The following is a 113,750-nucleotide window of genomic DNA, read 5'->3' as shown; positions in this document are numbered from 1 at the left end:
ACAAGACCAATTAGGGAAGAGTCGTGAAATCAGCACACTAAATCTGTAATGTTTGTTACACATGCCGCACTATTTTTCTAATTTGTCATAGCAGACCAAGCGAGGCTGCAGCAGCAAAACCCCTAAGTATAATGAACTGACAACAAACAGTGTCTTTTATTGCTAATGATTCAGCTTTTCCTTTGTTAGAGCAATGTGTCTCACTTTAAGCATTTGCCTCCATGCACTCTGATGTGCTAATGGAAATAGGCCAGTAGCTAAATCTGATGCAACACTTCTCTTTCTGTTCTTTGCACAAGGTCCCTCATAATATTCCAGTCATCATAATAATAACAATAATGAAATTGATGGATGAGGGTGTTGCACGGTGTGTTTGCTGCTAGGAAACCTAACAAGTGTTCTTCTTAAATTGTTTATTCCTTCATTTGGACCATGGCTCACATTTTATTTGCTCCATGACATAACACCAGTACTTCTGTGCAACACGTATATATGGCGGATTTGGCACTTAGAGCCACCACTTGCTCAGTAGTGGTTTGTGTTTGTGTAGTTAATCTAATGATTGTGTATGAGGCAGGCTGTCCTGCGGTACATCGCCCCCTCGTGCAGCCACAGCAAAGCAGGAGATTATACTGTAGGCAGGGCTGCTGGGATCTCACACGACGATGGTAAAGAAGACTTGCAGGCCCCTGCACAGGGAGGTCCACTTCTGTTCTGGCAGATTAACAAAGAAAATTTGCCAACATTTGTTTTTTATTCCGCATTGAAATGTCATCTAAGTAGGTCATGAAGGAGGTCACGTGCGAACTGAAACCAGCTGGCAGAGCTTCAGTCATAGGCGGCAGTAATAACCAATCAACATATGAGTTGTTTACTCTTCAGTCATGGGAGAGAGGAGATTTAGGTGGTGAAATGTAACAAAAAATGCTGAATGAAAAATGTAGCTACAATGACTGGTGCTGATACAAAATTACTGATTGCATTTCTCTTTTATTCTATATTATCTCCAACTCTTGAACAAACCCTAAACTCACAACTTTACGTCACATGATGAACATACATAGTTCACTTGCTTTGTAAGGGGTGCGACAATAAGAATTTGATCTTTCTCATTCAATCAAAATGGATTTTCTCACCAACTAAACTCCTGTCTGTCCTACATATATATAGTTTCCTTTGTGTCCATAAAACAAATGAATTACATGCTGTGATTTGCACTTTTATCAACATAAGTAATGGAAGAGTAGATGTGATGTCTTCATGTTTTATTGGGCAAACACGGTCATACCTGCAGAGACCGTATTTGTCTGTGCTTATGATGAATCAAGAAAATAAGAAGGAATTTACATAAAGAGTTAAGATGTAATAATAGTGCCTCAGCTCAGGCTGCAGCACTTTAATTAGCCGACTATGAGCCACGTGGCACTGTGTCTCAGTCACCCGCTGCCACTGAATTGCACTTAACACCAACTAGGCTCTGTCTTCAATTTGGATTTGGGTATTTGGTAATGATATAACTGAATATTATACAAGTGACAGGAGACATAATGCTCTAATATGAATCAACATCCTCCCATGAATGCATTGGTAGCATACTGTATGTGTCAGCATATCCACATTATTCAACAGCTCAATGCTAAGGAGGTCAAATGTTAAAAAGGAAATCTTACGTCTTGACTTTGATACAAAGTTCACCAACTAAAAACCTGACAAATTTTCAGCTCTTTTTTTATCCTCGCTGGGAGAAAGAGACTTAATTATTGGCTGAGGAGGTGCAGGAGGCAGCGTGCCACATGGTCTGTGGTCAGCAGGGTGAAGCCTCAGAGGAGACAGCGGCCTCCAGCTGTCAGAAAGAAAAAAGTCTCTTCAGCCCAGACGTGTCTGAGGAAGCTGGTGGTGAATTATGAAAGCTGACTCTGAATAAGGAAACTGAATTTGACAATAAAAGTGCAATTAAATGCACATTATTTCTGTCTAGTGAAACGTTTTTACAAGTCAAACATCTCAGCTTTCCAGGAACGAAGAAAAACAGTCTGTTGAGACTGACCACTGCACTCTTCTATCTGAGGGAGTTTGTAAGAGTTGTGGTGAACCCCAGTGCCAGAGAATTTCCTCAACCAATAGATCATGTAATAACTAGACTGGAGAGAAAACATCACCAAACAGTAGATTTTTTTTTCTTCAATTTTAATAATTTATTCACCAATTTTATGAATACAGACAATCCAAATGTGTACAATATTGGCTCAGCAGCTCTATCAAGTTCACAGACCCTGGATCTGTGACTGTGCAGCTACAGTAAAATACTCCTTACTACTCAGGATTTATTAAATGCATTCGCTACATATGCAGTAATAAGGATGATGAACTTCAATATGTTCCTATTTAAACCAAGAAAATATAGTTTGAGAAGGATTTGAGGACTAAGCTGAGACTCTCAGTGATTACTGTTGCTGCCTTTAAGTATAGATGAGTGGGGAAAACAATGGGATGCTATACAGTACTGTTCTTAAAGACTCCTTCATGCTCTCAGTGTTGACCATATATATTTGTCTGATTTCAAGATGCTTGTCACTTTCTTTATCCAACTGGCTACAAAGATGGAGGCTGTCTTATTGAGGAAAAGAGATATTTTCACCCTCAAAGAAAAAAAAACATTACTTATCAAATTTATACTTAGACTCATAATTACAATTTCTATCTGGACAAAGTAGGGAAACAATGCAGCTCAGATGCTGCAAACGGACCTGACAAAACTAAGATATTTATATTAAGATATTTGTTTTATAAAAGGTCTGCAGCTTAAAATGTAACAATGACACTTTTTAAAAAACAATACAACATTTAATTTAACTGATTAAAAAAATGTTCAAATCTCAACGTCGTCATACACATGCACTGTATCTACATGACTGAATCTAAATTATGCCTGATCTTTAACAGAACAACTTGCTGCCTTAACGTTTACAAGCAGATCCACTTGTGTTATCTTTTTTTTTTTTCCATGTAAATGAAAAACATGATGTTTTAGAAAATAATCCTGTCAGTGAATTACAAATGAATAAACTCAGTGCTTCAGGACAGACCTTAGACACAATGTTACCAATGTGAACGGAAGTCCATGTGAGATGACCCTGAACAAAGAAAGCAAGAGGATTAAGTAGAAGGATGTAGTGGAGGAGTAGAGGTAACACCGCGGGCTACCGGACAGTGGCAGGGAATCCATTTCTGGGAAGTGTGGTGGTAAGAAGGGGTGGCTAGTGGAGTAAAACATAGCAGGGGAAGAAACAGAGAAGTCTCTGCTGAATCAAGGAATCTCACATAAAAGAGAAAAAAAAAGAAAACAGGGGGGGATGTTCGGTCACTTCCCCTCCCAAGCATCATCCCTTTGTTTGGCTGCCAGGCGCTTTTGTTCTGAAAGGTAAATCACAGACATTCAGTTCAACATATCAATCAGTGAAAGCAGTCAAATAAACAACTGTTTGGTCATTTGTTGCTCTAAATTTACGGCACCATCGTTGCCACATGCAGGGAGGAGCCTCAGCCGAGCCGGGGCAGATTGAAGACGCAGCTGTAAATTAATCTCTGGATGCAGCCATACGTGGCATCCGTTCCAAGGACACAACGTTCAGCACATGATGCACGTCTGCACTGACATTTACTGTGCCTGTTGTGATCTTAAATATAAAGCACTGCAGTACGCCAATGCTTAGAACAAAGGAGCTTTTTTTAGTCTGCTCTGCTCAAGGCACTGACTTCCTGACTGGCTGCTCGGTGGACGGCCATTTGTGGTTTTCTGCGCCTGTATACTTATGTTCCATCTCTGAAGGGAAATGGCTGCTGTACTGATTATAGACCTGTTATGATCTGCACAGGAATGGACAGAGAGCAACTTCTCTTGGCACCAATTTGCAACTACACTTTCCAATTTCTCTGTTAAGTGTGAAAAGAGCTCCCACTTCTGGTGGAAACATAGTGATGCAAAAACTGGGACACTCAGATGAGTATCTGTATGTATACAGAGAGACACAACAAGTTCAGTTACACACATTATGGCTTCATGTACAAGACTACAATCATTAAAGGGATATGCCAACATTTTTTTTTCTGGACTCACTTCTGAGTACATGACCAGCAGATAGACACCATCCTTACGACTGTGCGTGCAGTAACAAGGGAGATACGGGCAGAGCTGGCGCATCGCTAATTTGCTTAGCTGAAACGCTGGAAGTGTATAGGTAGTGTTAGCCTGCCTCCACCTAAAGTCATCAGAGAAACTCTTCAGCAACTCTAAACAGAAACCGGCGGGCCGATCTTCGTCTCAGAGCTGACAAAACTCTCCGGTAAGGCATCTTGAGCGGTCAAATGCCGGTAACAGGACGAGATCGGTCAAAACGGAGGGTTCAAGCAAAGACGCTTTATTTTGGTTCAAGCTAGCTACATGGAGGGTAGGTAAACTTCCTATTTCAAAGTAAAAGCACAAATTCTATCGTCATGGTTTTCTGTATGTAAAGGGCAACGGGTGTTTTATTTTGTGAAAGTAATCAGAAGTGCGTTGGTCACAACGGCTAGCTTGAGTAGCGCCGAATTTGTCAGAACAAAATTGTAAACAGCTGGTATTTAGACAAATTAACGACACTGCTGATCTAAACGGCTACTTTCTCACCTAAACATGTTTGAAATGTGGATAAAGTGATATATTTACAGAGTTTAGAGCTAAAATGAAATCAGCTTCTGACTGCTGATTTCAGCTCGGGTAGGAGGCAGGCTAACACTACCTACGGTATGCACTTCCAGCGTTTGAGCTAAGCTAATTAGCGGTGCGCCAGCTCTGCCCGTATCTCCCTTGTTACTGCACCACAGTGGAAAGGATGGTGTCTATCTGCTGGTCAAGGCCTCGGGAGTGAGGCAAGACACACAAAAAAAATGTTGGCGTATCCCTTTAACTGAACATAATGTTTCTGTGCATGACGCACCTCTGGCCTCCTGGAGCTTCCTCTTCTCTGCATCGCGCTGCTCCTTCGACACGTTGCTCTTTACACCGAGGGCGCCGGTCACGAGCCTGCGAGCCAGTGCTGCGCTGGTCTGAGGTCTCTCTTTAGCGGGCAGGAGGTAGTCTGGTGGTGGGCGGGAAGGAGAATGATGCAGATGATATTACATTTTTAAATGTGTGAGACACGGAAGACAAACTGACAAAGAAAATCATTTGTACCAGAGCAGCTGCGGGCTTTGGCTTTTGTGGCAGGGGAGGATTTAGAGATCGGTCGCAATTTCATCAGTGGATGTTTGGATCTTAGAGCTTCACCAGCTGAAAAGAGACGAGACACAGGTTAAACAAATTGTGTCAAAAATATTACTGTAGCGGATAACGTATTCACCTCTGAACTGTTGTTTATGTGAAGCAGCAATTGACTAACCTGCTATGGGGCTTGAGAAGAGGCCCAGTGCGTGTGTCTCATCAACCCACTGAATGTCAAAGCCTCTCTGTCTGAAATAAAAGAGACACAGTCAGATGTCACAAAAAAGAAAACATCACAAAAACCAAACATAGATAAGAAAGACTGCTCTAAAACTAAGACGTAGATCTGAGATGCAATATGTATCCCACACACAATATAGTTTACTCCCATCTCTATTAAGTTGTTCTTGCAGAGAAGCATTTGTTAGGAAGAAATTAAACATGCAGCAGTGATTTCAATGTGGATCTTAAATGTAGTGAGAACAAGAACTGCTGGTTGTATCCACCTTTTTCCGAACGTCAAAAACCTAAGCCGGTTTTGCTCTTCCGGTGGAATTTGGAATTGGTTTCGGTAGTCGCGGTAAATGCATGTTTTTTTGGGGGTTTTTTTCAATGAAAATCTGTAAAACGCATGGATCATCACACCAGCTTTTAACAATGGATATCACACAAATTGACATCTGTGTAAAAGCCAGCATTAATAGATAGATAGACTGAAAACCATGGAAACGTAAACGTAAAATTCCACCAGAAATGCAAAACCGGCTTCCCGTTTTGACCATAGATGACGTTCGGAAAATTGTTTTTTTTTTTAAAGAAAAAAAGATTTTAAAGTTAGCTGTTGTAGTGTGAATTATACGTACTGGTAGTCCTGAAATAACTTGAGAAGGTCCTCCGTCTTGAACTCGCCAGGAAAATCATAGATCTCTACAATGTTTGAGAGTTCATCCTCTCTGAGATCAATGTCGTCTTCATCATCATCTTGGCTCATGTTGTAGTAATCAAACCTGGCCTCCTGGATGGATTCCTTCTTTCTACCCTCCTTCAAAGCGAGCTGAGGTAGGGGGCAGACATGGGGGAGAAGAATACAAGACAGGAGAAGGAAAGCAATGATGGTAATTAAGGTCTCTGTTCCCCTTTATTTTGTTTTGTGTATCGCTCAGTCCGACACCAAGGCCTTACCTCTTCAAGCAGGTGTGGATCCAGACAGTCTCCATCATCATTGAACAAGGTGTCCCAACTCTCCTCTTCCCCATTTTCCTCCTGAGGGGATGTTCCTTCCAGATCTGCCTCCACGCTGGACGACTGCCCATTAACCTGCATATCTGTATTCTGTAGCCACGTCTCACTCTCTGCAGGCTTGGCATCACTTGGCTCACCGCCAGCTTCTCCTCCATCAGGTTTGGTCGTTGCCTCTCCTCCAGCCTTGTCCTTCTTGTTCTTAGCATTTTTTCGTGCCTTGTCTGTGTAGCGAGGCCTGGGCCTTGGCTTCACCTCTCCCTGAGTCTGAGGGTTGTCTTTGGGGGCATTTTTTTGTTTGGGCACGTACAGAGCCCGGCTTGGCTTCTTTGACTGAGAGGGAGGTGTCGGTGTTGGCTCGGATGGAGCAGCTTCTTCCTTTGGTTGTTCACACTCCATTATTAAACGATGTTGTCAAAACATCTACAGCAGAGGAGAGGTGAAAAAGAAGAGGCGATGTAATAAAAGACTATTATGTGGAGTATTCAATCCTTCATTAACACTGAGATTTTTATACAAGCCCCTTTTTATACATGCTTTAATGATAGCATTGTTTAACTCTTCCTGAAACAACTTGAATGAGTTTACACTCTGGACATGGGGGGGTTAGGGGGTCATAATGCCCTAAAAAAAAATCAGATAATTGCAGTGAATTAAATATCTACAAGCTGGTATAAAGACGTTATCGTTTTTACTGATTTAATTTAATTCGCAAGCAACCAAAAGTAATATTTTTAATAATCTGATTCTGACAATTTGGCTGGTTGCTAGTTTGCTAGAGGTAAGAGGTAAAGCTAGGAGAGGACACCACAGAATCAATGTGCTGCTCAATTTGGCCTTTGCATTATATTATTAACAAGGTGTGTGTGTGTGTGTGTGTGTGTGTGTGTGTGTGTGTGTGTGTGTGTGTGTGTGTGTGTGTGTGTGTGTGTGTGTGTGTGTGTGTGTGTGCTATGTTCATAATGCCTTTGCAGGCAGGCTACCCGTTATCCTTGTCATAGCCTTGCTGCCTGAATCACAAATTGTGTCATTAGTTCCTCTAAAACCTACACTGGGGCCAGTGGTGATATGATAAATTGAATAATACACATTAGTCCTGTCAGAATAAACATATCAATCACTACAATTGATTAATAACAAAATAAAATGCGTTAAGAATAATCGTTGGAAATGACTGAAATGAAATAGCCTGCCTTGAATGCCAGAGTAAAGAGTTAAATTAGCATTGACCTTCTATCAAAATGAATGTTTTTGCACTTCTCCCCCGCACTTAGACAAATGCTAATTTGTTTTAAATAAATGGTTTTATGGGCAGAGATGTTAACCCTCCCAATGTTTAATCCAAAGTTACGCCTTGTTTCTGGAGCAGAGTCTAGCATCTGGTGTATGTTAGCTAGCTACATTTAGCTAACACATTTAACTCGCCGGCTAAACTTCCTCTCACTGAAGCTACTGCAGACACAGATACAAAGTTTATGTCGTTTAACATTAAAGCGCAGTTTTATCTCTTTATTTCGATTCAGACTAGTTTCACTACTATCATATCAGAGAGTATTTCAGCTTACCCGTGTTTGGTTTGTTTAGCAACAGCTTTTCGTCGCACTAGTGACGCAAGCGAAAGACAGTGACTCAATGCATTCTGGGAGATGGTGTTTTTCTGTGGTACTGCGACCGAGCTACTCGTCGTGACGAGCGCGTTAGATTCAATGCTAAACATGAATTGTCCAGTAGAACAGATTCACCGCACAACTGAGGGATTTGAACCTGTAACCATGTCGTTACTGTGCCACAGCTGTGACGTGTTTGAAAAGCTGCGCCTACAAACACGCCAACATCCGCGTCTCACATCACACGCGCACGGAAGCACGGCTCAGCATTGGTCACTGGTCTTTTAATTATCCAGATGGCTCTTTGCTGATTGGTTAGTCTTCTTCGCGTTACACAAGCTTGTTTCGTAAATTGTAAAGGTGCAAGTTGTGTAAGGTTGAGGATTTTTGCCAAATAATTTGGTAACAGCGCTGACACCAGTCACATCACTGCAGCGGCATCAGATCATATCCATCTCTACACAGTGACAGAGCTGTCAGGTAAGACTTCATTAAGATACTGAAAGGAGGAAACTGTCAGAGTCTGTTCGGGGACAGAGAGGAGGGATATGTCTCATGCATTGATTCAGTGATAGAAATCTCAATGTGCAAGACTTTTAACAACAATTACTGAAAATGTCTGTAGGCTAGTAGCTAATGGAGTGTGACACACTGCCCTTCTCTGAGTAGTTTTCAAAAAAACAGATTTTGTCAGTTGAACTGATAGGAAACCACCATTGAGTTCAATGGCAGACAAAACTACTTAAAGCTACATTTGCTGTGGCTTTCCACTGACTGAAATCACTCCTCTATATTTTATTACTGCTTACTAAACATTAACTTGGTTATTAGCTATGGCTTATTAAACACTGCTTTTGCAGATAATTGGGGCTGTTAATCTAATTCTAAATTCAATGGTTCTGTCAAAAAAAAAGGCTAAATGAACGTACTCAGAGTTCATGTTTTTTTTTAATTATTATGAACTCATTAGTTTTTTAATAAAATGTTCTGTGTGTGAATTAGCTATATGTTTTTGTTTTGACTATACTATACTCTCTAGCATGTCATGAACTTATCTCTATTATTTTATGTAATTTGCTAATAGGAAAGACTTGTGCATAATAAATAACCCATAACCCACTCCCTTGCTCTGTGTCCATTCAGATTGCAGTGATGTGGCGTTCAGGTCTGCTGCTCCTCCTGTCTGTCACACTCTGGCATCAGTCTCACGCCCAGAGCTCCCCTCCCATGCTCCGGGCTGTAACGCAGACAATGCTTCCTCCTGACAATCTGCACAATCCGACACAGCTCAACTATGGGATGGCTGTAACAGACGTGGATGGTGACGGTGATCTGGAAGTGGTGGTGGCAGGGTGAGGGTTCATGATCGTATACAGCTCCCAAGTTTTTTATTTTGTGTTGGAATTCTTTTTCTAATTCCATGTGTGCAAAAACATCTATGTCATGTTATCCCTCAGGTACAATGGACCCAACCTGGTGCTGAAGTACGATCGCACTCAAAACAGGCTGGTAAACATTGCCATTGATGACAGTAACTCTCCATACTATGCCCTGAGGGACAGAGCAGGTAACGCTATTGGAGTTACAGCCTGTGATGTTGATGGGGACGGACGTGAGGAGATCTACTTCCTTAACACAAACAATGCCTACTCTGGTAAATCGGGCACTGTCAAGATTCATCCTCCCTAATGCAGTTTTCATGAGCAAGTTAGATCTTATATGTGCATGATTTTTCCACATTATTAGTGTCTTTTCATTTGATTGCAGGACGAGCAACTTACACAGATAAGCTCTTTAAGTTTCGTAATGGCCGCTTCGAGGATCTTCTGAATGATGAGCTCAATGTGCGTCGTGGCGTTGCTAATCACATGGCAGGACGTTCTGTGGCATGTATCGATAGAAAGGTCAGGAAACCCACTCTTTATCCTATTTCTAAAAAATCACACGATTACTACATTTTCCTGTAGTTTTCTCACTGATTCATAAATACTTTCACAAATGCCTCCTCCCTCTCACTTCTCTTGCTGCCCCGCAGGGAACTGGCCGTTACTCCATCTATGTGGCCAACTATGCCAGCGGCAACGTCGGCCCGCATGCCCTGATAGAGATGGACGAGGCTGCCAGTGATGTCAGCAAAGGCATCGTCGCCCTGTCTGACGTGGCTGCTGAGGCCGGAGTCAACAAGTTCACAGGTCAGAAGGAATTAGTCTGGAGAGGTGAAGTGTGTGTGTGTGTGTGTGTGTGTGTGTGTGTGTGTGTGTGTGTGTGTGTGTGTGTGTGTGTGTGTGTGTGTGTGTGTGTGTGTGTGTGTGTGTGTGTGTGTGTGTGTGTGTGTGATGGTTTGAGGCCGGCTTTGACAGCGTGCTTGTTGTGCAGGTGGTCGTGGTGTGGTGGTTGGACCCATTCTGAGCCAGGCCAGGTCTGACATTTTCTGTGACAACGAGAATGGACCCAACTTCTTGTTTAAGAACAATGGAAATGGAGTTTTTGCTGACATGGCCAGACAGGCAGGTGAGGAGGGCCAAACAAATAGATCAAATCCATCAAGCACAGTTAGTACTTTATAAAACAATAAATTGTTACTTTTTTTGCATGATATGCCATTTTTTACTCTCTTGCATTTATTACTTACTGGCTCAACTCAACTTTTTGGCTTTAGGAGAGACACTACAGGTGAATAGGGTAAAAAAAAAAAATTAAACAACGGGTGTCACCATGAAACTTCCCAAATGTATCACTTACATTAAGACAAATATTTTTTGTATTACAGGTTTTGTCAAATTTTATGTTTAAATATGTAAATGAGGCAATATCTAATGAAATATGCGCTAATTTGCATACATTTCCAGAACCGAAATCTGAAAAATGGATAAAGCCTCTTTCAAAATTCTTGTTTTATTTTGTTGACATATTAGAGTCAGAAGTTTTTACAGAGGGGATTTTAGATATCTCTTTTTATCACTTTATAAATGAGAAAATACTCCAGCCCTAAAAAAAATCTAATTTCGCCTTGTTTTTAGAAATAAAATGTTGTATAAATCAGGCTGTGAATGACATCTCAACAATCCCCTCTGTAAAAACCGTCAGAATATAGACAGGAATAAAACTGGAAGGTTTGGTGTCTCTAAGTGCTGCTGAAGTTGAGATTTCAGGTTCAACTCATTTTGAGAAAACGACCTTTAAAGACTTGTACTGTAAAATTCCATAGATTGTTAATGTAAATCGTACTTTTACGATTGGTTGCAGATATAAAGGAAATGACAATTTTTGGAGCCTACATCATTGTTTAGGAGAGAGAGAGCTTTACAATGATACCTGACATGACATGGGTCAGATAACAGTAGCTGGTAACTGTTGGCGAATTTAGGAGAAATACCAACAAAAGAGACAAAATGAAGGAAAATAAACACCTTAATATGGATGTTCTACCATTTCTTTTGACTTTTCTGAGGGAATACATGTTAAGGAAGATCATTGATCAGTGTGTTTTTGCCTGTAGTGTCTCGCCTTAAATTAAATCGCCACATGAGAGAGTTGCACATAAATGAGAATCACATATGGTTAAAATATTGTGGTTATTTCAATGGAAATGTCATCTAAAAGAGGGGAATCACTGTGCAGTCATCTACCCACAGGGTTTTTCTGAATAATACCACTAGATGTCGCCACAGGCAACAATTCTCATGAAAAAGAATATACAGAAGCCTATACTGTTTTTCTCTCAGCACCTTCCCTTTTAACACTTTGTCCCTAACCAAAGGTGTGGAAGACCGATACCAGCATGGCAGAGGAGTAGCACTAGCTGACTTCAATGGCGATGGGAAAACAGACATCGTCTATGGCAACTGGAATGGCCCGCACAGACTTTACCTGCAGGGCAGCGACTCAAAATTTCGAGTAAGGAAGAAGAATATGACAGTGGAAGAAAAATAATTTGAGATGAAAGTGATAAAACTGGATTTAAAAGTTATTTGTTCTCTTGTGCAGAACATAGCTACTGGAGGATTTGCTAACCCGTCCCCTATTCGCACAGTCATCGCTGCTGACTTTGATAATGACAAGGAGCTGGAGGTGTTTTTCAACAATATTGCCTACCGAGGAAATGCCCCTAACAGGCTCTTCAGGTAAGACTTTAAAGGTATAATGTGTAAGCATTCCCCCCAGTGCGGTTGCATATCTGAACGTATTCTTGATGTTGCATTCACGTGAAATGGGGCAGACGTCAGACAGACAACAGATGCTGCATGTAACAGGATAAACAAGCGTCTATGTAAACAAGTGGTCCGCCAGCACGAGGCAAAACAATACAGGCCTGACAATATGTTGTCATGGTGATGTGGTATTGTTTACCTGACCCACGTTTTACCGTCTTTCTCTGGTGGAGTAAAATGACATCTGGTTGGTTTGCCGACGGCCGTCTGCCTGACTGCACCTGAATGCAACATCAGTGCCTCTGTCCTTCCTCACACTACACAGTGGTGACAGTTTTAACAGGCCGAGCCCACAGCTCCGCTGAGTTTCTATGGTTACCTACGGTCACGCTGCCACTCAACGTAAAAAATGGCGATGCAACATGGCCGCCTCGGTTCGGTGCGCCCCCCCCCCTTGTATATTTGTAACGACTTGTAACAACTCATTCTAAGGTACCAGAAAGCTTTCATTTGTATGCTGGTTTGATTCCACTTCAGTGAAATACGTATTTATGAAAGCAATATTTGATTTTTGCTAATAAAAAGCCAAATAAGTTACACACTGGAGGCTCTATTTTCGTGAACTAGGTGCAGACGCAGCGGATCAGGCCTGCGCCTCGCCTTCGCTTCGCCAACGGGGAGTGGTCAGGAGCAGTTTGCAATTTTCCTTCGAAACGCAGCGGAGCGCATCCCGCCTACTTCCCTCCCACCGGCGCAAATGGCATAGAGGGAGGAGAGAAGGCGTGGAGTGGGTTTGACACAGCCGAGTCAGATCTTCACCAATCAAATGAGCTCCTCTCCTCGCCTTTAAATCCGCCGCGCGCGCAAGGCGGACGTTTGATTTCACCGTGGAAGAGAAGATTTGAATCAGCACCTACAGATTGCAGCATAGACATTCAGAACATCTATATCGATTGTCCTGTCACACTGATGACACATCAAAGGCTGCACAGATGAAAGATGAGGATGGATTACTGCTGTGTTGACACTACACGATTATCTGCTATATTTATGTATTTACTTATTGATTTATTGAGCCGCATCGTCACGCGACCATAACAAATAAAACTGAAAACAAATAAACTATCATCTCTCACAGCAAACTACAATCAGCCTGGCATCATAGTGAGCAGATATTAACATCTCCATCTCAGGTAAATTCTAAAGAAAAAAGAAAAAGAGAGACGCTCCGCGATGCCTCCGTTACGCACAGCTGTTTGTTTATATTGTGATCTGTGCACACGTGTTTAAATATAGGTTACTAAATATGAGTGTCTTTATTAATGGAAAAGGGGTGTGTGTGTGTTTTTTTTTGTTTTTTTTACTGGGCAACAGCTCTCAATCTGTCAGAGCAAGTGAGACGGGAGGAAACTGATGTTCTGGTCCGGTCCAAGCTGGCAGTGTCCGGTCGCGCGAACAGACCTCACGGGCTGATGATGCAAAAGTAGTCTGGGAGGGAGGAGGGAGGAGGAGGGAGCAGGTCTATCTATCTATCTAACCTATATTTAAACACGTGTGCACAGATCACAGCATAAACAAACAGCTGTGCGTGAAGGAGGCATCACGGAGCGTCGCTCTTTTTCTTTTTTCTTTAGAATTTACCTGAGATGGAGATGTTAATATCTGCTCACTATGATGCCGAGGCTGATTGTGGTTTGCTGTGAGAGATGATAGTTTATTTGTTTTCAGTTTTATTTGTTATGGTCGCGTGACGATGCGGCGCTGGCCCCTAATAAATCAATAAGTAAATAAATAAATAAATAGCTGATAATCTGCAACGGCACAGTGTGTAGTGTCAACACCTGCTCTTGGGACATCCACGGCTGTCTCAGTCCCTCCCTGGTTTCATCTGTGTTAATTCAGTCAGGCTGAGTTTCCATTACGCAAGCCTTTGATCTGCCATCAGTGTGACGGGACAATCTATATAGATATAGGTGTATGTGCTGATTCAGATACAATAAATAGGGGTTATTGTGATGATGATTATTATTATTATTATTATTATTAATTGCATTTAAATGTGCCTGGAACTGACGAAATCTGCCTGTGAGGTCTTGGTGACGTGTACGCACTGCGCGCTGGGCAGTCAAATTGCCACTGCGCTGGCTGCGCTTCGCCTTGCGCTGAGATTAGACCAGGTTGGAGCTGGCGAGCTTTCGGCGCACTCTCCGCGCGGTCTATCTGCAACAAATTGTCACTGCGCCACGGCGAATCTGTCGACACCTCCCCCTGCTGCGCGACCACTCCCATCTCGGCGCACAGCAGTCTGCCAATTTACCGAATCCGCTGCGCACCTTGTTGCACTGGACGATAATACCACTTCGCCAGCTGCGTCAGGGCTCGCTTCGCTGCGCCCCCCTGAGTTGCGCCACGAAATTAGGGCCCTGGGGCTTTAAATTTTCTGTGCACACAAGTTTGATGAGAGTTGATCTGTGCTTGGTAACATTAATAGTTATTTTTATTATGTGTTTCTTTGCAGGGTGTCAAGGAGAGCTGATGCAGATCCATTCATCCAGGAGCTGAACGTGGGAGACGCTGCAGAGCCACAGGGGAGGGGAACAGGTCAGCCAGCTCTAGTCTCAGACACTGGACTTTTTCTTTTTTTAAATCAAATCTACTCTAAAACTTTTGTAACCTGACAGAAGCATGTGATGTCTCTGCTGCCTCTCTCCTTGGATGAGATTTGCAGAGACACAGCTGTCAGAGAGTCGTCACACTATGTAGGTCAGAGCAGTGAAAGCTGCGTCTGTTTTGAACAGGTGGCACTGTGACAGACGTGGATGGGGATGGACAGCTGGACCTGCTGCTGGCGCATGGAGAGAGCACCCAGCAGCCAATCTCTGTCTTCAAGGTCACACAGGTGTGTGTGTGTGTGTGTGTGTGTGTGTGTGTGTGTGTGTGTGTGTGTGTGTGTGTGTGTGTGTGTGTGTGTGTGTGTGTGTGTGTGTGTGTGTGTGTGTGTGTGTGTGTGTGTGTGTGTGGGTGCATGTGTGTGTTTGTTCATGAAATACAGGCTTTGGCTCCACAACCTAACCTATCATCTGTGTTGTTAGGGATCATCCAATAACTGGCTGAGGGTCATCCCCCGCACCCAGTTTGGCTCCTTTGCCCGCGGTGCCAAAGTTACAGCCTTCACCAATCAGAGTGGAGCTCAGACACGCATCATTGATGGAGGCTCTGGATACCTGTGTGAGATGGAGCCTGTTGCCCACTTTGGTTTAGGTAACTAACTACGTCTTCATATTATTACTGTTATGCTGGCTGGATGGACAGACTGACAATAGGATTGTTTTTTAATGCTTTACTCAAACCCAATATCAAAACAGTTACACAATCCTCCTGAGACCCGGCAATGCATTTTTGTCCTCTGTGGGGGACATGACTCCGAGACCTCTAAGTCAAGCATCATTTATATAATCCATCTGAATGCTACTGTCCCTTTAAGAGGAGACAATGGGCTCTCATTAGATGGTCCAGTTGTGGGGGAGGAGCCAACACAAAAAAAAGCATTGTCTTTTCAAAATGGTGCAAATTTAAAATCCACATTTTATGGCAACAAGAGCGGTAAGTCATAATCTTTTTCCAGATATCATGTTTCTGTTGCCAAAAATCAAGTTGTTTCTTTAAAATAAAAGTATTGGCTTCCATTAATATGATTTTTAAAAAGTCAAAAAGGCTAATCTTTTTTTGTGTGTGTGTTTTTGCCTTTATTTGACAGCACATAGTGAGGAAAAAGGCTAATCTTTCATCTTTTCACGTTGACAAATTGCATTAGTATAGGTCAAATCGAATGTGCTGATTTCCTAACTCCTAAACAGATGTGTTTTCTTCATGTAACTGTCTTCATTTACTTTAATGTTCAAGAAATGGAAAGATTTTTTTAAAGAAATCCACTCAAAAATGAATTCACTATCATAAAATTTAAATTTCATCATAAAATTCTGTATGAAGCAAGTCCCGATGTCCTCTACAAGGGAAAGTCAATAAAAAAAATAATAAAAAACTTTATTGAAAAAAATGTTGTTGCAACATGTTTCTTTGGACCACAATACTTAAATTATCATTAAAAAAAATTAAAAAGTAAAACCTTTTTTCCTCTGTTCTCAGGAGGTTACACAACTGTGTGTTTGTTTTGCCCCATGACTTTCAGGAAGTGATGAGGTGAAGGTACTGGAGGTCTCCTGGCCAGACGGCAGCTCCATCACTCGAACCCTGCAGCCTGGTGAAATGAATTCAGTGGTGGAAGTGGCCTATCCCGGGGAAGGGGAAATGTCTGTGCTTGCCAATGACACGCAGGTCTGTAGCACAGCTTCACAGTTTTTGTACTAGGAGCACACTCACTGTTTTACCACATGGTAGTAGCAGAAGACTGTTGATTTCTATTCTACACCCTTGTCTGTCTGTAATTTTGATTTTTGTCTTTGTTTTTTTCAGTGCGGTAAAGGTTTTACTGTCAAGAATGGCCGCTGTGCAGGTAGGCAACATACATTAGTTGTTGTTAAATTCAACTGAATTTTATTTTGTTTTGTTTTTAATTTTCTTAAATGTTTTTTTTTTTTTTTACAGGTCTTTGAAGACAATCTTATGAAATGCATTAAATTTACTTTGGATGACACATCAATGTTGCAGAGAACATTGTCTAAATATACTTCTTGTCCATGCATTAAAGGGATAGTTCAACATTTTTGGCAAATTGGCCCATTGCCATAATCCCTATAGTTTTAGGAGTAGGTTCGTTACCTTTAATTGTCGGTGCAAGCTGTTTTTAGAACGTCCGAGCCGAGACGCGAGCTGCTCAGAGCTACGCTACGGAGGCTAATGGGATTTCTTGGTTTCCCTCATCAAACTCATCAAATACACAATCCAACAACTCCAAAACGCTCTTGTTGTGACCTGCACATTCACCACGCTATGAGATAATAACAGAACGTTACGAGGCAGAGTTGTTTTCGAGGCAAATGCAGAGATGGCTTGCTGAAAAACTGCCCCCGACGGGAACGCGCATCAGCGGTTTTGAATGAATTTGGGGATTTGCAAGGTAATGTACCTACTCCTAAAACTATAGGGATTATGGTAATGTGCCAATTTGCCAAAATGTTGAACTATCCCTTTAAGAAAGCAGCCTTGTTATTTAATACTCTATGAGTAGTTTTTGTGTTTCTCATTTTTCTCATACTATTCTTTTTTCACTGCACTGGTTTTTATTATGGTTGTTGTTTTTTATGACCCATGGCTAACTCTGTAAATAAACTGCTATGAATCAATATTCTGGCTGAGTCATATTCTCATTTCAGGTACAAAAAAGTCATCTCCATCTGCAGGGCTTTGAGAGACTCTTCATTTAGTCTTGTATACAACCGTAGCATTGTAACAGATGTTGCCTGTAGGGTTTTATGATGTGCTCAGTTTGCCAGCTGAAACAGAACTGCTATGAACAGGACAGGAATTCTGACTAGAAAAGAAAGATAATGAATTCCTCTTTTAAACATGGACATTTGTCACGTCTCTCACATTTCAGGTCCCTCTGTGTCACCCATTTCTACTGTGTTGTCTTAACCTTCTGTCTGCCCTTCCCTCTTCTCCTCCACCATGTCTCTTGTTCTCCCCTACACTGTCTCTCCATCCATGCAGCCTTGGCTCCATTTTACCGTGGCGTCCGCTCAACTTCTCTCTCCACGTTTGAACCCTCCTGTTTAAAGACAGTTTTCCTACAGTGTGTCTTGGTGCTGTATGCACTGGCAGATCTCAGAGGTCGGTAGTCTACAGAGTGACGATGACACAGTGAGAAAGCACTGCCTGCCCGGACGAACGGTGACACACAGTAACTGTCTGTCTGTCTGTCTGTCTGTCTGAATAAACTACCCGATCATGTCCCAGAATGTGGACGTCCTGCACTCTGGAGGTTTCCTGTCTGTTCTGATGGACTGGGTGCACGTTGTAGTCCCTGCACGTTGTAAGTGAAGACGAGCTGAGAGTGCTGGCATGTAAGCATGGGAAAATCTGCCTGATCAAATCTGATTAGTATCATCTCATATGTTAAGTGCATGAAGTGTTAAAGGGATAGTAGCATTTTTTAAAAGTGTGGTTGTATGATCTAAAAATAGCCCCTAAATACTTTAATTGCAGTAGAAGACTCTCTGCACTCCTCCCGTTAGCAACGCCAGCCCATAATAGCCCTGCCCAGAGATTTACAGCATACAGTGTTGTGAACAGACCCAAAGAAACGGCCTATTTTCACGGCCTAAAAGAGGTTTTACCTGAAAAATAATACACAGTTCCATTGTTCGCTATAATATAATTTTTTCCAGCCCCTCAAAGTGCAGGAAAAACACAGTTTTTATTTGGAGCTAACCAACTGCTGATCGGTGCGCGCTAACCCTGGGTGGAGGGATACGTGAGTTGGTTAGGTTCAGGTAAAACCTCTTTTAGGCCGCGAAAATAGGCCGTTTCTTTGGGTCTGTTCACAACACTGTATGTTGTAAATCTCTGGGCAGGGCTATGGGCTGGCGTTGCTAACGGGAGGAGTGCAGAGAGTCTTCTACTGCAATTAAAGTATTTAGGGGCTATTTGTAGATCATACAACCCCACTTTTTAAAAAATGATACTATCCCTTTAAAATGAGCAATATTTTAGTCATACTCATTTCATACTTTACGGTGGTCAGGAACTGTGACAGCTGAACTAACTGGCACACTAACCCTGCTGTGAAAGCTTGTCTGCCATAGGTCCAAAAAAACCCAACAACATCCAAAACCATCCTCAGGGACATACAGTACATCACCCAGCTCAATTCCTTCTCAGGGACAAGCACAAAACATACAACCTGAAGAACAGAAGAGCCGACAGCATTGTCACCCATAAAACAAGGTTTTATAACAGCATCTTCCCTGCCACTGTGAGACTGATGGCGAAAGCCACAGAAGGACTACATGTGCAACAGCAGACACTTGTGCAATAATAAGTCTCTTTATTCTGTTTAAACTTTTAATGCAGAGTTGCTATCTGTTTTTCTTACTTGTTTTTATTTCTGCACTGACTGACCTGGGAGCTTTGCACAGAGAATTCCTAAGTGCTTGAACTGTGCGTGTTCAAATGGCAAACAAAGTTTCTTGACCATATGAATGGCCTAATAATAAACATGAGCTCTGTACATCTGTGATGAAACAGTATTTATTTGACACCAGTCATATGCACCTCATTGCTGAGTGTATCAAACAATAAGCAGTACGAAAGTTTATTCTTGCACACATGTCATCAAAATAAAAGACACATTCACATTTGTTGAGCCAGCTTTTGGCAGTTATTGTTCTTTGGAAGTTTGTGGAGAAGTCAAGGAAGGGTTGGTATATTTGAAAATACTACAGGTAAGATTCAGGAAGACTTTTTTTTAACCATCCTTCATCTATTAACTGTTGCATTCAATGCACAGTCGTTTTTTTTGCATAATCGAAATTTAGGAAAAGTTGGCCTCTCTACTAGAAACAAAGAAGTTAGTACTTCTGCACATGTTTGTGTTAGTGTCTAATTAGCTTCATGTGAGAGAGATTGGAAGATTGCTACATTATAGACATGGACGGGCTGAATGACATTCATCTGCTACCAGACAGCATGATATACAGCACAGGAGATGGAGGAAGAGCATCTTCATACAGTTGATCTCCGCTCTGGGAAGGTGAAACTATATGGTGCCCTGATCAGACACTTGTACATCCTTTATACATTTTCTAAGATTTGGAAAAATACAGTTAGGGGTAACATTTCTGAAAGCCATTATCCAGTGTTGCAGGGTTGATGGTGACGTGTTCAGTCCAATTTCATAGTTGGTCCATTGTGGTCAGGGTGCAGCTGTGGTGTCTGAGGTATGAGGTTTGGTGAGGCCTGTGGTCTTCACTCCTGTCTCAACGCTTCCCTCCCTCGTTTTTCTCTCATTGCCTTCCATCCCTTTGCATCAGCCACCAGAGAAGACGGGAAGGAAGGTAATGGTACGATCACACAAAGTATTACCAGTTCGATTTTTTTTGTTTCTCCTCATGTAGACATTGCATCCCAACATGACAGCGTCAGCGTGCGTGCACATTGCTTTGCAGGAAACCACTTAAGTGCATGTTTTAAGCGCCGTTCACCATGACAGAATTATAAAAAAAAAGCTTTAACAAATTAAGCATGTGACAGTCAGAAAAAAACAAAGCTGATGAATCCTCTGTGTGAGCTGAGGGATGTATGGGTGAAGTATTGGAACAGGAGCGGTATCGTCGTACAAACTTCTCCTCCCGGGCTGTGAGTGATCAGGGGGACGTCGTGGTCGGTCGTCGGGAAGTCCCCGGTCATCGAGCGGTGCTGCCGGACACGGAGCTGCTCCCTGAGCTGGAGCCGCTGGAGCCCCGGTCTTCATAGATAGAAATCTCTATCTGGTGAAAGCGGTTAGGGAACAACATTTCACTGTGGAGTAGGGATGTCACGGTTACTTGTTTTCACAATTAATCGTGGTATTAAAAGCCACAATTAAACGAATAATCGTAAAGATTCCTAAATACTGTCACTTTCCCAAAATTATGATGTTGGAACCTTATTGGCAGATGTGCGCAAAAATAAAGGTAAATGCACAGATACTGGTCCATTTAACTAACGTAACTGGATTGGTAGGAATTTAAATGTTAGCGTGTCAATTTTAATAAAAAAAAAAGCAAAACAAAACAAAAAACGATTAAAATAAACTCAAACATTTGGTATAGATAACAATTTATGACCTGAATATTTCAAACATTTCCCCTGGGGTTTAAAGGGATAGTTCAACAGTTTGGCAAATTAGTCCATTTCCATAATCCCTATAGTCATAGCAGTAGGTTCGTTACCTTTAATTGTCGGTGCAAGCTATTTTCAGAACGGCGGAGCAGAGCCGTTAGCTGCTCAGAGCTACGCTATACGGAGGCTAATGGGATTTTTTGGTTTCCCTCTTAAAACTCATCAAATACACAATCCAACAACTCCAAAACGCTCTGGTGGACAAGTTGTGACCTGCACATTCACCACGCTATGGGATAATAATGGAACGTTACGAAACAGAGCCGTTTTTGAGGTAAATACAGAGACTGCTTGCTGAAAAACTGTCCCTGAAGGCAACGCTCATCAGCGGGTTTGCATGAATTTGCCTCTAAAACTACTCTGTCTCATAACGTTCTAACGTTTTAAGAGGGAAACCAAAAAATCCCATTAGCCTCCGTATAGCGTAGCTCTGAACAGCCTGCCACAGCGCTCCGCCGTTCTAAAAATAGTTTACACTGACAATTAAAGGTAACAAACCCTAACCTACTGCTATGACTATAGCGATTATGGCAATGGGCCAATTTGCCAAAATGTTGAACTATCCCTTTAAGAATTGGTCATATATTAATAGATACTTGAAATATTTTGTGTAAACAATGAGTAATGTAATTATATTTTGACTATATTTGATTTTACACATTCATAGTGTTGTGAAATCAATTAATGCATAATAATCGTGATAATCGTAATACCGTGATTATTTCTCTGACAATAATCGTACCAAGAAAATGTATAATCGTGACATTCCTACTGTGGAGTGTGGGTCACTGAACAAAGAGAAGGAGAAGAGAAGAGCTCATACTGTAGCGTAGATACACCCACAGACACAGAGCAAGGATACGACGCGCATTCCCCTCTCAATGGGATCTGTGATGAGCAGACCTCTGGGGGCGTAGATTTTCTCATTTTGCTCCTGAATGTACTTTGCTATCTTCTTCAGCACCTAAAAGAAAAATGAGGACATGTTCATCACTGTACGTCCCTTTTGTACACTAGAATGCAAATCAGGTTTGAGATTCTGACCTTCTCATATCGTGTCTCCATGCAGAGGAAGATGAGATACGCTGTAGCACAGGCCAGACACCCCTCAAGGTAGGACTGTCCTCCGATCTTTTCTGCCTCTGCATAGTAGTTATTCAGAGTCTTCACTGTGTCTTCAAACAGTGTTCGCTCAATCTGGAGAAACACACAGGACAGAGGGATGAGTAAAGGAATGCTGAATGGTAATAAGATGGATTTTTTTTTTTAAATGGGAGAAGAACGGGTAATTCACCACATCAATTTCCTCAATTGATCATTTGTTTGGTCTATAAAATAACCAATAACTACTAGTCCTCCAACAGGTTAAAAAAGGTCTGCAGCTTACAATCATATATGACCTTTCCCCTTAGAAGCTGGAGCCATGTAATCATTGGCATTTTATTTTGGAAAAAAAAACAAAAACATATACAGTATGTAATTACTTTAATGATTACCTTCTGCAAGGTCTTAGTTTATTTTTCAAAATAAAATGGAAATGATTACCTACATGGTTCCAGCTTTTGAGAGAAAGGTTTTTGTTTTTTTCATAATCATTAAAGTAGTTACATATATTTTGTGTTTTTCTTTCCACCACAGAGGAAACTGTTATTCTTATGCATTAAAGTTCTGGTTATGAAATATCTGTTAAAGGGATAGTTCACCCAAAATTCTAATTTCACTCATTATCTACTCACCTTCATGTCGACTAAGAGCTGTGAGAAGTTTCAGAGTCCTCCGTGCCTTCTCTGAGTTACGGGGGGGTCCGCACAGCAGTATTTGTCCATATAATGGTTGTCAATGGATACCAACTTTCTTCGTCCAAAATGACACACCAAAACACATCCAAATACCTCCATACTGCTCGTCTGTAATGTCCCTCTTGTATTGAAGCCCCGACATGAGAAATTGTTCCGCCGGTCAGTGCAAATCACGTGAGATTTGCACTGACACAGGAAGAGCAGTGAACTGAGACACTGGGAGCTTCCGCTACAAACAAGCTTAAAATATAGACTTATTTAACTTTTTTCGGAACAATTTCTCATGTCGGGGCTTCAATACAAGAGGGACATTACAGACGAGCAGTATGGAGGTATTTGGATGTTTTTTGGTGTGTCTTTTTGGACGAAGAAAGTTGGTATCCATTCACAACCATTATATGGACAAATACTGCTGTGCGGACCCCCCCGTAACTCAGAGAAGGAACGGAGGACTCTGAAAATTCTCACAGCTCTTAGTCGACATGAGGGTGAGTAGATAATGAGTGAAATTTCAATTTTGGGTGAACTATCCCTTTAACAAACACTTAATAGGAAAACCATGATGATATATATATATACATTGAATACAAATGTGTGTGTGGATGAATTCATAAAAGCCAATACACCATATGAGCTTGTGAATGTGAAAATGCCCTGAGTCACAGGTTAGTGTCTCCTCACCCTGCTCTCTAGCTCAGAGGGGAACTTGGTCTGAAACTTGCAGGTTGTTCCTTCACTGTAGTCTCTCTGGATGAAGACTTTGTTGGCCAGGGATGCACTGTGCCTCAGCTCCTGCAGGTTGTGGAACTGAAAATATGGGAGATGAAGGGTTAACACAGTATCTCTTTTACAGTAATGAGTCCCCAGAGAGAGGCAGAGCTCCACACACCTCTGAGCTCCTCTCCACTGGCAATGTGTACAAACAGAAGCTGATTTAGGAGAGTATAGCATGACAGAGGAGATGTAGACAAGATGTGATCAATCAACTCTGTGGCTCAGTGTCTGCACTCATTTCTGCCTGGTTGTGTGTTGGAGCACAGCCCAGCACCGGACAGACATACTATCCTCTCTACACACACTTTCATTCTCTCTCTCTCTCTCTGGTCTAACAGGAAAGCATAGCTTGCAGGAGACGAGGCAACATTTCACTACAGCTCACAACAGATCGATCAGAACAAAATGAAAGTTAATCTGATAAAATGCCAGCCACATTTTTTTTCTTCCTGTTTTCTTCACAACTCGTGTGATTCCAAAGGCACAGAGGCGACTCAGGCTGGAGGAGGAGCAGAGTGAGTGAGGTCGGAGCGGCGTGGCTTCTGTCCATGGTGCTGAATGCTGCTGCTCCTCCGTGTGTGTGTGTGTGTGTGTGTGTATGTGTGTGGTCACTGGTCACAGTAGCCTGTCACAGGATTAATGGGGCGTCTGAACAGACAAAAACAGATCTGCTTTCACCAAAACAGCTTAACATGACGGGAGGAGGAGGAGGAGGAGGAGCAGCAGCGCTCGGTGATCCGCTGAATTCCTGCTGCCACATTTCTGTTCCCATGAAGCGCAGTTGACTTTCAAAAATTCCCGATAAGGTTTTTATTTATTTAGCCTAGCCCCCCTTGTTCTTACTGGTTTGATAAAAATGCCAGAATGCTGACCGAATAAAAGAAACAGACAAACGACCGACCGACCCTCAGACGAACCCGGTACAATAATGTAGGACATGGTCGTCGGTCCTGATTCAAGTCAACTGAATCCCAGTTAAACCGTGCGCAGCCTTAATGCCCTCTCTCTCTCCGTGTGAACTGCACCCGCGCCCGTTTTCCTCCCGGTGACCGTATAATATCATACAGTTGGTGCTGGTGGTGGAGTTGAGACCCGGTGCACAATTCATAAACCGATAATATCGTCAGTCTTACCTCTGTCGCCATGTTGCCATTCGTGGCCGTAGGGACGAGTCCCCTATATGCGATGAAATTGCTTTACTGGGACACAGGGGCGGATTGGAGGAGCGGAGGGGGAGGGGCGGGGGAAGAGAGGGGGGGGCGGGGCCAGCACCAGCACAGGTTTAGGTCATCACATTAATTCAGCTGCTCTACTCTACAGTTTTTCTTACATCAGGTTAAACTTTGAATTAAACCTTTTAAGCCTCGGGGGTCCCTTCATTTTTGGCTCCACCTGGGTCCCATGTAAACAAATAAAACAAATGCTATTGCTGTAGAAATATTATGTATCAATATTTTTTTCCCTATTTTTTTTTTATGAATTCCATTATTGACCTCAGTCCTTGCCCTACATAACACATTTTCATGAATTTTCAGAATGTTTTAACCCCTTAAATGCCTTTGAACCTTTGATCCTATCGAATCCTGCAAGATACCTGATGTTTTTATTACTTGAAGAATGCATGTATGTCCCTCTGTGCAGGTGCATGTGCATGATGTGCATGAAAACAAACAATGGAAACAGTAAAACATGAAATTTTGAGGAGTTTTCAATACCAAGGAATGAAAAAAGAGAAATCAAATTGCAATGGTAGTGCATTAAAAATATATGTTTTGAATGGGAGTCAAAGGCACAAAAAATGCCAAAGGGACTTATTTAGAGGCATATAAAAGACTTGGGGGGAAAATCATGAAAAATAAAAATTCACCCCAAAATACACAACCTGGACTTTGTTATGCCATTCGCTTCAACACAGCCATGTCATGCAAAAATAAAATTCAAAAAACCTCAAAATGTCCAGAGATTCAGGAGAGTTAAAGGGGTTGTGATTGTGAAGAACATCAACAGCGGCTCGGTGGTGTTCATATCAAGTGTCCTAGTGAAGTCAGTGAGACAGTCAATAACTAACATGACCACATCTAAAGGTAAGGTAAGGTAAAGGTACTTTATTTGTCACATATACAGCTAGTACAGTGAAATTCTTTCTCTGCATTTAACCCATCCCTGAGGAGCAGTGGGCAGCCACGGTGCAGCGCCCGGGGACCAACTCCAGATTATGAGCCAGTGCCTTTGGTCAGGGGCGCTGACTGGAGGATCAGGCTAGCTGGCATGTTTTTAGTGGTGGGGGAAACCGGAGCACCCACGAAACCCACGCAGACACGGGGAGAACATGCAAACTCCACACAGAAAGGACCTGGGCGACTGGGGATTCGAACCCAGGACCTTCTTGCTGTGAGGCAACAGTACTAACCACTGTGCCACCGTGCCGCCCTATCTAGGACCTTGAAACCAAAGCAGCTAAATATAGACTAATCATTCAGCTGCAGTTAATTCAGTCTTAATTCATTTGATTTTGTTCATGCTTCTCAAGTCTTGAAACTGACCTATTTATCCCTAAACTTGTTATCAAATACTTTCCTGTTCGTCTGCACATCCAGTAGTGATGGACAGAACAACAGCTGCATCCAATCGGAGTCATGCCCTTTAGCTGCTAAATGCTTCACTGTGCTGCTAGTTGCAAACTGTGTGTGTCTAGAGCTGAGGGCAGCCACAGATTCACCACTACTGACTACAGGCAGCACTCTTTACATTATAGGCCTCGTTTGATCCACTGTATCATCACAGGACCTACATTTTTGTCTTATGACATGTCATCAATACCTAATACAGTAGGCTATGTCAAATTTACCATCACCATGTTGATTCTACATACATACTTAAAGGTCCAGTGTGTAAAATGGGGGGAGAACCGTGATATCCAGCGTTCAGATTCTAGATTGCAACAAAAACCAAACAAATTTTATCTTACAGTGATTATACACTTATACAAATATGTTCATGGGAAGTATATTCAGATTTTGCCAATCAACCTTGCCAATTATTACACACCGACTGGACATTTAATGTAATAAAATATATTTGTCACATTGGAATCTTTGTGCTACAATTTAGCTGGTTTGGATTTCTGTTTCCAGAGGATTTGTAGAGAATTGGTACATTTTTTGATATCCAGTAATAGGTACATTATTATGCATTGAGGCTTTTCACTGTATCTATATCACTGCATATCTGTGTGGTAAAGACGCAAAAAGAAAAAAAAAACATACTTGCCACTTGTCACACTAACTTAATTAAATCATCAGAGTTTATTTCATGATGGCATGTTTCAACCACAAAATTAGGGGAAATACATACAACCTTCATCGTTAGGTCAAATAATAATTTGAAGAATCTTCAGTTTTAAATTAAATATATTAGATATAGTAGAACAATGTACAGTAACAGTTTATATATGATTACAATAAAAGCAAAAAGCGAACATTACAATCATCTGTATCTAAATCATGATTAAAACAACTTTGCCGTCAAGAGCCTCCTTCTGGGCTCCAACGCCTCCAGCCTGATTCTTTTAAGTCCTGCTTGCAAGAGTGAGAGGCTCTGACGACAGTTTCAGTTGGTTTCTCAGTCTGTTTACATGAATTTATCCAGGTGGGTTGATGGTCCAATTAAAGGAAAGGTCTGGGCAGCAGGGATATGTAGTCCTTCAGGTTGATGCTATACTCCAAAAAAGACAGTTTGATGTATCCACTCAGAAAAAGAACATTACAGCCAAAAAGAGGCACCACTTTGATCGTCATGAGCAGAGAAGTTGGTTTTGTCCGAAATGAGAGGGGATTCATCACCGACTATGCATAATCAGTTTGATGACACAGAGTTATCAACAGTTTACGTCTGGACTTGAGGCCTGGTAAATAATGTGAATAGCTACAGGGGTCGAGTACAGTAATATGAGTGAGCAGTGAGGGTAGATGCAATGATTAAAACAGGAAACATGAAGAAATCACAAACACACTGACCTCAAAATATTCAGAACTGATCACATGACATTTTTGACCACCTATGGGTCAAAGCGTATTAGACAGAAGTTCAGATGGGAAGCCTGCACATGATGCAGCAATTAAGCAAACACAGAGCTTCCATTGTACATCCATTCAAAATCAGTTTTCACTGGAGTACGCCGCCTAACTCGCACCATATTCATCACCAATCTAAAAATATGCCAAATTTATCTCTTGCCAGCCTCACGCATGATCGTCCAGAAAAGTCCAGTCAGTATTACAGTACAATTACACCGCTACACAGGGCTGATCTCAACATTTAGAGGGAGGCAAGGCAAGTAAAAGCAAAACCCCTCACATCCAAAATGCTGATCTGTATCACACAACAGAACCAGCTCAAACATGACCTCCACCGTGCATGTTTTGAAATTCCCTCTGTTCAATAAAGGGAAAAACGCATTTTTGATCCTTTGATTGTGGAGCCATTGCGATCTGAATTACTTCTCACTGATTCCTAAGGTCCAGTTCTTCATTGACATATTGTGTAACATATAGGAGGAGTCCATTTATCATCACAAGCAGCGAAGGAGGGTTGCAGCTGGAAAAGGTAAGACGGAGGGGACTCAAGAGTTCAACACAAGGGATATCATGACAGATATTAAGCGCCTTAACATGAAAACCAAGGCATGTGTGAGGGCTTCAGTAACATGGTGAATGGTGGCTTCGGGGGAAACACTGAGTGACCTCCCATTGGCCACTGGGAGACAAAACTGACATGTTCACTATAACTTGACGAGAGAAGAATTACAGGCGCCACAAACAAACACAGTCTCTCTCTGGGCCTCCGGAGCTGAAGAGGAAACAATAGCACAAGAATAATACAGTTAGTCGGAGAACAAAGGTGTAATTATGTGAACGGTCCAATCATTTTCAGTTTCTCCTCCTTTACCTGTTGCCCCCATGCACGATCTCAGCACCTTAAAAGAACAGCATCGAGAACAGAAGCTGTTGCCGCAGTTGCTGCAGCTCCTCTGCAAAAAGAAGGGACACTGTGTTGAGGCTCATGCCAACAGAAAAGTAAGACAGAATTAAATACCATGACGACGTGAGGCCTAAATATATCCCAGATTCTTGTCACAAGTTTTCAGTCTCACCCTCTTCTTCAGCACTGAGAAGACAGCGTTGCAGCTTGAACAGTTGCCTTTGAAGACAGAGAAGGAGATTAAGATAAGTAAAATAAAAGAAAGAAGTTTCATGACACATATATAATAAAAATGTATCTGTTCAGAGCTCAGATGCGAGGCAGAACGACTCCTCTTTTATCCCTGGGTGGTGTAACAGGAGGAAAGATACCGGTGGATGAGTCAGAGCAGACGAACCTGTGCTGGTGGTGGGGTAGCGTTTACGCAGTTTCTCCGTCAGTTTGGACACCTTGCTGCGTATTGGTTCGTTACGGCTCAAGAGACCATTTTCGGAGATGGTGTCGTACTCTGGGGCTGCAAGAGGCCCGTCGTCATCATCCTGGGGGAGAGGGAGTAGGAGGAGGGAGGAGGGAGGAGAAGAGAGGAAGGTAGTTGCATGCTGTTTAACTTTCAGTAAAGGTGTGGGTGTTTAGAAAGGTGGGAATCTCAGCAGGAGACACAGTCAAACTGCCAAGCTGTGTGGCTCAGTTTGACCTGGATGAAATTAACTGCAATAATTTCAACCAGTTTAACGCTGGGGTAGACAGGATTTGTTTTGAAAACAAGTCTACAGCTCCCAGTATCTTTAGCCAATCAAATCTATTCTGGTCTGGGGGGTTCCTGATTGGTTGAAGGGCCGGCCATACTCTCTGTCAGGAGGATAGAGTAGGGTCAGGGTCTAAGGGCAGAGGATGTTGTCATGATGCTGGGTAAAGCCCTTTGAGACAAACTGGGCTATACAAATAAAATCACCTTGCCTTGCCCTTAACCAATCAGAAACCCCCAGACCAAAATAGATTTGATTGTTCAAAGACACTGGGAGCTGTAGGCTTTTCAGGCTGCTGCACACAGAGACATAGAGAAACACTGTGATCCCTGAACACACAGACCTTTCCTTACTGATAGCTGAATGGGGAAAACACAGTTTTCTTTTAAAAAGTTAAAGGTACATTGTGTAGGAATTACTCCCATCTAGCGTTGTGGTTGTAGATCACAAGCAACTCAATGGTATTTTTCATGCTGCATTCACATGAAATTGGGCAGACGGCAGACGGACGACAGCCGCTGCACGTAACGGCATAAACAAGCCTCTATGTAAACAAGTGGCCCGTCAGCACGAGGCAAAACAATACACGTGACAATATGTTGTCATGGCGATGTGGTATTGTTTACCTGACCCACGTTTTACCGGCTTTCTCTGGACTTCTGTGACTAAAATGACATCTGGTTTGTTAGCGACGGCCGTCTGCCCGACTGCAGGTGAATGCAGCATCAGTGTAACGCTCCATTCCTCCTCACTGCGTTACCACGGTGACTTTTCAGACGCCACCTCCACCTGAGCCGACAGCTCCGGTGTCTCCGCTGAGTTTCCGTGGTTTCCTACCGTCACGCTGCCACTGAACGTAAAAACATGGAGACACCACATGGCAGCAGCACCGAGCTTACCCGCTCCATGGAGATATGAATGATATGAACGGCTCATTCAGAGCTGAAAGGAACACTTCACTTTGTTGATGGGGGGGATTACTGATTAATGAAAAACAGACTTTTGAACCAAATAATACATTTTCGTGAATAGATAAAAGGAGAAGTTACACAATGTCCCTTTAATATTTTGTTTTTAAAACAAATCCTGCCTACCCCAGATGTTTGGCAAATACATCAAGCAGGATGACAGCAACTAGTATGATCACTATGGAGACAGGCACAGGTGGAAAATACATGCATTTACAGGAAAACCTAAGCATGCTCATACAGCTACTTGACCTATTTGCCAAACATTAGAACAGCAAACCCCACACACACAACCAAAATCAATCATTTTATCCTTGTAATTGTGAGCCTATGGAGCTTTATGTTGTTTGTCTATGACCAACCAGATGTTCCCTAAACAATGGTTGTTAAGTGGTCTATTCTCCTACTTCCTGGAGACCCAGCGCTGGGTAGTCGGGTCAATACAACCCACTCCACTGAAAGGCACAAACTTCACTTCACAGAGCCGAACAAGAGAAACAAGAGGGTTGGAGGACAGGACAATGAGAGAAATAATATTCCTCATGCTGTAAGAAATCCATCCACCTGCAACAATCAGGATAACCTGCGTCTGTGTGCTGTGTTGAACAGCAGGTATAGAAAAAAGAGAAGGCAACAACTACAGTACCATCAGAAACTCTATGATGCACCAATCTAATGTCACATCACACAAAGAAAATGCCCCTATAATGAGCTTACAGGATGCTTTCAATCAAACACACTTATTTAAATATGACAAACTAATTTGACTGATGTAATGTGTCAGTCATGCAGACTACAAATGAATGAATGACTGAATGATGGGATTATTAAAGACAACTATTCTGGGAACAATTTGCATATCACTACCACATAACTATCACTATCACGCAGAGGGGAACAAACATTTGAACGCATACAGGAAATAAATGGGATGCACTGGGAAATCCACTTACCACTAAGACCAAAGGGGTTTCCTTATCAGGATGCAGGACAACACATGAGAACAATGTTACTCACACACACACACACACACTGATAATCGGTGTGATTAGAAAGGAACAATCCCAACCCCATGCTTCAAAGAGCAAAGCCAGGCCTAACCCACAAGTCTGCCTCAGACAAGCTTAAAGGGATAGTTCACCCAAAATTGAAATTTCAATTACAGGGGGTCTCGACGTAGCAGTTCATGTCCATATAACGGTTGCAAATGGATACCAACTGTCTTCGTAACAAAAAGACACACCAAAAAACATCCAAATACCTCCATGCTGCTCGTATGTAATGTCCGTCTTGTATTGAAGCCCCGAAATGCAAAATTGTCCCGAAAAAATGAGCCTATATTTCAAGCTTGTTTTGCTTCTCGAAGCTCCTCTTGCCGGTTTGTCAAATTTGACGAACCGGGAAGAGGAGCTTCCGCTACAAACAAGCTTGAAAAATAGACTTATTTAATTTTTTTCGGGACAATTTCGCATTTCGGGGCTTCAATACAAGACGGACATTACATACCAGCAGCATGGAGGTATTTGGATGTTTTTTGGTGTGTCTTTTTGTTACGAAGACAGTTGGTATCCATTTGCAACCGTTATATGGACATGCACTGCTACGCCGAGACCCCCTGCCCTTAGTCGACATGAGGGTGAGTAGATAATGAGTGAAATTTCAATTTTGGGTGAACTATCCCTTTAATGACACAGAGTTTTTCTCTATATGTCATGTAGTTGTAGAGTTTACTGGGTCGCAGCGGCACTAGCCTCTTCTAAACACAAGGGGGCGACACTCACCTGCAGGGAAATTGAATGCTCCTGCTTTTAGAAGACAGCAGAGAAAAACAGCAAATATGAAGGGTTTTTTTTCTCAACACAGTGATAGTAATCACCAACACTGAGACATTTATAAATAGGAAGTGGAAACAGACGGTTCACAAAGTCACCAGCCACTTTTGTTTCACTGATAAAGAAAGAATGTTGGACAGATTGGTTGGCAACTACTTAACAACTGAGACCTTGTTTGTCGAATAGAAAGACAAAGACTCCAAGAAATGGCCTGACATGCAATCCACCAGTTGTTGTTTTTACATAGATAAAACTAATATTACACAACATCTTAATTCAAGACCGGTTAAGTTAAGCTTGACAGCAACCAACTCTACATACAGTAATGTATGGACATATGAGCAGTGTCAATTCTTCTCTCACTGCAACAAAGCCAACATATGTATATTACCCAAACTCTGATGCTTATTGTTTTTCTTATTTTCTTCATCAATCCAAATGTGTTACCCATAAAATTCAACAAAGACAGACAGATTTGGGGGATAACAAAAACATATCATTGAAATGGGCATAATGGGTTTAGACATATTTACCTCAATGGCATCCTTAAATTCATCATCAGGTTCTGCTTCCTCAGCTTCCTCCACGCTTCCAGGAGACAGGTCCTGTCATCAAACACACACAGTAGTTCATATATAAATAAATACTTAGCTATTTACAGACAGATTCCACATTCCTGGTGGTCCCATGATCAGCAGCACATCCAAGGCTAAGAGAACTAAACCTCTACAGCTGATTTCCTCCTCCATTACCACTGTACGGGGTGAATTATAATATTTTTAAAATATGTCTTTCCTCTGAGTAGTAGAATAAAACTGTTGGCTTAATGCCAGAAATTGCATTGTATTATGTAAAAGGACTCATAAACCAAGTACCACTCAATGGTTAAGACAGATGTTGTCGAGCCTACCATTGGAAAGAATTACTTACATACTGAAGACCAAACAACACATATTTGAATGTATGGAGGCCCTTCATTGAATATGTCAAGGACTCAGACATAATAGACAATCAAATCAATGACTAATAGCTGTGGATATAGCAGTTTCCAAGATTGTGATTATTATCTTTTATCTTTTATTATTTTTCCTTTCAGATACCCGTAGTTTTTCATTGTATCATTTGATAGGACTCCATTAAGTGGCGTAAATCATCTGCTTAAATAACAAGAGAAGCATGTTGTTTTGTGTTCTATGTGATTTTTTGGTTTATGTTGTGTTCTGAACGTAACAAGGCAGCTAACATACATTATGTTGTATGACATGTTGCAGGAATGTCAAAGACTGTATTTCTCTTTGCTATGCTGCTTAAAACTCAAATAAAGACATTGTGGGGGGAAAAAAGAATAAAACTGTTGAAAATACAAAATATTTGTTTTGATCAGTTGTGTTTTCAGTTGCCTTGTTGTGACCCTCCAGAAAAACAAGTTTACCTTTGTCTGAGTCCAACATTTCTGCAGAATAAAATCAGTTTACCAGGAAAAAAAAAGTGGCACCAAACCAGATGCACAAAATCCACACAGGGATTTGTATTAATGGGTAAAATTTACCCATTAATACAAATCCCTGTGTGGATTTTAATCTCACACTGCCAATGTATTTACTAAATACATTGGCAGTGTGAGATTAACTGGATAAGAAGCTTACAGCTATGTTTGATTTTAACATTTTAATGTAAATCACAAACCCTGATTCTGTCAGTATTTAACCTACACACACTGAGCTCCTTCCTCTCACCTCCAGACTCGTTGGTGTGGGAGTCCTGTCAAGCAGGTTGCCTTGGTGCTCCTCACCCGAACCCTCCGAGCACTTGGTCTGGCCCATGTGGAAGAGATTCCTGAGGTCCAACAAAACTGCGAGCACAGGAGAAACAACACCATCCATTCCATCAGCTTTACTTTAGAAACATCAGTCTTCACCTTTGCTTTGTTCAGACACGATAAACAGACCTCTGCAGAAGTCTCTGTTCCACAAGAAGACGGCGGTGTTGAGCCCAGCGAGCACCCAGCCCACGGGAGCCACGTACAGCAGACACGTCACGATCAGCATCCCTCCGTAGAACCTAGGGGAAGATGCTGCGTATGTCAGGTCAGGTGCAAAACATGTGAGTCAGTTACTTTTCCTACCAGTATTAGTGCTAAAATGTGTGTGATGCTCATATCAACTAAGAAACAACCTCTTTTATATACAGTCTATGGAAACAACATGGAACTGATTAGAGCATCACTCATGATCGATGACTCAGCTGCTGAATTAGGGCTGGGACGATATGCTTTTCTCCCGATTCGATTCTTCTACGATTTTTTGGATGGCGATTCGATTTAAATTGCGATTCTACGATATTGCCGATTCTCTCGATTTTTAGTCTGCATTTTTAACATTTATCTGCACACAAATACTGTAGGAGCCTATAAATTAACATACTCCATTATAAAGTGAACTTAAACTCTTTTCAAAACCTGTACTCTCTGTATGTAAAAAAGGCTAACAAATGCACATTGCACAATATTTAAAAAATTAAAAAAAAAAAAAATCCCCCCAAAAATCCCCAAAAATATTTTTAAAAAATAAATAAAAAATATCGATTTTTGAAAAATAAATTGATTTAAAAATCGTCAAAAAAGATATCGCCATATTTATGTGAATCGATTTTTTTCTCCCACCCCTATGCTGAATAAAGACTTGCTCAACTACGGGTGACACTGTCATTGTGAATATGTGTGTACGTGTTATGTGTGCGCGCGCATACAGACCTTGATGACTTGGTGTGATTATCCCAGTACAGGACCTTGTAAATGGTCTCTGCCGACTGACAGGCAGAGGACAGCATGTCATCCAGATGTTTCAACCTGGTGAAAGCAGGAAATGAAATGTTTTCAAGAGCTAAGGCAAACACAACCCAAACACGAACAAGTAGCATGCAGTCTGTACACCTGATCCAAACTGAATACAACTGAAAAATCTAAGAAAAAATAAATAAATAAAAAGGTAAGAGTGTAAATAATCTGGTTTAAAATATATTTTGAAGGCTCTACAAACATGTTTTGGTGAGAAATCAATCAGCGAGTGTAAAAACAACAGTTTACAACTAGAATAGTACAGACTAGTCAAAACATTAAATGTGATCATATGTTTGATCATTTCAATAACCTTTGCTGATGGATTGGTCAAATAAGAACCTTTGTAAAATGATACCTGACATTTTGTAGCATTAATAATCAATGAGGTAATCATGGGCATAATGAAACCACTGCATTATTAGCTGCACCCCTGCTGCATATGTCTTACAGGTCTTTTACTTCCAGCATGGCCTCCTGTTTGGTGAGAACCACGGTCTGCAGGTCTCTGCGGTGCACGGCGTGGTAGCTCCTCCTCTGGAGCTCCGTTTCTGAGGCTCTGCCTCCGCACCTGTCCTGCAGGTAACCCAAGGCAGCGGGCGCCGTCACCGCCAACACACCCACTGAGAACCAACCCACTGACACCAAAGAGGCAGACATAACACATTCATAAATTATTCAAGTGCCTTTTAAACCATCACATGAGAGATGGATCAATACTAAATGCCTAATGGCTCATTTTACCTTCATTAACAGTGCAGAGGAAGACATTAAGGAACATCCAGACAGCCAGGGAGCACAGGGGCATCCTCCATCTGAGAGGGTTAAAAAAGGAAGCAGATATGACTCATGATATGACAATACAAATATGGCTTCTTGCCATTACCACACGAGGCTAAAAGCAATTAAATCATTTGATGCTCAAACAGACCGCAGACACACATACACACCCGAGGAGGAAGCGGCTCAGCTCCACCGTATCAGCAACTGGTTCCAGAAACAGAGTCATTCTCTTATAGGACACGACCATGTTGAGAAGGTCAAAGTTCGGTATAGACCGTGGGCTCCCCAACTCAGAAGCCTCTGGAGAGCCAGGAGTGTCTTTGGACAGCGTGTGGACCAGCTCCCCCCGTTCCCCGGTACTCTGTGACGGGTCCTGGGCCGCTGCGGCACTGTGAGTCGCCATTTCCTGTGCAGAGTGGAGAGAAGTGGTGTTTGGTGAATCGACAGTAAAAGGCTTAATGTTCTGCAAAAAAGTTGTTAAGCAATTTCACATTCATCAGAGAATTAACAGAGTTAAGTAGCACAGACTCTGTGATTTGTAGAGGGAGTGGGGCAGAGTGGGGAGGCAGTAACCTGATCCTCTCCATCAGACTCACATTTAGAAAATGAAGTGAAACTTAAGGAGACAGATAAGTGAAGCTGGGTGTGATCTGAGATGCAACACACATCAAAAAGTTTCAGCCAGAGGCTACAGAGACTTTTTCACTGATATTATACATTGCGTTTGTTGTAGTTTCCATGAAGAGGTTGTATCTAATAAATAGCTAATCAGTCTTAGTAGCTGAGGCGGTGAGTCACAACAGCAAATTAGAAAACACAACAACAAAACAGAAAACACAATAGAAAATACAACGGAAAAGGAGAAAACACAGCACAAAAAGAGAAAACACGACGACAAATTACTAAACACAACAACAAAACAGAAAACACAATGGCAAAACAGAAAACACAACAACAAATTAGAAAACACAATAGAAAATACAACGGAAAAAGAGAAAACACAACGGCAAATTATTAAACAAACTGATTTGCCATTGTGTTTTCTGATTTGCCGTTGTGTTTTCTCTTTTGTTGTTGTGTTTTCTCTTTTGTTGTTGTGTTTTCTCTTTTGCCGTTGTGATGTGCAGCTCAGGGCCACCGTACCATCATGCAGTTTTACCTCAAGTTTACACTTGCAGCCAAATGCATATTTTTGTGAGGCATAGGCTACTTTGCAAAGGTCATTTCTAGCACAGATGTCGCCTACAAACTGTTGTGCAGATTAAAGTGTAGGGGGTCATGAACGCATCACGGTGTCAGCTGAAGGTGGACTATTTAGCAGATGTCACTGACACGTTGGTACTTTAAGTAGTAGAAGTATACAGCCAGTCCCCTCCTCTCTACTTCTCTGGGACCAGGTGTCGTGGCGGTGACCAGCTGCAGACAGACTCTCCTAACGTCAGGTACCAACAGAGGAATCAGCGCCATAACTGAAGTGCTGTGGCCTGTGAGAGGCTGTAGTTAGTAGTTACACTGGCTTACTGACCAATAGACACAGACCAACGTTACCACTGTAACTTTAGCACAGTAAACACCAGCTGCCGTCAGGTATGAGGAACACAACTCACCCCGAGAGTGTGAGCTGAGAGTCCAACAACAGCCACGTAATGCAGCAGCAGCAGCGGCAGCAGCAGCAGCAGCAGCAGCAGCGGTGCTGGTTTGGGGTCAGGAGAAACTAGCGGGTCCCACCGGCAGCATCAGCCCGGAGGAAGGAAGAGGCTCCGGACTCGACCAGCCCGGTCAACATGACAGCGGTCCGCTTCCCTGTGTGAGCCCGAGCCGGTCAATGCAAACCGGGTCACAGCGGTGTCTGTCTGTCTGTCTGTCTGTCGGTTCTCCTGCGGTTACCGCCGTCAGCTGTGTGTGTGTGTGTGTGTGTGTGTGTTTTCCTGTGTGGTCGCTTAGCTTTGTTAGCTCCGTCTGGTTCGGTCGAGTTCAGAGCAGAGCAACCAAGGGGGTGGATCTGACTACACGCAGGCGTAGCTCACAGTCGGCCATATGAGGACGGGCAACTTGCTCTGACTCTGGCTGCAGTTACAGTGCAGTAGATATGTGATCCAGTCATCTGCACTAAAAAAACGATTCATAACTCTGTGTAAAATAAATCAATATGTAGCTATTACTTTAACTATTTGCATAATGTCACTAAAATGTTACTTTTACAAAAAAATATATATTATTAAAATTATCCGTGATTCTAAATATGCTGCATCATAACTGCATAAACGTTCATAAAAATCAAACCGTTTTGAAATCGGACAAAAACTGAGTAAGTTGTGGTCATTATAGCAGAATATGCACCATAGGCTTAATGCTCTGAGGGAGAGAGTTGCCCGTTCCAAGATGGCCGCCGTACTGGCTACGCCGTGTCTTTGGGAAACAGCTGGGGGTGAGTCATCTAGTTCTTATATATATCTATGAGAGCAACCATGGGCAACACATCCGCTTCCGCGTTTGTCTAGGCCGAACAATTGAAAGCAGAAAAGAGACAATGATCTGTGTCCGATAAAGTCGATCACAGAGCAGGAGCAGGGTGATGTTTGCATAGACCTATGGCATAGACATATAAATATATGTAACAGATGTTTGGCTGTAGAGTTCAATGTGAATTCCTCAAAATATATGACTAGAAGTAAAATGAATCGGGAAATATCATGTATTTTGTTATGAAATGTCATTTTTATCTATCAACCAATCAAACAAACAAATACATCAGGTTATAATTGTTAATGTTATATTGATTTATTATTTATTAATTTGTTTGAATGTTAAACTTATAATTAGAAAATGTCATTTTTCATTTCATTTATTAGTTTATTTGAAATGGGACTCCACATATTCATGAACATACAAAAACAATTATTTGATGTAAATATGCCAGATTTAGCTAGAAAGCTAGTTTCCATCCGTGGTCCCATGGTACACAAACAAATAAAATTACATTCAGACATTTAAAACGATAGATAATAACCTACATAGGGTGTTGGCAGCAATTACAATTACTGTATATTGTTGCAAATTGTTCAGCAGGTGACAATGCTAGGCGATGCATTGCCACCTGATCATCAGCAACATTTACTGCACTTGTGCCACCTTTAATGCTGCAGCAGCGCATCCTGAGTTACTGGAGGGACTTTACAGTGTAACAATAAATATTATTAACTTTATTTATATGTCACTTTTCACATTTCAGCCAACAGCTGATATTACAATACGTAATGTATCTGTCTACCTATCTGTCTAAAACACATGTGAATAAGCCTGCCCTCAGAGGTTTGTCATAGTTGGCCATTGGGCCTATTAGTAGATAGTGACAAAACAGTTGCTCAGAAAATGATGACTGAACACATTGATATGTTTTTTGTGTAGAACAAATCTTATTATGTTGGAAACCCCTGCTAGCTAAACAAAAGAGGTGCTTTTATGTTTATTAAGGAATTTGGCTCTAAACTTTGTTTGTTTGGAGTTAATGGGCAGCTGGATGGGACTGGCCTCGAGGCTCATGGTTCAAATTCTGTACGTTTTTTTGCTTTTTTTTTTTAGCACAATGTGAGAAAGATAACAAGTTTGTCTGTGGAAAAAAATCATATTTGTAGAGTGTAATTTGTGGCCAGTGTAAAGAGGAAAAATTTGGACAACTTCAGACAACTTCTCCCACTCAAGCTGATGACACTCACTCCAACGTGTCTATTCTATGCAATAATTATAATTTCTCCATAAATGATCATAATCATTGAATAGTATTTGAAAATTTACATCAATAGACTAGACTTTGTCTACATTTTAATTTAATGGAGTCTCTAGGTGAAAGTATACCAAAGCAGCAGACAACAGTTTTTCACCTCCTCGCATTCATTCTCAATTATTTTGCCTAGATAGAAGTAACTGGCACTAATAATTAAAAAAACAACATTATCATTAAGACTGAGCCATGAATTTATTTAATAGCGATCATAAAATAAGAAAAAATGCCATTTAGAGTAACACAGAGCTTTCGCTGTACCACTGAGCCATCATATACACACAGAATGCAGCTAAATTGATTTAATCACCATGTAGCTGCACTATCTACAATTTGTCATTCTACTTTGTCCTTTTATACCAATAAGAGGAGATGGATTTACAGAGCACCAGCATCAACATCACTCAAATTAAGCTAATCAAATTTGTTTTATTAACACAGTAGTATGGTTTGACACAGATCACCCCAATATGATGGGTAAGACAGATACCCAGATAGCCTATTATGCAAACACAGTCCCTTTCTGGGAGGCTGCTTCCTGGGTGTTAGAAACAATACCTGCAAACTGAAAGGGGAGACCAGGCAAAATGTGATAAAAGAGAGGAAAAACACCATTATAATACAGTTACAGCTCTCAGTGGGTGTGACACAGTTCTGATATCTTAATAATGCACTCTTTTCTTAATGAAACCGTTGGGATTCAGCGCTTTCAAGGCGATGGAGACAACATGTTCTTTTGTTACACAGAAAAAGGTCATTTTGAACTTCTTGTTGGGAGAAAAAAAAACAGCTGTTCTCTGAATCTGTGTGTGAGACACACCTAATATACTTTGTAGCTTCAACATTGTGTGTTTTTACTTTATCATCTTTGTAAATGAATGTCTTCTGATGTGTTTAATGTTACACAAAAGTGAATATCGCCAACTTCTATCCAGTAGATCATAAATCATGGTGTTAGTCACAGTTATTCAGTTCAACAGACCAGAGTTCCAAATTTGGTATCATAACAGTATTGATTATCCTCTCCCTGGTTCAGGACGGTGCCCACAAGGATAACTTTACAGGGTATATACAGGAATCTTGAAGTTAATTTTAATACCTTTTTAAGACTTTTTCAAGACCTTTTCAATATTTTTTAATACCTCACCGCTACTTCAATGACACTTTTAACGTAACAGTTTTAGTTTGTGATAAAGACTATAGACCACTATGATACAACAGAATTCAAAATAGGCTAGGATAATAAATCAAAGGCAAAGTTTATCAAAAAAAAAAAAAAAAAAAACATTGCTCCACTCTCAAAAAACAATCTTCTTTTCTTTTTTATGTACTGGTTCATCTTTGTTTTTTAATAACATTTTTACAATGGTTTTTAGGAGTGAAACTCTTTGACAGCTAATTCAGAAAAAATACCTTCAAAATTTAAGACTGTCGTGAAAATACTTTTTTAATACTTTTTAAAGGTACATTGTGTAACTTCTCCTTTTATCTATTCACGAAAATCGATTATTTGTGTTGAAGTGTTCCTTTCAGCTCTGAATGAGCCGTTCATATCATTCATATCTCCATGGAGCGGGTAAGCTCGGTGCTGCTGCCATGTGGTGTCTCCATGTTTTTACGTTCAGTGGCAGCGTGACGGTAGGAAACCACGGAAACTCAGCGGAGACACCGGAGCTGTCGGCTCAGGTGGAGGTGGCGTCTGTGAAAAGTCACCGTGGTAACACAGTGAGGAGGAATGGAGCGTTACACTGATGCTGCATTCACCTGCAGTCGGGCAGACGGCCGTCGCTAACAAACCAGATGTCATTTTAGTCACAGAAGTCCAGAGAAAGCCGGTAAAACGTGGGTCAGGTCAACAATACCACATCGCCATGACAACATAATGTCACCTGTATTGTTTTGCCTCGTGCTGATGACGGACCACTTGTTTACATAGAGGCTTGTTTATGCCGTTACCTGCAGCAGCTGTCGTCCGTCTGCCGTCTGCCCAATTTCAGGTGAATGCAGCATGAAAAATAAGACTGAGTTGCTTGTGATCTACAACCGCAACGCTAGATGGGAGTAATTCTTACACAATGTACCTTTAAGAATCTTAATTTTCCCAAAATTGATTTATCACCTTTTAATACTTTTCAAGACCCTGCAGATACCCTGCTTTAAGTGATTTAAAAGGTAATATTAACATTTTCCAATGTTAATATTTTGTTCATTTTTGATATCTAATAACTGATCAGCCAGTGATGCCCCCATATAGGCTAATGTTCGGATGTTGTTAAGAGACTTTTTAAAGAAAATGCAACTTATGATAAAGACTGTTTATAATTTAAGGAAGTACCAGGTGTAAATAGGGAGCTGCCACAGCCTGTAAAATCCTGCAAAACAGTTTTGCAAACATAGAAAAGTTGAAACCTTTACGTACTGAGCATATCCTACAATCAGTTGTTTACATCTCACATAAAACCTATTGTGTCCCACACTTTACTGTAGCTGCCCCTTGTGTGAACGCTGGTGGAATTTAAGCCCCCCGCAATTTCTGAACGACTTCCCACACTGTCCACAGACGTAAGGCTTCTCTCCAGTGTGGATTCGGAAGTGCCTGGTTAGTGCACCGGAGTGACGGAAACACTTTAAGCACACCGAGCAGGTGTACGGTCTCTCTCCCGTGTGTATGCGAAGGTGGGTCTTGAGGTTCTCCATGCGGTTAAACTCTCGGTTGCACTCGGTGCAGCGGAAGGGGCTGCAGCCGGGGGGGTAGAGCATCGGTCTGGTCCTCTTTCCCCCCGCCATGGGCTGCTGCGAACGCTGCTGGAGCTTCTGCTGGCACTGGTTGTAATGCCGCCGCAGTAAGCTGGGCAGATGGAAAGTCTGAGCGCAGAACTTACAGGCGTAGGCGTTGGTGTGGCTGAGGTTGCGGCCGCCCTGGATATGAACTCCATAAATCTGTGGCCGGGTTTCTGGGATGGGAGCCGCTTCTGCCAGCTGGAAGATGGGGAACTCGGAGGAAAGAGATGGGAGATCTGGGGGTGCTGGAAGACCTGTAGTCACATTTGAAGGGGGAGATATAGAAGGAAAATCAACACATGGGGGAGGGTGGGGGGGTTAAACTTTTAATTATGAAAACTTTACATGTAGGCTACCAGACAAAACAGATTATTTAAAGGTCCCATTATGAAAAACAGTTTTTTTCTGGTCTCTACATACATAAACTGATCCCCCCTGAGCCTACCAACTCCTAGAATGAGGAAAGCAAACGGGTCCTGCATCAACTTGGGGCGGATCAGTTTGGGGCAATACATTTCGAATACAGTTTACTTGGACGTCTGACAGCTGAGTGAAATTGAGTAAAAAGAGTAGGCTATAATATGCAGGGATGCAAACGGGTCAGGACCAAAAAAGAGAGGAATTGTCTGGCGTAGGGGGGGGGGGGGGGGGGTGCTCACCATTAACAAATGATTACATTACAATATCATGGAAAAGTCCATTTCCAGTAGTTCAACCCCAACCAAGTATTGAGTGCATATAGATGGACATAGTTTTCAGAAGGACAACATTTCTATATTAAAAATGCTTTAAAAAAGAATTTTTTTTTGCAATATTTCCATTTTGGAGATACTGATGTTTAGGTCTTCACTGAATGTTAGTCATAATTATTACTATTAAAATAAACTGAATAAATAAAGACATGGGATGTTTCATTCAGTGTGTAATGGACATATAGCTAGGCCTATATAATGTGTTAGTTTCACTTTAACATTCTACATCGCGGAGGCGACGTCTTTCCACTTAGGGCTTCCTTCACCTCTGAAACGGGGCAGAGCTCCGTGGGCGACACCTGCCTGACACAGCAACGTAGGGAACTGTGCATGTCCGCGGCGCACAGCTCCACATGCACGGGGGGAAAAACAGCGTCGCCGTCGCACCGACTGCACGCGGATACGCGCCGCTTTAACGAGCGCGCACGTCGCGCGTCTACATTGGAGGTCGGCTGTTATCAGTATAATCAGAGACAACCATGAATGAGTTCGCCTCAGTTTCACGTGATTGTCACTGTCAGCCTGTTAGAAAAACATTTACTGACCCCAGCTGAGACGCTGAGACCCCCCCCCCTCCCAAAAACAAAAACTCTTCGGATCTGAACGATTCACACAAGTCACCTAATTGGTCATGAAAAAAGCGAGTTTCGCTTTTCGGCGCGCTGTTTGCATCCATGAATATGGGATCTTTAAGCAATATCGCACGAGAGGGAGTGTTGTTGTACTGTATATCAGCACGGGTGTGATTCGGTCGTAGGCACGAGGCCGCAGATAATCACACCGTGCTGATATCAAGGGGGCAGTTGTCGGTCTGAGAAGTGAAGCTCACTTCCGCGTTCAAAAAACTGCAATCCCCTCGGCTTCCTCTGGGGGCTGGTGTCAGAAGGGAGCATTCTCCATAGACCCCCATGTTAAAATCGCCGACTTTACATCCTCAATAAACATGTTAAAAGCCTGGTGTCATCACGTTTTTTCGTCTCAATCGATAGTTTCTACCCCCGCACACACTCTGAGGGGGGTGAATTTTTTTTTAACTCTACCGTTTTGCTATTATTAGGTTAAAATTCTGGCCAATTAGTGCGCGGAAACGTTGAGTGACAGGTCCGGAGACAGTTGCTTCGAGGCCAGTGGGCGGGTTCTCGGCCGGCAAATCCAACATGGCGCTGTTCAAGGCGACATAATTATTTGAGTCACAATTTCTTTTGAATTTTTTTTTTTTTAGCACGTTTTATTGACAAGTCAAGAATTACATTTAGTAAAAAATACAAAACAAAGAACAATACAATGCCAGGGGGTCGTGGTATTCAAAATAGTATACAAAACATTGCTATTATTTCAATAAAATATTATATAAAATGCATAACTCAGTGGTTTTAATAGCTTTTTTGTTTGAAGAATATTGGATAGTTGTGAAGTATTGTTTGAGTTCCTTCTCAAAAATAAAAAATGATGGATTGTGATTAGTGAATTTGGATTTGTGCATGTGGTATTTTGCAAGTAGAACAAGCAGGTTGATGATGTAATAATGATCTTTGTTGTTCGCAGGATAGGAGTGGAACCCAAACAGCACATTCACATATGTAAGAGACACATGTAATGGTAAATTTGAATATTCCTTTGTTTTAATCACTTGTGACGTCCCTACCCCCTGCTTTCCTCCCAAGGTATCAGAACTCCTTTGTTTGTTACCCATTTGTGTATTCTAATGTCTAAACCTCTAAACATGTAACCCTGCAGGATGCCCCAGGTGTGAAAATACACCCTCGGGCGTCGGTGCCAATACCTGCAACAGACAAAGAGCATTGAAAACACACCGTCTTTGTATTGGACCGGCCCCTGCAGCAGACAAAGGGGTGTGGCATACCTGAGGGGGCGTTTCCTCAGGTATTGTGTTTCGGTCTCCCCTTTGTCTTTGTCTTTTCTTACCATCACCCACTTCGGTCGAATTGACCTTTCCTTGCAAGGAAATAAAATCATGTCCGCCGGCAAGTCTCTACTTCATCCTTCACCAGCAACAGAGAATTTCCACGACACACACCAGACAAGATATTCTGAGAAATAAAAGTAGCCTATAGCCTAAACATCTTGCCAGAAAACAGATGAAAAGGGACAGGAGTCACAGGACCAGAGCAGATGATAAAGATCTTCTTCACATTGTTTGCAGAATGAACAGTCCACATCAATGTCTTTTTTGTATCTACGTAAAAATAGTTTGCAGGGATTATTTGAGTCACAAAAACGACTCCCCAAAACCAATGGGAGACGTCTCGGATGCTACGTCCATATTTTTAGTCTATGGCTGATATAGGCCTACAGTACAACAGCACGACCTCCAGTGTGATATTGCTTTTATACAACAGTGCTACGAGCACATTTCATTAGTTAACAGTAATAAGCAACAAGAGATTATGATTTGTTTGTTTATTTAATCATTTACTCGGCTCCGCCAACACAAACAGTTCCGCAACTGAAGGGAGACAAGGCTGTTGCCAGGCAACACATAAACATTTCTACACACAAGCTCGCTACTCTGTGTCAGAGTGATTGATATGGCTCTGCTCTGTGTCCGCCGCTACTTTGTATCATTTATCTGAATGTTTCCATTTTTTTTGGATCAAATTTTTATTTGATTTTAATTCAGACATAAAACAAATGATGATGTACAGCCACTGAACATACCGTTACATCAACCACCCCACCCTCCCCCCAAATACTAAAAAAAAAAACTAAAAAAAGACATGGCCTATGAAAATATCCTGAAAGAAAGAAAGGGGGGAAATAAAGAAAAAAAAAGGAGAGAATTAAGACAATGTGGCTAAAACAAACAACAATAATCAAAATAGAAAGACTTGTGGAATAATGGGATAGCTAATACAGATGTAGCCTAGGAGATTAGGCTAATAGCCTACAGGATGTCAAGTGAGGTAGTCAGATACACCAACAGGTCACAGTGAGCTTTTCAGCCTTTCAGCCGTAATGAACCATATTGACATTCGCCTCTTTAGCCCCATTTATTCGGGGTGTCGACACCTCCATATAAATAACATCAAGAAAAGTTCAAATCCATTGTTTGATGGTCAAAGTGTGAGGGGGCTTCCAACTGAGTGTTTCCATTTATTGTGCAACATGAGTCTGTTGACAGACGCTTTGGTGGCACGATGTGTGTTTCTGGTGAGCTAACAGCTCCATCGTCAGACAGCTCGTTCCTCCATCGTTTCCGGCTCTCAGATGGTCTCCGGTAGCTTTCAGACCTACGAAAAAGAGTTTTTGTTTAGACATGTGTAATGGTAAATTTGAATATTCCTTTTGTTTTAATCACTTGAGATGTCCCCACACCCCCCAAGATATCAGATCTCCTTTTGTTCGTTACCCATTTGTGTATTTTAACCTAGACGTCTTCACGTTGTCGTGGCAACTTGTCGGCCGGCAGAAGTCTCTATTTCATTATTCACCAACAGCAAACAGCTAAAACTTTCCACGACATGTAGGCTATTTGTGACCTGATCCATCAAAATGAGTCACAGTGACCCAAATTTCAAAGTTGAGATTTTGGTATCAATGGAAAGATTAGAAAATAAGCTTTAAAATGATACCCTAGTCAAAGTCATAAACGGTTCAAAACTTGTCATGTTTTGATGTTTTGTAAAACATGTGCAAGCATTGTGTTGTTGCTATGTTCGGTTTAGCATTGACGCTACGTTCGGTTTAGCATCGTTGCTACGTTTGATTTAGCATCGATGCTACGCTCTGTTAGCGTCGATGCTAGTCCGTTTAGCATCTGTTTCTGTACCTGTCCCTTCTTGTCATAGAGGCACCATTCAATGACCGTCGGAAAGCGGAGAATCCCGCGATTCAGATGCAGTTTACAGCTCGTCTCTATCATGAACGGTTCAGAAGATATTTCATGTTTGGCACCGAAGCAACGCTCATTTTCGAGGGTTTAAGTTGCAAGTCAACTTTAATCATCATTTACATGCCTTTTCTCAATTATCTGGACTGTGAAACTTTGGGAGATTGTTTTTGAATGTCATTGCTTTGAAATTAGGGTAAAAAAAAATGTTTTATTTTCTATGGGTTTTCCACGTTATCAGCTGATTATCTAAAAATAGAACGTTGCGACATCCGACTCATTTTGATAGAACGGGTCACATTTTATGTTCTGCGACACAGTGTCAAAATGTGTAAAGCATCTCACCTATGCCCACTCACTGCCATGATCTCCCTCGCCTCGAGTCCCGCATCAGACAGTTTCTGTATGGCATTGGCAGTGGCTCTCAGGCTGTGGTTGGTGTAAGTCCTGCGTGTCCCCGCCTCCTTGCACATCCTGGGTAACATCTGTGACAGCTGGTTAACTCCCAGGGGACTGGCGCTAAACCAGAAGCCGTCTGTCTCCACTGTCCCCCTCCTCAGCTGCAGATACAGGGCCTTTGCACCAGGCGGAATTTTCTTCAAATATTTTTCGAGCGACGCTACCGGGCAGAGCGCGTTTCCTCGCTCCTCGTACATAGCGCCCCTCCGCGTTTCTCCGTCTCTCTCCAGCGAGTCTTCAGGATTTTTTGTTTCTTCATTGAACGACATGGTGAAATATTTTGCTCCGTTGTCATCACATTTCAGTATGAATGAGTCAGGTTTGAGGTGCCGATTCCCCTCCTTGCCCCTGCGTCCAAAGTGTAACTGAATATCATACCAGACCTTGTTCAGTAAGCCTTGAGGATTGTCTGGACTCAGCGCTGCAGAATATTTTAAGATGCGCTGGTCTTCGGGTGAGATCGGTGGGTGGTGTCTCGTTCTGTCCTTCCCTGCCCTTCTGATCTCTCTGACGACTCCTTTGAAAACATTGTTAGCTGATGTAAACTCTGGGTCCTGCATTAAATTCCACAAACGGCTAACCGGAGGTTCGTTGATGTATCGATTTAATCCAGCCCGAAGTCCAAGGTAGCTGCTGATGCTGTAGAGCTCCCCTTTAGTTGTCCGGATCGATCCATAAAACTGCCTCAACACCGTGTTCAGCTCGGTCTTCTCAACCAGCTGAAAGTTGACCTGGATATTTTTTAGATTCATCCAGGTCTGAAGGCAGTTCAGAGCCCAGGTTGTCTGCCTTACAGTGTTAGCTTCATTTTTGCTCCCCTCTAATTTGTCGAGGTCGGCTGATGTTATATCAGCACACCTGGTTTGCGCTGATGTATCCAGGCCTCTTTCCGTCCCTTCGTCCTCCTCCGAGTCTGATGATGACCATTCATAATTTAAATCAAATGTTATTTGTGGAAATATGTCCATCTTTGTGGTGCAAAGTTTGCCACAATCCAAGATATTTAACAGCTGATGTAACGTTAATAAACGGTTATTAGAATGCCTGTAAAGCGGAGTGATAATGTCTGTAAAAAGTCCCAGTGATGTTGTACTGTATATCAACACTCATGGAATGTCTCTCGTCCAATCAAATTACTCGGATGGGACCGGTCGGAACTATCTGTTGTATAAACTACTTTAAAGGGATAGTTCACCCAAAAGTCCTCCGTTCCTTCTCTGAGTTACGGGGGGGTCCGCGCAACAGTATTTGTCCATAATGGTTGTGAATGGATACCAACTTTCTTCGTCCAAAAAGACACACCAAAAAACATCCAAATACCTCCATACTGCTCGTATGTACTGTCCCTCTTGTATTGAAGCCCCGACATGAGAAATTGTTCCGCGCCGAGTTGTCACGAGCTGCAACACGAGTTTACCCGAGTAAGGAAAACGAATTTGATTGGTCGTTATCGAGCGGGCGGGATATTCAAAGCTTGGGGCGAGACCGAGCTCCGTGTGTGTGTGTGTGTCTCAGACGTTTGAATGACGGATGACGGATCCAATATCAGTGGCTGATGAATCGTGTACAGGCTGACGTATAATTCATGCGCCTGCATTATCCAATGCGAAGAAAAAAATACACACTTTCATCCTGGATTTACTCAAAAATAGAATTTTGCACAAAGTTTGGCCTACATCGTCTGATAGATGAGTTATCACATTAATTTTATGATCCAGAGTGGGCTCAAATTTAATTTTCTTTTCTGTACACCTTTAAGCTTGTTTGTAGCGGAAGCTCCCAGTGTCTCGGTTCACTGCTCTTCCTGTGTCATGTCTGGGCTTCAATACAAGAGGGACATTACACACAAGCAGTATGGAGGTATTTGGATGTTTTTTGGTGTGTCTTATTGAAGCCCCGACATGAGAAATTGTCCCGCCGGAAGAGCAGTGAACTGAGACACTGGGAGCTTCCGCTACAATCAAGCTTAAAATATAGACTTATTTAATTTTTTTCAGAACAATTTCTCATGTCTGGGCTTCAATACAAGAGGGACATTACACACAAGCAGTATGGAGGTATTTGGATGTTTTTTGGTGTGTCTTTTTGGACGAAGAAAGTTGGTATCCATTCACAACCATTATATAGACAAATACTGCTGCGAGGACCCCCCCGTAACTCAGAGAAGGCACGGAGGACTGAAAATTCTCACAGCTCTTAGTCGACATGAGGGTGAGTAGATAATGAGTGAAATTTGAATTTGGGGTGGACTATCCCTTTAACTTCTGTAGATACATTATAATCAATTTGATTTGCATAAGCTGAAAGCTGCAATGACCAAAATTAAAACAAAAAATGCTTTAAATATTTCACTGTGTGTAATTAATCTAGAATATAAAAGCTTCACTTTTTGAATGAAATTACGAAGAAAAAAAAAAATATATATATACTGATATGATATAAGGAAAATGTATTCTGTTTAAGTTTAACTGCTGCTGTATATTCGATGACAATCAGTGATTAGAATTTAAAGATGCTAAATATTAGTAATAATTGTTAACCAATAACCACATTGTGATTCGTCACTGCAGGTGCACATTTGATTATCATTTCCATGTGTGCTCTCTCTCTCTCTCTCTCTTACCTTGAACCAGCCTGGTGCAGGACACCTGGGTGTTGGAGTCTTGGCTCAGAGTATCCAGTGCTTCTGGTTCCCACTCTGACATTTTGGATTGGACTGCCGACATGCAATCCAGGCTAAATTCCTCAACTTTGATGGAGTCCAAACAGCAAGCTGAAGCATCCCACTGCTCCTCTTCTGGCATCTCCTGCTTCACCGTCACCTGCTCTGATGTGGACCCGTCATCAGTGCTGCTTGCTGCTGCTGAGTGGTGGCCCTCAACTGATGGTTCCTGACATGACTGGTCAATGTCTTCTACCTTCACCACAGAGACACGGGGAATCTCTTCAGCAACTTCTGTGTACAAAAAGATCAACAACAGTGAATATTTTACAAGGATAGAATAAAATACATGCACCATTTCATAATCAATCAGAATCAGAATCAGAACTGTTTTATTGCCAAGAGTAGTAAAGGTCAGTTTACAGCCTGAGGAACTTGTCTTGGTCTCAGGTGCAAACATAAAAGTAGCCTACCAAAAATAGTTTAAAGGGGAGGGATAAAATATAATTAAGAATTTAAATAAAATAGAATGAATTAAAATATTCTAGTGCAAGAGATACACATACTATATGCAAAGAAATACGCATATAGGCTACTATAAATACACAAATACTATATAAAAGAATATAATAAAGATATATACAAAATACTACTAAATAAGTTATTGTGCAAATTGTTGTAGTATGCATTCATCTCAGTACATTAGAGCACAGTAATTTCACTTTTCAGAGGCATTCAAACCAACCATTAAATTCAGTGCAGTGAGGATTGTTCTTCAAGGATCGTGACTGTCTCTTAACACATACAGAACTAACACGTGTGTCACTATAGAGTTTAACACTTGTGTGTCTGCAAAATGTGTGAAAACAATCAGCACCTCCAGCTGTTTATGCAGTTTCTGTGCAGCTACAATATACAGCCGACAGCAAAGCCACAATAGAACACAATGAAAAAGCCTTGCATACCTTTAGTGCATCCATTGATCAACTCTTCCCCTGGGTGCAACAGTTGTGTCTTATCATCGCGACCTGGCCCCTGCTCTTCATGTTGGGGCGCAGTTGCGTCACCTCTGACCTCTCTGCAAATCTGCACATCGCCCGCTTCGGGGTCCGGCGGGTTGATTTGATTACAAGCAGGTTTAGGCAGTCGATCCGCATCCTTTGTGGCACTGAAGTGTTGCTGTGGAGGACGAGGGCTTCCCCCTCTTTCCCCGGTGTGCTCCGACGACTCCAGCAGCATGGCCTCGACGCTCTGCAGCCTGGCTTTCAGGGACTCGTTCTCCCGTCGCATCTCCTCATAGCTGTGTCCTGCAGCCGGACCCACCAGCTTCTTCACCTCGCGGACTGCTATCTGCACGGCCACCTCGAACGCGCCATGTATCGCCTCCACGAGCTCCTCTTGTAGACACCGCCGCGCCGCCTCAGCCCCGCGTGCATCAGCCACACATGGGCTTTTGATGGTCCCCGCAGCCTGCGACTTCATGGTGCATTCAAGGACATTGGCTCAAGCAGAGAAATGTTCAGCGCTCGGTGTGGTGTGGTAAACCGTCGACAGAATGTCCCGTGTCCCGCGGTGAAAACCTCGCAGAGAGGTGGAGTGTTTACAAGCGAAGCGGTGGGTTTTTACATCCGCCCACAGCTTCAAGTGGCAACCCTCTGTGACGTCACCCATCGGTTTGTGAAGGCCGTTTTACCAGAGAGGGTTTTTTTTGTTTTTTTTGGCTCTCACTGGACGTCGCCATCTTGAGTTTTTGGAAAACCTTATTTGGACGAGAGGGCGGAGCTAGAGGAGCAAGGGGGCGGGTCTGACCCGTGTCTGAGGCAGAGCGATTGAGAGTGAGGAGTCCAATACATCCATGGAGGAGTCACGTGCCGATTTGAGCAGCCAGTCGGCCATGATGGAAGGAGACGCTATCGGTTGCCAGGGGCAACACATCAGAACATCACAGAGACGGACTAAATTCTACCTCTTTTTTGCGCCAACAGATGAACAAATTACAAGAAAGAATAAGGAGAAAGTAAATCACTGGAGCAGTTTTTAACACAGCGGTGATTTCCGGTATTGTAAAACAGTAAATTACGGAGTAGACGATTGTGTTTTGCCCATAGACTAGTATGGCTTTTGCCACCGGAATCCTTCCATCATGGCGGAGAAGGGGGGAGGGGCTCTGACATGGATGTATTAGGGCTCTGAGCTGTGACGACAACTCCTCACTCTCAATAGATATAACTAATATAATATACTTGGGAAAGATTATTACCACTTTATGACTTAGAATTGGTCGGTATTTCATCATCATAGCTCAGTAGTTTCTTGCTGTGCAGCCATAGAAACAGACGTGGTCCAGCGCCGCGGGAGGAATGTTTGGAACTATTGAGGGCTCCATAACCCGGAAGTCGGCCCGCCATTTTTTACAACGGAGTCCTATGGGAATGTCGCCACTCTGTTATATCTATCGCTCTGGTCTGAGGTATGCGTCTGCCACCTACTGGCAGTCTGGCACTGCACCAGTTCAGAATAGAATAGTTTTTCTCGATTGCTAACACATTTATCGAAAGCTGCTCTCCTTTTCTCTAAACCGTGAACACAAACCCCAATTTTCAAGCTTCATTCACAAAACCTCAGACTCTTCTTGCAAAACCAAACTTTCACCTCAAAACTGAACTATGTTGTCAAATCGTCCCCGAGTCAATCAAAATTTAAAACACTACTGAGCAGTCAATAAACACTACATAGAAAAATAGAAAACACAATGCTCAGCACATGAAGTTGTAGAAATAAATGTTTATTGTTCATTGTAGGCTAAATGCATGTTGCAAAACAAAAAACCTGCATTTAGCACTTATACATAGTAAAAAAAAAAAAAAAAAGAAACCCACAAAAAACAGACATCCTGTGCATTCACACGTAGCACTTGTACAGTACAAAAACAAACAAATCCTGTGCATTTAGTTGTATACAGTAAACCTACGTAAAAAATAAAGTACAAAAATATACAAATGAGAAAAGTGCATAACTCAGCCACAGCATCATTTCTCCATACTGGGTCAGGCCACAGGACTTCATCCTGAACTGGCTTATATGTTCCCTCACATCATTAGCCACAAGTGTGATCAATTTTGAGTTGTGTTCAACCGTTGAAACCTGTGCTTTAACTCATTGTGTGCCAGCCCTTTTATTAAATGGCCAGTGCCGTGTGCCAGCGTTTTGGGGGCATTTTGAGTAATATTTCAAGACCCAGAGAATATTTTGTACGACTCTGAAAACAAAACACCAAATAGCTCAAGGGAAAAAAACATTTGTTTGATTTGTTTGTATCTTATTCCATTCTTGATTTATCTTAAGTTGAATAGAGCCTGGTTGCACCAAAAAGACCACTTTTTTCTAGAAAGCTGAGAAAATGCATTTTTGTGAAAGAAAGTCTCAAGAAAAACTGTGATTTATCCGTTTTAATTTTGGCTTCAAAAACATCTGAAAATTTCATTTCACATGTTTTTTCATTGTACAATAAAAAATAAAAAATAAAATAAAACTACTAAGATACAACAGTAGGAGTCCTACTCTGCAGAGTGATGCCTGCTCTCCTACTTCTCCTGCAGTTGCTGCTCCCTCACCCTCTCCACCCCCTCCCCCCGCAACACCCTCTCCACCCCACACACACGATTTTGGCACTCAATGAGTTAATTATGTTTGACTTTTGCCACCTGTGCTCACCATTATGCAATACAGGTGCATCACAATGAAAATTTGTTGGCAAGTTTTGTCTAAACAGGTGAAAAGTGCTTATAAGAGTAACTGAGCATTTGGTTCAGACAGGTTTAGTGTTTTACCAATTGAGAAAAACTGTAAAATAAAAGAAGCTGCCAAAGTGATATTCAGAGAAAAGCCTTTATTATGTTCACGTCTGAAAACTCCCAATAGATTCAAGTGACAGGTTTAACACCGAACACATGGTTTTAACGAATACAACGTCCCGTCCATCAGCCACGGCCTTTATAGTACTCCAAGTTTGCAAGCACCCAACCAGAGGGCCCGAGGACGGTCATGGTCAGCACGGTCATCACGAACACAGACTCCTGCAAGACAGACAGCCATGTTGGCGTTCACAGCTAAAACAACAGCAACAACAACCTCATTAAAACGTTCAGCTACACGCGAAAATGTAACACTAGACCAAACAAAGTGAATCTGCACTTACCACCACACCAATGTTATCTTTTGCTGGCTTGCCATGGATATAGCTGGCTCTCTGCTGAATCATTACCCCTGCCCTGGGAGCCAGAGGCCGTCCACACCTCAGCAGTCCAGCAAACAGTGTTACAGGCATCATGTTTAATGTCGAAGAGACCACCTGTACCAGACTACGGCAGAGGAGAAACTACCTGGGAAGGGTTTGGACTTTTAAATTGGCTGAACCATGCACACCTGCTAATTGGTTTGGTTGTAATTAGGTTGCCTTCAGGTGCCATAGGAAAAAACAACACATCTTTGAGGAGCTCACTCACATAATGTTCTTCTCAATCATTTGTTTGAGAAATTAGAGCTTCTTGTTACTAAAGTTAGACTAAAGTATGATCATGTCTTGACTATGAGTCATTTTCTCCAAATACATTTTATTTATATATAAGTATTATCCCAATGTATGATGAAAACTCCAGGTTTACACCAATATATCTACCTTCCTCTATCATAATAATTTTTTCCCCTATAATTCCAACACTTGCCGTGCAGAAACTACACCCAGCCCTGAGGCTGCAGAGTGTGCAGATGAGATGGACCAAATTAGTTCAACTGAAATTGAATTAAAAACAAAACAAAAAAACAGCCACCATATAATATGGTGATGTGCAGTTCAACAGGCAATGAATAGTAGCAGCTTTGAGCTGTAGTCCACTGGTTCAGCCAGTTCATCTTAACCAACCTAAAGGTCACTATGTGAGAGCTCTGCCGACTCCACTTGAATGAGTTCACTCTATTAATCTCATGTGTAACCACTTACAGCAGTGGACCACGCAGACATAAAGACAGTCTGTCACAGATAATTGAACATTATTGGTTTTCAGTTGCAGAGTTTGGCTTGGATGAAACAGAGCTGACTGAAGTCATGAGGGAAATGCTTCACTATGCACAAAGCACTAAACAATAAGTAAGGCACACACTGTATATAAAAGGCCTGTTGAAACGAGGATACTTTAATAGGTCTTGGCTCACTCCATTTTCTTTTTCAGCAGGATCCAAAGTAAAACCACTAAATTTGTCCAAGAGCAGAACAGACTTCATAAACAGACTATAATTGAAAACTGTCAGTAGAGTTTAGTTGGTATAACCACCACTAGTTGATGCCATACAGTAGCCTATTGCATGCTCTTTATTGCTGCTGTGATTTCCTCCGATCTGTGACCTCCTCCGTGGTATTTGTTTTCTCGACTGTGTTTTTGATCATTTTTATTGTAATATTAGAATTTGTGTCCACATTGCAGCAGCATACTAAAAGCTTTAGGGCCATGGTTTGTCCTGCCATAGTCAGACCATAGGCTGTTATAAATAGGCCCATGCAGGATCTTCTATTCACTCTTAAGGTGTTCTTTCCTGTTTGTTTGTTCACATTGTCTCTTACTGTTGCTCACTGGCTCTTGTTGTTAGGTGAGCACCTCAGTACTGACGTCATTAATGGATTACTCTTTGATTATTCCTTTCCCCAATGGCTCCACGAGCCACTGACGCGCCGGTCGGAAGTGGGTCGGCTCAGCATTAGCGGGTGTGAAGGTTGTAGTCTGCATGCTGGTTCAGTAATAAGGTTGTTGTCCGTCTGTGGTGCATGCTTGGAGTCTGTCTCATTCAAACAACAGAGGGTAAGGTAAGCATTCTCATTATGTTTAATACTCTATTATACTCTTCAATAGCTCCATAGTTTTTGTTGTTGCAGTAGACAACAGTGAACAATTTCAGCAAGGGGCTTTTATTTTTTAAATGAAACCGACTTAATCAATGACTTTTAGAAATCTTGTTATGTTTGTACAGGAATAAGAACTGATATCATCAGAGGGTAGCAACCTGGTGTATATTCAATTTCTCATCTTTGTATATCAATATTGTCTAGTACCTGTTTCTAAAGGTCAAATATTGTTTGCCCAGAAGCCTATACCATCAAGTAACCTCTAAAAACATGGCTTATGTAGGGGTTTCGTTTCTTAGAAGGATACGTGTGGTAGTATTTGAACAGGAAATAAATTGAATCAGTGAATCAATATGAAATTATTTAGCAGCAAATCTGGGATGTAAATATGTCCTGGTTAACTTTGGGTACTGTGGCGTGATAGATGTTGGTTGGTTAGTTGAGCAAATCATTTTTTTAACTGTTCTATTATATTTACTGTCCCAGATGATTGATGAAGAACAGACCTGATCAGATTAATCGGCAATGAAAATAAGTTGGTTGAAGCCTGAGTGAGGCTGAGCATGTGCGTCACTCCCCCTACACATTTAAGAGCCATGATATAATGAGATAAGGCTTCGTCACACAGGAAAGGGCAGCAGAGCTAACAAGGTTTTTTGGCTGTGGCTGTGGAAATGTGGCTGTGAGCTGTCTGTGACCCCTTTGGTCTCCTTCCTTTCTCCCCCCCTTTCAGCTTACCTTCCTGTAAGCCCTCTTACCTTCCCCCCTGTCCTGATCTCACCACCTCTGGAAGCTCTCTGTCCACACACAACATGGCAGACACCCCAGCATCTACCTTCACTGAGGACGGTCTGTCCGTGCAGTGGAAATGTTCCGATCGACGCAGCAGCAGGAAGCCGGGGTGCTCCAATATCTTCTCCGGGGTCAACCTGCACCAACTGCACAGGCTGTTCAGAGCAGCGGGAGACAGAGACGCCGAACATCGAGCAAAACTGGTGTGGAGGGGAATGGATGCGGATATGGAGGGAGCAGAAGAGAAGGAGGAGGAGGAAGGGGAGGAGAGGCAGGTTGACGCAGGACTCGCCCAGGCCATGGTGGGGCTCAGGGTCAGGATGAGGAATAAAGCAGGAATCAGGGTGGAAGGACACAGAGACCACAAGTGGCTCAAAGCGTCGGGATATCTCAGGTAGGTGACGGTGTCAAATAGCAAGAGGCTGGAAAAAAGTAAAGAAAGCATGTGAAAAGTGTAGACGAGGAGTTAAATCAGGGGTGTCAAACTCATTTTAGTTCAGGGGCCACAAACAGCACAATTTGATCTCAAGTGGGCCGGACCAGTAAAATAATAGCATGATAGCCTATAAATAAAAAGAACTTTGATTTTTTTTTTTTTACTTTTTAAAACATTATTAATATGTTTACAGTTAATGAACTATCCTTTTACAAACATATTATGAACAACCTGAAATTTCTTGATAAAAATATGTGCAATTTCAAATTTTCACACTTGACAAATTCATTCCAAGGGCCGGATTGGACCCTCTGCCTGGCCGGTTTTGGCCCGCGGGCCGCATGTTTGACAGTGACACCCCTGAGTTAAATAGACATGAGAAATCCTTCTAATACTTTGTTATTGGAAGAAACTTCTTTGTTCTCCCCTTACTCTATTAATAATGAAATAACTGCCATTAGTTGAACTTCTTGGTGTTCAAGGCCCTGTCTATCCTATATCCAGACTCCAAATGCTTCATAAAATGCAGTGTGTAAATTGTCATGTGCCTAACAAACTCAGCATGACCTCACAGGACTTGTCCTCTCCCTCTCTCACACACACACACACACACATACACACATAACACAGCGTTCAACATTCCTCACTGAGATGAAATTAGATTTGTTGGAGGAGTAATGAAGTGCCACAGAATGGTAAAATGGTGCCGTGAGTCTACAGGACAGTGTAGTAATAACAAAATGGCGTACACGGGCATCATTTCATTGACCTCAGCTGGATGGAACGCCATGAAATTCTACAAAGACGTTCATTGAGAATTTTTGAGTGACATATCTCAACCACTGTCAAACGGATTGTTATGAAATTTATTGTAGATCTTGATTTCCTCTTAAGGAATAATTTTGATGACCCTGCCCTTACCATACTTTTTCATCTCACGTCATCATTACATCAAAATATTAATTATCCCCTACATACCATATGCAAAAAAAAACTTAAATTCCCATCAGCCCTCAGCTCTACCTTGTTTCAGTGCTAATTAGCAAATGTCTAGGTTTAGTGAACATGCAAAATGTTAAATCTGCTAACTGATGTTAGCATTTAGCTCAAAAAGTATTTTCATGTAGAAACATCTTACATGTGGTCTAACATGTTATTCCTGTGATAATATAACTAAATCAGATTTCACCTCTGTGCTCCAGGATTGACGAGCCTCTATCCAGCTACACTGTTGTGGGTGAAGAGGCCGAATCAGTGCCAAGTTCTGGAGAGTTCCTGCTGTCCCCTGAAGAAGACATCCCAGAGAACCAAAATCCATTTAAACCCTCCTCATGGAGGTTGGGTCTGGCAAGGCAGGACAATGCCAGAGACTCTGAACGCTACCTTCACCGCATCCTCCACTAAAAGCTGATTGGAGTAAATGGAAGAAGATGCAATAAAGTCATGAAATGCAGGACTGATTCTGAAAGGACACATTGTATTCCTACTTTTAGAAACTCCTGCTTACATGCACTGTACATGTCAAACCCCAGCACAAAGACATCCCAGTGAGCACTGGTAAACCTGCTTTGGGATTAGTCCAACTGTTATAGGTCATTCAGAATGAAACAAGTTGTGTTTAACAGAAATCAGCTGGTGTGTAAGGCTGAAATTACATTTCTGATTTTCTGTATTTTAAATGTACAACAGGCACTGAACTTTCCACAGATTTATTTTCATGATAAAGAATATAATGCTGCATTAAATGTTAATGTTTCCAGAGTATTTTTTATTTGATATGTTGTTACTTATAATCAGTACTGACATGTCCAATAGGGCTGGACGATATGCTTTTCTCCCGATTCGATTCTTCTACGATTTTTTGGATGGCGATTTGATTTAAATTGCGATTCTACGATATTGCAGATTCTCTCGATTTTTAGTCTGCATTTTTAACATTTATCTGCACACAAATACTGTAGGAGCCTATAAATTAACACACTCCATTATAAAGTGAACCCTTTTCAAAACCTGTACTCTCTGTATGTAAAAAAAAAAAGCTGTATGTAAAAAAACAAATGCACATTGCACAATATTTAAAAAAAATAAATAAAAAATAAATAAATCGATTTTTGAAAAGAAAATCGATTTAAAAATCGTCAAAAAAGATATCGCGATATTTATGTGAATCGATTTTTTCTCCCACCCCTAATGTCCAAAGTGAGATATCATCAATCGCTGTACCAAATAACATTCTGGCAGGCCAGAGAGGAACCCACAGCTTTGTCTATCATTAAATCTATCTATGCAATTTTTTTTTACAGCTGTATAAATAGTTGTCAGTAATGTGTCTGCCTCTATCTGCTGTGTTCAGCAGTGACTGTCAGCTTTTGCACTAAAACAGCTGGCTGAAGTAATTGGAAACAACACTGTGTGGGCTGAGAGTGGAATATAATAGATGTTGCTTATAGAAACTTGATGAAGCACGGTGTGATAGACCACTGATTGTTGGACTGTAATATTTCTACCGTTACCTGCAGCTGTAAGAATGAGCAGTAGTCATGATGAATAGAATACGCTAAAGTATATGAATTCCTCATATTGGTGTGGCTTGACTGTGTCTGACTGTAAACGTTCCTCATTCACAAACACAAGTCTTCTCTATTAATGGAATATGTTTTTAATTATAATCTATCATTAAATATTACATACAAATTATACAGTGCATTGTCACAATACATTTCATGTCAGTTCAGTACAGCAGAAAGTTACTTTGTTGTTTACTTAGGTCCACCCCACGAGCCGTAGAATTAACACAAATCAACATGGCTGAGACAAACAGGAGCTTGTGCAATCACCAACACCCCCCCCCCCCCCCCCCCCCCTCCTCCTCCGTTTGGAGACGAGATAGTTTTGTCTTCTTTGCCGATGACTTAACTCATTAGTGTGAGGGGACAAATTAGGTGAGCCAGTCATGCTGAGCTCGGTTGTGTTTCCTAAACCCCAAAAGTGCCTTTCGCTTCCCAACATCACCCCGGATGACTTGCAGATCCTAATCTAAACAGTTAGGAGCAATGAGTAACTGTGAAACCAGTTCACGTGGCTCTGTGTTCACTGTGTAAAGACGCCCATGAGTCGCCCAGTTCCTGAATCTTTAAGACTTTACCACAATGAACACTTACTTCTCTTGTTGGTTAAAAAAAAAAAAAAATGACAACACTGTTCTTCACTAGTGGCTTTGATGCTCTCACCAGCCCCGTGCTTTTAACTGCATGCGAGGGTAATATGCAGGTGGATAACAAAAAGGCAGAGATTGGTATGAAGAAAACAAAAAAAAATACATGGAATGCAACACCTCCCATCGAAAAAACAAAAGCATGAAAAATATGAGAGGTTTTGGACTGGTGTGCGTGTGTGTGAACAAACATTATGTGCACCCAGGTGTCCAACAGAAATCTCTCTTTCTCGCAGGAAGATACAGAAACTTATTTCTTCACTGACATCCAAACAAGGCACAGAGGCAAACAGGGAAGATGCGTTGTGAAATTCTTCCTCTTTTGACCTCATCGCTCCACCCTTTCACCCACTCTCTGTCACCATAATATCCATGAAGGACAGAAGGGTGGGGTGGGGTGATGATATATCCATTTTTCGGGAACAGAAAACCTACACTCTCAGATTCTGTCCGCGCATCTCTTTCTTTTTCCCCTCTTCTGCTTCCTGCTGCTCCTCCTTCTGCTATTGGCTGCTCCAGTTTTACCACCAGGTGAAGAAGGGTCTTCTGCTCTGGAAACTCTGTGTGTAGGACTCACTGTTAGCTCTCTGAGGCGCTCTGGCTGTCTCAACGATTACTGGGGGCATCTGAACCAACTGGAGGGGCGTTTTACCGTCCTTTAGGGCTTGGCACAAGTTCAAGATCTTAATATGAAAAGGGGAGACAGAAGAAGTATGTCAAAGAAAAACACTTGTAGTGACTTTATACTTTAAAACAAATAGAGTCACTGTAGGAGGAACAGCTTGGGTTATGTGGACGAGTTGAAAAAAGAAGTGGTAGAAAGACTTTTGTATGTTTGTATGACTTCCTCTATTTCAGTTATATTCATTTACCGTGTTCTACATAAACCTTTTTTTTTTTTTTTTTTTTTTTTAATAAAACAGAGGAGAAAACTTACCTGCCCCCTCATTACAGCTACTTGTCTGTGAAACTGTCCTCTGTCAAAACCGGGGTCTTTCTGCCAAGATACAACATACAAGACATGCGTGTTAAACAAAACATTTAAAACCACACAACTGGGTTTCCCTCCTCGACGTTTTGTAGTTCTCCTTATTTCAATGTTCACATCCCTTTATCAGTCGCCACATAGACGCTGCTGAATAATAACGCCAAGGCCCTCCTTACCTTGAATAGCTCATAGAGGTCCTCTTCCAGGTCCTTGATGAAGTTTGGGTCAGAGAGTTTGGGCAGGACCAGCTCTCTGATTTCCTGAGAGAAAGGAACTTTTGCCTGGGAAAGCCACGCCCAGTAGAAGGGGTCTGGTGATTGAAAAATGATACCGTTATTTAATGATTATTATAGACAATGTGTAAAAAGACCAATAGATTTAACATTAAACATTACTCCCGAGTCCATGACCAGCAGATAGACACCATCCTTTCCACTGTGCGTGCAGTAACAAGGGAGATACGGGCAGAGCTGGTTTAGCTCAAACGCTGGAAGTGCATAGGTAGTGTTCGCCTGCCTCCTACCTCAAGCTAGCCGTTTTCCGGTTATTTTCACAAAATAAAACACCCGTTGCCCTTTACATGCAGAAAACCATGACGATAGAATTTGTGCTTTTACTTTGAAATAGGAAGCTAACCTACCCTCGATGTAGCTAGCTTGAACCAAAATAAACCGTCTTTGCTTGAACCCTCCGTTTTGACCGATCTGGTCCCGTTACCGGCATTTGACCGCTCAAGATGCCTTACCGGAGAGTTTTGTCAGCTCTGAGACGAAGATCGGCCCACCGGTTTCCGTTTAGAGTTGCTGAAGAGTTTCTCTGATGACTTTAGGTGGAGGCAGGCTAACACTACCTATACACTTCCAGCGTTTGAGCTAAGCTAATTAGCGGTGCACCAGCTCTGCCTGTATCTCCCTTGTTACTGCATGTACAGTCGAAAGGATGGTGTCTATCTGCTGTGGTCATGGACTCTGGAGTGAGGCAAGACACGGAAAAAAAAAATGTTGGCGTATCCCGTTAAGGATGGAGGATAAATGTGTCAGTGACCAAAAAAAAAGCATGCATTACATCCTGCTGAGGGAAAGAAGTGATTGGTTGGGTGTTGGGTGGTGCGGGTGCTTACAGGCTCTCCAGGAGTCGGGGTGTTTGAGGGGGAAGGCGAGGCCGTTGTCTATGGCTGCCAGCTTAATGATGGGATCCTTTACCACCACCCAGTCTGTGTCCTGCAGAGAGGACGTGAGGTTACAGGTAGGAATTTAACAGACATAAACAACATATTCAGCCACAGCTTTACAGTGCATGTGTGTACATCCTCACCCTGTTCCCAACAGGGTCCATTGGACAGTCGTACTTGAGCAGCCAGTTGTCATTTCCCCTGTCTGCAACAACAACATAGATACAAAGTCATCCTAAAGCAAAAAAAGAAAGCCTTAGACCACCTCTCTAAGGAGGCGGCAGCCATGACACTGAACAATATCTTGCTCAGTGGTGGAATGATAGATTGACTTTAAAGGGATAGTTCACTCCAAATTGAAATTTCACTCATTATTTCACTCATTATCTATTTGCATCGGCGTCAGTGCGATTACTGACGCTGACGCAAATCTCGCGAGATTTGGACAGACCAGGAAGAGGAGCTTCCGCTGCAAACAAGCTTGAAATATAGACTTATTAAAACATTTTCGGGACAATTTCACATTTCGGGGCTTCAATACAAGACAGACATTACAGACCAGCAGCATGGAGGTATTTGGATGTTTTTTGGTGTGTCTTTTTGTTATGAAGACAGTTGGTATCCATTTGCAACCGTTATATGGACATGCACTGCTACGCCGAGACCCCCTGCAACTCAGAGAAGCCACGGAGGACTCTGAAACTTCTCCCAGCCCTTAGTCCACATGAGGGTGAGTAGATAATGAGTGCAATTTCAACTATTCTTTTAAGTAACAGAAGTTAATAGTATCAATCCCATAAGGAAGCACTGCAAAATAGAAGTATTTTAAGCATTATAAAGTCTCGTTAGAGTTATCTTTGCTGAGGACTGTGATCTTGTTCTCGTCCTTGTCTGATGTTGTTGTTGTTGTTGTTGTGTGAACTGCGGGACTGCAGATGGAAATTAGCCTTAGAGCTAAATCTGGTGTATTTACATATTGTATGTTCATGAATAGGCAGAGTCTCATTACAAATAAACAAATAAATGAAAATGAACATGCCTGTGTTCCTGATGATGTAATCGAGGACTACGAGCCGCTCAAACTGCAGTTGCAGCTGGCGATTAGTGTTTTCAGGCAATGGCTCTGCTTCAAACCTCCGCAGCCAGAAGTCTGCATCCTTGTAGCCGTCAACGAAGAGCTGGAAGGATCCGACCTGGTGGAGGTAAAGCACAGACGAAACAAAGACATTGTGACAACACATCTGTGGTGTATCTCCAGTGGAGCTAAATTACATTTGATTCTAGCTGTTTAGAAATACATGTTCCAGTCAATACCTTTTACAGGCAACAACTTTATTCCTTTTCTTGAGCATATTTGAAAAACATTCAGAGAAAAGTAAAAGTAAGTAAAGAGAGGGCTGGTTCTGGAGCACGGACCGACCCAAACAAAAAAATATCTGGTTTCCATAATTACTCTAGAAGAGAAGGAAAATTTTATTTTTTAAATAAATTAGTTTTTATTTCTGGCAAAATTTCATATTCTTATAACTAAATTTACTAAGAAAACCACTTGCTTTGTTATTCTTTGAAAAGAAATTGAGCTTTACTTTGAACTAATTACCAAATCAACAAATGAAAAGGCTACTTCAGACTTAAAGGGGACATATTATGCTCATTTCGGCTTCTTGACATGGTACCTTGATGTCTAAAAGTAAAGAAATGGCAGAGTGAAGTCAGAGTAGATAAGACACATGACCAATAACATTCAGTTAGATTTGTTAGAAGTGTGAACTTTTCCTTTACCAGTCATTGGAGGATTTGAGCGTGTTTGTTGAATAATACACAGAAATGTATCATTTAATAAAATCGCCTGTGTAGCAAGTGTGTGTTGAATTACCTTAGGTGGCAGTCCAATCCTGTGGAAGCGCTGTCCCACTTTAGGCACCTTCTCCAGGGCTAGCCTTTTCCCTCGAGATTTGACTCTGTCTATGGCACTGTAGTTGAATGTTTCACTAGCCAGATAAACCACCTAAAAGGGCAGATGACACATCAGAAGAGGCAAAAGGACGGTGCTCCTGTGATGTTGTGGTGCCGCCGTGTGTGTCCAATACCTTGGTCCTAGGAACGATGTTGAGCTCCAGTTTCTGATCGACCAGGCTGGCCCCGGCCTCGGAGAGGTAGCCTTGGTTCAGGACCAAACAGTCGCGGCCAAAACAGCAGGGGCAACACAGTTTCTGAAGCCACTTTGTCCACTTAGGGTTCAGCTGTCCATAAGGCTCTTCATTTTTGGGTTTGAACACGCCGATAATCTTCTGTATAGGGAGAACATGTAAGGATAATGAGAATGAATGAGAATTCTATTTTATTCTATTGTATATAAATTGAAATTTGTATGTCTATTTTTTGCACTACAATATTTTTATTTTATTGCTACTTTTTACTAGTTTTCTACGTTTTGTGACAGCACCTGACACCACATCAAGTTCCTTGCGCTGTACAGTGATCTTTACTGCTCTAGGCAATAAAAACATTTCTGATTCTGATTCGGTTCAGAAGTGGAACATTTAAGAATGGAGAAAAAACTGTGTGGTTGTATATGACACAGTTAAATATTTAAAGCCCCAGTATGTAACTTATTAGGCTTTTTATTAGCAAAAATCAAATATGTCTTTCATAAATACGTATTTCACTGAAGTGGAATCACAGCCGCATACAAATGAAAGCTTTCTGGTACCTTAGAATGAGTTGTTACAAGTTGTAACAGATACATAAGTGGACGACGCACCGAACCGAGGCGGCCATGTTGCATCACCATTTTTTACGTTGAGTGGCAGCGTGACCGTAGGTAACCACGGCTACATGCAGCGTCTGTTGCCTGTCTGACGTCTGCCCGATTTCACGTGAATGCAACATCAAGAATCACCGCTAGATGGGGGGAATTCCTACATATTATACCTTTAAGTTCAAGGGCTCATCTTAAAAACCTGAATATAAGATTGAAAGATACAGAACATACAGAGGGGCCAAAGAAAACAATTTGAAATTAAGTTTTAAACAGTGAGAAGTTGTCTCACTATTGAAATCCCCTGCTACAAACATGAACCGAGGCCGCCCACAGCCACCGTGAACTGCAGAAAATGAAGCTGTACACTTTTCTGTAAGGCTGAAAGACGTTTAGTGTCTGATAAAAAGATTTGGGAACTGTGTCACTTCAGAGTTGTCGACAGACATCACATTGTTGCAGTATGACACACATACGCCGATTACAACATGAAACTTGGTCATAGAAGAGAATTATACCCTCACACAGAGAGGTAGCACATGACCACTAAGCACACTGGTGACTAACTAAAGAAACTGGGGAGGTGGTGGGGGCAACGGGGGCAGGTCATTGGATAAAAACCTCAAACAATGAGCCTAGAATAGTCGTTTCTGTTTTTGAAACTTTTAATGGTCGGAGAAAGTGGAACATAAAAGACCAGGGTTGTCTTGTCTCCAACAGATTGAAAACACAAGTGAAATGACTGACAATCTGGCCACAAAGTCCACACAGACACACTTCCTTTTTTTTCTCACAGGGATTGAACACAACACACGCTTGAAGCAAGGAAGATGGTTGGAGGAGAGTATTGCCGAGTTACTCAATACTTTAATGGTCGAGTCCAGCAGTGCTGATCAAAGTTTACGGCCATTAATCTGGAATGATCTGGAACGAGTCAGGAGACAATGTAGAGGGTGGCAAGTGAAAATAAATCCTCTATATTGATCCATGGAGTGACTGATTGATTGATTTGTCTGGACTGTGTAGCAATTTGAAAAATGTTGTAAAGCACTTGTGGAAATAAAGTGATTACAAGAGCTGCGACTAATCAGACATGTGCACTCAGCATCTCCTGTTTGATTAGGTGTGTAAGACTTTGTTCGGTGCCAAATATGTAATAAAAAGAAAGTATGAGAATAAATCCAGGGAGGCAACCTGAAGTAATGGGTAGGATGTCATCTAATAATAATAATAATAATAACAACTCAGATTCATATAGCGCCTTTCAGGACACCCAAGGACACTTTACAAAAACAATAACAGAAAACACCAACAGACAAAGACAACCAAGAATTTGCAGGCAAAAGCCATGGGAGGGGGCTACTGGTCTGAGATGGGGGTTCACTAACACCTGTGCCAACACAACTGTAGTCAGATTAATGGGGGAGCTAAACAACTGGACAAAGAAGTTACAAAAAAAATATTACATTTTTTTAACTGCTTTGGTGTAAGTCAGCAAATTTGACAAATTGTCTAGCGTGTTTCTGAATTGAGAGCTTCTGTCATTCCATCAATGCAGCAGCAAACTGGCAGCAGTCTTCAAACTGGCCTGTATACTGATCATAAAACCACAAAAACAGTTAGGAGCTGTGTGGGAACAGGGCGTGAGGAGGGAGGCTGTTTATTACCAGAAAAGCTGACATCACCTAAACTGTGACAGGTGCTACCAGATGACTCTGGCAAAGGAAAATGTGTGTTTTCATTTATCCAACCAGCAAGTGTTTAGTGTATCTTAGAAGGCTAGTTAGGCTGTTTTTAAACTTTGTTATATAGATTTGCATTACTTGATGCATTCATATTGACACTGCTGTTCTGTGTGTTTTTATGAACAGCACAGCAAACGGCAGTTTTACACCTTTATAAAGAATAAAGTTGTATCTATTCCACAAAAACACTGGATGTTTGTCAGTACACTTGGTTGATGTTTTGTTTGCATGCCTTATAGACTATTTGCCAAGTCATCACAGGCTAGTTGGAAGAGGCCTTTCCTAGGAGCGACTTTCACTCTCGTCTTGCAGTCAGTGCATCCCATACAACACTTAACATTTCATGAACCAGTCAAGAGATAACAAAGGGAGCAGAAACTGTCTGGAATGGTTAGCAACATGTTCTCCTTACCCCCTGTGAATCTTTGACAAAATAGCTCCCACTGGATCCCTGGTAGATCCTCTCCGGGTAGATCCCCTCTTCTATGGCTCGCTCGGCCTTTCGGATGATCTCTCTGAACTCAGGATCCTCCGGGAAGTCGTTCCTGTGCGGCTCCCGCGGCGAGCTCCCGCGGTCCCGGTCCAGCAGCGGCTGCCTCTCCCGGCTGCGCCCCGGACTCCCGGCCGGGATGCGCACCACGGAGCCCGGGGTGCTTCCAAACGCGCCCCGCGGGCTGGTGGGCTCCGTGGGACAGTAGCTGAAATCACCAGAGTCCCGCAACGGAGAGACAAGTGGACTCGTCTCGTCCATGTCTTTGGTGGTGGTGGTGGCAAAGGTCGAACTCCCGAGAAAAGAGAGGAAAGTAGACGAAACAGAAGAGAGAAAGAAAGTGGGACGGTTGTTTTGTTGACTATGACGGTGGCTAACAGGGAAACAGAGAGAGGAAAAAAAAAAATCAGATGACTGTCAGCTTCCGGGAAGAGGCGAGAGTGTTTTGATTTTTAACCAATCAGCGTTCAAGGGATGCTACCAAGCTCCTTATCGTCGTTGCTGATTGGTCACAAACATTCCTCCCACGGAAGACACGTGAGAGCTGACACCTGATTGGCCATTCGGTCTCCGTGATGCCTGTCCGCCATATTGGAGCGGTCCAGACTGCTGGTAAACAAATGTTTACCCCTTTACTAACATATTATATTATATTATATTATATTATATTATATTATATTATATTATATTATATTATATTATATTATATTATATTATATTATATTATATTATATTAATAATATAATAATCCCGAAAGGGGAGATAATTTGGCTGTCTCATCTACCATTTGAAGAATTAAAAAGCCTGATGGCTGAAGGTTTAGTTTAGTTTAGTTTAGTTTATTTATTTATTTCATTCATTTGTCAAACATAAAAACAAAAAATAAAATAAACAGTGACAATACTGTAACTCTTGAATGAAAGGGGGTAGAAAGAAGCGAACTTATATTGTCTACCCCTTGTTACAAAGAATTAATTCACAAATTAGATAGTACCTACATCCAAGCAGAGAAAAAATGGAAGTAGAAGAAGAAAAACATCAACAAACGTTTACAACAAAAGTGACATAAAATAAATTGGACAGCTGCAGCCCAGCCGGCTACTCATCATCTTAGTACATTTCTGTTAAGTGTGTGACAAGCTACATGCAGTATAGACACATATATGAATTTACTGTCACATGATGCACAAGGTACAAGGGATTTCTGTTTGTACTGTATAGTGGGGTAAATTGTTTTTGCATCTTTAGAGAATAGTCTTGTCATGAGACGGGTGAGAATGAGTCGTGAAAACCTATTCCTGATGACACCATTATGTCATGTGCCTATCGAAGATTAAACAGCAGAGTGGATTTGGACACAGTTTCTCTAAACCCTTCCCTATGCACTGGGGGAAAATAATCTGAAGTAGAGACCTTCATACTGTATTTGAATCAGGGAAGGCAAGACATACTGTAATTAACCAATTGCTACGATTCTGATTGTTCCACCTATACTTATTTTGGCTTTATTATGGCATTTACATATTCTATTTATATACTCATTTGGCAGACGCTTTTATGCAAAGCATAAGGACATCATTTGACTTTCGCTGCTTGAGGGTTTTATTACATTCTGCATCCATTTTAGTCATAGGTGAGTGATGATACCTATCACACACTCAAAATTTGAATATCTTCAATCCACAATGGTTAGGGTTAGGACCAGGGGCTCCTATAACCCGAATGGATCAAGCAAGATAGTTTAAAAGAGGAACCAGAGTCAGTTAAAGCAACTTACTTTTTTTTGGGGCCCCATAGTGATCCTGCAGGAACTGAATGAAAGTGTTATTTGTGGTCTCACATGAGCCAAACTTGGTTGCATTGATGATTTGACATTATCCACCAAAGTAATGAAAAATTTCTGTCAAACTAAACATGGGCAGTTTTGGGGGGTCGGAAAATAGCTATATATACCAGGTTTGATGAAGCTCGGATTAAAGAGATGAGCACGGTCTATTATTGCTCTTTTCAGCAGATATCAACTCAAATGTCCCAACAATTCCAATGCCTGAACATTTTAGTTTTGTTTGTACCTGCAAGCCTGTAGGACAAAAACATAGAGTGGAGAGAACTGTATGTCACAATCAGACCACTAGATGGGGCTGCGGGGGCTAGATGAAATGTAGAGCTCAAATTGCCACATCAGCAACTGGAAGAGTACAATTACGGGTCTTTGAGAGAAAAATACAGATGTTGTCTCCTCTGTGTACAGGCTCGTTGGTCTAGGGGTATGATTCTCGCTTAGGGTGCGAGAGGTCCCGGGTTCAAATCCCGGACGAGCCCAAATTTTAGGAAATAAGTTCTTGGCTCGTGGAAAACACAAGGCTGCTCAACAAAGTATGTTCACAGTACTGAATGGATGAAAGACACTAGGTAGTCCAAGGACAGAGAATGCAAAGAAAGATGAACGTGTGTTACCTGCAGATAACTTAAAGGATATTTCAAATGAATTGTTCACACATGATATGGCCTCGTGACCCTCGTCCTGTACTGAGCCATCCTGAAACGGCCCATTAGGCTGTCTATGACAAATAAAAAATACATATGCACAAATGATGCTGCAAGATTATCACCATCCTCCTCATCTTCCTCCTCCTCATCATTATCATAAGAACTGACAAAATGAAACAGGCTACAACAAGTAGTACAAAAACTCTGGTCATAACTTACAGTCACTATGCACTTTATTTTTCTACACACAGTTACACACATGGCACATTTTCTACTTTGCACTAAAGTCAACGCTGCCAGTTTGTTGTTGTATATACTTTTGTACATCACATTTTATTTTATTTGCTATTTCTATTTTATTATGTATAGTTTGTTCTTTATATTCTTATACTATATGTTGTTATCGTCACTGTGTGTCTGTGTATTGCTGCTGCTGCACTGTAATTTCCCAGCTTGGGATCAATAAAGTCTATCTATCTATCTATCTATCTATCTATCTATCTATCTATCTATCTATCTATCTATCTATCTATCTATCTATCTATCTATCTATCTATCTATCTATCTATCTATCTATCTATCTAAGTGATCTCTCACTGGTACCGACCTGCCATGAACTTTTTTTTTTTTTTTACCAGTTCTACACTTATTTTCTGTAATAGTTATCGTCTCACACACACTTGGGGAAAAGTGTGTAGCCATAGTTACGATCAGCATCTGTCATAGAAGAAAATCTATTTATAATATACCAAACAAATATTTATTAACTAATTTCTAGTAATTCTGCATTGTTTTCCCCCCTTTGCCTCCTCTTCATTTGGTGTTTGACATGTCACAGTTGAGCGACCAGCCTGTTCGTGACACCATGTATTATTTCACGAGACAAGTACTAGTCCAGGCAAAGTAACGTTTTACAACAGACTAATTGTAATAGATTTTTTTTCATCATACATCATTTCTATGAGGTGTCCAGAACAACATAGGCCTACTAAAGGTCCTAAGAAATCCTAGTCGGGGAAATATGTTTAATTCTCATCAATCCTGATTTACTGTATAAAGTCTATGCTGCCAATAAGGCCAGAAAACAATACACACCAATGGGGCTATTTTTTTCTTTTACTCCTATCACAATGAAACTTTACACAATGAAAGTATTTTTTTTGTATTAGTTACAAGTACAATTTTGGGCATATTCCATTAGTGTATGGCTCATTTGCATATTCAAATTCATTTTCAAAGAAACTTGTAATACAAAAAATGTTACATTTCATGAATACTTTCATTGTGTAAAATTTCATTGTGATAGGAGTAAAGGAAAAAAGCCCCATTGGGGTGTATTGTTTTCTGGCCTTATTGGCACCATAGACTGTATACAGGCCTACAGTAAATCAATCTTGGATTAATACGAATTAAACATATTTCCCCAACTAGGATTTCATAGGACTTTTAGTATGTTGTTCTGGACACCTCATAGAAATGATGTAGCTTATAATGAAAAAAATGAGCTAGATTGTCTGGACTATAGTGGCTGATTATTATTTGAGGATGTGTTTACGGCTTCTTTCCACTGTGGTTGTAGTTCTGTGCATCAGAGGGCATTTGTCTGTTTTTTCCACATGATGCATCATCCAGCCTGGCCTGCAGGATGCACGGCTGGGTGTGTGTGGACGTGCCGATGTGCGCGCATCCTCCAGCCTCCCTCCTCCTCCCGGCGCGCACAGCTCGCCTTCTCATTGGTGGACACCAGCAGGAAGAGAGACAGAAGCACTCGGGTCGTCATATCTGTCAAGTTCAGCCCAACTCCTCAAAGTCAGTCAGTCAGTCGGTGCTGGATCGGACGTGATCTCCCTCCAGAGACCACCACCAAAAAAAAACCTGCGCTCGCTCTGCTGCAGGGATCTCTGGGGTCTGGGCCGAGGCAGGACAAACCTCCGGACGCTGCTGCCGCGTTTTACAGAGAGTCACGTACCCCAAAGTTTCCGGAAATCCACCACAGAGGACATCGGAGTGAGGATGGCTGCCTACAAGCTGGTCCTGATCCGCCACGGAGAGAGCTGCTGGAACCAGGAGAACCGCTTCTGCGGCTGGTTCGACGCGGACCTGAGTGAGACCGGCGAGCGGGAGGCAAAGAGAGGAGGACAGGCCCTGAAAGGTAGAGCAGCAGATGATGGTGATGTCATGGGGCCTAATCGGGCTTTCTCTCGGTCTGTGGATTAAAGCTAGGTCTTATGCAACTCTGCCGGATGGGGAAACAGGTAGAAGACACACTGCGACACAAGCAGTGGTGTAGTCTATGTGACACAGGTAAACTCAGTATAGGCCTATACTACAACAAAACTATTTAACTATGTGATACAGGTATGAACAGGCTACAGCAGTAGGCCTACCCACTACTAGGAATGAGACGACACCACTGGACACAAGCCAGGGCCATTAGCAGGGATGGATGGGAGTCAGTCAGAATTGATGCAGTTGATGCTTCTCTTGGTGTTTTCTGATGTGCACGTCATCATTCACAGTTCACCTGCTTGACCCATCATCACACATCCATCCCATACAGTCTGATCATGGCCCTTTAATAGGCTACATTAGCCAAATTAGATTTTTCATTCCCATCACTTTTCCATTGAAGAGAATAATCTATCTGTCTTTGGATTTATTACATGAATGGTAGGCCTATGGTGAAGTGAACTTGTGAGGAAAGCTCAATAGAGCAGATTGTCATGATACCATCTACATAAACTTTGCTGAGTTTCAGGGAAAATAGAACATTTTGCAGTCATTTTTATTACATTAAACTAATATAAACCTGAAGCATTACTGTATTGCTAGAAACAAGTGCATAACCTGAGTGATAGAAATAAAATTAATTCCAAAAAAATATTAATAGCATGGCTAAAGAAAAGTGGTTTAAAAACATTGAGAAATGATAAACATTAAGACATCTTCTTAGTCCTTTGCTGTATTTGACTCAATATTCCTCTATGTGGAGCACACACACACACACCCGTGCACCGCACCCACACACACACTTATCTGACCCAACAATCCTCTGCAGGCAGAATCTGCAGAGCCCACAGTCTGTCCTTTTGTCCGCGCTGCCACTGACGAAGCAAAAACGAACGTGTAGTGATATTAGCTATTAGCTATTAGTTAAGCGAAATTTAAAAGCAAAACATTTTCTTTCACTGTAACAAAAATAAATTTAGATTTCCTCTGCAGACACATCTTAGTGAAACTCCTCCCTCTGTCTCCGCCAATGACCATTTACCATCTTGTTCCTGTCCTGTCTCTGATTCTCCTCAGATGCTGGCTATGAGTTTGATATCTGCTACACCTCTGTCCTGAAGAGGGCCATCCGGACCCTGTGGTTTGTTTTGGACGGCATCGACCAGATGTGGTTGCCCGTCCACCGGACCTGGCGCCTGAATGAGCGTCACTACGGTGGCCTGACTGGGCTGAACAAGGCTGAAACAGCAGAGAAACATGGTGAAGCCCAGGTCAAGATCTGGAGGCGCTCTTTTGACATTCCTCCCCCACCTATGGATGAGCAGCATGACTTCTATCAGACCATAAGCAAGGTAACACAGTGGAACATTGTCTCTTTCCTTCTCACAAATGCAGACACCTTTATTATATCAGTGCAAATCCACATGGTTCCAACACATGTGACAACAATAACTGTGTCTCCTGTTGTAGGACCGGCGTTATTCTGACCTGACGGAGGATCAGCTTCCCTCCTGTGAGAGTCTGAAGGACACCATCGCCAGGGCACTGCCTTTCTGGAACGAAGAGATTGTTCCACAGATCAAAGACGGAAAGAGGGTGCTGATTGCTGCTCACGGCAACAGTCTCCGAGGCATCGTCAAGCACCTCGAGGGTAAGAAACAGAGTGGAGATGTATGAGGTGCTGCTGCCCGCTGCCAAAAGTAATCATCCTCTGTTTGAAACTCCTTCTTTTAAATGATTTATTGAACCTAATTAAATCACAGTCTGAATTAGCTACAGTTTCTGAATTCATATTTTAACAAAAGTCATTATCTGGTTCATGCGTTGAAAATGGATTGGATTCAAAACTATATAATTAGCAGAGATATACTATGGTGACATGGCACTAGAATAATACATACAATACACAATACATACAAACGCACTCATTCCATTTACTAATTTTGCACATTTGCAGAATCACAGTAGCCTTGTAAACCAGCCTCTTCCAGAAATGCATTTTATTTAGTCTGGCCTCACTCCCCCTGTAAGCGTTTGGCCTGAAACCCTCAGAAGGCCGAGCCAATCAGCGTCGCCGCTCAGATTTCTGTGATTGACACAGCACGTTGGCCAATCAGGGACCGACTGGTGCAAAGCCCCGTCACTACACTGCGTGACTCTTACCACGGCGGAGCTATCTAGCAGTAGCAGCCTAAAAACAGCAGCAAGGGAAGTTCTTACTACATCCATTACAGCAATTAAACAAGAGCAAGAGTCGGCGCTTGTTGAGTTTCTTGAAGGAAAAGACGTTTTCGCTGTTCTTCCAACTGGATTTGGCAAAAGTTTGATATACCAACTTGCTGATTGGCTGAATCGGTTGTCTGTCAACGCTACTACTCCCGCCCAGTCCCGCCCACCCCAAACGCTCACAGGGGGGATGAGGCCAGACTCTCCCTCAGAAATGAAATGAAATGCATTTCCGGGAGAGGCTGGTTTACGAGGCTAGAATCATAGTTCAACAAAGGTAAACTAGAAATATTAATTGTTTCAAATGAACTCAATGGGAGACAAGAAGAATATTAAATCAGCATAAGTGAATGCGACTCAGTCCTTATAGCTGGAGGGTAAAGTAAAACAGTGACACTGGGATGGGGTGTGATTTGAGTTGCTTGCAATATACAACCGCAACGCTAGATGGGAGTAATTCCTACACAATGTACCTTTAAGTCTCTTTTCCTTAATCTACAGATGCGTGAAAAGCACATTCATACAACGTGACTGTAAACTGAATGTGTCTTGTCATTGTTTCCCAGGGATGTCAGAGGAGGCCATCATGGAGCTCAACCTGCCCACAGGCATCCCCATCGTCTATGAGCTGGACAAGAACCTTAAGCCTCTGGGACCCATGCAGTTCCTGGGAGACGAGGAGACGGTTAAGAAGGCCATGGAAGCTGTGGCTGCTCAGGGCAAAGCCAAGAAATAGACTCATCCTCCCATGGTGTACAAATTACAGATCAATCACGTGCTGTTCAAGTTTGAAAAAAAAAAAAGGTCATTTACTGTTCGTCTCATCACAGACAATGTGCACTTTATTGTAATGATACCCGTCTTTCGCACTAACACACAATATGATGTTTGATCTGATTGGTCTTAATTTTCTGACACACATTTGAGACAATATATCAGCACTAATATGGTTTAAGCACTGACCAAAAATTGCAAATTAGGGACCAGTGAATAGGAGCAAACATAGGCTAACCCTGCAGAACCCTTTCTATCTTAAGTGCGTGTAGGTGAATGCTCAGTGCGAGTAGTATAACCTATAAGATTACACTGGCTGTTTTGAAGAGGGCAAGACGATATGCTCTGCACTGTTGAATTTGTTTGCTGTGGCATTGTGAGAAAAGGAATAAATATTGTGAGCCGTTATGTGATGAAATCTGTGTCTGACTGTCTCTGCCTCTGTCCTCATGAATCATGGTTATGGAGAAATCTGTTGTTGCAGTATCATGAACAATATGATGCAGTATTTCCTGCCACTGCCTCACTGGTCTAAAACCATTAGACATTGTATGGAGCTTTATGTGCTGTGACATGTGCAAAATTTTGAACACTCACAGAGTCAGTATCTTGGCAGAGACCATAATCAACACTTTCTGTTGCAGCTAAGACTCAAGTTCAATTCTTATGTAATCTTCACGTGCTCTTCCTGTAGATCACTTGAGGTTTTGAGACATTTTAGCTGTCTAGCACACCCGGCATGTGCAAAATTTAGCCAGAGGCTTTCAGTGCAATTTAAGTTGAGCAACATGGCCTATGTTTCTTGATGTTGTGCACAGTGGATTTGGAAGTACAGGTATGCTTGGACTGTTGTCCTGTGGAGAGGTCAGCCATTCCATTTAATTCTGAATTGTTTGGCTGCCTAGTGAAATCTATTCTCCCCTGTGTGTACTACTCCCACCCATGGATGTATTATATTATTATAGATCCGCTCCCACCCCATACTTAAGGTGATCATGTGGTGTAACCAGTGGCTTTGAATATACCACAATTATAGCTTATTTCTAGGAAGATTTTTAAACCATTAATCATAATTCAATATAAATTTACTTATACCACTACAAAGAAATATGATTTATCGTGAGTAAACCATAAATTACTTGTTTAAAACACTGGTTTAAGTTTAATTATTTTTCCTATGTCCCTAATACCAGCGTTAAAAGTAGAAGTGGTTTACGTCTAAATAAGTAACTGCACAATTTTTAAAGAGAGTATGAAAATTCATGCTATGTTGACGATGTCCATGTGCGGAACATGTGCCAAGGTTGTACCATGCATGCCTCAACAAACATGGCGGAACGAGCCGTCCGCTCTCTATTTCCTGTTAGCCTGAGGTCGGGCCAATCAGAATCGACTAGAACCTTACGTCACAGCCAATCGGCCGACAAACTGCTCTTCTCGAAAACATGTCGCCCATGAAGCTGTGTGTTCCAGGTGAGTGCCGTGAATTTTGTCATTTCCAGTGCTTTTTACGTGGTTATACGCCGCCACAGAGGCTCTGGACACTCTCTAGTCCCTCCGGCTGCCGTAGAGGTCGTCGCTTTGTTCGGAAATACAGTTAAACCGCGGTTTGACAGCGGAAATCTCTGTTAATTACTTCCAGCTGCCATGTGTGGGGTGGGTTTTGGCTTCTGGCACTGTTAACTCAACTTTGTATTTATCTTTTCCACGAAGAGTCTACAGGTGAATATACGAAAGAATAACTGTGTGCAGAGCCTCTTTATTATTGCACACTTTCCCTATAGGGTTTACACCTCCATACCTGAGAGTTGTTGACTTTTACTTTTCTGCGGCAGGCTTCATCTGCAGCCCTGCCTATCGCCTCAGGCAGGACAGCAGCATTCCTTCTCTCACCTGTTTTGACTCACCCATAAGACATTATCTGTTGCGCTCTGCATTAAATGTCAACAAATGCCAACAAATGTCACGTTTAAACGGCTCGCGCTGGTGAGGAAGTGATTCCAGAGAAAAACATTTTCCTCCTCACGTCAAGGATGGTTTTGCATGTGCTTTTGGGTTAACAATCATCTTTTGTGTTTTCACAGAGGACTATATTTGGGTCTTTGGCTTTCATTCCCAAATGTCCAATGTGTGTTTTTTCTGTCTAGAGCATTTAAAGTTGTTGTGGCTGTGTATAGTTGGATGCATACAAGGCCTCTTTTGCTCAGATGGTAATTCACCCATATACTGACATAACTCGTCAGACAATCAGTTCAGTCACCTGAATAATTATACTCATTAAACATGGCAGTGGTTTTGTATATCTGCAGTCTGTTCTGCATCAGAGGTTTTTATCTCGTTGAACTGCATTCTGTTTATTATTCTGAAGTCAGCCAAAACCTCTACAAAACCGTTTTGTAGAGGTTTTGGCTGACTTCAGAATTAATTTATAATATAATATATAGTTTTCTTCATCACACTAACACCATCCTGTTGTGTTTCCTTCACTGACACTACCTCTGTCTTCCTCCCCTTCTTTGTACTCAGGTGACAAACTATGCAGCACAGACGACTGTATTCCAGGCACAGGAGTATATCTGCGGCACGGCTACATATACTCCTCACTCGCAGGCTACGTGCTCAAGAAAAACGAGGGAGAGGAGGTGAGGGGTGTGGCAGGTATTGGTGGGAGAGAGGTGGTGAAAGCTGCTTCAGGCATGTGATGTGGGAGTGCCTGAGTAAAGGTATTGCGCAACTTTTGTCAATGTAACTGAAGCGAAATAGGTTTGTTCAGCGTCTGTGATTAAATATGCACCATATTTTCTGTGACAGGTCTCTCCTTCAGGCTGTTTTTAAACTGAAGCTTTTAAACTTCAACTCGTGACCTGTATGTGCATTAATGTGTGCAATTGTTTTTGTCTTCTAGTTGCCTGTGATCTCAGTGGTGAGGGAAACGGATAAACAACTACTGCCAGATGTAGGGGCAATAGTCACCTGTAAGGTAATGCTGTGTAGGTGATCTCAGAACAGCTTAGATGCAGCTTTGTTTATCACAAGAGTTGGTTTGTATTGATCCTTGTCTTTTCTTCGATGGGACAGGTGACCAGTATCAACCCCAGGTTTGCAAAGGTCATCATACTTTACGTAGGCTCCACACCGCTGAAGGACCGCTTCAGAGGGACTATCAGGTAACCCCAAAATCTGACATAGTGCAGTAACTGTCCATGGTCTTATTAAGTTGTGTCCTTCTAAAAGCTGAGCTCACTTCTGACTCCACAGAAAAGAAGATGTGCGAGCAACAGAGAAAGACAAGGTGAGTTAGAACGAATCATGTCCTCATCAGCTGAGGACATCACGCAGCCTGTTCTCTAAAAGTGACAAAAAATACTTGGTTTAAAACCTTCTCTTTATTGTTGCAGGTGGAGACGTACAAAAGCTTCAGGCCTGGTGACATCGTCTTGGCAAAAGTGGTATCCTTCACCTGCTCTTTAATCAGAGACCCTTTTTAAAGAGTGAAATTGCATTTACAATCACCAAAAGCACTTCCATCAAAGTGTTTAATGAAAGATGTTTGATACAGGACTGGTGCAGAATCTGTACTTTGTGTACTAATGATAACCTGCATTTGTTCACAGTAATTAGTCAGTCACTTGTTCATCTGTTAAATCAAGATGTTTAACAAAATGAATAATAATGGGCCTCCATATATTTAAAAACCTTTGCTGCTTAGCCTTTAATATATAGAAAATCATTCCCAGTGGAAAGATTTACAATATAACATCAAACAACATGATAAAGCCTGAAGGCCTTACTGTATCTCAATTAGAGATGAAGCGGTCACTGGTTTTACACATACTACTGTGTGTCATGACAAAAATGTTAGATGGTTAGTACCGTTTATATTCCACTGTGACTGTGAGCAATTATTGTGGTTAATTACTTTACTTAGTTAATTTGAATCATATAAAAGGAAACAAATGTTTACAGTGTTGCAACAGACAAATCCAGTCCTACTGGTCCCTATAGACGTAGATGTTAATGCAAATATTCACCTGGTAAATCAGTTTCAGGTTGTCTCTTACTTACTTTTAACAACACCAAGACAACACTGATAGCTGTGATCATGATACTACATTGTTTCATGGCGAGCAAAATGAAATGGCCTTAGTGGGAAAAATCTTGTGAGCGACAAGTAATATCTCATCACACCCACTGCCAGGAAAGAGATGAGGTCGAGAATGCGTCAGAGCCAGACAGACAGTCTCTGCACTGATGTGTTTTCTTGCAGATGTTCTTGTTAACCTTTAAATCCATAACAACTTCCTGTTTATATTTACTATCAGTGAATTCAAAGAACAGTGTAGTCTGCTTGATGATGTTTGGTTTTGGTGCTGCTGATCCTTGACGTATGTTATCAGATTTCTCTTGGTGACGTTCAGTCCAACTACCTGTTGACAACAGCAGAGAATGAGCTGGGAGTTGTGGTGGCACACAGTGAAGCAGGTAACCGGATGATCACTTTAATTTATTGTCAAATTTATATTACTCCAGCACACACAAGGCAATGAAGGAGGATGTGTTGGAATAACAAGTTACATCTGTTTGGCCTGCAGACTCTTACTGTCCCTTGGTCATTTTCATAGTGAGAGATATGTTTTATTAAGCTTTTGCATGATTTGTTTGGCTCTTTATTTGCTCTAGTGATCTGGGTTTAAAGAGGGTTACCTGTTTGCAGCCTAATAGTTTTTTTGAAATACAGTAATGCTGCGTGATGAGTAGCTCCTGTTGGAGGTTTTAAAGCCGAAGCACAGATCCTGTGAAAGGTGCACAGGGAGAAGTTATGAGCTAAAATTTCTGTCCAAATTTTTTTTATTTCAAGTGATTGAGGTGATGGATTGAACTCTCTTTAAGAGAGTAATAACTCGGTCGATACTTTTTAAGGGTTGAATTTGCTTAAAGGGACATTGTGTAACTTCTCCTGTTATCTATTCACGTAAATCGATTATTTGGTTCAAAAGTCTGTTTTTCATTACTCACTAATCCCCCCCCATCAACAAAGTGAAGTGTTCATTTCAGCTCTGAATGAGCCGTTCATATCATTCATATCTCCATGGAGCGGGTAAGCTCGGTGCTGCTGCCATGTGGTGTCTCCATGTTTTTACGTTCAGTGGCAGCGTGACGGTAGGAAACCACGGAAACTCAGCGGAGACACCGGAGCTGTCGGCTCAGGTGGAGGTGGCGTCTGTGAAAAGTCACCGTGGTAACGCAGTGAGGAGGAATGGAGCGTTACACTGATGCTGCATTCAGGTGCAGTCGGGCAGGCGGCCGTCGGTAACAAACCAGATGTCATTTTAGTCACAGAAGTCCAGAAAAAGCCGGTAAAACGTGGGTCAGGTAAACAATACCACATCGCCATGACAACATATGTATTGTGTATGTGTATTGTTTTGCCTCGTGCTGACGGACCACTTGTTTACATAGAGGCTTGTTTATGCCGTTACGTGCAGTGTCATCCGTCTGCCGTCTGCCCAATTTCATGTGAATGCAACATGAAAAATATAATTGAGTTACTTGCGATATACAACCGCAACGCTAGATGGGAGTAATTCCTACACAATGTACCTTTAAATAAAAAAGTCTACTGGATCTACTTTTTCCATGTACATAATGTCTAAAGTAATTTATGATTTGGACACACAGTACGTACCTGATAATTGTTTTATACAATTGCAGTTTCTCGTAACTCCTTAGTCATCACCATTGTGTCATTATTTGTCTGTTTTTTTTATTTTTTATATATATTTTCTAAAAAAATCTTTGTCACATTTTGTTTGAACCAGGTGTCCAGATGGTTCCCATCAGCTGGTGTGAGATGCAGTGCCCTCAGACACACACCAAAGAGTTCCGCAAAGTGGCGCGAGTGCAGCCGGAGTATCTACAGGCATGAGCGGCCTGAAACGTCTTTTCCACAAGGAACACACAGCTTCCCCATCCTCCCTTCACTGTCGTCTCAGATGTTTTTATTGAAAGACTGGACGACCTGTGATTTGTTGGCTAGCTCTGGTTTCATGTCTTCCTTTTTCAAGTGTTTTTTGAATAGCTTTCCCTCTGCACATTGTGTCATCATTTAATTGTGCCGGCTTGAAAACACTGAAGCAGACCACACAGTGTAGCGACTGTTCAGACATTTCTAACTAATTCAAGGGGTGGTACATAGCAGCTATCTAAACTTTCCATGTGACCACTATGCTGAGAGGCAAAAAAGTATCAGAGTTTTGCGCAGGATGCAGGATTCACTTTTTTAATAACTATTAGAGCTGGATTTAGATCAGCAGGTCACTTGAAGAATGGCGCATGTTGCTGAATGATTGTAATACTTGTTTAAGACAAGGTTACACGTCATGGAAAGATAAAAATGAACACAATGCTTAAGCAGAGAGATCGTTGCAAAGGGTAGTGTCCAAGGGCAGTGACCAAAAAATGCTGTATAGGGAGCACTGCTCTTTAAAACTTCATGTGTGCTGGACTCGTTGAAAGGCACCTTCTTTTCCTTATGCGTTTCCAACTTTTTTCCAAGTAGTGGTGGACAAATGTTGTCCACATATCAGTTTTAAAGGGAAAATGAATGTGATTGAGAGCCTATTGTTCAGACTTGCAACACAGCTACCAAGCACGGAATACTGAAGTACATCACACGATAGTCAAATATTTCTATTTTGTTTTTTTTGTTGTTTTTTTTTACAGCATATAGATAAACAGTTGAGCCAATAACAAGCAAGCAGATGTTTCCACTTTTTAAGTGTACTTCATCTTTCTTCGTTCTCTCTTCACTTTGCAGAAGATGTCATGCAAGATTGAAATAAAATGACTATCAGGAGCCGTTAATGAGTTTCTTTGTTTATCCAGACTTATTTAAGTGATGTGATTTTGTTTTCAGTAATGAAAGTAGCTGACAAGTGATTTCTGGCTGTCCATTGTCTGCTGCAGGGTGCACACAGCTGCTCTCAGCTGCAACAGGCAGGACAACGACCGAAAACACAAACACTGCAAGCATTCTTTATCGCAAAAACATTAGCCAACATCCCTGATATTTTTCAACTCATTGAAAGGATTGGGCTTCAAGGTAAAAGCTGGAAATATCCAGATTGTACATCCTAACGGTGGTACTTTTTTTCCATTAGAAGCACTCACAAAAAGTAGGGATATTCAGTTTTCTGGTGAAATTTATTTTTAAATGGGAAAAGTGATACATCATGAAAGCAGACACTTGTGATTTTTGTTATTAGAGAACAGCATGTTATAAGTTCTGAAACACTAACAGTTGGACATGTGCATTCAAAAGTTTAGAGAAGGTCAAACTAAGTTCACCTGGAAAGGTAGTGCATTTTAGGTGCAACCATGAAATTTAACCTGAAAGCTAAATATAAAATTTTCTGAATAGCATATTAAGGGTAACATTTCTTTGTCTGAAACATCCTCCCAAGCAAAATTTTAAGTAGATTATTTTTTTAACGCCACATAATTGTGATCAGTGATGTATTTCAAACCACAACAAACAAGGAGCCTTTTAAAAGTTTAATGTAAAAACAGTTCAGTAGTAAACAGGAGGCTGTTTAATACGCAGTATGTACAAAGACTATACAAGTTCTAAGATTTTCCTGTATCAAACATCTTAGGCAGTGAATCAACAGTTAAAAAACACACACACACATACTTTTGATCACACTGTTCAATCATCAAAGCGGACAGATCGAGATGCATTAATGTCAATCGAGAACTTCTTATTGGATGGTGCAGCAAAACCGAGTCCTGCCCCTCTGTTACTGAAGTCCATTCTGCGTGAGTGAGCGCGCTCAAACTCTCCCATAAGCCCCGTCTGTAGCTGCTGCTGTTCGTCGGTCCCCATTGCCATATTTGCTTTCCCGGTGTCAGCTGAAGCCGGCTGGAAGCCCTTTTTGAAGCCACCCATCAAGCGGAGGAACTTCTGCTGCTGGTCAGAGCTGTTGAACTGGGCCGTGCTCCACTGACCTAAACCCTGAGGACCAGACACAACGGGGACAAATGTTAGAAAATAGCTGATGATGTTAATAGAAACCACAGTTTCAACACCCTGGGAAAGAGTTGTTTTATGTCTTCTGTCTCTGGAGGAGCTTTACTGGAGAAAACATAAGAGTCTAATGAAAAATACCACAAAGTCAAGTGTAAATGTACTAGAAGTCCCAGTAATTTTGGATGTTTGAGTCAGATGTTGAGAATTAAAAGTCAGATAGGGAGGAATCAACGCTTTATATAAAAGCAAAATGGGAAGCAGAACTAAAAAGGAGTGGTACCACATACAGTATGTGAGACACAATGTACATCAACAAATTCATTAATATGGAGGGAGTTCTGCTGGAAAACCCTAACTCGCTATTTTATAACACCAAAGATAAAATCTAGGCAGCTCGCTATACAACAAGACTGCTGGAGATTACCTGTTGAGACTTAAAGGAGATATCAGTGAAATGTTTTTGTTAATATAAGTCCTAATTAGTCATATTTTCCGTCAGCAATCACTTACATAGAGTGTTTCGACCGGAACACGAGTCTCTCCGTCACTCTGCTCTGCTGTAACCCCAGGAGAAAACATTTCTTCTGGGATACAAGTGTTATCCAATGAGGAGAGAGAACGGCATGAAGGGCTGTGTGTGCAGCCAAGGGATGCGCGTGAATGTGGTGACGTAGCACGAGGACCAATTGATGCCTGACAAGGGCGGGGGCTGCTAACTCATGGTGCGTTCAAAGAAACTCGTACTTTGTGTTTTTCCTTCCTGTGAAGTCATACCAGTTCGATCTGGTACGAGTTCACGGGTCGGAAGTTACGAGTGGCCGTTATAGGGAACTTTCACAGACAACAGGATGGTAAAAACACGAGCTACGGGTTACCTGGAACGCTACCAAGTCGTAGTTGTGACTTGAAGCTGTAACTTACGGTTTCAAAAGCCTGCCTTGAACGCAGCATTAGCCGAAACGGCCGTGAAGCTGATATCTGCTTTAAAGAGAACGTAATTGAAAGAAACTGGGAGAAATTGAACATTTATATGAGACGTGACACCAACTGAGCGAACGCTAAATGGAACAGTGGACTGAATAGTAGTATCTCCAGACAGTATGTTAGTGTTATTATTGTTACTCTAACTTGTACCTTGTTTGCTGTAATGTTTTTTGCCTATACACATGTGAAAACCCAATAAAAATTGAAGTGATAAAAAAAGTCAGATAGGGACTCGGAAATTAGCATCTTAGCATAAAGTAAAGTCTGTGTGCAGTTACACTTAAAAGGTATAGTTCAGCTTTTTTGAAGTGGGGTTGTATGAGCTACAAATGCCCATTAAGTACAAAAGATGTAGTAGTTCGGTCTCTGCTCTCCCCCACTGAGAAACACTGGTGCATCGCGCTGCACCGAGACACAGGCAATACACTGTTGTCAACGAGGGACGACTAATCGCCTACGAGAAGTCCTGTCTCAAAATAATACACTAGTTCAAGAGTACTAAAGTAAAACTGGTTGGAACTACCCAACTCACTCAGTACTCCACACAGGCAGGCTCTGGAACGTGCTGTATCACTCCACCTATCAGATACAGCTGTATCAGATACAGCACGCCGCCAAGCCTGCCTGTGTGAAGGAGCACGCCTGGTATACATGACTGCTTACGTCGTGGGTCAGTGTATCTTTTGGCCGTTGGATTTTCTTTTGATGAATGGGAAAAAATGACTGGATTATTGGATTTTCATTTTGAAATACACAAAATAAAATTGAAACACGAAGCGTTTTTCTTTTTGAGTATCAAAGAACAATTAAAGCAGAAGTAAGCGGAATGTTTGTGTTAATATAAGTCTTAAATAGTTGTATCTTCCGACAGCAATCACTTCTATAGAGTGTTTGGTCTGAAACACGGGTCTGTCAGTCACTCTGCTCTGCTGTAAGCCCAGGAGAAAACCTTCCTTGTATCCTACAACCTTTATCCAATGAGGAGAGAGAACGGCATAAAGGGGCGGTCCTCTCTGTGTGTGCAGCCAAGGGATGCGCGTGAATGTGGTGACGTAGGGACGAGGGCGGGGACTGCTAACTCCATCTGCTGACAGGAAGTTAGCCAAAACCACCGGATCGCTGACTTCTGCTTTAACTAAAATTTAAAAACAGTTTGATTTCCATGTTCAATTTCATATAACAAAAATAAAATCACTAGACGACAAACATATATTCTGACACTGGAAGTTGTTATTTACAAGGCAAGGCTGCGGGCCGGACTGGTCTATCAGGCCTGTTGATCTGGCCTGGGATGGGACGAGGTAATATTAGCCCCCCCCCCCCAGACTCAAAGATTACAGCTATTGTTGAAACAGTATTCCATAATTTAAGAGTTCATTAGCAAAAGCAGATAACTCCGTTTTAAAAAAATTCTAGAATCTTCATTTTTTATTTACATAAGGTGATATCAGTCAAACCAAAGTTGAGTGACTTTGAGATGTAACAAAACAGACATATCTCAAAAAAATAAAGTTTTATTGAAAACAACACTATGCAAAGAATAATTACAAAGCCTCAGCTCATTTTTTTCAAAATGGCACTTATCTGCTTTTGCAAATGAACCCTTCGTTTGTCTCCCCTATAGGTGGGGGACAAAGTCTTCACACGCACACATGCAGGGGAAAAGGGGACATATAGCAGGTTCATACTTTGGTTATGACTTTTGCCACCTGAGGCGTACGTTGGGGACTCAAGCTTCTGCCATTTTCATCTTAAAATCTCCTTTCTGCCCCCACTTTCATCCGATATGCGTACAGATTTCTGTAGATGTCAGGCCTCGTTTTGCTATGTCTGAAATCATATCTGAGATCACAGACACACAGGTACCACATGCTCATTGGCGCTCTTACTTTGATCTGGTGTCAACATATGAAGAAAAAAAAGTGTTTTTGTTTTGTTTATTTGTTTCTGTTGACTGCTGATTTTATTTTTTGTGATGTGACATAACATGAAAATCAAACTGTTTTTACATTTTTGTTAATTCTTCTTTGACACTCAAAACAAGAACACTTTGTGTTTCAATTTTATTTTTTGTATTTCAAAACGAAAATAGAATAAACGTATGATGATGATAATGATTTTTGTTTTTTAATTCCCATTCATCAAAAGAAAATCCAATGACCAAAAAGTACACTACACTGACCGGTCGTGGTACGCGTCGGACAGAGATTGATTTTGTTTGAAAACTATCTGTTTTCAAGAGAAAACTTGTGGACCCAACCTGCTGTGCATTACTCGAAGCCACCCGCTTCATTCTCATTCCAGGACAGATGCAGATACTGACCGAAGGTTTACCGGTAGTTGGTTTTTTAGGTTGAGAGGCCTTGTCAACCTCCAGCTGTAGAGCCTGTCGTCTCTCCTGTGAAGAATCAGAACACACTTTGATGCAATTTGCAGTCGTGTTTGGGAGAAAAGTGTAAGTTATCTAAAATGGCATCAACAAAGATACAGAAAAAACTAAAATCTTTGCACATCTATTTCTTTGGCAGGTGCGTCGGACAAGAAGTGTGCAACATAGCAGGTAGACTCTGCATGATTTGTTCAGACTGTTTCAGATTTCTATTGTATACTTGCACACTTTTTATTGCAAGTCCCTCTGTCTTCTATTTTTCTATTGTATCTGTCGTATTTATTGTTTCTGACTGTGATTATTAGCTATTACCTTCCATTAGGACCTAATGTATCCAGTCACGGCAGCTTAGTATTTATTGTAGATATTCATTGCTCTTTACCTTTGTATATTGATGCTGTTTCTATTGTTTGTATGTTGATATTTAATATTTGAATTCCTCACACCCAGACGTGTGGCAAAGTGATTGGTTTGTGTCACACAGCCACTCCTATTTAAAGGGATAGTAGCATTTTTTTAAGTGGGGTTGTATGATCTACAAATAGCCCCTAAGTACTTTAATTGCAGTAGAAGACTCTCTGCACTCCTCCCGTTAGCAACGCCAGCCCATAGCCCTGCCCAGAGATTTACAACATACAGTGTTGTGAACAGACCCAAAGAAACGGCCTAATTTCGTGGCCTAAAAGAGGTTTTACCTGAATAAAGATACACAGTTCCATTGTTCGCTATAATATAATTTTTTCCAGCCCCTCAAAGTGCAGGAAAAACACAGTTTTTATTTGGACCTAACCAACTGCTGATTGGCGGGCGCTAACCTTGGGCGGAGGGATACGTGAGTTGGTTAGGTCCAAATAAAAACTGTGTTTTTTCTGCACTTTGAAGGGCTGGAAAAAATGATATTATAGTGAACTATGGAACTGTGTATTTTTTTTCAGGTAAAACCTCTTTTAGGCCGTGAAAATAGGCCGTTTCTTTGGGTCTGTTCACAACACTGTATGTTGTAAATCTCTGGGCAGGGCTATGGGCTGGCGTTGCTAACGGGAGGAGTGCAGAGAGTCTTCTACTGCAATTAAAGTACTTAGGGGCTATTTGTAGATCATACCCCACTTTTAAAAAAAATGCTACAATCCCTTTAAGATGGCTACCTGTGTTGGCGCAAACATTTGCTTGAAAAAGGTCTAGCACCGAAAGGTTGCAATACAATACATTCTGCAAGTTGGCCATGTGTGCGGGAACTCTTCTTTTTCTAATCAACAAAGATACAAAAAACTAAAGTGAATCTCATTTATTCTCTTGTTGAGAGTTAGATCAAAAGATTGATGCCGCTAATATCTGTAGTTAAATATAAAACTACAATCAGAAGACAGTTATCTTAGATTGAGATAAGATTTCTTATTTAGTATATTTTAGAGGTGAGTTAGTCAGATTTTTTTATTAGTGATATACAGTCAATGAGAGCCCGTCTACCTGGTTGATGTTGATCTCATCAGCGTTTCCTTTTTTTGCCGACAGAAACACCACATCCACCTGAGGAGACTCCTGCAATAAAATGGAGCACAAATAGGTTTCAGTCCCGGTGCAGAGAAAGACAAAGACCCTGTCCACACTGTCGATGACCACTCACACTGACCTTGTCTTCCGCCGGCGCCTCCTCCTTGATCTTTTTCTTTTTCTTCTTTTTGCCATTTTCCGCCGCAGCCTCGTCCTCCGCCTGTGTCTCCTGGACAGAGCTGCTCTTCTTTTTGCTTTTCTTGCTGCCTGCGTCACCTGCCACTGCGTCCTCTTCGTCACTTTCGATCAACAATGGCTCCTCTTTTCCTTCCTTTTTCTTCTTCTTTGGTTCCGTCTCCTCCACTTCGCCCTCTACCGATGCTTTTCTCCCCTTTTCCTTTTTTCCTTTCTTTTTTTTCTCTGTCGTCCCTTCCTCTATGATAATAATCTCATCTTCCTCAAATGTTTCTACTCTATTTTCTTCTCTAATTTTGGCCTCTTTCTTTGACTTCTTTTTCATTTTTATCTCCCTGATCTCAGTCTCTCCATCTGGTGTCTCTGTCTTCTCTTCATCCTCGCCTTCAGCTGTTTCCTGCTCGGTAGATTTCTTTTTCTTCTTTTTCTTTTCTTTACTTTGCTCATTAGTTATCTCTGTATTTTGCACGTTTTTTCCTTTCTTGGCTTTCTTTAACACTTTTACAGCTTCTTCCACTTCTTCTTGTTCAGTTACATTTTCAGCTTCCATTGGTAAGCTCTTATCTTTTATTTTTTTCTCCTTTCTTTCTGCTCTTTGTACACTTTCTATTTGATTGACATCATCCACCAGCTGCTTCTTCTTCTTCTTCTTGCTGACTCCTTCATCTTTTGCCGACTCTGTGGCATCATTCAGAGATTCATTACCGATGTTCTTCTTCTTTTTCTTCTTCTCCTTCGTTTCATTGCCTCCATCTAACGACTCCTCGTCTATAGCCACTGTCTCGGCTCCTTTTCTTTTCCTCTTTTCTTTTTTCACCTCTGCTATTATCCCTTCTTCAGGCTCAGAGGCTTGTCCTTTCTTGTTTTTCTTCTTCTTCTTCATCTCCCCACTTGTGTCTTTCTCTATCTTCATTTTTGTCTGTTCCTCTGACTTCTCCACCACAACAGACCTCTGGTTTGTCTGGCAAGAGAAACAGAAATTAATACAGGACGAGGCCTTTCTCCAAGATTTAAAGGGATAGTTCACCCAAAATTCAAATTGCACTCATTATCTACTCACCCTCATGTCGACTAAGAGCTGTGAGAATTTTCAGAGTCCTCCGTGCCTTCTCTGAGTTACGGGGGGGTCCGTGCTAGGGCTGGACGATTATGGCAAAAATCATAATCACGATTATTTTGGTCAATATTGAAATCACGATTATTTAGACGATTATGGGGGGGGGGGCTACATTATTACCTTAAATAAACAGTGCCAATGTGTGTTTAAGGTTTTTAAGTTTATAATTTTAAATATTTATTCAAAATTAATTTAAAACTTTTTTTTTTCAAGTTTTATGATCCAGCAGCAGAAACTATACAGGGTGTTTAGCTTAACTTTTCTACATTTTTACCTTGAATAAACAGATTTGGAGTAATTGTCATGGTTTAACTTATTAAGAGGGAGAATGGAGGCTCTCTGCTTCCGCTTATTGCGTCTCTGGGATGAAATCCAACCTGGGAAGATCAGAGCCTCCGCCCCGCTGCGCTGTCCCAGCTCTCGTCACAAACGCACCCCATAACTTTTTTTTTTAAGCGCCCCATAAGTGATCTCTTACATGACAGATTAAACTACACAAATACACGTCGTAACATCGTATAACGTTATCCGCCGCTCTACAGATTGCTTCCTTGCCGGCTTTGTAAACATATGCACATGTAGCCTACGGGCCGGGGGAAGAGGAGGAGGAGGAGGAAGAGGAGGAGGAGGAGGGTTGTTGTTGTGCGGCCGCTTTGAGGAGACGAGCGAGTGTTTTAAATTATTATTTCCCGTTCATTCGTCCTGAGCGGTGGCCGCTGCTCTCTCTTCACTGGCGCTGATTTTTAAACGCCGCCGTCAACACACGAGTGGACTCGTCCACAACATTAACTGAGAGAGGAGTGCAGTGCAGGCGCGGGGGCGGAAGCGCGCATGTGTGTTTTTCAGAATAAAACACCAATAGACAAAAAAATAATCGTTTTTCTTCGATTACAGTGTTTTTATGATCGTGAGAAGCCAAAATCGTAATCACGATCAAAATTCGATTAATCGCCCAGCCCTAGTCCGTGCAGCAGTATTTGTCCATATAATGGTTGAGAATGGATACCACTTTTCTTCGTCCAAAAAGACACACCAAAAAACATCCAAATACCTCCATACTGCTCTTCTGTAATGTCCCTCTTGTATTGAAGCCCCGACATGAGAAATTGTTCAGAAAATAATTAAATAAGTCTATATTTTAAGCTTGTTTGTAGCGGAAGCTCCCAGTGTCTCAGTTCACTGCTCTTCCTGTGTGAGATTTGCACTGACCGGCGGAACAATTTCTCATGTTGGGGCTTCAATACAAGAGGGACATTACAGACGAGCAGTATGGAGGTATTTGGATGTTTTTTGGTGTGTCTTTTTGGACGAAGAAAAGTGGTATCCATTCACAACCATTATGGACAAATACTGCTGTGCGGACCCCCCCATAACTCAGAGAAGGGACGGAGGACTCTGAAAATTCTCACAGCTCTTAGTCGACATGGGGGTGAGTAGATAATGAGTGAAATTTGAATTTTGGGTGAACTATCCCTTTAACTACAGAGAGGAGGAGTAGGTATAGACTGTGTGTATGTGTGACAAACAGACATGCACTAAGGCAGGGTTTGACTGGCTGCCTTGGGGGGAGACTTTGCAGAACAGATCATTACATTAAACCCCAACAAGGCTTTTAACCCTGGGTAACTTTTTCTGGCATGCTTAGCACTAGGCTACTATTTAAATTCAGAGTTCAGAGCATGTGCAAGATGGAGCAAATCTACCTCGAAATGTTTCTCTTTGGTCTTGTGTGCAGTCTTTGCAGAAAGATCACGTCCTCCTCTGGATCCGTCTGAAATATAAATGAATATAATTTGAGTCTCAGTGCTCATGGCATCGCACTCACCCACACGCGACCATGGATGCATTATATCCATGCACGCGACACGTCAAGATACAGTCATGTTAAACCATCAAGTTCTAGGTTAAAGATGACTGACATGGTAACACGACAATGTGCATCCTTACCCAATCTAATATGACAACAGGTCGACAGGTTTACTAACTTTCTTCTGTATGGTAATTCACGTGGACAACAGCTTCGTCTCTTGACCCGGAAGTAGATTTCGTCGTTCCTCTTAGCAACCGTCGAGGCGTCCGGAGCAACGGCCTCCTCCTCCTCCTGCTGCTGCTGCTCAGCCTGTAGGAGCCTCAGCGCCTCCTTCTGGACCGGAGCCTGCAGCCTGATCTATGTTTATACAAATCGGAACAGATCCCAACATAGACATATAAAGAGTAGACGCAGCATCCAACGCTGCGCCGCGAGAAATGCGGCCTCCATCTTGAACCGGTCGTTCTACTCAGTCGAGCAGCAGAAGTAACAGGATGCAGAGCACTGTGCAGCATATTATTTCTGTTCTAATCAGCAGAAAACCATGGAAAACAGCTGGCTCTGGGGATTACTTTTCACAAATAAGATTGAACATTACTATTGGTTGTATTTTGTGAATCGAATATTTATTTATTTATTCTCTCTCCTCCCTCTCTCTCTCTGACCTGATATGAATTGATTCTCTGGTTTATATATATTTTTATTTTCTCTAACATATAGCTTTTATCTCTATATATTTATTCATTACAGGAATGCTGCTCTCTGATCAATTGCTGCTCTCTACGGGCTGTTATTTCCATAGACATGGTTATAGAGAGCCTAAGCGGAAGCAGGAAGTAACGGCGCCATGGGACCTCAACTCTGAAAAACTCGCCATTCAAATGAATGAGACTGAAAATTTTATTTCGTGATCCGATTGAATTGCGCCATGAGAAAAAAATATGTCCTCTACCTGTTTAAAACATCACGTTTCATGAAGAGAAATCCGCCGTTTATCGTAAAACGGCAACAGAAGAATGTATTTTGTGTAAAGACCGCTCTACGGACTACAGATCTGTGTCCCACAGAAAATACGTCACCAACTGACACAGGAAAGGGCGGCATTTGGTGTGTGACGTCACCTACGCGACCTGTAGTCTTTCTGCTTACAGATTCTTCTGAATTTTATTCTACAATAGCTTTACAACAAACGGCTGATTTCTCGGGATGAAACGTGATGTTTTGAACAGGTAGAGGACATAATTTTTTCTCATGGCACAATTCAAACGGATCACGAAATAAAATTTTCAGTCCCATTCATTTGAATGGCGAGTTTTTCAGAGTTGAGGTCCCATGGTGACCGTTACTTCCTGCTTCCGCTTAGGCTCTCAATTTCTATTGACCCCTTGCAGCTACGTCACAATTAGAACGTGACGCGAGAGGCGACGCCATGACGGACGGCAGAAAGTGCTCAGTGATAATGTACTGTGTATGGGTGCCGTCCAACAATGTGGCTCGATCACTTCACACCAGTAGCGTGCGGTGGTGTTTCAGTCAGGGCCAGCAATAATAACACCCCCCCCCCCCCCCCCCCCCCCCGCCGCAAAAAAAAAAAAGAAAGTACTGTTGCCTATGCTGATACAGCCCACGAGCCAACGCAGCAGCCGCACATTATGTCCTACACATACAGTACAATACGATATAAGGCCACTATTATGCACCAGTGCTTAATTTAATCCACACCAACAGGACAGCTGACCAACAACTAATACAACAAATCAAGACGCCACTGCGCAGCATCGCCATCAGATCATCTTCCAGTGTTTCCCGCACGGAGACTGTGGCGGGGGCGGGGCTGTGTGTGTGTGTGTGTGTGTGCACTTGCATTTATTACTTCATGGGGTCTGACCGGTGGGAGCCCACCAACAGTGGGGGGTCCTAAACCGACGTGGGGCCCAAAATGACGGGCCCCAGATCGATTTCAATCAAAATGAGCTCAGAAGCCTCCCCTGATGTCCCTCTTGCTTTTTTATGGCTTGTCCCACATGGTGACAAAGACTGAAAATGTGTGTGGAAGTGTGTGTGAGCCTTTTGCTCACTAGCGCCCCTGGAGCTCGTAAGGCGGCGTAGCACCGCACACACACACCGGAAGTATGTGCACACACTTAAGTGCCTTGGTGGTGACGTATTTCCGGTTTAGAGTCAGCTCTACGATCTCCCGCGAATTCAAGAGAAGAAGAAGAAGAAGAAGTAGAAGAGTCACGGTAAGATGAGTGTTCAGTTGAAAATCAGTAAATATTGTACCACATTTACCGCATCAAAATGATATATCTGCATGCAACAGGTAGCCTACGCATGGTTTTTGTTCAGTTTATATCGTTTATATTAGTGACGTAAATTACTTTATTACAATAACGGTTAGCTACTACCCTTAGCTACTTACTTGTGATTAGCTATAACGTTACCTGCGGGCTAATAGGCCATTACTGTAATGTAACGTTACGTTACCATTATTTTGAAACAGGATGTTGACTTAAAGCCTGCAGGTAACTTGATATCTCCCCTTCCTATCACGATCTTCCACTATAACATTCATTATTAAATTAACAAGCTTCAATAACACTTAAACGGCATTCTGTATAATGTAAGCAAGCCAGCCTTCGTATTTAAAACCACCCTAGAAAGTGAATGTGGCAGCGAGACAGTGCAGAAAAGGCAGGTGGGGTTAGCCCAGTAGCTAATGCTAACGGCAATCAGCCTGGCAATGGAGGAGGAGGAGGAGGAGGAGGCCTGTCTGGCTCTTCAAATCCGCACCGAAGGTAGGCATCACAGGCTGGCATCACAGGCTGGCAGCCGATACTCATTCCTTATGGTAAACACTTATGGTTATTATGGTAAACACTGCATGACCATATAATAATATCCACGACTTTATTTTCACTCCGTAGTAGCATTCTAGCGAGTGGCTAACTGGTAGCATTAGCGGCTAACTGGTAGCATTAGCCACCGGTGTAGGTACCAAATGTGGGGGCTCCAGGCTGCCAAAACCGTTGTGACTAAATCTGATGTTTGTTAAGTTTATAAAACGAATTATTGAACAAACATTACTATTTCTGTGTGCACGTTTTTGTAATTAGTCATGGTTATCGTAGTTAGCTTTGCTGCTGCTGACAGCTAAGCTAACAGCAGCAGCAAACTAACATGAGGACGTCAGCTGTCAAAACCCTCCCGTTTTGATTATGATTATAAATAAAGTCATCACGGCCAATGTCTATAAATAGAGGGTATGCGTTTACGTCACGTTGCCCTCGCAACGCCCCGTTCGATTGGACTGAGTGGCAAAACAAGCGTCCCTCAACATGCTGGCGGATAGCGGTGGACTCATAAACTGGATAAAATATCTTATATCAAAACAAATTGATGTCAAAAGGAATCGACAACCAGCTCCCCAATACTGTCTGCTCCACGGACACTTCCTGTAACACGCAGTGTGACCGCGGTGCCTGCAGAGTGACTGACAGGCTGCTGTTATTGTGCAGAGGGACGAGATTACAGCTGTTACTGTCGTCCTGACACTGACTCCCGACGCTAAAACACGAGCTGCTTTTATTCTGAAAAACTCTGACCAGTCAAACTGTGTTAGAGGACTAATTTATCTGTCTAAACATCATAACTACGACACCTGAAACTGTAAACACAGCTGATCGATCGAAAACAATGACCGCTCCAGTGAATTTACTTTCTGCCATTGAGAACAGGTTCTTGAATGTAACTCGGTCAAAGTGAGACGTATCCTCAAGATTTTTAGCAGCTCTGTTAGGTCATGCATGCTTTACATGCTGGCAAAGCTAGACATGTCAGACGTGTATGGGCTCGGAGAAAATCGCTTCGTTACTTGCTCGTTTTTAAACTTTGGCGGCTCTGCCACTCGTCTTTTTGCCACTCAGTGGACGTTCCACAGCGACTTCCGAGTACCGTGACGTCATGTGCATACCCTCTTATTTCTGGTGGAATCGAGTGTCATGGCGACACCCAGCGTCATTCTCCGGAAAGTGGTGGATAAAAATGACTCACAGAACAATTCTCTTATGGTGAATGTGGAGTAACGATTAAAAAATGTTTTCTCAGAGCCATTATGTCCAGGAGAAGAAGGATCAAGCCTGCAGATGATGCAAAAACACATATCCTGTCTGGCACTGACAAGCCTGGCCTTTTGGCAAGACATATCAACAGTTTCAAAGGTAAGTGCAGAAGTTTCCTTGACACAACTTATGCATTTCAAAAGCAAACCCATAAAGTGAATACAAAGCAGAGTTTAGGTTCAGGTTATATGTGGCTTTTTTGCTTTTGACAGAGAATTTCAATCAGACAGACTGATAGAAATTAGTGTGATATTTTACAGTCCAGGCAAGATAGTGTGCTTTGTTAAAATATTCTACTGAAGTGTCCAGTGAAGTAGAGGCTATTGCTGTGGCAATGAAATGAGTACATCTCTGCAACCACCAGGCCTATTTGCACACTGTCCCATTTCAATTTGAATACCTGTGGTGTCTTGGTAAAGGGAACAAGATTTGTTGATGTAAATGTCGGTATGTGTGACTGGTGAAGAGTAAATCAAGATGTGAAATGAAGACACACAGCACAAACAAAATTAATTTCAGGCTTACCTTGAAGAAAAACAAAAAACTATTTAGGATAAGTATCTTTTAGAATGATGCAGTCCTAGCGCTTAATCTCTATCAAGTCTTGATACAATATATGAACATTTATCTTTGTATATAAGTTGATTCTAATAAAGTGAAGCAGAACAAAATATGAGATGTTTTACGACCAGCACTGCTCATTCACTCGGCTTGTTTACAGGGAATTAGCTACTGCTCATACACTATGATTTGTTTTTGCATATTTCAACATTGTCTCAAAACAAAATGAGCAGCTGGATGAAGTTCAGCTTCCACAGGTTTATAATTAGAGGCTGTATTCTCTGTACCCCGTTTACTCCAATATATGGATATAAAATGGTGCAGGAACCTTTAAGTAGCACTTTCTTATTCTCTATTTCTATTTTGGAATCTGGATTGGTTTATGGATCAGTGACATCGGTCTGATACATATTTCACTTCCAAATTGTGGGACATGTTGCATGTCAAAAGTCACAGTGATAGTTCATTTTTGTTGACATTGGCTTGTATGATGTACACATGCTTTACTGGTGTGTTACCTGCACTAGATGGCTCACAGGACAGGACAGGGTCCCCCTCCAAAAATACAGAGAAGTTACTACTGGCTAAATTGCTGAAAAATACTGCAGATATTCACTGTACTTGCATATCAATGCATTTATACAATAGGGACCTCTTTTAGGAAACTAAAATACCTCTTATTGCTGTCGCCATCAAACTGGGGAAGTGCTGAGCATTGTCTGCAGGTACATTGACTAGACGTAAGTGTGGCACACAAACCCACTTCACAACAAACTGTAACATGCCTTTACTTTATTATATTCTTGTAGGAAGAGGAGTGTTTGCCACGAACCCCATTGAACCAGGGGACTTTGTCTTGGAGTACAGGGGTAAACTCCTCACACAGGAAGAATGCCAGTCACGACATTACTCGGAGATTGAAAGCACATTCCTCTTTGACTTTGAGTGGCAGAACTGTCACTTTTGGTAAGCATGTAAAGATGTTTTGTATAGATGTATAGCCGCTAGATAAATTAACCCTAAAACAAACTTTTAATAGTTGTTGAATGAACTACAGTGCAAATACTCTTGGAAAATTAATTAAAACATATTTCTTCCAATAAAACTGTTTAAAATTAAAACACTACTACGATTTTTCTTATACAGCCTTGATGCATCTGAAGAAGATGAATCTCTTGGAAGATTAGTCAATGACAACAACAAAACTCCAAACTGTGTCATGAAAAAAATCATAGTTAACAACAAGCCACACTTGTGCCTTTTCGCGATGAAGAAAATAGAAATTGGATCTGAAATTGAGTACAACTATGGTGACTCAAAATGGCCTTGGCGCAGGAAGGTGAGTTGGTTGGATTAAGCATGGAGATTTTTTTTTTTTTAGAAATTAAAGTGTAAAAATTAGCAAATTTTGTATTTCTCCAATATTAATCATGTTTCCAGTATTATTCTGAGTGTATCTAAGGAAATGCATGTGATGTTTGATCTGTGTGATGTGATTTAACATCACTAATTGTTTAATTTAATTTCAGGTGCCAGAGCCTCAGACTCCTGCAGCAGCAGTAGAGACAGAGACCAGTCCTGTAGCCCAGATGTTCCATGAGGAATCAAACCCAGATGAGACTAACACACAGGTAAAAAGACATTGTAAACACATGCATCACAACTAGTGTTGTGTCGTTCGCGAGTGATTCGTTTGAAGGAACAAATTATTTAAGTGAACGTACTGACTAGAATCACTTCCTGACCTGATTCGTTCCTTTCTCAGTTCAGTAGTTGAGCTCAGCAGCGAGCGTGCAGGCCGACAGTGGAACTGCTGTGTGGTCTGTGAATCACTGAATCACCTGCGAATCTGGTGGCGGAGACTTGCGAGGGAACGGTGCATGTTCAGTGATGCATTCACTGACGCCCAGGGCTGAGGGCTCCAGTTCACTCACTGTGCGTGTCGTTCACTGCATGTACTGGGGGCTGAGGCTGCCCATTCACTCCGCGTCGTTCGCGAACGTACTGACACGGTGATTCACGTTTGCGCTGCCACTCACTCACGACTTGCGAACCTACTGCACACACAGAGCACTGCCGCTGGGGAAGCTGTAACTCAGTCACTCACTCGTGATTCGCGAACCTGCACCAGAGAACTGCTGCTGCAGATGTGATTCAGGTTCACGTACTGCGCTGTGTCACTCACTGCCTGGTGTACTGCATGCACAGAGCAGAGGACTTGATTCACGTACTGCTAAACTTAGCACATCTGTGTAGCATCATGTTAAGTGAATGTACTGTGCACACAGGACTCGCGTTCACCGTGTAGTAATATTTGCTGCTTCTCCCGGGAATGTCTGTGTACTGGTCTGTGAATGCACTGCCCCTCTTTTTTTTGCACTGTCCCTCATTAAGTGTGGTGAATGTGTTACAGAGTGAATGTGAACCTCAGGGCTGAATCATGACCTAGTGACGGATTGTTTGGCTGTGTATCAGTTCAGGAAGTTGGAGAATAATGCACTTTGCAGTCAGGGCTCCATAAGCACTGAGTGATTCGGTGAACACATTTTTTGGACAACTAATTTTGAATTTGAATTTATTAAAGGATAGCCCCTTGAGATGTAGCATCTCATTTTCAAGGGGGTCCCTTATTAAAGGATTTAATTTAGTCTTTTTTTATTTTAGTCTGAAATTTTAATGAACTGATTCTACTGATTCAATACAGTCAAAAGAGCTGCCGATCCCATCACTAATATTCACAACTAATGTGTGGTGACTACTATATGATATTGTTCTGCTACCAAAATGGGCCAATGTTCACTTTGCTTTAATGCAGTCATGATTACTTTGGGTGGAGTGATAACAGCCAGTTCAGTCAGACAACTCTGAAATGAGAACAAATAATTTATTGAGTATAAGCATGCAAGCTGAAGCACAGCATAGTTAGCATATTCTTGAGCATGGTTGCAGCAGGATTGATTGTAAGCATTGCAAGCTGAAGCACAGCATAGGTATCCTAGAGCATGGCTGCAGCAGGTTTGGCGTCAGGCTCTGTCTCAGTTATTCGTTCCCTGAATGATCTGGTTTTCCAGACATTACAGGGAATGAAGCAAGAGACAGAGCCCACAGGTGGATGCTGGGGAGGAGGTGGGTTTGCAAAACCTCATGGGCGGCAGCAGCAGCAGCGAGATGTATGCAGAAGCAGCAGCAAGGCAGCAGAGCAGGAAATAGCAGCAGCAGCGGCAGCATAGCCAGGGATGAGCAGGTAAACCGGGGGGTTTAAATAGCCCGCCCTATTTGGAGGAGGAGGGCATGTGACTGATGAGCACAGCTTGAGTTGTCTGCCTGAACTAGGTCCGCAGGCTTCGCATCATTTAATGTCACACACATGTTTCCAGTCATGTCCTTATGTTTGATAATCTGTTTAACTATTAGGTATTATCTCAACTTTGATTTTAACAGTCATTATTGTACACTGTGTGAGCTGTTGCATGTTTTAAAGTGATATTTCAAATGTGAGACATTGCAAATCTTTGTAATGGCTCATGAGAGTTGCTGATACCTCAGAAAGACTATGCGGTGATCTCAGTTTTATAGTTCTGTGCTGTTTGAGAATCTGTTTTACTATTAGGTAACATTGTTAGCTGTGAATGTCTCCACATACAGCTATGATTTCTGTCAGCTCTAAGTGTCTTCTTGTCTGGCATCTACATTTCAGGCGGCGGACCCTCAGACTCCTGCTGCAGCAGTAGAGACAGAGACCAGTCCTGTAGCCCAGATGTTCCATGAGGAATCAAAGTCAGATGAGACTAGCACACAGGTAAAAAGACAGACACAGTCATCACAAGTAATCTGTGGTGACTTGCATGTGATGCTGTTCTGTCACCAAAATGGGCCAATGTTCACTTTAATGCTGTCAGGATTTCTTATTGGGTAGGTGTGATAACAGCCAGTTAATGTCACATGTTTCAAGTCATGTCCTTGTGGGGTCATTTCATGTCAGACACTCTTTCTCTAGTCTCTCCTTGATGGGGGAGGGGAACTTAACACACTTGTATGTTTCTAGTCTCAACCGTATGGGGCCCTTCCGTTTGGTTCTCACTGAAAGTGTTTTTATGTGACTGTGGCAACACCTGGCATTATCTCAACTTTGATTTTAACAGTCATTATTGTACACTATGTGAGCTGTTGCATGTTTTAAAGTGATATTTCAAATGTGAGACACTGCAAATCATTGTAATGGCTCATGAGAGTTGCTGATACCTCAGAAAGACTATGCCAAAATGGGCCATCAATGTTTATATTGCTTTAAAGCAGTCATGATGACTTATTTGGTGGTGTGATAACAGCCAGCTAATGTCACACACACTTGTTTCCATCCATGTCATGTTACAGACACGCTCTTTCTCTAGTCTCAACCGTATGGGGCCCTTCCGTTTGGTTCTCACTGAAAGTGTTTTTATGTGACTGTGGCAACACCTGGCATTATCTCAACTTTGATTTTAACAGTCATTATTGTACACTGTGTGAGCTGTTGCATGTTTTAAAGTGATATTTCAAATGTGAGACACTGCAAATCATTGTAATGGCTCATGAGAGTTGCTGATACCTCAGAAAGACTATGCGGTGATCTCAGTTTTATAGTTATGTGCTGTTTGAGAATCTGTTTTACTATTAGGTAACATTGTTAGCTGTGAATGTCTCCACATACAGCTATGATTTCTGTCAGCTCTAAGTGTCTTCTTGTCTGGCATCTACATTTCAGGCGGCGGACCCTCAGACTCCTGCTGCAGCAGTAGAGACAGAGACCAGTCCTGTAGCCCAGATGTTCCATGAGGAATCAAAGTCAGATGAGACTAGCACACAGGTAAAAAGACAGACACAGTCATCACAAGTAATCTGTGGTGACTTGCATGTGATGCTGTTCTGTCACCAAAATGGGCCAATGTTCACTTTAATGCTGTCAGGATTTCTTATTGGGTAGGTGTGATAACAGCCAGTTAATGTCACATGTTTCAAGTCATGTCCTTGTGGGGTCATTTCATGTCAGACACTCTTTCTCTAGTCTCTCCTTGATGGGGGAGGGGAACTTAACACACTTGTATGTTTCTAGTCTCAACCGTATGGGGCCCTTCCGTTTGGTTCTCACTGAAAGTGTTTTTATGTGACTGTGGCAACACCTGGCATTATCTCAACTTTGATTTTAACAGTCATTATTGTACACTATGTGAGCTGTTGCATGTTTTAAAGTGATATTTCAAATGTGAGACACTGCAAATCTTTGTAATGGCTCATGAGAGTTGCTGATACCTCAGAAAGACTATGCCAAAATGGGCCATCAATGTTTATATTGCTTTAAAGCAGTCATGATGACTTATTTGGTGGTGTGATAACAGCCAGCTAATGTCACACACACTTGTTTCCATCCATGTCATGTTACAGACACGCTCTTTCTCTAGTCTCAACCGTATGGGGCCCTTCCGTTTGGTTCTCACTGAAAGTGTTTTTATGTGACTGTGGCAACACCTGGCATTATCTCAACTTTGATTTTAACAGTCATTATTGTACACTGTGTGAGCTGTTGCATGTTTTAAAGTGATATTTCAAATGTGAGACACTGCAAATCATTGTAATGGCTCATGAGAGTTGCTGATACCTCAGAAAGACTATGCGGTGATCTCAGTTTTATAGTTATGTGCTGTTTGAGAATCTGTTTTACTATTAGGTAACATTGTTAGCTGTGAATGTCTCCACATACAGCTATGATTTCTGTCAGCTCTAAGTGTCTTCTTGTCTGGCATCTACATTTCAGGCGGCGGACCCTCAGACTCCTGCTGCAGCAGTAGAGACAGAGACCAGTCCTGTAGCCCAGATGTTCCATGAGGAATCAAAGTCAGATGAGACTAGCACACAGGTAAAAAGACAGACACAGTCATCACAAGTAATCTGTGGTGACTTGCATGTGATGCTGTTCTGTCACCAAAATGGGCCAATGTTCACTTTAATGCTGTCAGGATTTCTTATTGGGTAGGTGTGATAACAGCCAGTTAATGTCACATGTTTCAAGTCATGTCCTTGTGGGGTCATTTCATGTCAGACACTCTTTCTCTAGTCTCTCCTTGATGGGGGAGGGGAACTTAACACACTTGTATGTTTCTAGTCTCAACCATATGGGGCCCTTCCGTTTGGTTCTCACTGAAAGTGTTTTTATGTGACTGTGGCAACACCTGGCATTATCTCAACTTTGATTTTAACAGTCATTATTGTACACTGTGTGAGCTGTTGCATGTTTTAAAGTGATATTTCAAATGTGAGACACTGCAAATCATTGTAATGGCTCATGAGAGTTGCTGATACCTCAGAAAGACTATGCGGTGATCTCAGTTTTATAGTTATGTGCTGTTTGAGAATCTGTTTTACTATTAGGTAACATTGTTAGCTGTGAATGTCTCCACATACAGCTATGATTTCTGTCAGCTCTAAGTGTCTTCTTGTCTGGCATCTACATTTCAGGCGGCGGACCCTCAGACTCCTGCTGCAGCAGTAGAGACAGAGACCAGTCCTGTAGCCCAGATGTTCCATGAGGAATCAAAGTCAGATGAGACTAGCACACAGGTAAAAAGACAGACACAGTCATCACAAGTAATCTGTGGTGACTTGCATGTGATGCTGTTCTGTCACCAAAATGGGCCAATGTTCACTTTAATGCTGTCAGGATTTCTTATTGGGTAGGTGTGATAACAGCCAGTTAATGTCACATGTTTCAAGTCATGTCCTTGTGGGGTCATTTCATGTCAGACACTCTTTCTCTAGTCTCTCCTTGATGGGGGAGGGGAACTTAACACACTTGTATGTTTCTAGTCTCAACCGTATGGGGCCCTTCCGTTTGGTTCTCACTGAAAGTGTTTTTATGTGACTGTGGCAACACCTGGCATTATCTCAACTTTGATTTTAACAGTCATTATTGTACACTATGTGAGCTGTTGCATGTTTTAAAGTGATATTTCAAATGTGAGACACTGCAAATCTTTGTAATGGCTCATGAGAGTTGCTGATACCTCAGAAAGACTATGCCAAAATGGGCCATCAATGTTTATATTGCTTTAAAGCAGTCATGATGACTTATTTGGTGGTGTGATAACAGCCAGCTAATGTCACACACACTTGTTTCCATCCATGTCATGTTACAGACACGCTCTTTCTCTAGTCTCAACCGTATGGGGCCCTTCCGTTTGGTTCTCACTGAAAGTGTTTTTATGTGACTGTGGCAACACCTGGCATTATCTCAACTTTGATTTTAACAGTCATTATTGTACACTGTGTGAGCTGTTGCATGTTTTAAAGTGATATTTCAAATGTGAGACACTGCAAATCATTGTAATGGCTCATGAGAGTTGCTGATACCTCAGAAAGACTATGCGGTGATCTCAGTTTTATAGTTATGTGCTGTTTGAGAATCTGTTTTACTATTAGGTAACATTGTTAGCTGTGAATGTCTCCACATACAGCTATGATTTCTGTCAGCTCTAAGTGTCTTCTTGTCTGGCATCTACATTTCAGGCGGCGGACCCTCAGACTCCTGCTGCAGCAGTAGAGACAGAGACCAGTCCTGTAGCCCAGATGTTCCATGAGGAATCAAAGTCAGATGAGACTAGCACACAGGTAAAAAGACAGACACAGTCATCACAAGTAATCTGTGGTGACTTGCATGTGATGCTGTTCTGTCACCAAAATGGGCCAATGTTCACTTTAATGCTGTCAGGATTTCTTATTGGGTAGGTGTGATAACAGCCAGTTAATGTCACATGTTTCAAGTCATGTCCTTGTGGGGTCATTTCATGTCAGACACTCTTTCTCTAGTCTCTCCTTGATGGGGGAGGGGAACTTAACACACTTGTATGTTTCTAGTCTCAACCGTATGGGGCCCTTCCGTTTGGTTCTCACTGAAAGTGTTTTTATGTGACTGTGGCAACACCTGGCATTATCTCAACTTTGATTTTAACAGTCATTATTGTACACTATGTGAGCTGTTGCATGTTTTAAAGTGATATTTCAAATGTGAGACACTGCAAATCTTTGTAATGGCTCATGAGAGTTGCTGATACCTCAGAAAGACTATGCCAAAATGGGCCATCAATGTTTATATTGCTTTAAAGCAGTCATGATGACTTATTTGGTGGTGTGATAACAGCCAGCTAATGTCACACACACTTGTTTCCATCCATGTCATGTTACAGACACGCTCTTTCTCTAGTCTCAACCGTATGGGGCCCTTCCGTTTGGTTCTCACTGAAAGTGTTTTTATGTGACTGTGGCAACACCTGGCATTATCTCAACTTTGATTTTAACAGTCATTATTGTACACTGTGTGAGCTGTTGCATGTTTTAAAGTGATATTTCAAATGTGAGACACTGCAAATCATTGTAATGGCTCATGAGAGTTGCTGATACCTCAGAAAGACTATGCGGTGATCTCAGTTTTATAGTTCTGTGCTGTTTGAGAATCTGTTTTACTATTAGGTAACATTGTTAGCTGTGAATGTCTCCACATACAGCTATGATTTCTGTCAGCTCTAAGTGTCTTCTTGTCTGGCATCTACATTTCAGGCGGCGGACCCTCAGACTCCTGCTGCAGCAGTAGAGACAGAGACCAGTCCTGTAGCCCAGATGTTCCATGAGGAATCAAAGTCAGATGAGACTAGCACACAGGTAAAAAGACAGACACAGTCATCACAAGTAATCTGTGGTGACTTGCATGTGATGCTGTTCTGTCACCAAAATGGGCCAATGTTCACTTTAATGCTGTCAGGATTTCTTATTGGGTAGGTGTGATAACAGCCAGTTAATGTCACATGTTTCAAGTCATGTCCTTGTGGGGTCATTTCATGTCAGACACTCTTTCTCTAGTCTCTCCTTGATGGGGGAGGGGAACTTAACACACTTGTATGTTTCTAGTCTCAACCGTATGGGGCCCTTCCGTTTGGTTCTCACTGAAAGTGTTTTTATGTGACTGTGGCAACACCTGGCATTATCTCAACTTTGATTTTAACAGTCATTATTGTACACTATGTGAGCTGTTGCATGTTTTAAAGTGATATTTCAAATGTGAGACACTGCAAATCTTTGTAATGGCTCATGAGAGTTGCTGATACCTCAGAAAGACTATGCCAAAATGGGCCATCAATGTTTATATTGCTTTAAAGCAGTCATGATGACTTATTTGGTGGTGTGATAACAGCCAGCTAATGTCACACACACTTGTTTCCATCCATGTCATGTTACAGACACGCTCTTTCTCTAGTCTCAACCGTATGGGGCCCTTCCGTTTGGTTCTCACTGAAAGTGTTTTTATGTGACTGTGGCAACACCTGGCATTATCTCAACTTTGATTTTAACAGTCATTATTGTACACTGTGTGAGCTGTTGCATGTTTTAAAGTGATATTTCAAATGTGAGACACTGCAAATCATTGTAATGGCTCATGAGAGTTGCTGATACCTCAGAAAGACTATGCGGTGATCTCAGTTTTATAGTTATGTGCTGTTTGAGAATCTGTTTTACTATTAGGTAACATTGTTAGCTGTGAATGTCTCCACATACAGCTATGATTTCTGTCAGCTCTAAGTGTCTTCTTGTCTGGCATCTACATTTCAGGCGGCGGACCCTCAGACTCCTGCTGCAGCAGTAGAGACAGAGACCAGTCCTGTAGCCCAGATGTTCCATGAGGAATCAAAGTCAGATGAGACTAGCACACAGGTAAAAAGACAGACACAGTCATCACAAGTAATCTGTGGTGACTTGCATGTGATGCTGTTCTGTCACCAAAATGGGCCAATGTTCACTTTAATGCTGTCAGGATTTCTTATTGGGTAGGTGTGATAAGAGCCAGTTAATGTCACATGTTTCAAGTCATGTCCTTGTGGGGTCATTTCATGTCAGACACTCTTTCTCTAGTCTCTCCTTGATGGGGGAGGGGAACTTAACACACTTGTATGTTTCTAGTCTCAACCGTATGGGGCCCTTCCGTTTGGTTCTCACTGAAAGTGTTTTTATGTGACTGTGGCAACACCTGGCATTATCTCAACTTTGATTTTAACAGTCATTATTGTACACTATGTGAGCTGTTGCATGTTTTAAAGTGATATTTCAAATGTGAGACACTGCAAATCTTTGTAATGGCTCATGAGAGTTGCTGATACCTCAGAAAGACTATGCCAAAATGGGCCATCAATGTTTATATTGCTTTAAAGCAGTCATGATGACTTATTTGGTGGTGTGATAACAGCCAGCTAATGTCACACACACTTGTTTCCATCCATGTCATGTTACAGACACGCTCTTTCTCTAGTCTCAACCGTATGGGGCCCTTCCGTTTGGTTCTCACTGAAAGTGTTTTTATGTGACTGTGGCAACACCTGGCATTATCTCAACTTTGATTTTAACAGTCATTATTGTACACTGTGTGAGCTGTTGCATGTTTTAAAGTGATATTTCAAATGTGAGACACTGCAAATCATTGTAATGGCTCATGAGAGTTGCTGATACCTCAGAAAGACTATGCGGTGATCTCAGTTTTATAGTTCTGTGCTGTTTGAGAATCTGTTTTACTATTAGGTAACATTGTTAGCTGTGAATGTCTCCACATACAGCTATGATTTCTGTCAGCTCTAAGTGTCTTCTTGTCTGGCATCTACATTTCAGGCGGCGGACCCTCAGACTCCTGCTGCAGCAGTAGAGACAGAGACCAGTCCTGTAGCCCAGATGTTCCATGAGGAATCAAAGTCAGATGAGACTAGCACACAGGTAAAAAGACAGACACAGTCATCACAAGTAATCTGTGGTGACTTGCATGTGATGCTGTTCTGTCACCAAAATGGGCCAATGTTCACTTTAATGCTGTCAGGATTTCTTATTGGGTAGGTGTGATAACAGCCAGTTAATGTCACATGTTTCAAGTCATGTCCTTGTGGGGTCATTTCATGTCAGACACTCTTTCTCTAGTCTCTCCTTGATGGGGGAGGGGAACTTAACACACTTGTATGTTTCTAGTCTCAACCGTATGGGGCCCTTCCGTTTGGTTCTCACTGAAAGTGTTTTTATGTGACTGTGGCAACACCTGGCATTATCTCAACTTTGATTTTAACAGTCATTATTGTACACTATGTGAGCTGTTGCATGTTTTAAAGTGATATTTCAAATGTGAGACACTGCAAATCTTTGTAATGGCTCATGAGAGTTGCTGATACCTCAGAAAGACTATGCCAAAATGGGCCATCAATGTTTATATTGCTTTAAAGCAGTCATGATGACTTATTTGGTGGTGTGATAACAGCCAGCTAATGTCACACACACCCTTTCTCTAGTTTGCTTTTCTGGATGCATCTTTTTAATCAGACTATGTCATGTTTATATGCTACTACTATCTCAGGAACAGTTTTTGCTTTGGCTAACCTTTCTAGTTGGCAGATTCCGCCATATATGGACTCTTCAAGTTAACAGATTTTTGCTGTTTTTTTATGTTTAGGTTTTTAAAGTCCAAAGGTTTTCGCTCGTTGCTTATTCAGATAGTGATGAAACTGATGAAGACTGTATGGAGAACAAAACTTCCACTCCACACCATGATGGAAGGAAGAATACAGAAAACATAATGGTATGCCTTTAATGCTTTGAATTCCAGTCATTTTTTTAGTCCAGTAATTGTATAAACCTTGCTGTTATTGGTTTTATGTGTATTTATTAGGGGTGTGACGAGATCTCGTCCCACGAGATCAAACTCGACGATATTTCTCATCGCGTTAAAATCTGTCTCGCGAGATTGCCACTACTTAAAAAATCCTAGAGGAAACACTGCACATAATATTGTTTGCACTTCAAAAAAATAAATAAATATTTAATTTATTTTAACTTTTATAAATTTTAATTTTAGTTTCAATTTGTGGAAGAAGAAATGTATTTAAAGCTCATGCTTACATCATGCATGTAAATAGTTACAATAAAACATTTCAAAAGTGCATGTGCAACTCGGTTAAATAAAAGTCTGTTGGTCCAGTCATATTTTGTCATTGTAGTTTTCTTAGAATCTCGTCTCGTCTCGATCTCGTGAACCCTGTCTCGTCTCGTCTCGTGAGCTGAGCTGAGTGTATCATATTACCCCACCCTAGTATTTATGTATGAATGTATGCACATCTTGACATACCTTTTGTTTTTGCAGATGGATAGTGGGCCGGATGTGTCTGATCATTTGTACGATACCGATGAATGTATTGTGCAAGACACCTGTGATGAGGCTTCTCCAAACAACCATTCAAACGAGCAATCAGATGATGAACTTGTTCCACCACTGAGACGCACTAAAAGCATTCTGGTAAGGTCCTAAAAGTTATTTAAACAGTATGAGTACTTAGTTGATGAGCCCTTTTCCCCAAAAGCACCTGCCATTTGTTTTTCTACATTTGTTTTCAACAAAAAGGGAAAATCATATCTCCATGTCTTCCTTTTTGCAGATGGATAGAGTACAAGATTTTGCTGGCTGTCTCTACGATTCAAGCGATGATAGCCAACAGGGCACTTTCATTTCTAAGCCTGAAAGGAATTCACAGAGGCCGAGAAGAATCTCTTGCCATCCCGTAAGCCCTTTTTTTGATTCTTGTATGTGTTTTCATGACTGTGAACATGTCTGGTGTTCTTGCTAGTGAGCCTGATACTGACACAATTTTATTTCCGTATTTTGTTTTGTAAATGAATACCAAGTGTGTTCCCTTTTTAGGCTTTATTGTATATATATTTAGATTGTTTTGAAGGTTTTTACTAGGGATGGGCACGATTCCTAATTACTCAAACACCCATTCATAACAATATTATTTGAGTAACAGTTCACTATTCTCGCTGGGACTGGGAATGTGAACATGGAGCAACAGCCAGCTGCGAGACCATCAGAGAGAGAGAGATAACACTGCCTTAAGCTTGTGGTGTAAGGGCAGGGAATAAACTTCATTTTGTGGGCAACTTCTCATTTTTTGTATGAACAATTGAACGTAAAGTTGCTGTTTTACCAGCTGCAGGCTATATGTGTGTCCTCTCACTTTGTTATAATTTGAGCCACTGGTGTTATGCCGACTTCTGCCTGCTAACAACTGCATTCACCTCAGGCCTTAATTTTCATGTCCATTGAGAATTCTAACCTGCTCAGTGTGTTTGTTGTGACTACAACTCATTTAGTAGTACATGCAATATCTTGTCTGCCTGGAAACACTGGCGGAACCAATGTTAACAGTCAGACATGGACCTAACAGATTTAATTTTATGGTAAAAAAAAAAAAAATGCTAGTATTTGTTCATTATGTAATGTGAGTAATTGAATATAAAAGTAAATGAAAACGCCCATCCCTAGTTTTTAGTCCAATGTTTTGTCTAACATTATTTAACAGTATGTCTTTTAATTCATACATTTACTTAGACTTAAAATGCTCCATGTAGAAGGCTCCATACAGAATTTTCTTTTCTTAGTATGCCTAGTCATTCAAAGTATGCTCAGATTTTTGATACTTAATGTTTCAAAATGAGTGATTGACACATGATTTTGTTGTTGTTGTTGTTGTTTTGAAAGATTCAGATGAACGTTGTGGAATCAGATGACTCAAACATAGATAGTCAAGATGAGTACATTCCATGTTCCATTGACGAAAGCACTGAAATTGATAGCAGTTTGGAATTAACCCTGGAACATGGAAAAAAGAAAAAAACAGCATATAGCAGAGGAACATCTTCCAGTCAGAGCAAATTTAAGCCCAGGGAGAGTGGAAGTGAGTCTTCCAGGCAAAGAAGAAGCAAGTCATCCAGTCAGAGCAAGTTTAAGCCCAGGGAGAGTGGAAGTGACTCCTCCAAGCAGAGAAGCAAGTTTTCTGGTCAGCACACAAGTGAGTCTTCCAGTCAGAGCCCGCTTGAGCTTAGCCAGAAGACACCCTTTGAAAGAAGTCATGCCCCCACACAAAAATTTCCAAATAGCAGAGCTGATGGGAATGAAAAGAAAATAGAGTCAACATATTCAAAAAAGGATGTGAGTGTTTCAATGCCCCTGGAAGAAGAACAGTCTATCTATGTCAGTCCAGTTTTAAAGAAGGGGGATGGATCTAGAAGCTATAATAAGAAACATTTCTGCTTTTATTGCAGAAAGTTTGTCCAGAAAATGTCAAGACACTTGTGGCGTAAGCACCAAGATGAAACAGAGGTTGCAAAAGCACTGAGCTTGCCAAAGAACTCAAAAGAAAGGAGACTGCAGTTAGACTATATACGAAATAAGGGCAACTTTGAGCACAACAGTGATGTTTTGGAGACACAAAAAGGCAATCTCGTCCCATGGAAGCAACCACAGAAAAAATCTGAAGGACAGGATTTTGCACATTGTGTTCACTGCTATGGCTTGTTCTCCAGAAGAGCGATGTGGCGTCACTTTCAGGTGTGCAGCTTCAAACCTGAGAGTACTAAACCAGGCAAAACAAGAGTTCAGGCATTGTGTGCTTTCGCTGAACCTGCTCCACCTGGCTTTAACGATGCTTATTGGAAGTTCTTAAGTGTAATGAATCAAGACAGGATTGCAGTTGTTATTAAAGAAGACCGCTGCCTTCTTGAGTATGGTTACAGACTGTTCAAAAAGAATGAGAAGATAGTCAGTCAACATCAGCATATACGACAGAAACTGAGAGAGCTTGGCAGGTTTTTATTGGAAGCAAGAAAACTTACACATGTGAAGACCATTCAAGAACTCATAAAACCTGAACAGTACAGTCAGGTTGTCTCTGCTGCAAAGAGCCTGTCTGGATTCAGTGAGCAAACTGGTAAATACCAAAGTCCATCTCTTGCGCGCAAGGTTGGCCATAGCTTACACTCTTTGGCTATGTTCATCAAGTCTGAAGGCCTGAAAAAGAAAGATAAACAAGCTACTCAAGATGCTGAGGATTTTGCTCAACTTTATCAAGAAAGTTGGAGGTTTGATATCGCGAGCCAAGCATTAACTCAGCTAGACCAGAGCAAATGGAATGCTCCTCAACTCTTACCTTTCACACAAGATATCCAAAAGCTTCATTGTCATCTAGCTGAGAAACAGCAGCAACATTTGAATGATCTGCAAGAACACCCATCACCATCAAACTGGAAAGAGCTGGCAAAAGTGACCCTGACACAGGTTGTACTGTTTAACCGCCGGAGAGCAGGGGAAGTGTCCAGGATGCTCCTGTCTTCGTACCTGTCAAAGGACACATCAGACACACATGAAGATGTAAGCTTGGCTCTTACACCACTTGAACAGAAGCTGTGCAAACATTTTGTGAGGATTCCAATTGTTGGAAAGAGAGGAAGAAAGGTTCCAGTTCTTTTGACCCCTCTCATGAGAGAGTCACTCGATGCTCTAACCAAGAAGAGAAAAGAATGCGGGGTGCTGCGTGACAATGGATATCTGTTTGCATTACCACACTCTGTCCATTACATACGTGCTTCTGACTGCATAAGGCAGTTTGTAAGAGAATGTGACCACATCAAAAATCCTAAAGCATTAACATCAACAAAACTGAGGAAGCATATCGCCACCCTCTCTACTGTATTGAACCTCCAGACCACAGAACTCGATCAGCTAGCAGACTTCCTCGGGCATAATATTGCTGTCCACCGGAAGCACTACCGTCTTCCAGAGGGCACCCTCCAATTGGCCAAAATCAGCAAAGTACTACTGGCCATGGAGCAGGGACGCCTTGGAGAATTGAAAGGAAAAAGTCTGGATGAAATTCAAGTTGACGTGAATGGTACTAAGTGTTATTACTTTTAAAAGTGCAATATATGACATTTATTCTTAAGCATCCAGTAAGCAAATATTTACCCTGTAAAACATAGGGGAGTAATGGTGACTGGATGAGAATGACAGTTGCTCTCACATAGACACAAACATACAGATAAAAAGTAAGTTTTATTGATCTGTATTGTATTTTGACTGTATCTACCTCAGTAGTTATTGAAACAGTATGATCAGTCAAGCAGTTTTCTGCAGTATTTACAGTATGTATAGTCTTAATTGGCAGATTGCCCACAGTTTCAGCTTTCCAACTCAATAATATTATATCAATTAACATTTTAGAGACCATTGGCATGGAGGGGCCTTCAGAAGAGGACATTGAAGGTATGTGATAATTGATTTTAAATTGGTTATAAACTAGCCATCATTGGTCATTAATTTTGCATTTGGATTTTGTTTGCACCATTGAAAGACTGCAGGTTTCCCTGATTCTCAATGTCCTGACATTGTGTGAAGACAAGGATAGAAATTTTATCACATCTCCAGGATTGAGGGTACAAGTCTGATTCAGCAAGACGGGGGTCTGGGATTGAAATCTACTATATGATACACTGTATTGTCAAAGTACAGTGACAATATTACATTTCTCTTAACTGTCATTCATCTGTAAAACCCAGCTCACACCAAAGATTCAGGACAAGACAAAATCATTATAAAATGTTGCAGGGCAAAGGTGCAGCAGTGTGAATAGGTAATTTGCAGAACATCTGCAGCTGTTTCAAATACTTTATAAAGATCTGGCTTGGCATGCGGTGGCTTTCACAGTTAGGGAAGCAGAGCCAAAGACTCAACCGCACAAAATGTGTGATTAAGTTGTTTCATAAACCATCCACACTAAAAGAAACAATTTTATGATTGTGTGCTGCCTTTTGTCCTACTTCAGAGTCTCCCCTCTGCATCTTACTGCTCTCTGCCTGGACATCTTCAGCTTTACTGCATTGAAAGCATTAATCAATATGGTAGCTGTGCAAAACTCCATCAAATGCTTAAGAATTATGTTAAATTGTAAATATGTAAACTAAATGAATTAAGTCTTAATAGACCAGGCTAAAATCATAACTTGTAAGAGCAGTGAGACAGACCAGGCTGCAGGCAGCGGTTGGTGCAGGGAGATGGTGGATCTGTGGAAACAGAGTGCGAGACACCAAGGCCAAACTACAAGAAGAGACTGTTAACAGCTGCTCCACAGTTCACCCTAACTCTGAGTGCTCACACATGTTCACTACTGTGGCCAGTCTACATGAGAAATTATTCATTCTTTTGTTTACTTATTTTTGCTTTGCTTTTGTTCACTGAGTTAACGCGCTGCTAACCACTAACTGCAAGACTGTTGTTGTAGTAGGTAAACAACACAAGCACCGTTTCCACACGTCTGCGGATGTGGGACAATAAGCTGACCAGCTGTTTGACTTCTTCAGACAACTCTGGAATATATTAGTTATGAATAATTATTATAACTAGCAGTGTTGGGCTCTGTCTCGATATTCATTCCCTGATCTGCCTGACGGGTATTTCAGGGAATGAATGGCAATTTGGTTAATATCCTTATCAAGCTAGCTTTACTGACTACTTAATATTAAATTTAATATGTCTCTCTTGCATGTTTGAATAAGCCTTTTCTGTGTCCAGGAGAAGAGGGGTCGGAAGATGAGGTCAGTATGTCATCCCTGCACGAATGTACCTCCACATCACAAGTCCAAGACCAGGCAGGGTCTGCAACAGGTGAGCCTGAACAATTAAAGCAGACTGATTTTTACCACTTCTATTTAAGAGACGCAAATGCCAAATACTAGTTTCTTTTATAAAATAAAATAATCGCTCTACTGATTGTTTCTTCAGTTTTTTGTCATGCATTATTTAATAAAGTTCTTTCTGTGTCTAGATGTCAGTATGCCAAGAGAAGATGGGTCAGAAGATGGGGTCAGCATGCCAAGAGAAGAG

The 113,750-nt window shown here is 41.7% G+C and overlaps 9 protein-coding genes across 10 annotated transcripts; 3 read left to right on the top strand and 6 right to left on the bottom strand.

The window, feature by feature from the left end:
- Nucleotides 1-2,441: 2,441 nt before the first annotated feature.
- On the bottom strand, nt 2,442-8,109 carry r3hcc1l (R3H domain and coiled-coil containing 1-like). Its single transcript, XM_083979401.1, has 7 exons — nt 8,044-8,109; nt 6,422-6,901; nt 6,103-6,293; nt 5,418-5,488; nt 5,213-5,308; nt 4,977-5,117; nt 2,442-3,414 (listed from the first exon to the last, which is right to left on the bottom strand). The coding sequence occupies exons 2-7, from the start codon at nt 6,875-6,877 to the stop codon at nt 3,362-3,364; spliced, it is 1,008 nt and encodes a 335-aa protein (XP_083835527.1). The 5' UTR covers nt 6,878-6,901; nt 8,044-8,109; the 3' UTR covers nt 2,442-3,361.
- A 1,128-nt stretch (nt 8,110-9,237) lies between these two features.
- On the top strand, nt 9,238-18,034 carry crtac1a (cartilage acidic protein 1a; the record flags this gene model as incomplete). The annotated part of the gene is made up of 13 exons (XM_083974760.1): nt 9,238-9,437; nt 9,543-9,739; nt 9,853-9,989; nt 10,121-10,277; nt 10,462-10,596; nt 11,846-11,982; nt 12,073-12,209; nt 14,755-14,837; nt 15,035-15,135; nt 15,329-15,497; nt 16,426-16,571; nt 16,710-16,749; nt 17,907-18,034. 13 exons carry the CDS (start codon nt 9,238-9,240, stop codon nt 18,032-18,034), a joined length of 1,767 nt encoding a protein of 588 aa, XP_083830886.1.
- Nucleotides 18,035-20,421: 2,387 nt separating this feature from the next.
- On the bottom strand, nt 20,422-24,845 carry golga7ba (golgin A7 family, member Ba). Its single transcript, XM_083980470.1, has 5 exons — nt 24,784-24,845; nt 23,558-23,683; nt 22,122-22,274; nt 21,940-22,041; nt 20,422-20,683 (listed from the first exon to the last, which is right to left on the bottom strand). The coding sequence occupies exons 1-5, from the start codon at nt 24,793-24,795 to the stop codon at nt 20,600-20,602; spliced, it is 477 nt and encodes a 158-aa protein (XP_083836596.1). The 5' UTR covers nt 24,796-24,845; the 3' UTR covers nt 20,422-20,599.
- A 2,114-nt stretch (nt 24,846-26,959) lies between these two features.
- On the bottom strand, nt 26,960-36,198 carry zfyve27 (zinc finger, FYVE domain containing 27; the record flags this gene model as incomplete). The annotated part of the gene is made up of 11 exons (XM_083999365.1): nt 26,960-28,498; nt 28,598-28,679; nt 28,803-28,849; nt 29,028-29,169; nt 32,710-32,781; nt 33,913-34,028; nt 34,125-34,237; nt 34,929-35,024; nt 35,464-35,650; nt 35,757-35,827; nt 35,963-36,198. The coding sequence occupies 11 exons, from the start codon at nt 36,196-36,198 to the stop codon at nt 28,431-28,433; spliced, it is 1,230 nt and encodes a 409-aa protein (XP_083855491.1). The 3' UTR covers nt 26,960-28,430.
- Nucleotides 36,199-41,967: 5,769 nt separating this feature from the next.
- Nucleotides 41,968-51,724, bottom strand: LOC310994888 (uncharacterized protein). 2 transcript variants are annotated; one of them, XM_083983778.1, is made up of 4 exons: nt 51,046-51,724; nt 50,042-50,374; nt 47,305-48,331; nt 45,970-46,360 (listed from the first exon to the last, which is right to left on the bottom strand). In XM_083983778.1, exons 1-4 carry the CDS (start codon nt 51,560-51,562, stop codon nt 46,156-46,158), a joined length of 2,082 nt encoding a protein of 693 aa, XP_083839904.1. In that variant the 5' UTR covers nt 51,563-51,724; the 3' UTR covers nt 45,970-46,155. The 2 variants fall into 2 exon arrangements, with proteins under 2 accessions (XP_083839905.1, XP_083839904.1); XM_083983779.1 differs by lacking the exons at nt 45,970-46,360; nt 47,305-48,331 and adding an exon at nt 41,968-42,611.
- An 8,179-nt stretch (nt 51,725-59,903) lies between these two features.
- Nucleotides 59,904-67,941, bottom strand: pi4k2a (phosphatidylinositol 4-kinase type 2 alpha). The gene is made up of 9 exons (XM_083969439.1): nt 67,496-67,941; nt 64,668-64,868; nt 64,454-64,585; nt 63,613-63,770; nt 62,721-62,778; nt 62,527-62,626; nt 61,583-61,716; nt 61,356-61,415; nt 59,904-61,101 (listed from the first exon to the last, which is right to left on the bottom strand). Exons 1-9 carry the CDS (start codon nt 67,832-67,834, stop codon nt 60,940-60,942), a joined length of 1,344 nt encoding a protein of 447 aa, XP_083825565.1. The 5' UTR covers nt 67,835-67,941; the 3' UTR covers nt 59,904-60,939.
- Nucleotides 67,942-71,831: 3,890 nt separating this feature from the next.
- pgam1b (phosphoglycerate mutase 1b) lies at nt 71,832-75,691 on the top strand. Its single transcript, XM_084001486.1, has 4 exons — nt 71,832-72,215; nt 73,370-73,644; nt 73,763-73,943; nt 75,085-75,691. The coding sequence occupies exons 1-4, from the start codon at nt 72,077-72,079 to the stop codon at nt 75,252-75,254; spliced, it is 765 nt and encodes a 254-aa protein (XP_083857612.1). The 5' UTR covers nt 71,832-72,076; the 3' UTR covers nt 75,255-75,691.
- Nucleotides 75,692-76,734: 1,043 nt separating this feature from the next.
- Nucleotides 76,735-82,145, top strand: exosc1 (exosome component 1). The gene is made up of 8 exons (XM_083972444.1): nt 76,735-76,765; nt 77,819-77,934; nt 78,198-78,272; nt 78,371-78,459; nt 78,551-78,584; nt 78,691-78,741; nt 79,690-79,774; nt 81,112-82,145. The coding sequence occupies exons 1-8, from the start codon at nt 76,738-76,740 to the stop codon at nt 81,216-81,218; spliced, it is 585 nt and encodes a 194-aa protein (XP_083828570.1). The 5' UTR covers nt 76,735-76,737; the 3' UTR covers nt 81,219-82,145.
- A 571-nt stretch (nt 82,146-82,716) lies between these two features.
- Nucleotides 82,717-91,519, bottom strand: knop1 (lysine-rich nucleolar protein 1). The gene is made up of 6 exons (XM_083969305.1): nt 91,445-91,519; nt 91,201-91,268; nt 88,319-89,341; nt 88,162-88,233; nt 86,629-86,703; nt 82,717-83,306 (listed from the first exon to the last, which is right to left on the bottom strand). The coding sequence occupies exons 3-6, from the start codon at nt 89,291-89,293 to the stop codon at nt 83,001-83,003; spliced, it is 1,428 nt and encodes a 475-aa protein (XP_083825431.1). The 5' UTR covers nt 89,294-89,341; nt 91,201-91,268; nt 91,445-91,519; the 3' UTR covers nt 82,717-83,000.
- Nucleotides 91,520-113,750: the final 22,231 nt, after the last annotated feature.

Source organism: Trachurus trachurus, assembly GCF_905171665.1.
Source record: "Trachurus trachurus genome assembly, chromosome: 1".
Taxonomy (NCBI): domain Eukaryota; kingdom Metazoa; phylum Chordata; class Actinopteri; order Carangiformes; family Carangidae; genus Trachurus; species Trachurus trachurus.
Note: the sequence above shows the minus strand (reverse complement) of the source record. Positions and strands in the feature narration are given on the sequence as shown.

Bases quoted from the DNA above. Each gene is read 5' to 3' on its own strand.
- golga7ba (XM_083980470.1), bottom strand. The intron at 22,275-23,557 runs GTGAGGAGACAC...GTGTTTCTCCAG, and splicing joins CCTCTGAGCTAGAGAGCAGG to ATTGAGCGAACACTGTTTGA. The intron at 20,684-21,939 runs GTATCCTTGCTC...CGCTTTCACCAG, and splicing joins TTGAGAGGGGAATGCGCGTC to ATAGAGATTTCTATCTATGA.
- pgam1b (XM_084001486.1), top strand. From the start codon at position 72,077: ATGGCTGCCTACAAGCTGGTCCTGATCCGCCACGGAGAGAGCTGCTGG. The intron at 72,216-73,369 runs GTAGAGCAGCAG...GATTCTCCTCAG, and splicing joins AGGAGGACAGGCCCTGAAAG to ATGCTGGCTATGAGTTTGAT. The intron at 73,944-75,084 runs GTAAGAAACAGA...ATTGTTTCCCAG, and splicing joins CATCGTCAAGCACCTCGAGG to GGATGTCAGAGGAGGCCATC.
- knop1 (XM_083969305.1), bottom strand. From the start codon at position 89,293: ATGAAGATAGAGAAAGACACAAGTGGGGAGATGAAGAAGAAGAAGAAA. The intron at 86,704-88,161 runs GTAGACGGGCTC...GATTCTTCACAG, and splicing joins ATGAGATCAACATCAACCAG to GAGAGACGACAGGCTCTACA. The intron at 83,307-86,628 runs GTCAGTATCTGC...TCTGGTCCTCAG, and splicing joins CAACTACCGGTAAACCTTCG to GGTTTAGGTCAGTGGAGCAC.
- LOC310994888 (XM_083983778.1), bottom strand. From the start codon at position 51,562: ATGAAGTCGCAGGCTGCGGGGACCATCAAAAGCCCATGTGTGGCTGAT. The intron at 50,375-51,045 runs GTATGCAAGGCT...TTTTGTACACAG, and splicing joins GATCAATGGATGCACTAAAG to AAGTTGCTGAAGAGATTCCC. The intron at 48,332-50,041 runs GTAAGAGAGAGA...GGTCATCATCAG, and splicing joins CTGCACCAGGCTGGTTCAAG to ACTCGGAGGAGGACGAAGGG.
- r3hcc1l (XM_083979401.1), bottom strand. From the start codon at position 6,877: ATGGAGTGTGAACAACCAAAGGAAGAAGCTGCTCCATCCGAGCCAACA. The intron at 5,489-6,102 runs GTACGTATAATT...CTTTTATTTCAG, and splicing joins AAGTTATTTCAGGACTACCA to ACAGAGAGGCTTTGACATTC. The intron at 3,415-4,976 runs GTGCGTCATGCA...TTTACCTTTCAG, and splicing joins GAAGCTCCAGGAGGCCAGAG to AACAAAAGCGCCTGGCAGCC.
- pi4k2a (XM_083969439.1), bottom strand. From the start codon at position 67,834: ATGGACGAGACGAGTCCACTTGTCTCTCCGTTGCGGGACTCTGGTGAT. The intron at 62,779-63,612 runs GTTCATTTTCAT...TGTTGCAGACAG, and splicing joins ATCATCAGGAACACAGGCAT to GGGAAATGACAACTGGCTGC. The intron at 62,627-62,720 runs GTGAGGATGTAC...TCCTCTCTGCAG, and splicing joins TGGACCCTGTTGGGAACAGG to GACACAGACTGGGTGGTGGT.
- exosc1 (XM_083972444.1), top strand. From the start codon at position 76,738: ATGTCGCCCATGAAGCTGTGTGTTCCAG. The intron at 78,460-78,550 runs GTAACCCCAAAA...CTGACTCCACAG, and splicing joins CGCTTCAGAGGGACTATCAG to AAAAGAAGATGTGCGAGCAA. The intron at 78,585-78,690 runs GTGAGTTAGAAC...TTATTGTTGCAG, and splicing joins GAGCAACAGAGAAAGACAAG to GTGGAGACGTACAAAAGCTT.